The sequence below is a fragment of the Trichoderma aggressivum genome, assembly GCF_033847375.1.
Source record: "Trichoderma aggressivum f. europaeum strain CBS 100526 chromosome Unknown scaffold_017, whole genome shotgun sequence".
NCBI lineage: Eukaryota > Fungi > Ascomycota > Sordariomycetes > Hypocreales > Hypocreaceae > Trichoderma > Trichoderma aggressivum.
In genome coordinates this window covers 1-142,584 of record NW_026946383.1, presented here as the reverse complement: position 1 = coordinate 142,584, position 142,584 = coordinate 1, and the positions used below count along the sequence as shown (strand labels likewise).

At 47.3% G+C, this 142,584-nt stretch overlaps 19 protein-coding genes across 19 annotated transcripts; 12 read left to right on the top strand and 7 right to left on the bottom strand.

Moving 5' to 3' along the window:
• Positions 1-2,300: 2,300 nt before the first annotated feature.
• Positions 2,301-3,376, bottom strand: Triagg1_5046 (uncharacterized protein; the record flags this gene model as incomplete). The annotated part of the gene is made up of 2 exons (XM_062899517.1): positions 2,301-3,191; positions 3,284-3,376. 2 exons carry the CDS (start codon positions 3,374-3,376, stop codon positions 2,301-2,303), a joined length of 984 nt encoding a protein of 327 aa, XP_062755871.1.
• Positions 3,377-4,372: 996 nt separating this feature from the next.
• On the top strand, positions 4,373-6,401 carry Triagg1_5045 (uncharacterized protein; the record flags this gene model as incomplete). The annotated part of the gene is made up of 4 exons (XM_062899516.1): positions 4,373-4,510; positions 4,637-4,787; positions 4,841-5,304; positions 5,418-6,401. The coding sequence occupies 4 exons, from the start codon at positions 4,373-4,375 to the stop codon at positions 6,399-6,401; spliced, it is 1,737 nt and encodes a 578-aa protein (XP_062755870.1).
• A 20,308-nt stretch (positions 6,402-26,709) lies between these two features.
• Positions 26,710-89,484, top strand: Triagg1_5044 (uncharacterized protein; the record flags this gene model as incomplete). Its single annotated transcript, XM_062899515.1, has 8 exons — positions 26,710-27,107; positions 27,179-27,519; positions 27,575-34,572; positions 34,639-46,635; positions 46,693-57,442; positions 57,491-72,398; positions 72,465-81,939; positions 82,009-89,484. 8 exons carry the CDS (start codon positions 26,710-26,712, stop codon positions 89,482-89,484), a joined length of 62,343 nt encoding a protein of 20,780 aa, XP_062755869.1.
• Positions 89,485-89,793: 309 nt separating this feature from the next.
• On the bottom strand, positions 89,794-91,748 carry Triagg1_5043 (uncharacterized protein; the record flags this gene model as incomplete). The annotated part of the gene is made up of 2 exons (XM_062899514.1): positions 89,794-91,498; positions 91,561-91,748. The coding sequence occupies 2 exons, from the start codon at positions 91,746-91,748 to the stop codon at positions 89,794-89,796; spliced, it is 1,893 nt and encodes a 630-aa protein (XP_062755868.1).
• A 5,243-nt stretch (positions 91,749-96,991) lies between these two features.
• Triagg1_5042 (uncharacterized protein) lies at positions 96,992-98,719 on the top strand (the record flags this gene model as incomplete). The annotated part of the gene is made up of 1 exon (XM_062899513.1): positions 96,992-98,719. The coding sequence occupies one exon, from the start codon at positions 96,992-96,994 to the stop codon at positions 98,717-98,719; it is 1,728 nt and encodes a 575-aa protein (XP_062755867.1).
• A 1,062-nt stretch (positions 98,720-99,781) lies between these two features.
• On the top strand, positions 99,782-100,352 carry Triagg1_5041 (uncharacterized protein; the record flags this gene model as incomplete). The annotated part of the gene is made up of 2 exons (XM_062899512.1): positions 99,782-99,887; positions 99,946-100,352. The coding sequence occupies 2 exons, from the start codon at positions 99,782-99,784 to the stop codon at positions 100,350-100,352; spliced, it is 513 nt and encodes a 170-aa protein (XP_062755866.1).
• Positions 100,353-100,942: 590 nt separating this feature from the next.
• Positions 100,943-102,493, bottom strand: Triagg1_5040 (uncharacterized protein; the record flags this gene model as incomplete). Its single annotated transcript, XM_062899511.1, has 3 exons — positions 100,943-101,476; positions 101,537-102,413; positions 102,465-102,493. The coding sequence occupies 3 exons, from the start codon at positions 102,491-102,493 to the stop codon at positions 100,943-100,945; spliced, it is 1,440 nt and encodes a 479-aa protein (XP_062755865.1).
• A 1,537-nt stretch (positions 102,494-104,030) lies between these two features.
• Triagg1_5039 (uncharacterized protein) lies at positions 104,031-105,149 on the top strand (the record flags this gene model as incomplete). The annotated part of the gene is made up of 2 exons (XM_062899510.1): positions 104,031-104,601; positions 104,653-105,149. 2 exons carry the CDS (start codon positions 104,031-104,033, stop codon positions 105,147-105,149), a joined length of 1,068 nt encoding a protein of 355 aa, XP_062755864.1.
• Positions 105,150-106,343: 1,194 nt separating this feature from the next.
• Triagg1_5038 (uncharacterized protein) lies at positions 106,344-107,701 on the bottom strand (the record flags this gene model as incomplete). Its single annotated transcript, XM_062899508.1, has 3 exons — positions 106,344-106,784; positions 106,852-106,986; positions 107,456-107,701. The coding sequence occupies 3 exons, from the start codon at positions 107,699-107,701 to the stop codon at positions 106,344-106,346; spliced, it is 822 nt and encodes a 273-aa protein (XP_062755863.1).
• Positions 107,702-108,080: 379 nt separating this feature from the next.
• On the bottom strand, positions 108,081-108,953 carry Triagg1_5037 (uncharacterized protein; the record flags this gene model as incomplete). The annotated part of the gene is made up of 3 exons (XM_062899507.1): positions 108,081-108,246; positions 108,323-108,586; positions 108,637-108,953. 3 exons carry the CDS (start codon positions 108,951-108,953, stop codon positions 108,081-108,083), a joined length of 747 nt encoding a protein of 248 aa, XP_062755862.1.
• Positions 108,954-109,827: 874 nt separating this feature from the next.
• On the bottom strand, positions 109,828-114,703 carry Triagg1_5036 (transcriptional regulator family: Fungal Specific TF; the record flags this gene model as incomplete). Its single annotated transcript, XM_062899506.1, has 8 exons — positions 109,828-110,446; positions 110,510-111,379; positions 111,681-112,149; positions 112,209-112,784; positions 112,853-114,079; positions 114,141-114,269; positions 114,347-114,387; positions 114,642-114,703. 8 exons carry the CDS (start codon positions 114,701-114,703, stop codon positions 109,828-109,830), a joined length of 3,993 nt encoding a protein of 1,330 aa, XP_062755861.1.
• An 880-nt stretch (positions 114,704-115,583) lies between these two features.
• Positions 115,584-119,429, top strand: Triagg1_5035 (uncharacterized protein; the record flags this gene model as incomplete). The annotated part of the gene is made up of 1 exon (XM_062899505.1): positions 115,584-119,429. The coding sequence occupies one exon, from the start codon at positions 115,584-115,586 to the stop codon at positions 119,427-119,429; it is 3,846 nt and encodes a 1,281-aa protein (XP_062755860.1).
• A 2,344-nt stretch (positions 119,430-121,773) lies between these two features.
• Triagg1_5034 (uncharacterized protein) lies at positions 121,774-122,136 on the top strand (the record flags this gene model as incomplete). Its single annotated transcript, XM_062899504.1, has 1 exon — positions 121,774-122,136. The coding sequence occupies one exon, from the start codon at positions 121,774-121,776 to the stop codon at positions 122,134-122,136; it is 363 nt and encodes a 120-aa protein (XP_062755859.1).
• A 1,412-nt stretch (positions 122,137-123,548) lies between these two features.
• On the top strand, positions 123,549-124,850 carry Triagg1_5033 (uncharacterized protein; the record flags this gene model as incomplete). The annotated part of the gene is made up of 2 exons (XM_062899503.1): positions 123,549-124,491; positions 124,555-124,850. The coding sequence occupies 2 exons, from the start codon at positions 123,549-123,551 to the stop codon at positions 124,848-124,850; spliced, it is 1,239 nt and encodes a 412-aa protein (XP_062755858.1).
• Positions 124,851-125,111: 261 nt separating this feature from the next.
• Positions 125,112-126,258, bottom strand: Triagg1_5032 (uncharacterized protein; the record flags this gene model as incomplete). Its single annotated transcript, XM_062899502.1, has 3 exons — positions 125,112-125,982; positions 126,056-126,177; positions 126,232-126,258. The coding sequence occupies 3 exons, from the start codon at positions 126,256-126,258 to the stop codon at positions 125,112-125,114; spliced, it is 1,020 nt and encodes a 339-aa protein (XP_062755857.1).
• A 968-nt stretch (positions 126,259-127,226) lies between these two features.
• On the top strand, positions 127,227-130,900 carry Triagg1_5031 (uncharacterized protein; the record flags this gene model as incomplete). The annotated part of the gene is made up of 25 exons (XM_062899501.1): positions 127,227-127,260; positions 127,343-127,353; positions 127,413-127,456; positions 127,687-127,699; positions 127,755-127,783; positions 127,852-127,872; positions 127,935-127,973; positions 128,028-128,051; positions 128,138-128,149; positions 128,267-128,303; positions 128,356-128,400; positions 128,467-128,527; positions 128,612-128,673; positions 128,739-128,750; positions 128,802-128,998; positions 129,122-129,161; positions 129,767-129,899; positions 130,007-130,055; positions 130,118-130,189; positions 130,238-130,242; positions 130,307-130,368; positions 130,430-130,498; positions 130,549-130,689; positions 130,747-130,773; positions 130,847-130,900. 25 exons carry the CDS (start codon positions 127,227-127,229, stop codon positions 130,898-130,900), a joined length of 1,293 nt encoding a protein of 430 aa, XP_062755856.1.
• Positions 130,901-131,612: 712 nt separating this feature from the next.
• Triagg1_5030 (uncharacterized protein) lies at positions 131,613-135,249 on the top strand (the record flags this gene model as incomplete). The annotated part of the gene is made up of 3 exons (XM_062899500.1): positions 131,613-131,691; positions 131,750-132,122; positions 132,942-135,249. The coding sequence occupies 3 exons, from the start codon at positions 131,613-131,615 to the stop codon at positions 135,247-135,249; spliced, it is 2,760 nt and encodes a 919-aa protein (XP_062755855.1).
• Positions 135,250-136,288: 1,039 nt separating this feature from the next.
• On the top strand, positions 136,289-138,123 carry Triagg1_5029 (CAZyme family GH47; the record flags this gene model as incomplete). The annotated part of the gene is made up of 2 exons (XM_062899499.1): positions 136,289-137,938; positions 138,004-138,123. The coding sequence occupies 2 exons, from the start codon at positions 136,289-136,291 to the stop codon at positions 138,121-138,123; spliced, it is 1,770 nt and encodes a 589-aa protein (XP_062755854.1).
• Positions 138,124-141,509: 3,386 nt separating this feature from the next.
• Triagg1_5028 (transcriptional regulator family: bZIP) lies at positions 141,510-142,304 on the top strand (the record flags this gene model as incomplete). Its single annotated transcript, XM_062899497.1, has 1 exon — positions 141,510-142,304. One exon carries the CDS (start codon positions 141,510-141,512, stop codon positions 142,302-142,304), a length of 795 nt encoding a protein of 264 aa, XP_062755853.1.
• Positions 142,305-142,584: the final 280 nt, after the last annotated feature.

Genomic DNA, 142,584 nt, shown 5'->3' with positions numbered 1-142,584 from the left:
TTATGATAGAATAGCGATATTAGTATAGGAATATGTATGCCAGCAGTGGTTGGATCATGATGAGCTGTTGAAAGGCAACCGGTATCGTCCGAATCTACGGAATGTATCTTGTGTGTAAAATATGTCTCCAAAATAGCTTTTCCATCTCTTGCTGCAGTTTCGAAGCCGTCGTATCTCGTAGGAAACAAGTTTGTAGCCGAGTGGCTAGGCTCGCAAGATGTTCAACGTTGAAGGGAATGATGAACCCAAGAAGTATTGAATTATACATACCTACCTTACATGTTGGTAGCATTCGCGACCTTCTCATCGGCGTAATTAGCGCTTAGCTCGGTCCGGAGTATTACCTACTACCCCGGACATGCTGCTTTTGTATGCGCGCCGCTCGATCTAGCAAAATCTCGAGTCCAGGTAAAGTTTTGGCTGCTGGCGGATCCAGGCAAGGCACGGGCATCTCCGTGCTAGTGAAGCCGCAAACGGGCCGTTCCAAGGGCCGGGGATCGGCAAAAGAAGGTCATTTGCTTCTACGAGAGATTCTTTGCCGCCCCTCTTCGCCGTAGATCAAACTTGTGAGTAGACAGACCCTGTACCAATACCGTGGAATGGCGATTATGCAGAAAAGCCCCATTGAAAAGCACCACCACGGGCCACATGCATGGCCTTGTGGTCTTTTGAGTGGGTTGACCAACTATGACGGGACCATCGGTTCCCGAACTGGGGACTGGCCGATCCTTTTTCTTCTCTAATTGGGCTCAGAAGCCACGGCGATGCCGGTAGACTGCTTCAACACCAATATGTTCGCTATACGAGGTATCTGGTAGCCACGAGCCATTCGTCAACATATGAGGCACCAAAAAAGAAAGAGAAAAAGAAAAAGAAAAAGAAGAAAAAGAGAACAGAGAACAGAAAGTTTAAATAATCTTATCCACAGGAGAACAAACCGATGGTGAGCTTTCGAGTGAGAAGAAAGGCACAGCTCGTAATTACGAACGCCTTCCCGGCCTCGGTGGCCGCGGTCCTGCGCGTCTCGGGGAGGCACGCTTATTCGTATAATCAGTTGAAACCACGGAACATTCAACAGAAAATGCCGTCATGGTTCGGCTTTTTGATTGAGCCCGACTTGCGCTTCGTGGCCCTGCAATAACTGGGTCTTACGCTGACATCTTGCATGTGCTTGTATGCGGCCAGCTTCCGACCCGCCGTGGCGGGATCGATAAACACAACCAGAGGACTCATATCGGCTCAATTCGTCTTGGTAAAATGTACATATTGCTTACCCTGGGTAGTCCTTAGTCGTGAAGTCCAAGGCCCTGTGGGTTGTAGATCCCAACCCTTCGGACGAACGGAAGGTGACAATGTGTCAAATGTGTGAGCCCAACACGAGTGATGTGTCTTACCTGGGGAGGCAATCCTATGGAAGAAATGGGTCGTTCTTCGAGTACTCAGCTTTCCCGATTCATGAAGGTATTGCCCAAACACGGCAGTCCGTGGGGTATTCTTGGCCGATATTGTAAACTTGGCATGCACTTTATCCATCGCGGCTCAGAATGACACATGGACGAGGTCAACATCGGACGAACTCCCTTTTATGACACACAGCATCCAATCGCACCCGGCATATTCTATGTTTGCAGTGTTATGGCGCTGCCGTAACATTCGAGTACGAGTACTCTTCTCCCTGTTAGGTTACCCTTTTCCCTGACACCCCTTCCCTGCTTCTGGAATATTCGTTCGGGTTGACAAGCCCCGTATCAACCCTGCCCGACTTGTAGGTGCACCTGTATGGAGTACGTGCATATGAGACACACCCTGGGAACCAGTTTGGGGCCTTGCTTCTAGCTTTCTCCACAATGAGATGGACGGATGGTGGACAAAAGGTTTTTACATTCTTCTGGAGTGTTGGTATGTGAGTTTCCCGGCGCTTGGTTCTGCAGGAACAGTTTGGCCAAGTTCAATTGGGGCCAATTGGCCTGCTTGCATACCCCTTGGATCCATGGACTTGATCTCACACATAAGCACTTACAGGAGCACCTTGTGCTTCAGCAAGCCGGTGCCTGCATGACCGTAGAGAAATCCGACGGAGCGAACTCCGTCCAAACGTTGCATCTGTTACCCGAACCCGTCCTTTGTCCACCCATGCATACTACTACAGTGCTACTACTATGACATGTGGCGACTGCTCACACGCAGCTCGCACCCTCATCCACCACTAATGCTTATGAGGCATATGCAAGGACATGGGAGAACATTGGGACTGCAGCGTTAAATTACATTGTCATTTATTTTATTTTATTTTTATTGGTTCACCTTTTCAATGCTGGCAAAAGATACAGCGCCGCCACCCAAAGGCACCACAGCTTCCACACCACCTCATCCCACCAATGACCCATATTCTTCAACGCAAGCACCGACATTGCGCATCCTATGCTTGTCGATGCTGCCCAACCCCATGGAGACGCATCCCAGAAGAACGGACACGCTACCGACCAGAAACCTACCATGACTGCCAGTGATATTCGTGCCGCGGCCTCGCCGTACAGCAGGGGCACCGTCTGTCTCCCACGAGCCATATCCCCCTCAATGTCTGGTAGGTCTTGTGCGTGGACCGTTGTCATGATGATGGCTCCCGTCACCAATATCCAGGCGAAACCTTCCGGCAGCAGTTCTCCTCCAGACAGCGTGGCTAATGCGCCCCAGCTGAAGCACATGAGTCCTCCTGCGTTCAGCGCATTTCGAATCCAGATGCCGCTGTTACTACCATCTAGATCATTGTACATCCAGACGAAGACCATTAATGTGATGCTCGCTGTATAGCCACCAGATAGAGAACTCAAGCCCATTGCAGCCACAATGGCGGCGAGGAGCCAGTCTCGTGCTTGCTCTGGAGAAATCCGTCCTGAAGGCAACGGTCTCCATGGCTTGTTGATTGAGTCTTCTACAATAGACCCTCCAAGGCGCTGGTTGGCGATGTCTTCAACCAAGAGATTCACCCAAATCCACGCGAGCATCAACGGCACGCGAGACGCTATACTCCATACATGTGGGAACTCGCCCTCTCCGAGGTGTGCCGTTGTAAGCTTTGTCGTCGATAATGCTGCTGTGATGGCGAATATGCCCTGTGGTGCAATGACTGTTTTAAAATCGCTTTTTGTGAACAGGAAAAGAGTCTTCAGATGATACAATAAAGATCGACTCTGTATCAAAAATGTCAGCACCTAACCACGTTCTCATAGTTTCGACAAGCATAGGAGTGACATTTGCTGACTGGGACCCAACTCTTACTTACAGACAGATTATGAGGGTGTTCTACATCAGCAGTCTCAATGGGGATTGGGTCCGGAGTTATGACTCCCTTTTCTAATAACGTGTAATTGTCCATGATTTGCACAACGGGAGAGGAAATAGCTGCGGCTTGCCCAGCAAGAGACGAGAAGGATGGGAGATGGTTCTTTACCAAGACAGAGAAGTTGAACTACGAACAGGGGAAGCGGATCTGGCCTAGCTATATGTACATGAACTTATATCCGGCGCACGTTCACTCTCCATTGACCATTTTCTTCTGACATACACCAAGACCTTGAAAGAAGGTATTGCACCACTTCACCACATGGCCCCGACTTTTAAGGAGACCAGGATCAACGGTGCCTTTTCGCGATCATCTTTCCAGGTCCCAGGGTCTGTGCTGGGTGGTTATTTGTGGAGAGAGATGAGACAATAAATGGCGGACCCGCGATCACGTCTCACTCCAAGCTGTGATTCATTAATACAGCCCTATTTCCACAATAGGAGGGAGCCGGAGACTTTCCACTGAAGTCAGTTCAACTGTCACATCGCAGTCTTTGATCAACTCACAGCTCAGAAACCAACATCACCACGCTTGGACAAGGCGATAGCACACGCTCATTGTGCTGTGGGTCATGATTAACTTGAATTATCTGTACCCCCTCAATAGTGAAGCACACGCCCCGCCCCCCTGCTAACACCGATGCTTGTGCTTTCGTTCTTAATGTTGTACGGAGTATGGTAGCACGAATGAGCAGGTGGCTAACACGATTCTGTTCGCTCTTCGGTCGGTATGCTGACCAATCTGTGTATTCTCCAGACAGGTCCAAAATATAAGCAAATTGACCGCCTGATGATACTCTTCTCCTGCGAATCATCAGATCCAACTCGTGACAGTCGCCTCTTCCCGTCACCACATCAGGCCGTGCCCTGATAATTTGATGATCCAGGCTGATATCAGGTTTCAATAATACGATTTACCGTAGCTTTCGGCAAAGAGGTCTGTTTCTTCTCCAGGAGCTGACATTGCCGCCAATGACGGCTTCCCCTTCCGAAAATCCCGTTCAATCTCACTGAGAAACAAGCCCTAGCCATGGTCTTTCACATTATCCCTGCTTGCGCCTTCGCGAGCATCTGTTTGGGATTAGCCACGCTGTCATACTTCCACTTGCAGCAACCTCGTAACCTTCGGTGGTATGCGCAAGCCGCAGCCATCATCTTCTCTGAATGGGTGCGTTAGATGCACTTCTCAAATTTTCCGCGTTTTCACGTCATTCTTGTCAAGAACTATACAGACACCGTGTCAGGTCGCATTATTTTACGTCTCATTGATCGCTAATGGGGTTGTTTGCGGTAGTTCTTTTCGAATCTAGTTTACAGGCTGGCCTTTCATCCTCTCGCCAAATACCCAGGGCCTTTGATCGCGTCGCTCACAGACTGGTACACTGTTTATTGGATTGCAGAGGGAGGCCGCCATCTCGAGCTTGATTGGCAGCACAAGAAACATGGTACGTTTCTCGTCATTGACACGCCATTTCGACTCATCAACTTACGCTCAAAGGGAAATTCGTTCGATTTGGACCTAACCGACTATCAATCAACTCTGCAAAGGCGTCTCGAGACCTTCACGATGTCAATTCCAACACTTTCAAGGCCGATGCGTATGGCTCCTTCAAGCGCTTTTTTGGAGCAGAGATGTCTCTGACCACTGTGGACCACAAAGCGCATGCTTTCAGGCGCCGGGTCAATATGACTGCCATTACGCCGGCTGCGGTAAAGGAATTCGAAGACCAAGTAACGCCGCATCTTGATGAGTTTACCAGCATCATCGGCGAGGGAGCTGGGAGCAATTCACAAGGAGAGCATGGCTGGAGTCCAGGTAAGGACATGTCATACGCTGTCGCTTTTTGTATTGCCGATATCATGGGCTCTGTGACCTTTGGTCGAACATGGAATGTCCAGAGAGATCCAAAGTATCGACACTTTGTTAAAGATTTACCCAATGGTGTCGCTGGAATCCACTTGGTAAGTCAAATCGAGGCTGCGTTTTTATGTTTCTACGTTTCATTGATGGAGAGATCAAATACGGCAATGAGCGATCCACGATATTATCTAACCGGCTAACATTTGCCCTTAAGGTGGGCCATATGCAATCCCTCTTCTTCTGTAATCTACACAAGGTATTGTTCAAAGAACTCATCGTTGGTGTGGGCAACTTGATGTCGGTCAGCCGATCCTTCGCCCTCTGGCGCCTGGAGCAATCATCTATGCCGCACAGAGATATTTGGCAAGCACTCATTGCATCGCGCGATCCCAAGACCGGCAATGCCTTCTCTACAGAAGAACTCATATCGGAAGCCAGTCTTTTCATCATTGGTGGTACAGATGGCATGATCACGGCAACAACTTCGACCTTGTTTTATCTGACCCACAACCCTCGTACACTTGAACGTCTAACTCGCGAGATTCGTGAAGCTTTTCCCCTATCACCTGAAGATACCGGAAAGAAGGCGTCAAACGTAAAGTGTCCTATACGATTTGCTTCTGCGGAACTTCAGAAGATTGTGTACTTGCCTGCCTGTATTGATGAGGCTATGCGCATGTCATCCCCCGTCCCAAGCATCTTGCCACGCGTCGTAGGCCCTGGGGGAATGACGGTTGACGGCGAATATTTCCCAGCGGGAGTGAACTTGGGAATACCGCACTACTCCATGCACCACTGCGAAGATAACTTTGCCGAGCCATTGACTTATGCTCCTGAGCGCTGGATCCCTGAGGAACGTACCAAAGGGCTCAAGGATGGCTCCGTCCCAGTGTCAGGGAAGGAGTCGTTCAAAATGCGACCAGCAGTGGGACAATCTTATGGATTCACCCCATTTGGTGGTGGCCGTAGTAGCTGTATTGGAAAATACCTGGCTTACCAGGAGATGTCCATTGTTTTGGCTCGCCTCATCTGGCTTTTCGATATTCGCCTGGATCCCAGCAGCAACATGGGCGAAGGGATTGGAGATGCCCGGGAAGGAAGGGGGTGCAAGAGCGAGTTTCAGCTGTATGACCGGTTTGTCAGTTCACAGAAAGGACCAATGCTGCAATTCCGGTATCGAGAGGAACTGGTTGCATGATCTGAGCACTGCATTGGCCTGAGAGCAAAAGATTTATGAATATGAAGATTAGAATACGAAGATTAAAATAGGTGCTTATATGACTACGTCGTGTTTACTACATATAATGAGCTTTTCATTCTACCTGGAAGTGATGTGAAAACAGGGGGAAAGACCAGAAAGTATAATGGAAGTATACTGTCGGGGAAATGTTCCCTTGTTGGCGAAAGAAACAGGGTACATGACTCCCAAAGTCTCCCGAGCTCGTTGACCGACTGACTCGGTCGCCTGCCCGACTTGGTTAATCCACATTCTCTTTCAGGAGCAACCCAAATTAAAGTGCTGATTTCTTATTTCGTCTGATTGTTCTCTTTTTATGGCGGGGTAATTTCTTAGAAACTGAAGAGGTTAGACACCCATCTTCACTTTACTAAGTTGCAGGAGCTCCAGAAGGAAGTCTCTTTGGCGTCTCAATGCTTCTACAAGTAATGAGAGCCATTTCAACTGCCAGTATCCCGCAATGAGCGCCATCAAGCTAGGGACACAAGTAAAGCCCCATTTGTCATCGAATTTTGCTCACGGGCCGCAATCTTACACCCTCCCCCCTGGTCACTGAGATGGACGCGCTGCTGATCGTTGTTGGACGCTAGCTCTTGCTTATAAGGGCAAGAGGGAATAAATGAGCCCCAGAAAATGCAACATGGATACATGTAGTTGAGTGGTAATGACTCCATAAGAGAGTCCCAGATTGTGGGAGACGCTGGCTGCGAGCCGAAAACTGATCACCCACTGGGGATGCTCTGCATCACCATTTGCATAAATATCACGGATCTACTGCCGGGAGTATGGAAGAATAGCCTATCCAAGTAGTCGGTCGGTTTCAGGAGACTCACGTGGAATAGATCCAGACTGATAAACAAGAGTTTATTTGTTAAATCAGTGTAGTGCTAATTCGTTGGCTCGGAGAGTTTTGGACGCCGCGTATCGGAGAGTCTGCGCGAAAATCCCGACAAGGTAATCTAGGACAAAAAGAATAAGCCAATCTCAACACGTGGAAAAGAAACACAACTAAAACGACAAACCACGGGCTTTGGGGGGTATGTATCAAATCATCACGCATACGAGTATGTCTAAGAACAAGTTGCCTTTCCATAAATGCGAGCGCCATGACAGAAATGGCTGTATGCCGTATGTAGTACACTCAAGCGAGACCCGCATTCTTAGCGATATAATTGTGTTGTTGGATCTATTCTCCGTGAGGCGAGCTCAGAAATTAGCGAAACTAATGTAGATTGTCGGGATGTGCAAACTGCGGTTAGACCATCCCAGTTGCGTTTGATTTTTTCCAGGTTTCGCGGAGTTGGTGATGACTTCTGGGTGTTCGGGGGCGCTGTTTGTCGCGATTTGCTGTTAAATGACAAAATTATTGCAACCCGCTCAAACTAAGCCTTTGTATATATTCAGTGACAGTAATCACTCAATGGAGCCAAGCATTGGTTGGTTCTAAGACGGAATAAAAAGCAAACATGTGCTTTTAGTGCTCAGCATGTTGGAGATCCACAGATGACTCTCAACCGTGCAATGCCCTCCCAAAGGGAGTAAAGATTATACGCCGCCTCGATCCAACGAAGGTAGTCAAGCACAAAGACACATTCTTACAGACAAGTCTCCTCATTATCTTTGACTCTTACGAGAACATCTCTAAAAGTTAAAGCTACAAGCGCCGTCAGTTTCTTCAAGAAGGACTGCTATTACCAACAATCTCCGCATGTGAAAGCTAGACTGATCATACCATACATGGACATCCAAGACCAACTTGTACCCTCAGCGCTTTCTGTCTATTACAAGGCTTCACTGCGACCCATATTAGCTCAAAAGGCAGAAATACCTTCCATAGTCCAAGCAGGGAATCTCCAAGATGTGGTCTTGAAAGAGAGATTATACCAGAAAAAGCAGCTGCTCGATCCTCTGCCCTGGCGAAGGACATGCTGCAGTATGCTTGGACGAATCTCGCCCAATAGGTAAATGGATGGCTAGCTTTGAGCTTCCATCTGAGGCTGAGCTCTTCGTATAGAGAAAGGCGAGCTAAGTATTTGCTTATATCTTCCAGAGGGATACCTAGGTCTTCACCTCGTATTTCGAAACCGAGTGTGTTTATATCAAGGTCAGCTGAATAGGCTTGCGGGAACTCAATCCAGCGATGTGCCGCTGCAGAACCTGCATAATGAGGCAAGTTTGATGCAATCTTTTCTAGATATGAAGACGTAAGAATAGTGCGCTTCCCACCATTGCTGAAGCTTCGATATTTTGTTACGTGATGGTAATCTTCTGAGATGGATGCTGGCATTCCATTCGGGAGATTTCCGAAGCCTGGAGTTCGTCGCAGTGCCAATACAGCTGCTCACGGCAACAATGCAAGGCCCGGGGCGCCAAAAGAACTTCTTGTAACACCCAACCGCGAGTGTATAAGACATGATCTCTGAGCACATCTGAGCTATTGACTAGATATTGGCTCTGGTCGAAAATCCCAATGCAGGGCTCTGGTTGAATGGCACGAGGATTCCTCGTATAAAACAACCTTTGGAAGAGTCTTTGCCATCAGTTGCGGCAATGTTACAAATGGAATTCTTATACACGTTGCCCATTAGAGCCGCTTCTCGTAGTCAGTCATCCAAATCGTCCTGTATGATGCATAAGGAGTCGATCCACAGATATGAACAACCTAAGTATTTTGCCAGCTATGCAGCTTATAGAAAGGTCTTTGGTAACTTCTTTATGTCAATATTTTGCTGAAACGCTGAAAGTGACATTTTTACAAGCCGCAGTGGACTGCCTCCACCCCAGCAGTGACTCGGGGTCATGTATGGAACGGCTGGAAGTTGTTCTGTTGAACAATGGAGCCGCACTCTGATAATCTCCCCTTCGGACTGAAGAAACAAAAGTCTAGTAGGCTTGAATGCTGCATCTGTAAGACTTTTATTGCGACAATGAGCGTGGTTTATCCTGCAATTTTGAAGCCACTTGGAGACTTGCTGCAAAGAGGTGTAAGACCCCGTGTTGTTGGACAAGGGTTGAGATGCAATGTCACTGGCTTCCAATGAAGCCAGCTTGAAACTGCATCTTGCTCCGGAATATTCTCCTCTCGGTTCCTCGGAAATGATGGTGAATCCTAGGATAGAAGCTTCCCATGACGTTGCAGGCTTCCAAAACATGATGTATCCAAGCAAATCGTGTTTCAGTCCCCTTTTTGTTCCCAAACGGTAGAACAGACACGACAGCCAGCTTTGACCGATGCGGCGAGAGAGCCAGAAGTCCAATGATGAGCGCCTTGAGAATCATCTCGCGCTCTCATCGCTCTTATTACAGTACGACTGCAAAGTAGACAAAATTGAACAGTGTGTTCGCAAGTCTTTAAAGAGCCTTCTGGGGAGAGATAAGATTGTCGGTCTTGTCGTGCAAGAAAGAGAGTCATCAATATTGTTGTAGAATGGGGTAGAGCAAAGTATCCTTTTCTCGCAAAATGGTCAAAGAAAGGAGAAAAGGTAGTCGTAGACTTAGAGATACTGTAGAACCATCCAATCCAGAAGCTCAGCAAGACGTAGAGGCAAGTTGACCAGCCTGTGTTGTATCGCAAATTGGCGAGCTCGGTATTAGCCGTCCAATCCTGTTTCCCTCCAACAGTAAGTTGCACCAGAATGGTGAGCAAGGCCGCCCCATATAGAAATGCACAGTGATTCAGGAACTCATATCCGAAGACCCAAAATCCGTATGCTGCAAATGCACCCCACCATGTGAGATTGACGAGGCCGTTCATTATTTGTAGGAAAGTTCGTCGGCCACGATCTCTTGTCCTAAACAGCACAAGCCATATCATTTCGAAGACTGGGACGATGACTCTGGATTTGTTGTCGTTGATAAAAGCCTTCCTCAGGGCTATCAGTGCCGGTCGACTCGTTCTGGGGCGGCAATACCACGCGTTAAGCTAAAGAAACAATAATCGTGAATTGCACGAATTCATGTGGTGATTCATAGAGGAAAATAGAGGGTGAAGAGATGGGTACCTAGGCGTTTTCGATGCCAAGATCAATAGCTTGAGCTGTACTTCAGCCTTATCGCGTAGCTCAGCTCAACTGGTTCATCAGAGCGTGGCTGTGGTAACGCAAGCTGAATGAGCGGTATTTGAGCAGCCCAGTTGAGAATTGGGAACTATGGTAGTAAGATGTCATATTCGGATTCGACAGAGAATAAATTGAAGGTGAAAATTTACGTCTCTTATTAAAAGGCTAGCACATATGGACTTTCATCACATGGAGAGGTTGAGGTAGGCATAACATCCAGTATAAAGTATACGAAGGAGGAGCAAGAAAACAGGTCATGACCCCCAACCGCAGCACCTTGAGCTCGTAGCCCCAAACCTGTTCTCATTTATACTTCATGTTCTCAGTCTTACAGATTTAGCCCTACAGCATGTGCTTCTATCAATTTCTCCAAAGAGGATGTCGCAATACAAGAGCGGTAAATATTCCCAGACGTAGTGACAGGGCATCACCAGGCCACAGGCAAGTGAAATTTTCATAGTCCAAAATTCGCAGTTGCACCGTCAAGAAAAAAGTCTTCGTGGCGCAGTTGGCTAGCGCGTCAGTCTCATATTCTCAATATGATCCAAATAACCAGTTTGGGCCATCTGAAGGTCGTGAGTTCGAGCCTCACCGAGGACATTCTTTTTTGCCATTTCTTTTTCCAAATCAACAATCTTTATTAACTATTTTGCCTCGAGTAAAGTAATAACTCTCTCAGCCCTTGCTTGACTCGCAAAAGTGAACTTGCTGCTCAGCGTCCACATCGCCTACCCTGTTGCTTCCAATTTCATGAAAAAGTAACGGCCATCCATGCCCCACAGCTCCCATATAGTTCGTCGAATCTTGGTTGAAGTTGTAACATCGAGAGAGATAAGTTCGGTGTCGCTCTAATTCGGCCAAAGATATAGGGAATTGTTTGAGATAGTTCGCGACTGTGGGCAGAGTGCTTGAATGGACTTGACTTGGGTGTGACACTTCGTTGAACTCAGCCGCTGGCTTCAAAGACCATCCGTAGGTGACATATTCCTGGACGCCCATCTCGAAAATATTTGACTACTAAAACCTATTTCAGTATACAATTTTCTTATTGGTTGAGACCAGAGGCCTGTGAGGCTTGTTGTTTCTTATTTGCAGTCTCAGATGGCTCTTCTAGTGTTTGATCATCGAATAGAGACGCTGGCTTATCTCTGTCTGGATGCAACTCAAACTCACCTAAGATGAAGAAGAACCGCCACCGGGCGTGAATTTTCTGGCGTAATACTTTGCTTTGTCCTTCAGAGAAGGAGCAGGGATTGCGGGCTGGGTTTTCTCGTAGCATCTGTCGCACATGACATCTGAGATGTTGTCGGGACCCTGCTCACGCTCGCCACATGTTTGATGAGAATGAACCACCTTTCTGCAGGGAACTACGTTGCATTGCATGGTACGATAGCATATAAGGCACCGGGTAACGATGATGAAACACATTGTTGATTATTTGACTCTTTGGATTCACTAGTTTGTCGAGATGCGAGATTTGTCTCCTGGGAGTGCTATTGCGAAGCGTTGGAATTGCGAATTTTGGGTCTCCTAGTAAAGTTCCATCAATAAAAAAACGACGGACGCCCCTTATTTTATAGCATCTTGGCTGAGAGAAACTTGAGTGTGAATAAAGGAGAATCAGCTGTTTTGTGCATCATAGCTCATGCTTTGGTGTCGCTGAGAGTCCCAACTTCTTTTTTTTTGTGCCACGTTGTGATTCAAAGCTTCTGAATACTCACAATTTCTAGCAGGAGACATTTTGTTACAACTGAATGGGTGCCAGGTGGTCCCCATTGCGGGGTTATTCTAATGGTAATGTCGAAACCTGACGTTTGACAAGATGTCGCGAAGAGAGTGAGTGGACTGTCAGTATGCAGTGAACGTTACACTGGCCAATGTAATTGGAGAATAAACCGTTGAACCAGAACGTACAGCGTGGTCTCCGGCTGAGCGAGAGCAGAATCACAATTGTAAATTTGAGAATTGGTTACTAATTAGAGATGTTCGTTGTTGGATGCTGTCGATCCTACAAGAGACATATTCCCTACAAGGCACGAGATCTAAAGCATTATGTATGATTCTGTACCAGATCTAGTAGAACACGCACTGACTCATAGTGGCTATGAGAAACGTTGTAATGACTGGCTCATAATACGCATATCGGTGAGTTTATATGGGTTGAATCATGAGATGATCGATTGAGTAGACGTAGACTCCAGATGAACAAGCTTTTTCAATGAATACATAATACAATCTAACAGAAGATTTATGTCGTTTCAAAAGTTGTAGATGATAGATGAACCCAGCTTTGGCATCATGTAGAGACTTGTCTTTATTTTTTTATTACGGAAGATTTTTTTCGACCTGACGGAGTCGGCCATAGAAGCCGCTCTGATCCCTATCATCCAAGGAATACTCAAGAAGCTCAGGTGAACTGAACTTTATTCTCATAAGAATATTACAATTGATATATATTCAGAACTACAAATATAATGCTCATATATCTATCATAGATGATCTCAGACCCAGAATAACGTTCTTTGATGCAGAAAACGTCTAGTACAGCACCTTTTCACTCTAACTGAGTATTAACCAAGAATATCTCGCATAAAAGGAATAGAACTTGCCAAGTATTTATGCTACGACATGTAATTATATTGATAATTAGCGTCTATACGCAAACCATGTTGCGAATACAGCTTAGCTCGCCTTCAAAACAACGCATCATGACTTCAAATAAGCATGGACTTTGGTTACCAAGCCTATATATTTAGGAAGATTCTACTTATCATCCAGCCGCTGCTCCCTAACTGCAAGATGATTACTTTACCCACAATCAACCAGGCAGAAATTGTCAGGAAGCCCAAGTATACAAATAATCTCACCTTTTCTTTCCATATCATCCCACTTGCAAGTACATGCCTATTACCACGGACACAAAACATGTCGCTAAAGATGTAACTAGACTGTGTCAGTGAGACGGAGCCTCGGAAGTCTAGAGTATGCCGCATATAAGTATGATTAGATGTCGGAATCCCAGTTATAGTTAGCTCTGAGTAGAAGGCTTATGACAGATTGCTACTTACACATGCAAAAAGGAGGCTATGCCTGAATCATCTAGTGTATCCTATTTTGATGTTAGCTTTGATTCGATCTTGTCCAAGGCATTGCTCTCTGAATCAGAAGTCTAATTCAGAACATCAGAAATAAACGTTTAAAAAGGTGGAGTATACACTGTAGTATTCAAATGCGGTTGCCAGACCATGAAGCTTCTACGTGATTTCCAGCAGTCTATATACTAATCTAGTGGCGTCGCTCATAAATGTCAATGTTCCGTGCTGCAAGATCCATGGCATATCATGCCGATGGCAAAACATAATGAAGGCCATATATTTCCAGTATTGCATCCGCGATAAGTAGGAGACTCTCATGAAGATGTAGAATCTTATACCCCACGTGAGAGGAACATCCTATGGCAAAAGTTTACAACGAGTGTGATTCCTTCCAGATAAACCCAATATACAGTAATATCCCACAGCCCACCTCTAAATTGGTATGTCAGCCCGTATCTTATACATGTAGTGGATGCGCTGATGATGATTGGCAGACGCCCACTCGAGACCTTCTGGACGTAATCGGTCGCCCGATGGTACGTATTGTTTTGCAGACGAATCTCGAGTGTAACTTTGATCGGTTGACTAACATAACCAGTTGAATCTCTTCCAACAAAGAGGCCAAATTTCTTTCCAACAGCTTATGAAGCAATTTGGACACATGCCACCTTGTTCAGAGTGGCAATGGCTCACAATACCTGATTTGGAAATTGTGTTTCATCTTCTGATGCTTTGGATCTGCATATGGTATCCATCACTGAGCTGGTTGTGAGGAAGATCCTCTGCCTGCGGTGTGTGGACTTGAATCAGTCCACTTTTGCAAGAGAGAATGCTTCGCATCCGACTCACGTCAAGATTTTAGCAGAGAAGCAAAATTACTACGCTTCATGAGTCACGTATGTAATGTACCTGTATCTTCATCACCGTGTTTCCTGTCGCTTCTTTACAAGCAGCGAGCACCAAAAGTGCTGTTCCGAGATTCTCAAAGTGGAATCCGTTCGCGTATGCAATACTTCTTGCAGCATCCAGGCTCCCGAAATGTGTGTGGGTGGAACTTCTAGTAAGACGAGCCACATATATTTGTCGATGTTTCAAGGTGCCACCAGCATCGGAGCTTTCAGCTGTCAATTGTGTGTGGGCTCTCATCTGCCATAAGATACCAACATTTGAGACGACAAATATCTCACGCGAGCTTGGTCTCAATTACGAGCCACCACGAAAAGCTGGTGTTTGTAGTTTCTCCGATTTCGGCAGCGATAATTTGCAGTCTCACCACATCACCACCAAGCTTGTACTTCCTTTGAGCCAAAAGGTAACAGACGTCCACCTCTAACGGCGGTTTTGTGCCAGTGCGGGCGCTTATCTTCATTGGCTTTGACCTACATGTATTTTGTTCGCAGCGGCAAAGACGTTACACGGTCGGCAATTTGTAGCGATTGGCATAGTAGCCTTTGGTCGGTTGTCATCGGCCGTCTCTATGTTCCCGTTTTCCGAGTCAAAATGATAACGTTGGATTCGCTTCAGAGTGTACAGTCGGTAAGCTGTATGATTGAAAGATGAATTTGATAGTCTGACAAAAATAACCTCATATATACAAGGGAATAGTGCTGAGAATCATACACTCGCACATAGTTTCTTGGGACGGTCCAACTGCTTTAATATAAATGGCTAATAATTGATATACTAGAACTAGGAATCTTTATTTCGCCGATATAAGTTGGCATGCTAGCTCTAACCATCATGTAGTATGTGTCAGTCGTAGGTTTCTCTTAGATCAGAGATTTTTCATACATACACACTCTTGACACATGTCACTAGACTAGATATCAGAATATGAAGACAAGCCAATATATTTTCTTGCACAAATCTCCCCGCGAAACGAACAGTCAAACTCAGTGAGATTGTTAAATTGATAGATGCATCGCATATCAATCGAGTTTGGCACATTCCTAGAGAGTGGCGCTTAATCATTGACTGCCACTGTCTAAGATTCAAGCCCGATTCTGCAGTATACGTTGTACAGCCCTGAAACCGAGACACCTCCGATGCAGTAAATTGTGTGCTGGTGTTTGATCCAGATCTCTTGTGGCGTAGATGCAACAGAGAGAAGTATGGTGGGCAGCTTAAGTGACCAATCATTCAGGTATTCTATCAGGGGTCTGAGGAAGGAAGAGGCATAATGGAGCTATGGAGCCGGCGAATGCTGCCGAAGTCGCTGCTTAGAGGCTAGTCACAGCTAGGATTTACTATATAAAGGAGCGTAAATCCCCTTAGTTCTAGAGGAGGTTAGAGATAAATATAGTTATTATATACCTCTTAGCTACTTTATCCCTTTATAACGACTAGAACCTTTCCTTAACTCTATTACTCTCTTATACGCTGCTATCTCTAATAGGTTTATCTCTCTTTAAAAGGTAAGAGATTATTAAAGTAAGGATAATGAAGGCCGCTGCTTAGAAGTAGGTAAGAAGCTAGTTATATCTTAAAGGTATATAGTAAAGCCTTATATCTTATGTAGCGCCCCTTAAGAAAGAATCTACTTTTTAAACTAGTACTTTAATTCTTAATATATAGTATAACCCTTAACCTATTACTTTAGATTCCCTGGCCCCCTCTAAGGGATAATATACCTTCCTGACTAAGGATAAGCTACTTAGTCTTGTAGTCTTTATTATAAGGGAAAATTAGAAAAGGAAGCTTGCCTAATATTTGGCGGATTTTGCTAATTTTTAGGATAAAGAATTTAAAGTGCTTTTTTTATAAGAAGGGCCCCTTTTTAAGTTATCTGTTATAGCTCCCTGGGAGAAGCCTGCGAGAGAGCTAATAAATTATACAGAGGATTAAAAGCTGCACCTTTTAAAGCCTATATTTAAAGAAGAGACTTAGGGAGAATACTAAGACTATGTTTTTAAACTTAATGCCCTATTTATATTTAAAGAGATTACTAATAAAGTACGCAAGGTCTTTATAGTAAGCCTTTATCTTAAAAGAGAAGCCTAATAACACTGGATTAATTATTTTAAAGGGGAACTTTAATAAAACTATAATAATATTACTTATGCGTAATACCTAAGGTAGTATAAGGACTAGGTTAAAGATATTTAATCCTGCGCTATTAATAAAGGAAAGGTATTAGATACTATATATTAAGGGGAGGGTAAAATTATAAAGAAGTTTATTAAATAATTTAAGAAAGTTAATAATAAGGTTCTATATTATATAGATAATAGTTATAAAATCTTAATTTTCCTTTAAAAAGTGCTTCTAAAGATAAAGAAGTATATTCTTTATAAAGGACTTCCTACTATATAGTAAGATCTTTACGGAAAGTATTTTAAGGTAGAATTAATTATTAGTAGCCTTAGTAAAGGGGATAAATAAGGAAAAAGAAACCTTACTTATTTTAGAAAAAGTAAATATACCTTTTATACCTTGCGTAAGAGAAGGGAAGTTTTAACTATACTAAAATAATCCTTAGGCTAGATAAAGGATAATATCCTAGCTAATAACCCCCTAGTTACCCTAAAGCAGGGAAAATATAAACTTTTATTAGAGATTATATATTATAAATATAAAACTCCTAGGTATTACTTTATAAGCTGCGAAAAGCTAGATTACTTATGTTATAGAGATAGGAGGTATATTATAAAGTATTATAATAACCCCTAAGTAGGTATTTTAGTTAACCTAGCATAAGGCTTAAACCTTAAACTAGTTATCTTAAGGAGGACTTAGGAAGGTAAGGCTTACTTATTTAAGCTACTACTTATTATATCCCCTGTAATAAGGAGGAAAGTATAGATATAAGTAGGAGGAATATAAAAGTCAGGGACTGCTATTCTTAATACTAGAAGTAATATTAATATATTAAGTAAATACTTAGTAAGCGATACCTTAGTAATACTTAATAATAACTTAGTAATTACTTTAGTATACAGAGACTTAGGTAAAATATATAGATATACCTTTTAGCTCCTAAGGATAAGGGATAACTAAGAAGTTAAGAAGTAGACGCTTATAAGCTTTATAATAGCAAAGATACTTAATAATATTATCCTAGGGAGGCTATAGTATAATTAAATAAATCCTGTTATTATTACTAAGGATAATCTTTTTTAATACCTAATATTAATAAAAACCCTAATGATAGTTATTTTTAAGTAGTAAGTATACACCTAGGTAAGAGAAGCTTAAGTTAGACTAGTTATTATATATTTTAACGTTAGCGCTATTATAGACTAAGATACCTCTATAACCTTACCCTAAGAGGAAGTTATAAAGCCTCTGCTTATAAAATATATAAATAAGGCAAAGGTATTTAACCTAGAATTAGTAGTAAAGCTAGTGCCTCTGCAGGGACTAATGTATATAATAGATCTAAAGCTAAAAGCAGAACCTTTTTAAGGACTTATTTACTCCTTAGTAAAGAAGAAGCTAAAGGTATTATAAAAATATATTAAGTAGGTATTATAATAAGGCTAGATATATTAATTTATAAGTTCCTAGGGCGCGCTAGTATTATTTATTCTAAAGAAGGGAGGTAAGCTATGCCTTTATGTAAATTATTATGCACTAAATAAAATAATATATAAGGACTATGTACTACTGCCCCTAATTTATAAAATCCTTAATTAGCTTTAAGGTATAAAGATCTACTTTAAGCTAAATATAAAGGATATATATTACTATATAAGAGTCTGTGAAAAAGATAAGGAGAAGATAGCTTTTAGGTGTAAATATAGGCTATATAAGTTCTAGGTAATACTTTTTAGACTAATTAATGCCCCTACTATTTTCTAAAGGTATATTAATAAGGCGCTTAAGGGCCTAATAGACTATATTTGTATAGTTTATTTAAATAATATCTTAATTTATAGTAAGGATTTTGCTAAGTATATATAATATATTTGGGAAGTATTAGATAGGTTAAAGTAATATAGGATATTTGCTAACCTTAAGAAGTATGAATTTAATATAATAGAAGTCTCTTATCTTAGGTTTATAATAACCCCTAAAGGGATTAAGATAAAGAAGGAGTATATAAAGGTAATTGCTAATTAGCCTATTTTATATACTATTATTAATATTCTTACCTTTATTAGCTTTACTAATTTTTATTAAAGGTTTATAAAAAACTATAGTAAAATTATAGCACTTTTAATTAATTTAATAAAGGAAAAGGCTAAGGGGAATATTACGCTAGGAAAATAGGGGTTAGTAGTGTTTAAGGAACTTATTAACGCTTTTTAATAAAAACCTATGCTTTATTACTATAACCCTAATATATTAATTTATATTAAAACAGATGCCTTAAAATATATAATTAATACTATATTATCCTAGCTTATAGATAGAGCCTGGCACCCTATTGCTTATCTCTTGCGAAAGCTTAGTAAGGCAGAGGTATACTATTAGACCCCTAATGCTAAGATACTTACTATTATAAAGGTATATAGGACTTAGAGATATTATCTTGCGTATACTTAAAATAAGGTAGAAGTTATTATTAACTATTTAAATTATAATTTTCTTGCTAAGAAGAAAAAGCTTTTAAGTAAGTAAGTGTTATAGCTATAGGAGTTAGCCTTATATAACTTTAAGATTATATATAGACTAGGCAAGGTTAATCCCGCCGATGGACTATTTTATTAGGTAGACTTATATTAGTTATAAGATAGAGAGTAGTTGTCTTTTAGATATCTTATACCTTTTATAAATAAATTCTATATTAAACTATACTTAGAAAATAAAAGAATGTAGGAAAAGGGACCTTGCCTTAAATTAATAATATAAAATAACTGCTTAGACTTAAGGTTATACCTTAACTTAACCCCTTAAGCTAGGAAGGACTTGCTAGGAAATAAGCCCTGCTTTTAGTATATAACTTATAGGCTAGCTAGATTTACGTAAATAATATATAGAAGTATTATTATAATATTAAAGGAATTACCTAAAACTTTATAGAAGATATTACTTATTATATAGTAAGGGGATACCTAAGTATAAGAGTTAATAGCTAAATATAAAGCCCTAGGGAGAACTTACGGTAGATAGAGTATAGATAAGAAATATCTTCTTTATTATAGGGCTAGAATTTTTATGCCTTATAGTATAAGGCAAGAGATATTAACCTTATTTTATAATAATAAAATAGCTGGCTACTTAGGCGTTAGCAGGAGCTATATATAAATAGCCTGGACTTATTTTTAGTAAAGTATAAAAAGAGATTTAAAGAAATATATTAGTACTTATTATATATATTAGATAATAAAGCCCTGTTATTATAAACCTTATAGGGAATTAGTAGTGTTACTTATACTAATATAGCTGTGGGAGGAGTTTTTAATAGACTTTATTATAGGGCTTCTGGAGATTATAAAAGGAGGAAAAACCTATAATTTAATACTTATTATTATTAATAGATTTATAAAATATATATTATACCTCCTGTGCTTGTAGTAAATAACCGCAGATAGCTTAGTTAATAAGTTCCTTTACTATATCTTCAAGCCCTATAGAATTCCTAGAGGAATAGTATTAGATTAAGGAAGCCTCTTTACTAATGTATTTTAAAGGACCTTCTGCTACCTACTAGGTTATAAAAGGAGACTTAATACTGCCTTTTACCCTTAAATAAATAGCTAAATAAAGCGGCAAAATTAAAACCTTAAATACTATCTTAAGGCCTTCTGTAATAAAGATTAGCTTAACTAGTTATATAAGCTTCTGCTTATAAAGTTTATATATAATATAGTAAAGCACTTAGTAACTGGGTAGACATTAGCGTACTTACTACTAGGCTATTAATCTAACCTCTCTTTTGTTAATAATAATAATTTATAATATATAAATAAAAATACTATTAATTAGGTTAATAAGATAGTTAAAAACTAAGAGAACGCAGCTGCTACTTTATAATACTTTAGTAACCTATATTATAAATAGTATAATAAGGGGAGGTAGAGGAAGGTGTTTAATATAGGAGATTAGGTATTAGTATTAACTAAGAACTTTAGACTTAGGAGACTAAGCCGGAAGCTAGTACCTAGATACGTAGGACCTTACTAAATTAATAAAATTATTAGTATAAGCGGCCTTACTTATTAGCTAAGATTTTTAACCTTAGTTAAAATATACTTAGTATTTAATATTATAGTCTTTAAGGAATTTAAAAGTAGGGATAAAGCTCCTAGGGAGCTAGAGGATAACCCCTTTATACTAGAAGAGATATATAATATTAAGAAAATTATAAAATATAGGAAAAGAGGAAAAGGCTATATTTACTATATAAAATAAAAGGGCTATGGTAAAGAATATAATTCCTAAGTACTAAAGAAGGATTTTATAAACTAGAACTTTATAAAGGAATACAAGGATAACCTTTAATAAGACCTTGCGAAGTCCTAAGGCATAGATAACGCCTCAGCTGTGTTAGGAGTAGTTTAGATAGTAAGAAGCTTAGTGAGTATAAGTTATAATAGTTAGCGGCATGATGCGCAAGTACTAGCTTAAAGGGCTTATATAGATATATAAGACCTGCTGTAAGAGATAAAGTAAGGAAGAACCTATAAGCTCCCTAAAGCTGCTAAGATAGTAAGAAGCTTAGTAAGTATAAGTTATAATAGTTAGCGGCATAATACGTAAGTATTAGCTTAAAAGACTTACTTAGATATATAAGATCTGCTTATAAAGCCTACTATAGTAAAAGATAAAGTAGGGAAAAAGCTATAAGGGCCCCGGAGTAGCTTAGATAATAAAAAGCTTAGTAAATATAATCTATAATAGTATATAGTATAATATATAAGTATTAGCTTAAAAGACTTACTTAGATATATAAGATTTATTTATAAAGCCTTAGTAGTAAAAGGAAGTAAAAGGAAGCTAAAGAAAACCCTAAGTAGGAATATAAATTTTATAAAGAGGGAGAACTTTATAAAAATATAAGGAATTTTTTATTTATATTTATTTACTTCCTATTACTTTTTTCTAATTCCTCTTACTTTTATCTACTTCCTCTAATCCCTTCTACTTTTTCCTAATCCCTTTTACCTTCCCTTACTAAAGCTACTAGTAAATATTATAGCTATTAGATATTATATTAAAATACTATAAAAGCAGAGGGGTTATAGGGTATACTTTACTTATTAGTATTACCTATAGCAGTATTATTAGTAATAAGGGTTACCTTGGCTTATAATATATTAGCCTAGGAATTAGGGTAGTCTTAAGTTGCGGCAATAGAGATAATACCTTAAGCTTAGCTAGGTGTAAGCTAGGATTATAAAGGAAGTTAGTAAAGGGTAACTTAATAAAGTTAAAGGAAATAAACTAAGATATAAAACGCAAGCGTGGCCTAGAGGTTATATAATAAATTTATAATATTTAATTAAACCTAAGCACTTATAATCTCACAAGCATAGCGTAAACAGGGTTGTTATACTACTGCTACAGTATGGGTTTAATAAGTAGGAGTTGCTAAGGCAGGACCCAGCCTTGCCTTATTATAGGCCTTCTTATAATTTACTTAGAGTATAGTAACGCAGGCCTAGGCGTATGTTAGCACTTATTACATAGCTATTATAAGATTGGCTTATTAAGTTAGGGTTATTGGACTTGATTTTATTAATTAGGTCTATATATATAGCCTTATTAGCAACTAGTATAGGAACGTAGGTATTATTGCGACTATTATAATAAAAGTATTTATTATTACTATTTAGGAGGGAGTAAGTAGGGTTTTAGTAAAATAAACTTAGAGGATAAGGCTGTATACTTAATATATTGTAATAATGTTTTATAGTATTACCTAGCTTTTAATAATTATAATAGTATATATAATGTTTATAGGTATAGGGCCTATATTAGGTTTTAGTAAAAAGAAAGGGGGCTAGGATAAAGTATAACTTACTTATTAGCCCCTGGTAGTGTAATAAGGGGAGGCGCGGGCGTAAGTGCGGCCGTAGTTATAGTTATTATTATAGTACTTAGTGCTAGCTTTTAATAAGGTATAGTTAGGAGGAATATTATAGCGGAATTATTAATAAGAGAAAAAGAATATAATTATAATAGTAGTGGTTAAGGACTTTATAGGGAGGAAAAGGGAAATGCCCCCTTTTATAATTTAAGTATTATAATTAATAATTATAAACCTGCCTTATAAAACTATTATTATAAAAGGTAAGTTACTTTATAATAAATAGCTCTTACGCAGCCTTCTGCTTTTATTTACTTAGGGACTGCGTCTTTTATTATTATAATGCTAAATAAAAGTCTTCTGTTTATAACTAAATCCTGCTATAGCCTATGTAATAAGGAGTTAGGGCTAATACCTTAATAGTACCCTGTGAAAAAGTATAAAAGAAGATTGTGAGGAACTGCATAAGGGCGTGCTTTAAAGAAGGAAGGGCAGCCTATTAAGGGTCTGAGGAAGGAAGAGGTATAATAAAGCTATAGAGCTGGCGAATACTGCTAAAGTTGCTGCTTAAAGGCTAGTTATAGCTAGGATTTACTATATAAAGGAGCGTAAATCCCCTTAGTTTTAGAGGAGGTTAGAGATAAATATAGTTATTGTGTACCTCCTAGCTGCTTTATCCCTTTGTAATAACTAGAACCTCTCCTTGACTCTATTACTCTCTTATACGCCGCCGTCTCTGATATATTCTATCGCAAAAGTCAGCAGCTTTACACTTGCTCAATATATACAGAGTTGCACTGAGATAAAATGTTCACATAAATCTGATTATTGAGAGGGTTAATTAAGCGGGAGACAATCAATGATTAATATTTGACTTGGATGTTACCTGTACCCAGCGTAGAACGCTGAATATACACTGTAGCTGTTGCCCCTATAAGCGCAACCGCTGATCGTTGAAACTTTCGATTCTTGATTCAGCGAAGAGTCCCGAAATTGCCCGTTTCTCGACATAAAATACTGATCATCAGTGCCATCCAACAACTCTACTAGTTGTATTTGTTACGGCTACTATGGCAACTATGGTTCGCTGCCCGCTGGCTCAGATTGTGTCATCTAAACAATACAACTATCTAACAACTTGATAAGCGATGGTCGCTCTACAGTCTGCTACAAATCGAAGGATTTCATATCGCCGAGTAGTCTTAGACAAATTGCGGATGCTACAGCATCGTGTAGCCACTGGCGCATTTTGCCGTCTCCAACGTCGTAATATTAATTGAGGCAGATTATTATAGGTTTATATGACGATGTTGAAATTTTGAAGGAAGATGGCGTATTCTAGCCAAGTACCCATAAGCACAATCCAACCTCTTCTTCTCCGATAGTAGTTTACAATGGTATGTCTTACTGCCTACATATGATATAAATTAGTATTGATGAAATCTTTTGACCTTGCGCCGAGTTCGGAGCCCTGCTGCAATATCTACGCTTCTATAGGTTCACTTAATTGTGCTTCGACTTGTAAAGAAAAAGGTGTGGCACGATTCACGTAGGGACTAATGAAACGAAAAAAATTTGTTAGAGGCACTGTAATAAATTTGTCACTGATGCCATGCCAAAAGGCTCGTCTAGCATCCCTCTTTCACATATAACTACCTATAAATGGGTACTCATAGATGAGGAAGTGGGATTCGGGGATTCACTGCGCCGAGCCCATGTATGTCTAAATTGGCCAAGACATCTCATAGATGGCACAATCAAGGCACATCCGGTGAGGCCAAAAAGTGATTTATGACATTTGATGATTCTGGTGTCTCGCACATGCATATAAGCAGTCTTATCCATGCCCTCAGCTGACAGACCACGGCCGCAGGCTGAGACACGATACGGGAGCAGTGACTGTTCATACGAATACTACTTCTATTCGGTATAACTTTGAACCGGATTAGCTGCAATATGAGACATTGGGATTCTGACCAAAGCGGCAGGGAGCCTATCGTGCAAGATCGCGTTCCGAGCCTAGCAAGACATACATATTTAGTCCCATACATTACCGCCTGAAAACCTAGCTAGGGTTTATCGTAACAATTGCCACCGCGCCGGTTTTGACATTACGTGAGCACCGAGCGGTACAGTGTCTTGGATCCCGTGTCTCATATGAACATATCATACGAGTACGCAGACCGCGAAGACGCGAGTTGGATCGGGACTACGGAAGAGGGAATCGAGACCAAGTTATTTGGCCAAATAGAATTCACGCCTAGGTTTCTCAACCCTCAAGGTTCGCCTAATGGCTGTTCGTGACACCATTCGCAGCATGTAAGTCCCGAAAGCGCCATCAACGCTTCCCACGTAATATCTCCGGGCGGCAGTTGTCGGACAGTGACCGGCGTCTAGAATAGGCCGCCTAAGCTAGTGATACCCGCGGTCGCCTTACTGTAGAACTGGCGTCTGACGGGATGGTGGAGCTCCCGGTGTGACTACCAGGTCCCCCTGTCGATATTAGTAGATCACGTAGCGGGTCTCAGCAAGATGAGAGACAAGCTTAAACAAGCGACAGCAAGCGGGTTGTCGTAACGCCGACCTCTCTCCTTTTACCTGCATATGCGTGGCTTGAGAGCTGAAAAACGCCTCTGTCTTTGTGATGTTCGCCTCTTGTGCGTTATCATTGCTGCTCTCAGAGTTTTTCCAGACGGGCCACAGTTGTGATACATGGGATTCGCCGTTACGATTCGTGGGTGGGTGATCCAGGTAAGATCCGATACTAGCAACCAATTTCCACACACGTCTATCTGTCCCCCTTGAATTACGTGTGATTATGTGGGCCCTGCTCATGCAGCTCAACTCGTACATGTGCCGTACTGGAGGCCAAGGTTCAAAGTGTCCTAACAAGTGCCATCTAGTATCAAGTATATCCTCTTACGATGTTTTCACTTCATTTTAGCTGAACTCTAATAGGAAACTTGTCAATGGTTAAAAGATCTCTGACGAGAACAATTCATATTCAATATGTTAATTTAGAGTTCCAAAAAGTAATCTCACAATTCAAGTACGAAATGGTATGATGTAGGGTAGCTTTTGCGTGATGAAAGCTCATAAGTAATCACAATCAGAACAGCGTGTAGGCACTTAAGACCGGTAAAATTAATTGTAATTCAATACAGGTAGTGTGCTACATGAAGCATCTTGGAAACCCAATGTGCCGCTCTGTGGCGAGACGCGTCTCTGCTGGGGACACGCGAGACATTGCAAGTCTGCTCTAAACTGATGCCTGACCGCTATGGCGGCTTCATCTCCAGCTAAGCCGGGGGATCCTTGTCATCGGCCGTGAATCCGACATCCCGCCCGGGATTAGGTGCCCAGATCTTACTTGTCCTTGGAAGTGGTACATAGCAGATCTTGACTACGAGCACACTTTCTCGCGTACTCCTGCCCACAGCACTGTCTAAGACTACCATTTGATGCTACGGCCGATTAGTATCCGCCTCGGGATCTATGTGTTCCCCTGCAGCTTGATGACCCCAGCTCTCCTTCTGACTGAACCTGAATGACTCACACAAATGGCAGACCGGCGCCTGGACGCGCCAAGCATTGCCCATTTGCCGCAACTGTAATACTAGAAGTACCATTATGTATTATTGATAGTCGGGAGGAACTGATGGCTGGGTCGCACATTGTCAGTCGGAGTAGCAGCGTAGCCGCTATGGATACCCCATGCATTTCATCATCCTAGTAATAAGAAACGAATGCTAGGGTACCATCTTAATAATATCTGAGATCTACTCTAATACACAGGGACTGCATACTGACCTGATAATAGCTACATTGAGCCGCTGCGTCTTCAACCCAGACCCTCCATATTGAGATTCTCGTTTCCACAACGAGTACACAGACGTGCTGCTTTGAAGCACCTCGTCTCATCTCGATATAGACGTTATTGTCTATTTGAATTCCTTTTCTAGAACTGATATACATGTCCAGAAGGATCTTATTCCCTTCTGGGCCTCTACTTCTTCGATTTTTACAATACTTATTGTCCATACCCAAAAAAACATAGACGTTCTTCATAAGAGCGTTCCGACCGACAAATCGACCACCGGTGTCGATAGCATTCTGGCATACGAGGCGATATACAACGATATAGAACGGAAAAAAAAGAAAAACCTAAAAAAGAGATAATTATACGCAAGTTAGAAAAAAAAATGGCGTCGAAAGTTGATAACGATAACGGGGACCAATCTGACACCCCAATTGCCATCTGCGGTGTCGGTATTCGGCTCCCTGGAGGCATTCGCGATGCTGACCAATTGTGGGAGTCCATTGTCAACGGTCGTGACTCTCAGGTTCCGCCACGGCTGGATGGTAGCGATCAACAAGATGTGGGATCAGCTGATGCCTCGGTTTTCTCCATGACCGACGAAGAGGCCAAGACCTGTAGTCCACAACAAGTAAAGCTTCTGGAGGTTATCCGCGAGTGCCTTGAGGATGCGTGTGAGGTCAACTACCGGAGCGAAGATGCTTGTGTTGGCTGCTACGTTGGCATCCTTGGAGAAGACGATGCATCGATAGTACTGTCGAAAAATGGTATGAAGGGACCAAGGTTTGTTCCCCATTTTGCTTTTGCTTTTGCTCCCCAGAGTTGTGTGTTCTCTTACTAACATGGTTATTCAGCATGGTGGTTAAGTCGTTCCCGTTATCATCTCTTGTGGCTTTACACAAAGCTTACTGCGCTGTGCGATCTGGCGATGCTAGATCTGCAGTCGTTCTGGGTTTTGAGAACGGGGCAGAAATGGGTGAGGCAGTGTCGGCTGTATATATCAAGACGTTGCCTGATGCCATCCGTGATGGTAACCCAATTCGTGCTGTCATTCGAGAATCCGGTGCAGGAAACATCACGAGTGGCCAAAACTCTGGATCCGATGCACCTGATGAGGGCGCATCTGGTCTTGCAAGCTTGGTCAAGAGCGTGGTAATTCTGGAAAACCAGAAATTTTCTCCAGGTGTTTCCTCTGGTAAGTTTTGTGCTTTCAAATAAATCGCAAGACGAGTTGTTAACATGAGCAGTAGTTCCCTCTACTCCCGTCTCTTCTGGTCGTTCTGAGAGAATCAGCATCAGTGCGTCTGACGCTGAGGGATACAGCGCTCAATTTGTTATTGACCCCTATGTTCAACCTACTTCACTTAGATCTGAAACTCGACCGGAACTTGCTCTTTTTTCTGCACATAGCGCGTCGTCTTTGGCCAAACAAATTGAGGACCACCGTTTGTATGCTCAGGCTCATCCAAATGCTGCAGCGGACATTGCTTACACTCGTGCCCTGCGGCGTGAGGCTCTGCAATACAGAGCTTTTACCATTCTCTCAAAGTCATCCTTCACCAATACCTCAACCTATGTCAAGTCTTCTGCCCAAACTCCAGCTCTCACCATGATTTTCAGCGGTCAGGGTGCCCAATGGGCGGGAATGGGCAAAGAGCTTATCCAGGCTGACCCAGAATTCAAAGATGATGTTGAGAAGATGGATGCTGTTTTGAAGGGACTAAAGGTTCCATCTACCTGGTCGATTAAAGATGAGCTCCTACGTGATGCTGCTGATCCAGAGAACCGGATCAACTCATCGCAACTCTCTTACCCTCTGAGCACGGCGCTGCAAATCGCTATTGTTAATCGCTTCGAACGCCTTGGTGTTACGCCCAAGGTAGTCGTTGGCCACTCTAGTGGCGAAATCGCTGCGGCCTATGCTGCGGGCTTCCTCTCTTTGGAAGACGCAATCACCATCGCGTACTACTATGGTTATGTCACCACCAAGAGCCAGAAAGATGGTGGCATGGGTGTGGTCAGCTTGGGCGTGGAAGAAGTGACGGAGTTTTTGGAACAGAGCGTGGTGATTGCTTGCGAAAACTCTCCTTCAAGTACCACTATTTCTGGCGATCGTGAAGCAGTTGAGCGAGTATTGAAATCGGTCAAGGCGGCTAAGCCTGATGTAACTGCTCGCGTTTTGCGCATTGATGCTGCTTATCATTCCCCTCATATGGATTCGCTTGCAGACGATCTGCTTGGCCTTTTGAAGGCTGAGAACATCGCTTCATCGGAACCTAACAGGAGGAAGGCCATCTTTGTGTCTAGTGTCAGTGAGAAGGTCCTTGAAGAGCAGAGTGATTTTGCTGCCGCGTACTGGATCTCCAACTTGGTGTCTCGAGTTCGATTCAGCACTGCCATTTCCACCCTCCTCGGCTTGTGTGCTGAGGAACCTCTCTTTCTGGAAATTGGCCCGCACTCGGCCCTATCTGTTCCTCTGTCACAGATTTGTGCAGCTACAAATGTCCCGTTCAACTATGTTTCGTCCCAAACACGCGGCGCAGATGGTGCAGTGAGCTTCCTTTCTGCCGTTGGACGGCTATGGCAAGAATCCGCTGTTATAGAGCTGGCCCCGTTATTCGCCCATGGTAAAGCAATTTCCGGATTGCCTCCGTATCCCTGGAGCCACGTCGGCCCTCATGATGGCTCCGATGACGCCAGTCTATCTGCTCGTGAGAAACGGGCACGCGTTATTGCAGACTCTAGTTATTTGGAGAGTGAGCTTGCAGACGACGAAGTCCCGACGACCGAGCTGGAAATCGTCCTTCGAGCCATCTGGGCTGATATCCTCCAAAACGTAACTCGGATACGCAGACAAGATATCGGCAAGAAACATAGCTTCTTCCTGCTTGGTGGCGACTCCTTGACAACTATTGAGCTTGTAACCGCTGCTTACAATCATGGTATTCGTCTGAGTCCGGCTGCTATTTCCGATAATGCCGAGCTTGCTCAAATGGCGGCTGTGGCAACTATCGAGGAAGATGGCGCAATGATGGTCGAGGTAGAACCATTTAGCTTGATTACCGAAGAGAATGTTGATGATATCAAAGATCAAATTCGGAAAGAGTGCAAGCTTACTACAACCGAGGTAATTGAGGATGTCTATCCGTGCACGACTCTCCAAGAAGGCTTCATGGCGTTGGGTATGAAGCAGCCAGGTTCTTATATTCACAGAGTTGTGTATAAGCTTAATCCTGACGTCGACATGGATCGATTTATGGCCTCTTGGGAGGGTACCATTAACCAATGCGGCAGCTTGCGTTCACGAGTGGTTATTCTTGGTGGTCGAGCCCTCCAAGCTGTGATGATTGAGGATACTGCTTGGGAGCATCTCCCATCTGGTTTGGATATTCACACTTTCCTCAGACGAACGCGAAGTATTAGTATGAGCTATGGTGAGCGTTTGAGTAGGCATGCTTTGTTTCGAGATAGCAATGGTAGTGTCTATTTCGTGTGGTTAATTCACCACGCGGTATTTGACGGTCTTACCATGCGAATCGTTCTTGATGCTCTCTATCATGCTTACCATGGCAATGACACAAAGGCCCTACGGCCATATTCCAGCTTCATTCGATATGTTGAATCACTTGATTCTGCTGCCTCTGGCAAATACTGGCAAAAGGAGCTTGATGGTGCTCAGCGAGCTCATTTCCCTGTTGCGAGGCTTTCTGCTACTTCTGAGGACAAGGTCATGAAGAAGACGATACCTTTCCGCAACACAAAGGACTCTTCTATAACTACCGCCACAATTCTTCGCGCAGCATGGGCTCTTCTCCTTGCCAGCTACTGTGGCTCTGATGATGTGTGCTTCGGTACCACATTGTCAGGCCGTCAGGCAGCAGTTCCCGGATTGAATGAGATACCTGGACCCATGATTGCCACTGTTCCCATTCGCATCAGAATTGACCGCACTATGAGTATAGCCTCTTTTCTTGCAAAGGTTCAGGCTCAGGCTGCAGAAATGGTTGCTCATGAACAGTATGGTCTTCAGAACATCTCAAAACTGGGCCAGGATGCCCAGGAAGCTTGCGACTTCTCCAACCTGATCGTCATTCAGCCAAATAATTATCTTGCGTCCATCGCTGATACTGCCTCTGATGCTATCCTGCAACAAGGTCCCGTTGAAAAAGCTCTCTCAGAAGAGGCTATGCGCAATTACTTTAACTATCCCCTCGTTTTGCAGCCTCGTATTGGCGAGGATAGCATTGAGCTAGATTTGACTTATTATGCGGATGCCATCGCTGAGGGCCAGCTTGACGCTCTCTGCTTCCACTATGAGCACATTATCCAGCAACTGCTTACAGCCACTGAGATGCCTCTCAGTACTCTATCGGTTTCCGGCTCATGGGATTTAGAGCAGTCTCTTAAAGCCAATAGAGAGGGTCCTATGACTGTCGACTTGTGTCTTCATGATCTCATTGAGAGACAAGCAGAAAATCGCCCAAACGCTACCGCTATTCAAGCCTGGGACTTGGAGCTAACGTACCTACAACTTAATAGCGCCGCCAACCGCCTCGCGCATTATCTTGTTAAATCTTGTGGGGTCAAGGATCAGGATCTCGTACACGTCTGCTTTGAGAAATCGGCCTGGTTTTTCGTGTCTATTATTGCTGTCAATAAAGCAGGGGCTGCATGGGTTCCTCTTGATCCATCGCACCCACTTCAGAGACAGCAACAGGTTGTCTCTCAGACGAAAGCGACTCTGGCCTTGGCTTCTGCCAGCAATGCAGATATGTGCTCTAAGTTGGTTGCTACTGTCGTCGAGGTGTCACATGCTTTGGATCAGAAGCTGGCTGAGACGGAGGCGAGCTCATATGGACCGATCAGCAATGTGTCTCCACGCAATGCAGCCTATGTTCTGTTCACATCTGGAAGTACCGGAACGCCAAAGGGTCTAGTAATGCAACACGGAGCTGTCTGCACTTCGCAGACTGCCATCGCTAAGCGCCTTGGGATGACATCTAACGTCAGAATGCTTCAGTTTGCTTCTTTCGTTTTTGATCTCTCCATTGGTGAGATTGTGGGTCCTTGGGTTGCGGGTGGCTGCCTCTATGTTCCATCTGAGGAAACAAGGATGAATACGGGTAGCTTGGTTGACTTCGTTAACACGATGAAAATCACCTGGGCATATCTAACCCCGTCCTTTACACGAACCTTGAAGCCCGATGATATTCCTGGTTTGGAACTGCTCTTGTTTGCTGGCGAGGCTGTTGGACGAGATGTTTTTGAAGCTTGGTTTGGGAAGGTTCGGCTAATCAATGGTTGGGGCCCTGCTGAGACTTGCGTGTTCTCAACCCTCCATGAGTGGAAGAGCCTCGACGAATCCCCATTAACAATTGGTCGACCAGTCGGTGGTCACTGTTGGATTGTCAATCCGCAGAACCCGTGGCGATTGGCTCCCGTCGGAACCCTTGGCGAAGTTGTTATTCAGGGACCGACTATCCTTCGAGAGTATCTGGCCGATTCCGCCAAAACTGAGGCTTCAATAATCCGGAACCTCCCTGAGTGGGTGCCAAATCGAACTGCCAATCACTGGGATCGATTTTATAAGTCAGGCGATCTGTGTCGCTATAACGCGGACGGTACTATCGAGTTTGGATCTCGCAAGGATAGCCAGGTGAAGATTCGAGGGCTCCGTGTTGAGCTTGGAGAGATCGAGCATCACTTCCGTGAGTCCTTGGAGGGCGTTAAGCAAGTGGTTGTTGACGTGGTAAATGGAGATGGTGGCGCAGTTATTGTGTCCTACTTCTGCTTCACAGATGAAACTCGTACTGCTGGCAAGAACTCCGAGACGAGCGTGAAAGATGTAATGGCCCCAATGACCACTGAGCTTCAAAGCCAACTTACCGCCCTAGTTGGTCAGCTCAGTGTGACGCTTCCTCGCTACATGATCCCGACACTGTTTATCCCTTGCCAGTATATGCCCTTCATCACCTCGACGAAGTTGGATATGAAGCTTTTGCGACTTGCGTTTTCTAATCTTGGCAAGGAAGAAATCGCGAGATGCTCCCTTGTGGATAGTAAGAAGCGCAAGCCAGAAACCGAGATGGAGACTCGTATCCAAGCAATCTGGGCTGACCTGCTTAATCTGTCCATCGACTCTATTGGTCGAGACGATAGCTTCTTGAGAATGGGCGGTGACTCGATCGCCGCTATTTATTTTGTCTCAGCTGCCCGAGATGTTGGAATTTCCATTGCTGTCAAGGACGTCTTTGATGACCCTCGTCTCTTCCAGGTAGCTTCTAAAGCTACTATTCTTGGCAAAACAGGTCAATCTTCTCATATCAAGCCTTTTAGCCTCCTCTCGGACAATCTGAGCAAACTTATGCAAAGTGATGCTATCCGAACCAAGTATGGCCTTGGGAAAGACCAAACTGTCGAGGACGCTTATCCTTGCACGCCGCTTCAAGAAGGTCTTATGGCTCTCACTGCAAAACAACCGGGCTCTTACATATCCCAGTGGTACCACCGAATCCCCAAAAATATCGATATTGCCAAGTTTAAGGCTGCTTGGAAAGCAGCTGTGGATCGCAACGCCACCTTAAGAACCCGAGTTATGCTTGAGGACGGCTGCGTAGTGCAAGCTGTCATCACAGGCGACGACGACTGGGAGAATACCGCCGGACATAATCTTGAGTCTTACAAACGTTTGATTCCTGAATTTTATATAGGATATGGAACTCGCTTAACTCGATTTGCTATTGTAGAGGACGAGCATGATACCTACTTTGTCTGGGTCATTCACCATGCTATTAATGATGGTTGGAGCATGCGTATCGTCTTGGACAGCATTTACAACACTTACTACGGACGAAAAGTTGCCTCTATATCTCCTTATTCCAACTTTATCAACTATCTTAGCAAGATCGATAGCGAGGCGGCCGCCAGCTTCTGGCGATCGAACCTTTCTGGTGCTCAACGACCTAGTTACCCTGCCGCTGGAAAGCTCCTTGCTGTCGATAAGTCTGATGGTGCGGTTCGTGTTCTTGATCGTTTAGTATCATTTTCTGATCAAAAAGATGCTTCAATCACCATGGCTACTATTATTCGAGCTGCCTGGGCAATTGTCCTCGGTCGTCATAGCGATGCTCGTGATGTATGCTATGGCGCCACTGTTTCTGGTCGCCAGGCTGCACTAGATGGACTTTTGTCAACCCCTGGCGCTGTTATTGCCACCATTCCAATTCGAGTTCACCTGGAGACTGCAAAGCCTGTGAGCCAAATGCTACAGGATCTCCAAGCTCACGCCCTGGATATGGTTCCGTATGAACAGTATGGCCTGCAAAATATCTCCAAGCTCAGCCCTGAAGCTCGAGAGGCTTGTGATTTTACATCGCTACTAGTTATCCAGCCCAAAGAGCAAGAAAGTACCATATTCAATAGCAAGGATGGTCTGCTGCAGGCAGAGGCCGAAGAAGATCATCTGATGATTGAGTCCATGAACAACTACTTCAATTACCCGTTGGTTATGCTCAGTTACATGGCTGAGGAGAATGTGAACCAGAGATTTTTGTATGACCCAGAAATCTTGTCTGAAGCTGAAGTTGAAGCCGTTTCTTATCACTTCGAGCATGTCGTGCAGCAGCTTTTGAATCCTGGCAACAAACTCATCGGTGATGTCTCTGTTGCTGGCCCTTGGGACCTTGAGCAGAGTCTAAAAGCAAATGACGACATTCCTGAAATTATTGATTCTTGCTTTCACGAATTGGTCGACAAACAGGCTGTTGAACGACCAAACTCTCCTGCTGTTGTAGGCTGGGACCAAAGTTTTACCTATATTGAACTACTTGAAGCGGTCAATCGATTGTCCAACTACCTCGCCACGAATTTTACTTTTAAACCTGATGAGTTGATACCTGTTTGTTTGGAAAAGTCGTCCTGGTATATCGTCTCAATCCTAGCAATCAACAAAATTGGGGCCGGTTGGGTTCCCCTCGACCCATCCTATCCTGAGCAACGTTTACGCCAGATTGTTAGTCAGACTCGAGCAAAAATTATACTATGTTCCCCATCTAACGCCCATATTTGCAACGCATTTGGACTGTCTCTTATTGTGATTAGCCCTTTCTTCTACCAGAAGCTTACTGAGAGCGGTGTGGCCGGTACTACCGGGCCTGCCATCAAAGTGACGCCTCGAAATATTTGCTACGTCCTCTTTACCTCGGGTTCTACAGGTACCCCCAAGGGATTTGTGATGGAGCATGGGGCAGTATGCACCTCGCAGACTGCTATCAGTCGCAGACTTAAAATGACTGCCAATGTTCGTATGTTACAGTTTGCAGCCTTTGTTTTCGACCTTTCCGTCGGTGAAATCGTGGCAACATTGATCTCAGGCGGCTCTGTACACATTCCGGACGAAAACACACGATTGAATGATCTATCAAACTTCATCCAGAGTAACAAAATAAACTCGACAATCCTTACGCCATCGTTCGCTCGTACTCTGAAGCCAGAGGAGGTCCCTTCCTTGGAGCTCATGGTTTTAGCAGGCGAGGCTGTCGGTCGCGATGTCTGTGACAGCTGGTTTGGAAAGCTTAGATTCGTCTGCGGCTGGGGTCCTGCAGAGACCTGCGTTTTATCGTCACTTCATGAGTGGTGGTCCATTAACGAGAGCCCCCGTACTATCGGTCGGCCTGTTGGCTGCTTTTGCTGGATTGCAGACCCAGAAAATCCTCAAAGGTTGGCTCCTACGGGTACCGTCGGTGAGATCATGATCCAAGGGCCGACTCTGTTGCGTGAATACCTTGCAGACCCTGAGAAGACCAGATCGTCGATGGTATATGACCTACCAGCGTGGGTTCCACGCCGCGAGTCCCAGTATTGGAACAGATTTTACAAGTCCGGTGATTTAGGTTATTACAATCCAGACGGCACACTTGAATTTTTGACTCGCAAAGATACACAAATAAAGATTCGTGGTCTCCGTGTTGAATTAGGCGAAATTGAATACTATCTGCAGCAAGCTATTGATGAAATTCGTCAAGTCGCAGTCGACGTACTTAGCGGTGATAATGGCTCTAATCTTATTGCCTACTTCTGCTTTAATGAAGACACCAAGACAGCTGATGCTCGTATTCAAGCTGACGACAAGGGCCCGTTCATGTCGATTGATGAAGACCTTCAGACTCGCCTCATTGCCGCATCTGGCGAACTGAGAGTTGTTCTCCCGTCTTACATGGTCCCAACCTTTTTCGTTCCTTGCAGCTACATGCCATCCAGCACCTCCGCCAAGCTTGACCGCAAGGCGCTGAAAAGATATGCCGATATATTATCTGTCGATGAATTATCAAAATATTCACTCAATAGTGGCAGAAAGAGAGCGCCCGAGACTCCAACGGAAAGCCAGTTGCAACAAATTTGGGCTGAAATTCTCAGCATTTCCATGGAATCAATTGGACGCGACGATAGTTTCCTTAGCCTCGGCGGTGATTCTGTTACAGCTATTCATTTGGTAAACGCTATGCGAGGTGACGGTTTATTACTGACTGTGAAGGATATCTTTGATGACCCCCGCTTGCTTTCTGTGGCCAGCAAAATTCAAGAGATGAACGAGACGGCTGATATTCAGGAGATTGAGCGATTCAGCCTTTTAGATGAAGATGTCCAAGAACTCGTTGTCTCTGACGGCCTTCGGAAAGAGCTTAAACTTTCCGACATGCAGGAAATTGAGGACGCTTACCCTTGCAGTAGACTCCAAGAAGGTCTCATGGCTTTGTCTGTGAAACAGCCTGGATCATACGTCGCCAAGTACACTTATCGTCTTCCAAATCATGTCGATCTCCAGGAGTTCAAGCGAGCGTGGGAATTCACTTCATCTGCTATTGAAGCTCTCCGCACTCGTTTTGTCATGATTAATGGCTCTTGCATCCAAGCTGTAATCAACGAAGAGCTTCCCTGGGAGACTGCCAAGGTTGATGACATTCACACGGCTATCGTATCCGCTCAATCGTTCCGAATGACCTATGGTACGCCTCTGTCTCGTTATATGATGCTTGAAGACCAAAATGGGAGCAATTATTTCATGTGGGCTATACATCATTCGGTTCACGATGGTTGGTCGCTGAGGATTATTCTGGAGACCTTACGGCGAGAGTACGAGGGTAGAAGTTCGCCGGCTATTGCGCCCTACAACGGTTTCATTAATTATACCCTTACGCTGGACTCTGAGGCGGCCGCTGATTACTGGAGAGGCCAGCTTGAGAACGCAAAACGGGCGAGCTTCCCAGCTGCTGGTGCTACTTCCGGCGAGTCGAAGCACAAAACACGCATGATGTCAAAGTTCATTCCCTTTCCTACCTCTACAAACCCAGCCATCACTAAAGCGACGGTTCTCCGGGCAGCTTGGGCACTGATCCTTGCCCGCTATTGTGATACCGACGACGTGACTTTCGGTTCTACTGTTTCTGGGAGGCAGGTCGCGGTCCCCGGTCTGACCGAAATGGCTGGTCCAGCTGTTGCTACCGTCCCCGTCCGCGTCCGTCTCAATTACGAACAGCGTGTGTCAAAACTCCTTCAGGATATTCAAAGCCAAGCTTCTGAGATGATTGCTTTCGAACAGTATGGCTTACAGAATATCTCAAGGTTGGGAGCTGATGCTAAAGATGCTTGTGACTTCACCTCCTTGATGCTAGTACAGCCAATGCAGCATCTGATTGGGGAGGATATCGACACCATTTTAGAGCCTGTGTTAGAGCAAGATGATCAAGAAGATCAAGTGCAGAACTATTTCTCTTATCCTCTTGTCTTACAGGGGCATATTTACGACGACAAGGTCAAACTTGTCTTGATCTACGATTCATTCGTTCTTCCTGAATCACAACTCCTGGCGTTGTCTCATCAGTTTAATGGTGTTGTGCAACAGCTTCTGAGCGCTGAGGATTTCAGGCTGAGTGATATATCCGTGGCTAGCTCTTGGGACCTTGATCTCGCTGAGGCTTCCAACGGCGATGGTCCCGAAATCGTTGATGACTGCGCTCATCTTATGATCGAGCGGCAGACTGAGCTGACTCCTCAAGCCCGCGCTGTTCACGCCTGGGATGGCACTCTCACTTATAGTGAGCTTGACCGTGCTGCTAATAGGCTTGCCAATCTGTTAGTCAAGAGTCACGGCGTCACAGTCGGTGATATCGTCCACGTGTGTTTTGAGAAGTCTCTTTGGTACGTGGTTTCAGTGCTCGCAATCAATAAAGCCGGTGCTGCGTGGGTACCAATGGATCCGGCACATCCGTTCCATCGCCTTCAACAAGTCGCCAGCCAAACTGGTGCTAAGATCGCACTCGCATCTTCTATTCACAAACCTCTATGCTCCAAGCTACTAGACACCGTCATCGAAGTGTCTTCCGCCTTGGATGAACAACTAAATAGTGATCAAGATATCAACGATATTAAGCCTGCTGTTGCAGTTGCTTCTAGCGATGTCGCCTATTTGCTCTTTACATCTGGCAGTACCGGCGTACCTAAGGGTATTATTATGGAACACGGCTCCCTCTGTACTAGCCAGCGTGATATTGCAAAGAGGCTCAGTCTCAAAAGTAGTGTTAGAATGCTTCAATTCTCGTCCTTCGTTTTTGACGTTTCAGTGGGAGAAATTATGCTTTCTCTTATGCACGGTGGATGTGTTTGCATTCCATCCGACCATGATCGTCTAAATAACCTGGCCAAGTTCATAGGGGATACTGAAGTTTCTTGGGCATTCTTAACACCATCCTTTGCTCGTACGCTCCGCCCTGCCGATGTCCCGAGCCTCGAACTCATTGTCCTTGCTGGCGAGCCTGTTAGTCAGGATGTATTTGACCTCTGGTTTGGCAAAACTAGGCTTGTAAACGGTTGGGGGCCTGCTGAAACTTGTGTCCTAAGCGCAATTCACGAATGGAAATCTGCAGATGAATCGCCATTGACAATTGGGCGCTCTGTTGGTAGTTTTGCCTGGATTGTTGACGCAGAGAATCCCCAGCGCCTAGCTCCGGTTGGATGCATCGGAGAAATCGTCATGCAAGGACCTACGCTTCTTCGTGAATACTTGGCTGATCCAGCCAAGACTCTTGCATCAACGCTCACCTCTTTGCCTAACTGGGCACCTCGCTTAAATGATAGGATATGGGGCCGTTTCTATAAAACCGGGGATTTAGGCATCTATAACCCTGATGGAACTATCCATTACTCTGGTCGCAAAGATACCCAGGTCAAGATTCGCGGCCTCCGAGTCGAACTTGGAGAAATTGAGCATCATATTCGAAAGTTTGACGTAATTCGACAGATTGCTGTTGACGTGCTTCGGACAGAGACTGGTGCCAATCTTGTTTCTTACATCTGCTTTAGCAACAAGACGAAAACACCCGGACCAGACACCGACCCCGAAGGAGCTGATATATTCCTTTCCATGACCGAAGGTATCCAAAACGAATTAAACGTTGTCGTCAATAAACTGAATGTCTTGCTTCCCCGCTACATGGTACCAACTTACTTCATTCCATGTGGCTATATGCCTCTTATCTCATCTGGGAAATTAGACAGACTTAAGCTCCGCAAGAATACAGCTGCGCTGGCTCAAGAAGAATTAGAAGCTTATTCGTTGACTGATGCTAATAAGCGCGCTCCTGACACAGCCATGGAAATCCGCTTGCAACATGTGTGGGCTGAGATTCTCAACATTTCTGCTCAAACTATTGGCAAAGATGATAGTTTTCTCCGTATTGGTGGTGACTCGATTGCCGCTATCCGTCTGGTCTCTATGGCTCGTGAGCTCGGCATTACTCTCACTGTGGATGCTATATTTGAAGACCCACGATTGTCTTCTATAGCCTCTACAGCTAGCGCAGCCGGCCAGGATGAAGCCATTTTGGGCTCTATCCCTGCCTTTTCCCTCCTTGACGATGGTACTCGAGACTTGGTCCAATCTCCTAGCGTCTATAAAGACTATTGTCTCGATGAAACTAAGGGAATTGAGGATGCGTATCCTACGACAAAGCTGCAAGAAGGGTTCATGGCTTTATCTGCTAAGCAGCCGGGCTCGTATATCGCAAAATTCCTGTATCGCCTCCCCAGTCATGTTGACGTCGCTCGTTTCAAGGAGGCTTGGAGGCGCACGGTGGATGCCTGCACCAATCTTCGTACCAGAATTATCCTTACTGAGGGCTCTAGTACGCAGATAATCATTCCTGACGACTTTGAGTGGGATTCTCTTGAATCTCAAGACCTCTACTCCTATCTCCAGCTGCATCATGGCATAGAAATGAGCTACGGTTCCCGGCTCTGCCGTTATGCTCTTGCAGCGCACACAGATGGCAACATGTATTTCATGTGGAGCATTCACCATGCCATCTTTGACGGTTTGTCTGCCCAAAACGTCTTGAGGATCCTTGAGAAGGCCTACAAGGGTATCGAGTCACTTGAGGTTCCGACATATGCCCGATTCATCAAGTATACTCTTGATCTTGATACAGAAACCGCCGCTTCATACTGGAAAGAGCAATTGCAGGGCTCTCGCAAAGCTAATTTCCCGGCGGCCAGTGGAGTTGCTTATGAGTCCAGCACCACAAAACTTCTTAAAAGATTGATCAAATTACCCACTATCACTTCATCAGAAATCACCGTCGCTACTATTGTGCGATCTGCTTGGGCCATAGTCATCGCTCGGTATAGTGATACTGACGATGTTACTTTTGGTACATCTACCTCCGGTCGTCAGGCCCCGGTACCTGAACTGATGGATATGGTCGGTCCGGCTGTTGCGACTGTCCCTATAAGGGTTCGGGTAGACCGAGCACAGACAGCGTTTGGTTTCCTCCGAGCTGTTCAAAAGCAAGCATTAGAAATGGTTCCTTTCGAGCAATTTGGTCTGCAGAATATTGCCAAGGTTAGCGAAGATGCCAAAGACGCGTGCGACTTTACATCTTTGTTAGTAATCCAGCCAATGCAGTATATTTCAGACTCTAACGGCAGCAAATCTGTCTTAGTACGCGCAGATAGAGAACTGAAGGAAAAGGCCGAGTCCTTACAAAACTACTTCTCCTACCCCCTGATTGCTCAAGCTCATCTGTATGAAGACCGCATTGATCTTGTTTTCATATACGACTCAATTATCCTCGCTGAAGGACAGCTTGAGGCTCTTTCCCAACAGTTCGGCCATGTTATGAGTCAACTTGCAGCTGCCACTAGCGAGAATACTCTTGGGTCAATATCTATTTCCTCTTCTTGGGACTTGGATCGGTCTATCTCATTTAACAGCGAGATCCCTGAAGTTGTTAATGCATGCCTGCATGAGCTTATTGAACGCCAGGCCGAACGTCGGCCCGATGCTGTCGCCATCTCTGCGTGGGATGCTGAGTTTACATATAACCAGCTTAACTGTGCTGCTAACCGACTGGCTAATTATATCATCAAATCTCATGGAATACAGCCAGATGAAATTGTTCATGTGTGCTTTGAGAAGTCGATTTGGCACTTTGTTGCTATTCTAGCTATCAACAAGGCAGGAGCAGCATGGGCGCCTCTTGATCCATCCCATCCAGAACAACGCCTCCGTCAGATAGTTGATCAAACCAGAGCCAATCTAATTCTGACTTCTCCAGGCAACTATGATCTTTGCTCGGCTTTGGTTGGGAACGTGCTATCAGTTACGCCAAACTTAGACTGGGAGCTGGCTACGACGGCTGATTCTGAAGCTCCAGATGTTGTTGTAACGCCTGACAACGCTGCTTATATTTTATTCACGTCTGGTTCAACCGGCACACCTAAAGGCGTCGTTATGGAGCATAGGTCTCTCTGTACCTCAGAGACAGCTTCCGCTAAACGAATAGGTCTTACATCCAGCGTTCGAATGCTCCAATTTGCCTCATTCGTGTTTGACATGTCAATTGGAGAAGCTATTCCAACATTAATCAGCGGCGGCTGCATTTATATACCATCCGAAGATATACGAATGAACAATATCACTCAATATATACGGAACCAACGAATTAATTGGGCATTTTTTACACCTTCCTTTCTCCGCACCTTGGCGCCTAAGGATGTTCCTAACCTAGAAGTACTTCTCATTGGCGGTGAAGCTATTCCCAAGGAAATCCTAAATACTTGGTTTGGTAAAGTACGCCTTATTAGTGGTTGGGGGCCAGCTGAGACCTGTGTTGCCAGCACCTGGCATGAGTGGAAGTCAGTTGATGAAAGTCCTCTCACTATAGGCAGACCTGTTGGAGGATTCTGCTGGATCGTCGACCCGGAAGACCCCTATAAGTTAGCACCTGTGGGCACATTGGGTGAGGTCGTTATTCAAGGCCCAATTCTGCTTCGCGAATATTTGGCCGATCCAGAGCGTACTGCAGCTTCCTCTATCGAGGCTCCTCGGTGGGCACCCCAGCCTGATTGTCAACATTGGGGCCGCTTTTACAAATCTGGTGATTTATGTTCGTATAACCCGGATGGAACCCTTCGATTTTTCTCCAGAAAGGATACCCAAATCAAGATTCGAGGCCTTCGTGTCGAGCTGGGTGAAGTGGAATACCACATCCAAGCCACATTACGAGACGTCCGCCAGATTGCTGTCGATGTGTATAATGACGAGCGTGGTACCAATCTCGTGGCTTATATCTGCTTCACCGACGAGATTCGTGTTGCTGGTGTCAACTGTGAGACCAGCAGCCCGTTCTTCTCAATTGACCAAAATCTCCAGAGCCGACTGAGTGCTTTGGTCGGTGAACTTGGCGTGACACTACCACGATATATGATTCCTGCTCTTTACATCCCATGCAGCTTCATGCCGTCAATTACTTCCACTAAACTAGATCGCAAAGAATTACGTCGCCAAACAACTATCCTTACGCGCGAACAACTGTCAGGATACTCTTTGCAAAGTGGAAGTAAGAGAGCTCCAGAAACTGATATGGAACGCAAGCTTCAGCAGATTTGGTCTAAAGTCCTTGATATCTCGCCGGATTCGATTAGTCGTGATGACAGCTTCCTCGGTCTTGGTGGCGACTCAATAAAGGTAATTCAGCTTGTTGGTGCTTCTCGTGCTGAGGGCATTTCTCTATCAGTCAAGGATATCTTCAACGACCCTCGGCTGATTTCAGTCGCAAAAATTGCCGGCTTACTAAATTCTGTTGACGATCTCACCATTGAGCCATTCAGCTTATTGGACGACGAGCAGGGCCGTCTTTCAATTAGTGAAAGCACGAGAGACGAATGCAATCTTGGGCCTGAAGCGATTATTGAAGACGCTTATCCTTGTACAAAATTTCAAGAAGGTCTCATGGCTTTGTCTGTCAAGTCCCCTGGCTCTCATGTTGCCAAGCACGTTTATCGACTGGCGGATAATACCGATATATCGAAGTTTAAATCTAGTTGGGGTCAAACCGTTTCTCTCTGCCCTACGCTACGGACACGGATTGTGCTCTTGGATGACCAATGTATTCAGCTCGTAATCAAGGAAGATACGAAGATCGAGATGTCTGCCGCTTCTGAAATCGATGTTGCTGTGGTCGAAGCTGGCAACGTGCAAATGACATATGGTTGCTCTTTGTCTCGGTATACAATATTCCAAGGAGCAGATGGGACCTACTTTATTTGGACTGTACATCACGCTGTTCACGATGGATGGACTATTCGTCTTGTACTTGAGACACTCCAAAACTGCTATCAGAGTTCAAACAATGGCTCACTGAAACCATATTCAAATTTCATCAAATATGCAACTGATGTGGTCCAAGATCCGGCCACCAAGAAATACTGGTCTCAGCAGCTAGATGGCGCAGTACAGGCCTCATACCCGCCTCGCCCCAGATCTGAAGCGCAACACAAGGCGGTCACTAGCATGATGACAAAATCTATTCAAATTCCCAGCCTTACACAGTCATCAGTCACTGTGGCGACTATTCTGCGGGCCACTTGGGCTATCATGCTTGCCCGTTACTCTGATACTGATGATATCTGTTTTGGCACTTCAGTGTCTGGTCGTCAAGCATCAGTTGCGAACATCCTCAATATGCCTGGCCCTATTGTTGCTACTATTCCGGTGCGCATAAAACTAGATGACGAGCAGACAGTGCTTGAATTCCTAGAGAGTATTCAGTCGCAAGCCACACAGATGATCCCACATGAGCAATATGGCCTACAAAACATCGCAAAGATTTCCCCCGATGTCAAAGACGCTATCGACTTCTCATCTCTTCTAGTCATCCAGCCAAGATCTCATTTAGACTTAGGTAATGGAGATGGCGATAATGACAACATTCTTATTCCGGCCATAGAGAGCGATGAAGCCGAGGCAGGCCTTTTGCAGGATTACTTCACATACCCATTAATCATCCAGGGCCACCTATTTGGCGATCGGATCGACTTGGTATTTACCTACGATAGCACTATATTATCCAAACATGATCTTGGTCGACTAGCAGGTCAATTCGAGCATATAGCTCAGCAGCTCTTTGATACCGATCACACCAAGCTTGGAGACCTCTCCTTGGCCGGCCCACAAGACATCCAGCAGGCCGTTGCGTGGAATACGGAAAACCCTGAGATCATCGAAGACTGTATCCATAAATTAATCGAACGAAATGCGGTTTCCACTCCGGACGCAATTGCTATCGACGCATGGGATGGAGTGTTGACATACGCCCAACTAGACCAGATGGCTAATCGTTTAGCTCACTACCTTATCAAGACTTTCGATATAAAGACCGATGACTTTATCCTTTGCTGCTTCGAAAAGTCTTTATGGTATGTTGTCTCAGTTCTTGCAGTCAATAAGGCTGGTGCCGCTTGGGTCCCACTTGATCCCTCGCATCCTACGCAGAGATTACAACAGGTGGCAAGACAGACTAAAGCAAATCTGCTCCTTGCTTCGTCCTTGCACCTCAAGCTGGGTAATGAGTTATCGAACACTGTTCTTGAAATCGGTCAGGCCTTGGACGATGCTCTCATAGATACAGAGCCCAGTACTCAGGCTCCGGACATAACGGTTTCTCCCCGCAACACCGCGTATGTCCTGTTCACTTCTGGCAGTACTGGAACACCGAAAGGACTAGTGATGGAGCACGGAGCCCTCTGTACCAGCCAAACCGCTATTACTGCTCGTATTGGCCTTCACAGCGGCGTCAGGTTGCTGCAGTTTGGCGCTCATGTTTTTGATCTTTCTGTTGGTGAGATCTGTTGTTCATTGATCCGCGGCGCCTGTCTTGTCATCCCGTCCGATGAGATTCGCATGAATAGCCTTGCAAAGTTTATACGTGAGAAGAACATCAACTGGGCAATCTTCACACCCTCTTTCATCCGGACTATCGAACCCACTGACGTTCCAAATTTGGAATTGGTCATCCTCTGTGGTGAAGCTTCCGATAAGACGATATTAGAGAAGTGGGTTGGCAAGGTTAAATTGTTCAATGGATGGGGCCCGGCCGAAACCTGTGTTTATAGTAGTTTACATGAGTGGAAGTCGGCAGCCGAGAGCCCTCTCACGATTGGCAAGCCTGTTGCCTCTTTCATCTGGATTGTTGATCCCAAGCATCCCCATCGGCTTGCTCCGGTGGGCACCATTGGAGAGGCTATCATACAGGGCCCTACTATATTACGTGAGTATCTCGATGATCCTAAAAGAACGCAGGCCAGCATCCTTGAATCAATTCCAAACTGGGCTCCATCCCGTCAGCCGCAACAACTGTGGAATCGGGTTTACTTCACTGGTGATCATTGTAGTTACAACCCTGACGGCACCATTGAGTACCATGGACGGAAGGATACACAAATCAAGATCCGAGGGCTTCGAGTAGAACTTGGAGAAGTTGAGCATCAAATTCGCAATCTCTCGAAGAATCTGGTTCACGTTGCCGTGGATGTTCACAAATTTGAAGCAGGGTCAATGTTAGTTGCATACCTTGGATATTCCGAAAAGGATTTGGACGATCCAGATGCGATATTTATGCCTCTCACCAATGATCTCCAAAGAGATCTTGATGCTATGGCTAGCCAACTTGGCGTTTTGCTGCCCCGTTATATGGTGCCTACTTTGTTCATCCCATGCTCTCGGATGCCTTTCTTAACATCTGGCAAACTTGACATGGGCCGACTCCGCAGACTTACTTCTGCATTAAACCAAGATCAGCTGCATTCTTATGCGTTAGAGAATAACCAGAAAGAGGCTGCCGCAACTGAGATAGAAATCTGTCTTCGAGACATTTGGGCCAGGGTTTTAGGTCTTACGCCTCACTCAATCGGCCGCCACGACAGCTTCCTACGCATTGGTGGAGATTCGATTGCTGCTATTAAACTGGTAGCAGCTGCCGGAAAGTCTGGCATCTCATTCTCAGTCAAAGATATCTTTGATGACTCACGGCTTTGGAAATTGGCAGATATTGCATCTTCTCGACTCAAATCGGATGTGACCAATGTGACGGTCGCACCATTTAGTCTGCTTAGTGATACTCTAGATCAGGCGGCCGTCACAGCCATTCTACACGCACAATATGATCTACCGAGCGATACCGTGATAGAAGACGCTTATCCATCAACCAAGCTTCAGGAAGGTCTTATGGCAATATCTGCTCGACAGCCAGGCTCGTACGTCGCAAAGCAGGTTCACCGACTGGCCAAGAATGTTGATATCAATACCTTTAAAGCGGCCTGGGAGCGTACTATTGAACTTTGTGGCAATCTGAGAACTCGTCTCGTGGTTGTGGGAGATTTGAGTATACAGGTTGTGATCAAAAATGAGGAAGTTCAATGGGAGATTTCCAGTACGACTTTGGAGGCGTACCTGTCTCAAACGTTTAATATGGGATACGGTGATCCTTTGCTCCGTTACGCTATCGTCTATGAACCGTCAGGAGAAAGCTACTTCGTTTGGAGCATTCACCATGTCATATTTGATGGTTGGACGCTGTCTATACTTATGAAAACGCTGGAGTCGATTTATCACGGCGTTGAAGCTCCCGTTTTCCGACCCTATGCTGAATTTGTGAAGCATATTATGGACATCGATGAAGAAGCTGCTTCCAATTATTGGCGTGACCAACTTCAGGATGCAAAGCGCGCCTCATTCCCACCACTTTCGTCGTCTCCATCAGCCCAGTCTGTTACTCGCGTTCTTGAGAAGCCTCTCAACTTTACTCATTCAAGTACGTCCGGTATTACCAAAGCAACTATTTTGAGAGCCGCATGGGCAGTTGTTCTATCTAAATACTCTGATACCAATGATGTGACCTTTGGCGTCAACGTTTCTGGTCGCAATACTGCCGTTGCTGGAATTGAAACAATGCCTGGATTAGTGGTCGCTACTGTACCTGTACGTGTACGATTACATCATAAACAGACAGTCGCAGAATTCCTTGAAAGTATGCAGGCTCAATCAACCGACATGATTCCATATGAGCAGTTTGGTCTGCAAGAAATCTCTAAGCTTTGTCCAGAAGCTAAGGATGCTTGCGATTTTTCATCTCTCATGGTTATTCAGCCTATGTCTAGCATTGTCAGCAATGCAACATCCATTCTTGTATCCCCAGACATGGACGAGGATACTACAGAAGAGAGACTGCAAAATTATTTCTCTTATCCTCTTGTTATTCAAGCTCATTTACATGATGATGGTGCGGTCAACTTGTTGCTCATATACGATGACAACGTTCTTGCGGAGAATCAACTCCAGGCATTGTCCACCCAATTCGATCATGTGGTTCAGCAGTTGCTTACCCAAGATGCCGAGGCGAGGCTGGAGAACATAACTGTTGCCGGACCATGGGATCTACAGCAGGCCATCAGTTATAATGTGAAAGAGCCCATAATGGTTAGTGCTTGTGTGCATGAGCTTATTACCCAACAAGCACTTAAAGATCCCCAACATGAGGCCATCTACTCAAATGAAGGCACAATGACATATGCTACTTTAGATCGTCTCTCGAACCTCCTGGCCCATCACTTGCATGAGCTTGGTGTGAGACCGGAATCTGTTGTTCCATTCTGTTTTGACAAGTCATCGTGGGCGATCGTCGCCATGCTCGCCATCCTAAAAGCTGGTGGTGCATTCCTACCTCTTGACCCATCACATCCTCACAACCGCCGGGAAGCTCTAGTCCGAGAAGTTGGAGCCGAGATCATGATCGTCTCACCTTCATCATCCGTCCCTTGTGAGAATTTGACATCTAGCATGGTGGAGCTTACACCTCAATTACTTGAAGAGCTTTCATCGATTTATGATGCTTTCCAAGAGATTCAGCCCAAGGCTGAACCTAGCAATGCAGCCTATGTTCTATTTACCTCCGGATCTACTGGTAAACCAAAGGGTGTGTTGATGGAGCACTCTGCGTTTGTCACTAGCACTTTGGGACACGGGCGCATATATAATCTCAATCCGTCTTCTCGTGTCTTCCAATTTTCCAACTACATTTTTGATGGAAGTTTGGGAGAGATTTTTACCACTCTTTCATTTGGTGGTACGGTTTGCGTGCCATCTGATGATGAAAGACTCCAAAGAGCTCCTTCTTTCATGCGAGAGGCCCGAGTAAATACTGCTATGTTAACACCTTCGTTCGTTCGGACCTTTACACCTGAACAAGTTCCGTCATTACAGCTGCTCGTCCTTGGCGGCGAACCTTCTTCTAAAGATCTCCTTGAGATGTGGTGCGATCGCCTTCGTCTGGTCAATGGCTATGGGCCAGCTGAAGCTTGTAATTATGCGACAACACACGATTTCAAAGCTACTGACTCTCCTCGCATAATTGGACGCGGCTTCAACAGCGCTTGTTGGATAGTTGATCCGACCGACTACAATAAGCTAACTCCCATCGGTTGCATTGGCGAGTTGGTTATTCAAGGAAATGCCCTTGCTCGCGGCTATATAAACGATGCCGAACGCACTGCAGCTTCGTTCATGACTCATATAGACTGTTTACCCAGATCCACGATCCCCGGCCGGCACAGGTTCTATTTGACTGGTGACCTTGTTCGGTATAACGTCAACGGGGAGATGGAGTACCTTGGTAGAAAGGATACACAAGTCAAGCTTCGCGGACAACGCCTTGAGCTCGGCGAAATAGAGTATCATGTCAAGAGATCATTACCTAATATTGAACACGTGGCTGTTGATGTGGTTCATCGTGAGGTTGGCGATGCCCTCATTGGCTTCATCTCGTTTAAGGAAAAGATGGCATCTTCTGGTAACATCCTTTTACTCAACGATGATCTACGCCTAGCTTTGGCTACTATTATGGAGCATTTGAAGATGTCTCTTCCGGGCTATATGGTGCCCACCAGCATCTTACCCGTGAAGAGAATGCCATTCATCACCTCGATGAAAATTGACCGGAAGAAGTTAATTGCCACTGCCGCCGCTTTATCATTGGAAGAACTTACCGCTTTCTCCATGGTCAAGCGTGACTACATCGCCCCTGGCACTCCCATGGAGAAGAAGTTGGCAGGGCTGTGGGCTCAGGTCCTCAAAATCGATCCCCGGGATATTGGCAAGAATGACAGCTTCCTTCAAATTGGCGGTGATTCAATTACTTCGATTCATCTAGTCGCACTTGCACAACAGTCTGGTGTTAGTTTAACAGTGGCTAGCATATTTGCTAATTCTAAGCTATCCTCATTGGCTTTAACAGCTGTGGAGGATATATCACAGTCAGTCCATGATGTGGTACCATTCTCAATGGTACCTACGATGGACCTGGATTCAGTACTAGAAGACGTTCGTGCCAAGTGTGGATTATCCGGCACAGCCGTTATTGAAGATATCTACCCTGTGACAACATTCCAAGAAGGACTTATGGCTTTAACTATTAAGCAATCGGGTTCTCACGTGGCCAAAAATGTCTATCGGCTCTCTGAGAATACTGATATCGCACGCTTTAAACACGCGTGGGAGGTCACTATGGAACTATGCAGCAACCTACGCACTAGGATCGTGCTCTCAGGCGACACTACTATTCAAGTCATCTTGAAAGACGTATCTCCTTGGGAAGATACGATGAATATGACCCTCCAGTCATATCTCCAGGGTAATCAGAGTCCTCACATGGGCTATGGTTCTGCATTGAGTCATCACGCCCTCATCCAGCAAGCCGATGGAAGTAGCTATTTTGTGTGGTCTATCCACCATGCTGTTTTTGATGGCTGGACTACTCGCTTGGTCTTAAACACCCTATTTTCTGCGTATATGGGCAATCACCTTGCCCCCTTTACCTCTTATGCTCGTTTCATCAGCTATACTATTGACCTTAATGCTGATGCTGCCAAGGCCTTCTGGACTGAGCAGTTGTTGGATGCGAAGCGGGCGCCATTCCCTGCAGCCCTTGCCCGCCATAAGCAGTCTAAAACACGAGTACTTGAGAAAGCTATTGAGCTGCCGCAATTTCAACAGACCACGATCACCATGGCCTCTATTTTGCGTGCTACATGGTCCATTATCCTCGCACAACATTGTGATACCGATGATGTTACCTTTGGAACTGCAATTTCTGGTAGACAGGCTCCGGTTCCTGGCATAACCGAAATGGTTGGCCCAGTTGTTGCCACTGTTCCGGTACGCGTTCGACTGAATAAGCTTATATCTATTCCAGAATTTCTTCAGGGTATTCAAAACCAAGCTTCTGAAATGATTCCATTTGAACAATTCGGTCTGCAGAATATTGCAAAATTAAATATTGAAGCTAAAGAAGCTTGTGATTTTGCATCGCTTTTGGTCATCCAGCCGATGAAGAAGCTGCTTGATACTGGCAATAATAAGGCCATCTTAGAACACATGAGTGCGACGACTAAAGATTTGGAAGAGTATATGAAAAACTACTTCTCCTACCCTCTTGTTGTGCAGAGCCATGTATACGAAGACTCAGTAAACTTGGTCCTTATTTACGACGCGGATATTTTATCTGAGCAACAATTGCTCGCTTTGGCCCATCAATTTGAGCATGTTGCACAGCAGCTTGTTATAGCGGACAACAGCAATAGGACTCTTGGGGACTTGTCTGTGTCAGGTCCATGGGATGTTGAGTATGCTATACGTCAGAACAACGAAGTACCTGAGCTTATTGAATCTTGCTTGCATACTCTCGTTGAGCAACAGAAAATCATTCGACCGGAGTCTCTCGCTGTTCGCAGTTGGAATGGAAATTTTACATATAGTCAGCTCGACCAAGCTGCCAACAGATTGGCAAACCACCTTGTGGCAGAGTATGAGATCAAGAATGACGAGCTTATTCACGTTTGTTTCGAGAAGTCATGCTGGTTTGTGGTTGCGATTTTGGCCATTAATAAAGCCGGCGGTGCTTGGGTTCCGTTAGACGCTTCCCACCCTACTCAGCGTCACCAACAGGTTGTTGGTCAAACCAAAGCTCGGCTTGCTCTGGTCTCGCCTTCAAACATTTCGACGTGCGTTGACCTTGTAGAGCATGTGGTAGAAGTTTCGTCTACTACGGATGAGATTTTGAACAAGACTGAGCTCTCTGATCGGGGCCCTGATTGCGAAATTTCTCCCTCCAATGCCGCATACGTGCTTTTTACTTCCGGATCCACTGGTACTCCGAAGGGTCTCGTCATGGAGCATAGAAGCCTTTGCACAGCACAAACGGCTGCTGTAAAGCGTCTGAGACTTCCCTCTGGCGTCAGGACACTGCAGTTTGCTTCTTATGTGTTCGATGCTGCGGTTGGTGAAATTGTTGCCACACTTATTACCGGCGGCTGTTTATGTATCCCGTCGGACCACGACAGAATGAATGCGCTGTCTGAATTTATTCAACAGAACGACATCAATTGGGCTTGGCTTACGCCGTCGTTAATTCGAACGCTCAAGCCCGAAGACGCACTAAATCTAGAAGCAGTGATCCTAGTAGGTGAAGCTGTTACTAGAGATATCATGGATGCTTGGTTTGGCAAGGTCCGCTTAATCAATGGATGGGGGCCAGCTGAGACCTGCGTGGTGTCTACCCTCCATGAATGGCAATCTATTGATGAGTCACCTCTCACAATTGGTTCCCCCGTGGGTGGTTTCTGCTGGATTGTTGATCCAGAAAATCCCCATAAAATAGCCCCAATCGGAGCCGTGGGCGAGATTGTTATCCAAGGACCAACAATACTAAGGGAATACCTGGACGACCCGGTCCGCACCTCAGCTAGTATGGTTAAGAACCTTCCTGCCTGGGCCCCGAATCGTAAAGCTAAGTACTGGAATCGATTCTATAAGTCTGGTGACCTTGCCTTATATAATGCGGACGGAACCATTCAATTTGTGAGTCGCAAGGACACGCAAATCAAGATCCGCGGCCTTCGTGTTGAATTGGGTGAAGTTGAACACCACGTCAAGACTGCCTTCAGCGGCGTTCAGCAGGTTGCTGTCGATGTCATCAGATCCGGCATCGGTGCTAGTCTGGTGGCATACTTTTGCTTTACCAATGAAATCAAGATTACTGGTACTCGTGCTTCCTCCGATGATAGTGGTCCATTTGTCCAAATGGATGACGAATTGCAGGGACATCTCACTACGGTGATAGGCCAGCTAAACATCTCATTGCCGCGATATATGGTTCCAACATTTTTCATTCCTTGCCGGTACATGCCTTACATCACTTCAAGAAAGTTAGATAGGAATGACCTTAAACGACGAACTGCTGTACTCGAACAAGAAGAGCTCATGATGTACTCTCTTCAAACGCAAAAGAAGCGCGCACCGGAAACAAAAATGGAAAAAGATCTTCAAGCCATTTGGTCTCGACTATTAGCTATCCCATCTGAGAATATTGGCCTTGACGATAGCTTTTTGGGCTTGGGCGGTGATTCAATTACTGCTATTCACCTCGTCACTATGTCCCGCGAGAAGGGCATGTCATTGACGGCCCAGGATATTTTCGATGACCCGCGATTGTTTGCCGTCGCCTCATGTGCCAAGGAGGTGCATGCAGAAGAACAGGAAGTTCTAGTCATCCCTCCCTTCTCGCTTCTTAGCGAGAAATTACAGCAATTGGCCATAGGTGATGACCTTCGCGCACAGTGTAACTTGGCTTTTGGAACTATTGTGGATGCCTATCCTTGCACTGCCCTACAAGAAGGCCTCATGGCGTTGTCTGTCAAACAGCCTGGCTCATATATTGCCAAGTTCGTCTATCGCATACCCGAGTATGTGGACATCTCTCGTTTTAAAGCTTCCTGGGAGCAGACTGTTATTCTTTGCGACAACCTTCGAACTCGAATTGCCCTTGTTGATGGACGAGCCACCCAAATTGTTACAAATGAGCCCATCACCTGGGCACTCAGCCTTGATTTACATACCGCATTTTCTGATATGAGATCGGTCAATATGACTTATGGATCTCCCCTCTCTCAGTTTGCACTGGTTAAGCAGAGTAGTGGCGAGATTTTCTTTTTGTGGTCAATTCATCATGCTATTTTCGACGGCTGGACAGTGCCGATATTGATGAACACATTGCATGCGCTCTACCGTGGCGTAGAGCCAGCACAACCCGTACCTTATGCTAGATTTGTCAAGTTCACTATGGACGTTGATAATGAGGATACTGTCAAGTACTGGAGAGACCAATTGCATAACGCAAAGAAAGCCACGTTCCCTCCAGTTACACCATATCGACCTAACGCTATGAATGTTCTGGAGAAGTCCATTAATTACACTCGGACTGTCGGCTCTCCAATTACCAGGGCCACTCTCCTACGAGCGGCATGGGCTCTTGTACTTTCTCGATACTCTGAAAGCGATGATGTAACCTTTGGTACCACAATCTCCGGTCGTCAGGCCCCTGTCAGTGGTATCACTAATATGGCTGGCCCTGCTGTTGCAACTGTTCCTGCTAGAATTCACCTTGATAAACAGCAGACTGTATCTGCTTTCTTAGAGAGCGTCCAGAATCAAGCTCTGCGTATGATACCTTACGAACAGTATGGTCTACAGAATATCTCAAAGATCAGCTTGGATGCCAAGGAAGCTTGTGATTTTACCTCACTGTTGGTTATCCAACCCATCGATCAATTGGAATATCGCAGCGATGATGCACTTTTGGTCCCAGCTGAGTCGGCCATTGCTAAAAAGGCAGAGATCATGAAAAATTACTTCTCGTATCCTCTTGTTATCCAAGGCCATCTTTACGAAAACACCATCAACCTCATGTTTAACTATGATTCTCAAATTCTATCAGATAGCAAGATGCAGGCCTTGTCTCGTCATTTTGATAATGCTATTCAAGAACTTACTAGCAAAGGCGACATGCTCCTTGGTAGTATATCTCTATCAAGTAGCTGGGATTTTGGCCAGGCTCTTCAACTCAATAGCAGAACGTCCGACGCTGTTGAACGATGCTTCCATGAAATGGTTGACGAAGTTGCGTTGGTTAGAAGTGACTCTTTGGCTATTTCTGGTTGGGATAAGTCGTTTACCTATAAAGAAATGACGGAGACAACGAACCGCATTGCCCAGTATCTTGTTGCTGAGCACGGAGTCAAAGTCGGAGATATTATTCATGTATGCTTCGAAAAGTCGGCTTGGTTCCTCATCGCTACCCTGGCTATCAATAAGGCTGGCGCAGCCTGGTCAACCCTTGACCCATCTCACCCAGCTGAACGATATCAGAAGATCATTAGTCAAACTGGCTCTCAGCTAGCACTGGCCTCGGCTATAAATTCTCACAGGTGTATTGGTTTATTGCCAAAAGTTATTGAACTGACACCTGAACTTGACGCCAAATTGGCTCTCAATAGTCAATGGAGCGCCAAAAGACCAGCCGTGGAAGTCACGCCCAGCGATGCCGCTTATATCTTATTCACTTCCGGATCCACAGGTGTACCAAAAGGTGTCGTGATTGAACACGCGTCACTTTGCACCAGTCAAACTTCTCTATCACAGGCTGTTCAATTCCAGGAAGAATTTAGGGTTCTTCAGTTCTCGTCTTACTCATTTGATGCTGCATTATTTGAGATTGGCTCAACCTTCCTCACTGGTGCTTGTCTCTTTGTTCCCTCATGGGACGAACAGATGAACGAGTTAACAGAGTATATCCGAAAACATCAAATTACCTGCGCGCTTCTGACTCCGACTCTGGCTCGAACTATCCGCCCCGAGGATGTTCCTTCCCTTGACATGCTATTAGCTGCTGGCGAAGCTCCTACACGTGAAATTCTCGATATATGGTTTGGAAAGGTCAGACTTCTTAATGCTTGGGGTCCAACCGAATGCTGCGTTATCGCATGTATTCACGAGTGGACTTCAGTTAATGAATCGCCCAAGGTTATCGGTCGACCAGTCGGCGGCTCATGCTGGATTGTCGATCCAGGCGATCCCACACGCATGGCACCCTCAGGAACTGTTGGAGAAATTGTTATACAAGGCCGAAATCTGCTACGTGAATATCTCTCCGATCCTGTCAAAACAGCTACCGCTACTGTTACGGGTCTTCCCCAATGGGTTCCACAGCGCGATTCTCTTCATTGGGATCGCTTCTACCTCACAGGTGACTTGGGCTTTATTAACGAATCTGGAAATATAGAATATTGTACCCGTAAAGACACCCAAGTTAAGATTCGAGGGCAGCGTCTCGAGCTTGAAGAGATTGAGCATCATATTCAGGCCAATCTCGAAGGTGTCCGACAGGTCGCTGTAGACGTTGTCAAATCTGATGCTGGCTCATCGCTCATCGCTTTCGTTTGTTTCTCTGATGCCAAAGAACCCATGAGCCTTGATGAAGCGACAGTTGGAAACGTGATATTTTCGCCACTTGAAGGAAATCTCCAGGCTACAATTAGTAGCCTGATAGGAACTCTGGGTACCCTCATGCCCCGATACATGGTGCCGAGTGCATTCGTTCCATGTACCTACATGCCTCTGGCGACTTCAACCAAATTAGATCGCAAGAAGTTGAGGGAACTGGCCGCTTCTCTTAGCCAAGAGGAAATGGCTGTCTACTCGCTCGCTAACGAAGAGAAAACCGCCCCGCAGACAGCTATGGAGAGCCGCATTCAGAAACTATGGGCACAGGTCTTGAATCTTAGTATCGACGCGATAGGACGTGACGATTCCTTCCTTCAAATTGGCGGCGATTCTATTTCTGCAATTCAACTCGTTTCTGTCGCTCAAGACGCCAACGTCAGAATTACCGTCAGAGATATCTTCAACGATCCACGGCTGTTGGCTATTGCGTCCAAAGCCACTGAGATTGGTGAAGATGGCGAAGAAGTGGTTCATATTGAACCCTTCGGTCTTCTGGACGACTCCCTTAAAAGTGTCGTTCTCAGCCAGAGTATTCAAAGTCAATACAATCTTCCAACGGATAGGGGAATTGAGGATGCCTATCCATGTACGAAACTTCAGGAGGGTCTCATGGCTCTCGCTGTTAAGCAGCCTGGATCGTACATTGCTAAATTCCTCTATCGAATTTCCCGTAACGTCAATATCTCACACTTCAAGGCCTCTTGGGAGGAGACAGTTCGCCTGTTACCCAACCTTCGCACTAGAATCTTTAATATCGATAGCATCTCCATCCAGGCGGTCCTAGAAAATGATATTTCTTGGCAATCAACTGATGAACACTCTTTGCGTTCTTATATGCATGCCGCTGAAACCTGTGAGATGGCTTATGGCTCCACGTTGGCTCGATATGCCCTTATTGAAGAAAGTGGTGAAACATATTTCGCATTATTTATGCACCATGCCATTTTTGACGGTTGGGGAATAAGGGTCGCTATGGGCATTTTTCACTCCATCTTCCGCAACCAAAGTACTGTGGCTGTAGAGCCTTATGTACGATTTGTCCAGTACACTCTGAATATTGACAATAATGCTGCAGCTGATTACTGGAAGGCTCAATTCCAAGGAGCAAGACAAACAGTTTTCCCAGCAACACCATCGTCGGTGCATGAGAAGAAGAAAAACACCACGCTCACGTTTGAGAAGGCGATTGAACTGCCCAATATGGGCAAGACTTCAGTCACAAAAGCTACTATGCTTCGAGCTGCATGGGCCATTGTGTTAGCTAAATACTGCGACTCTGATGATGTTACCTTTGGTACCACAATATCTGGTAGGCAAGCGCCAGTTCGTGGCCTTGCAGACATGACCGGACCTGCAATTGCGACAGTCCCGGTCCGCGTTCTCATGGACCGTACCCAGTCTATTGCGAATTATTTACAAACTATTCAAAGCCAGGCAAACGACATGATTCCCTTTGAACAATTTGGCTTACAAAATATTTCCAAGCTTAGTTCTGATGCTAAAGATGCCTGCAGTTTCAGCAGTCTGCTTGTGATTCAACCTATACAATCGCTGTCCTATGTGGATGACAATGCAGACGCTATTTTTGTCCATGCAGAGGTTGAAAAGGAAATTGGCGACACAGTCCAAAATTATTTTAGCTATCCATTAGTTATTCAAGGACACATGCACGAAAGCTTCATCAATCTCGTTCTGATTTACAATGCGGATGTGCTACCAGAGAGCCAGATGATTGCCCTATCCCACCAATTCGAAATAGTCATGAAACAGCTGGCTTCTCAATCAGACCAGGAGCTAGGCTCTGTCTCTTTGGCTAGTGACTGGGACCTTGCCAATTCTATGAGGCAGAATAGCCAGATTCCCGATATGGTTGAGTCTTGTATTCATCAGTTAATTGAGCACCAGGCTACTGCTCAGCCAGATGCTCCCGCTATCGTGAGCTGGGATCGCGATTTCACCTATAGGCAACTAAACGAGGCGTCCAACAGGCTGGCACATTTCCTTGTCAGTAAATATAACATCAAGCCAGAAGATTTAGTTCCAGTCTGCTTCGAGAAGAGCGCTTGGCATTTTGTCGCTATTACTGCGATCAATAAAGCCGGTGCTGCCTGGGTTCCCCTCGATCCCTCACATCCAGAATTACGCCTCCGTCAAGTCGTTTCCCAGACCCGCGCTAAACTGGCTCTGTCATCTTCAGCCAACTCCAACCTATGTGCTACTCTCGTTGGCGAAGTAGTCGAAGTAAACGCCGAGCTTGATAATAAGCTATTGGCAACTGAAGCCAGTGCGTATGGTCCTATTGTGGGCATCTCTCCGCGTAACGCCGCATATGTGCTATTCACGTCTGGTAGCACAGGAACTCCAAAAGGTCTTGTTATGGAACATGGATCCGTCTGTACGTCACAGGTAGCTATTGCCAAAAGACTAGGTCTAAACTCAAAAGTTCGAATGTTGCAATTTGCTGCGTTTGTCTTTGATTTATCAATTGGCGAGATTGTTGGACCGCTAATCGCTGGTGCTTGTATATGTGTTCCATCAGAGGATACCCGCATGAGTGGCATCGTTGACTTCATCAACACAAAGGCTGTTACTTGGGCATATCTGACACCATCCTTTGTTCGTACAATCAGACCATCTGAGGTGTCTAACCTAGAGCTTCTACTACTTGCGGGTGAAGCCGTTCCTCGAGACGTTTTCACAACCTGGTTTGGCAAGCTCCGTCTGATTAATGGATGGGGTCCTGCCGAAACTTGTTGCTTTAGTGCATTGCATGAATGGCAATCGGCTGAAGAGAGTCCTCTTACCGTCGGTCGTCCCGTGGGTTCATTCTGTTGGATAGTTGACCCAGAAAATCCGTCTCAACTCGCGCCAACCGGTATCTTAGGCGAGGTTGTAATTCAAGGCCCAACGATTCTACGCGAGTATTTATCAGATAAAGAACGTACCGACGCTGCTGTTGTTGAATCTCTCCCCGAGTGGGCACCATTCCGCGAGCAGGCCAGTTGGAGCCGCTTTTATAAATCAGGAGATCTTTGCAAGTATAATCCTAATGGAACTATTGAGTTTTCCAGCCGCAAGGATACACAAGTCAAGATACGTGGCTTAAGAGTTGAATTAGGTGAAGTTGAACATGCCGTTCAGGTCGCTTTAGATGGTGCCCATCAAATCGCCGTTGACGTCTTCAAGGGAGATAATGGCACCAACCTCGTGGCGTATTTCTCGTTTAGTGATGAAACCCGCCAGATCCACGAAGCCGATCCCTCTGGACCATTTCAACCGCTGGATGAGGATTTACAAGCTCGTCTGACAGCTGTTGTAGGGGAGCTTAATGTAGCTCTTCCTAGGTACATGATTCCAACTCTGTTTATCCCTTGCAAGTATATGCCTTCTATCACATCTACCAAGCTCGATAGGGGCGAGCTTCGGCGTTGCACCGAGACCCTTACCAAGTCTGAATTGGCTGTGTTTTCTCTACTAAGTGGTAAAAAGAGGGCTCCCGAGACGCGAATGGAGAATCTTATTCGACGTATCTGGTCAAAGATTCTTGACATACCAGTTGATGCCATTGGTCGTGATGATAGCTTTTTAGGGCTCGGGGGTGATTCAATTACAGCCATCCGTCTAGTGAGCATTTCTCGAGAGCACGGGATTCATCTTGCTGTAAAGGATATCTTCCGTGACCCACGTCTACTGGCTGTCGCCAATAAGGCTAAGGAACTTGATGCTGAGGATCAACAACAGCCGCTGGCTATATCACCGTTCAGTCTTCTCAGCCCTGAGAACCGTGACATCGTCGTCGGTTCCAGTGTCGCACGGCAGCTCAAGTTGCTCGCAGGCCAGACCGTTGAAGACGCATATCCGTGCACCAAGCTTCAAGAAGGTCTGATGGCGTTATCCGCGAGCCAACCAGGAAGCTATATTGCGAGATATGTTTACCGCCTACCCCAGGAAGCTGATATTACTCGTTTTAAATCTGCTTGGGAGCAGACCATCATCCGGCATCCTACTTTAAGAACCAGAATTATCATGGTCAACAATACTTGCGTTCAGCTGGTAGTCAAGGAGGGCATTGCTTGGGATTACCAAGATTCTACGGATCTGAATGACGCTGTTCGCGTTACTCACTCGTATACCATGACGTACGGCACGCCTCTATCCAGATACTCTATCCATGAGTCCACATCCGGTGACAAGTACTTTTTATGGACGATCCATCACTCAATACACGATGGCTGGGCTGTCTCTGTGATTTTTAATACACTCGGTCAGGCCTACAAGGGCCTCGAACTGGGACTTCCCAAGGATTACGCGGGCTTCATCAGGTACACCATGGAACTTGAACAGAAAGCTGCGAGTAATTATTGGAGAACCCAGCTTCAAAATGCCAAGCGGGCCAGCTTCCCAAAGACCGATCTCGCGCCGAGATCTACTGCCACTGAACAGAAGATTCGTACCATATCTACTTCTGTGAAATTTTCGACATCATCCAGGAGTGTCGCCACGAAGGCTACCATTATAAGAGCTGCCTGGGCAATTATTCTTGCAAGATATTGCGAAAGTGATGATGTTTGCTTCGGAGCTACAATCTCTGGCAGAGAAGCACCTGTATATGGCCTTCTAGACATGGCCGGCCCGGCAGTTGCAACTGTCCCAGTTCGCGTGCAGCTTGACAAAGATCAGAGAATTTCTCAATTCTTACAGGATGTCCAAAACCAAGCTCACGAAATGGTGCCATATGAGCAGTATGGTCTTCAAACTATTGCTAAATTAGGCAGTGATGCAAGAGATGCTTGTGATTTTACATCACTCTTGGTAATCCAACCGGTCCAACGACAAGAATTCGGCATGCAGTCAAATGATGCCTTTTTGACCCCCGTTCAGGTAGAGCTTGAGGATTTGGTTCAAAACTATTATAACTACCCTCTGGTTCTCCAGGGTCATGTTTACGATGACCATGCCGACCTCGTTTTGATCTATAATCCTACAGTTATTTCCGAGCCACAGTCGACCGTTCTTTGCCACCACGTTAGCAACGTTGTACAGCAATTGATGACGAAGGAAAGTGATGGCAAGCTGGGAGATATTTCAGTTGCTGGTTCATTCGATCTAGAGCTTGCCCAGAAATCTAATGGTGCTGGACCCGAGATCATTGATGACTGCATTCATCATGTTATTACGAGACAAGTTGAACGGAGACCGAATGCACCTGCTATTAATGCCTGGGACGGACAGTTTACCTATGGTGAATTAGACCGCGCAGCTAATAGATTGGCGCGCCTCCTCGTTAATAACTATGGAGTCAGCATTGGCGACATTGTGCATGTTTGCTTTGAGAAGTCCAAGTGGTATGTCGTGGCTATTCTGGCAATCAATAAAGCCGGCGCTGCTTGGGCTCCATTTGATCCTTCGCATCCTCTCCAGCGACTCCAAGCTGTTGCTAGTCGAACTGATGCCAAGTTGGCCCTTGCTTCAACTGTCAACACAAGCCTCTGTGAGCAAGTGGTGGAATGCGTAGTTGAAGTTTCATCTGCAATGGACAGCGAGCTTTTGAATTCATACGGCATTAGCGAAAAGGGGCCGGATATTAATGTAACCCCTGCCGACGCTGCCTACATTTTATTCACGTCGGGATCTACCGGTATGCCAAAGGGTATTGTGATGCAACACAGAGCACTTTGCACAAGCCAAGCAGCAATCAGTGGATGGCTGGGTCTTGACCACACTGTTAGAATGCTGCAATTCTCATCGTTTGTTTTCGATGTGTCAGTGGGCGAAATCATGCAGTCTCTAATGAACGGTGCTTGCGTATGTGTTCCATCAGATCACATGCGCCTTAATAGCCTTGATGGCTTCGTCCGCGACTTCAATGTCACATGGGCATATCTGACACCGTCATTCACTCGGACCTTGAAACCCAAAGATTTCCCCAATCTTAAGCTGCTACTTCTTATTGGCGAGGCTACAACTCAAGATGTACTCGACGCTTGGTTCGGTCTTCCCAATACACGATTTATTAATGCTTGGGGTCCTGCAGAGACCTGCGTTTTTAGTTCACTTTACGAATGGCACTCAAATACCGAGTCTCCCATGAAGCTTGGCCGGGCTGTTGGCGCGCATGTGTGGGTTGTTGATGCTAACAACCCTCAGAGACTTGCGCCCACTGGCTGTTTAGGCGAAATTGTTGTCCAAGGTCCTTCTCTCCTCAAGCAGTATCTCGCGGACCCTGAGAAAACAATTACTGCTACAGTGACTGAGCTTCCTGAGTGGGCTCCTCAACGCCAATCTGGGTTATGGAACCGATTTTATAAAACAGGTGATTTGGGTTTTTACGATCATGATGGCATACTTCATTTTGCTAGCCGAAAAGACACGCAGGTCAAGGTTCGTGGATTGCGTGTTGAGTTAGGCGAAGTTGAACACCGCATTCAAGGCTCTTTGGAGGGCGTTCGCCAGGTTGCTGTCGATGTCTTCAAAACCGAAAAGGGGGCTAACTTGGTTGCTTATTTCTGCTTTTCTGATGTTACGAAGACTCCAGCTCAGAGTACTGGTCTTGAAGGCAAAGACCTATTCTTGGCTATCGGTACCGAGCTGAAATCTAAGCTGGACAAGATGCTTACCGAGCTAAACTCTGTACTACCAACATACATGATTCCGACTATGTTTATTCCTTGTGAATACATGCCCTTCATTGCGTCTTCCAAGTTGGACCGTGTTAAGCTTCGAAGTTTAACCACCGAGCTTAGTCAAGACCAATTGGAAACTTATTCCTTGCTGGATAATGAGAAACAAGAACCCCAGACCGAGATGGAAGTTCGTCTCCAGCAGCTCTGGGCTGAGATTCTAGATTTGCCGGAAAGTTCAATTGGCCGACACGATAATTTTATGCGCATTGGTGGTGACTCGCTTGCTGCTATTCAACTTGTTTCAATGGCCCGCGACGTCGGAATTGGCCTTACGGTGAACGATATCTTTGATGATGCCCGCCTGAGTTCGGTCGCTGCTAAAGCTATTGACGAGGGCGAAGGTGGCAATGCTGTGGCGGCAATTGAATCATTCAGTCTTTTGCCTACCAATGTTGAAGATCTTGTTCTGACACATGCTCTTGCTGATGGTCAATTCATCGAAGATGCTTATCCCTGCAGCAGTCTCCAAGAAGGTCTCATGGCTCTCGCTGTAAAGCAGCCAGGTTCTTACATCGCCAAATATGTCTACAAGCTTTCAGAACATGTTGACGTTAATAAATTTAAGGTATCCTGGGAGCGCACAGTTGAGATAGCCAGCGCCTTACGAACGCGGATCATCCAAACTGGAGGGCGTTCCATCCAAGTCGTCATTCATGGCGATATTACCTGGGATGAAATCGACGACAATCTACAGTCATGTCTCGTCCAATCTCAATCTCTTGAGATGGGATATGGTTCACGGCTTTGCCAGTATGCACTTATTCAAGATGGCAACAATACATACTTCATATGGCATATGCATCATGCTGTCTTTGATGGTCTGTCAACGCAGAATATCCTGAATACGCTATTCAAGGTTTACAGGGGTATTGACGTTCCGCCTCTCCCGCCATATGCTCGATTTATCCAATACACCCTTCAACTCGAAGAGGATACTTTGGTCAACTACTGGAAAGGGCAGCTTCACAACGCCCAAAAGGCGATATTCCCGCCAACAAGCGATGTTTCTCACCCCAAAGATGCTGCTACTAAAGTGTTGCAAACGTCTATTGAGATCCCCTCAAGCATGAAAAACTCGGCCATTACAATGGCTACAGTCTTCCGAGCAACTTGGGCTATTGTCCTTGCTAGATACTGCGATTCAGATGATGTGACGTTTGGTACTACTATATCCGGTCGACAGGCGCCCATCCCAGACATTTTAGAAATGGTTGGCCCTATAATCGCCACTGTGCCGGTCCGTGTACGTATTAACCGCCAGCAGCTTGTCTCTGATTTCCTTGCAGGTATTCAAAGACAGGCTGTGGAGATGGTCGCCTTTGAACAATATGGTCTTCAAAATATCGCTAAATTAAGCGACGATACACGCGATGCATGCAACTTTAGCAGCCTTCTAGTCGTTCATCCTATGCAACATCTTGGTGGCATGAGTAACGATGATAGTATCTTCGTTGACACCGGCATTAGTGGGGATGGTGCTCTTCAGAACTACTTCTCTTATCCCCTTATGATTCAGGGTCACTTATATGATAATCATGTAGACTTAACGCTCATTTATGACTCGAACATCATTCCCGAAGCTCAATTAGTTGCATTATCTCACCACTTCAGTCATGTAATGACGCAACTAACTACCAATAAGCCTGCTACTCTAGAAACAGTCTCAATCTCTTCACCATATGATGTCCAGAAGGCTATGGATATTAACTCTGAGATACCGGAAGTTATTGATGCCTGCATGCATGACTTGTTTGAAAAACAGGTCAACTTGAGTCCACAGGCTCCAGCTATTGCTGCCTGGGATGGAAATTATACCTATGGCGAGCTTAATATAGCAGCCAACAGGTTGGCTCATTACCTCATCAACGTTTACGGCGTCAAGCCCCACGATTTTGTTCATCTTTGCTTTGAAAAATCAGCATGGTACACAGTCTCAATAATCGCAATAAACAAGGCGGGTGCAACTTGGGTCCCATTGGACCCTTCACATCCAGAGCAACGATTACGATCAATTATCAGCCAAACTAAGGCCACCCTGGCCTTAGCCTCACCAGGCAACGTGGCCCTCTGCTCAGGCTTAGTTGACAACGTCATTGAGGTAACTTCAGACCTCGACAATATGCTCCCGAAAGAAGACGGATTCAATAGTCCCGAAGTCAATATCACTTCGCGAGCTGTGGCGTATGTTCTCTTCACTTCAGGTTCAACTGGCACGCCTAAAGGCTTCATGATAGAGCACGGTTCTTTATGCACAAATATAAACGCAATTGCTAAAAGAGTCCGCCATGGCTCAAAAGCCCGTATTCTACAATTTGCCGCGTATGTATTCGATTTCTCTGTTATGGAGATTATCTTATCATTACTCCAAGGGGCCTGCATATGTGTCCCTTCCGAACACGCACGCATGAATAGCCTAGTCGACTTCATCCGGGACATGAACATCAACTGTCTCTATCTTACACCATCCTTCTTGCGTACTATTCACCCCAGCAACGTTCCGAGCGTGGAATTGGTTTTTGTAGCAGGCGAGGCTTTGCCACGAGATGTTTTGGAGACCTGGGTTGGTCGCGTTCGCTTCCTGAATGGCTGGGGCCCTGCAGAAACAGTTATCGCTAGCAGTATTCATGAATTTGAATCTGTTGATGAGCCACCTTTAACCATTGGCCGCCCTGTTGGTGGTTTCTGCTGGATTGTCGATCTAAATAACCCTCAGCGTCTTGCACCAATCGGGACTCTTGGGGAGGTAGTGATCCAGGGACCAACTTTACTTCGCGAGTATCTCGGTGACCCTCAAAAGACGCGGGAAACAGTCACGAATAATTTACTAGAATGGGCGCCCCGTCCGGATAAAGACAACTGGAACCGATTTTATAAGACCGGTGACTTATGCTTTTATAATACCAACGGCATGATCGAGTTTTCATCCCGCAAGGATACGCAGGTTAAGATTCGTGGTCTTCGTGTCGAGCTTGGTGAGGTTGAGTATCACGTCCAAACCTCGTTTAAAGCAATCCGCCAGATTGTTGTAGACGTTCTAACAACAGACAACGGCTCTAATCTGGTAGCATACCTATGTTTCAACGACGAGATGAGACAACTTCACGAAGCTGATGCCAATGGCCCATTTGCCCCCTCCGATGCTGAGTTTCAAGAGACGCTTATTGAGGCTGTAGGTGAATTAAGCGCGGCTTTGCCACGTTATATGATTCCTACATTCTACATCCCATGCAGTTACATGCCCAGCATAACATCTTTTAAACTTGACCGAAAGGAGCTTAAAAGACACACAGCAGCTCTCAGCCAATCCGAATTAAACAGGTTTTCGCTATATGGGGTCAGTAAGCGTATGCCCGTAACTCCTATGGAATATCAACTACAAAAGATCTGGTCGGCAATATTATCAATTTCGACCGACTCTATTGGCCGCGATGATAGCTTCCTTGGATTGGGAGGAGACTCAATCATCGCCATCCATCTCGTCACTGCGTGTCGCGAGGCTGGGCTTTCCATCTCTGTAAAGGAAATTTTTGACGACCCTCGTCTATCTGCAGTTGCTTCCAAGGTTCACGCCCTTGACGCAGTTGATGAAGATATGTCGGTTATTCCATTCAGTTTACTATCTGATCATTTCTGTGCTATGGTTCACAGTGATGATATACGATCTCAGATATCATTATCCCCGAGTCAAACTGTCGAAGATGCCTACCCTTGTTCAAAATTACAAGAAGGGCTCATGGCTTTGTCTGTCAAACAGCGTGGTTCTTACGTCGCACAGTACGTGTATAAGTTGTCGGGTAGCGTAGATCTCGTCCGGTTTAAAGCTGCTTGGGAGCGAACACTCCAGCTTTGCGCTAATCTTCGAAGCCGCATTATCATCATTGATGATACTTGCGTTCAGTTATTGATTGACGGGCCCGCTGAGTGGGATGACACATATCCAACAAATTTACAGGGTGCTATCGATATGACTCGTTCTGAGATGACTTACGGTTCTCGTCTCAACCGTTATGCATTGGTTGAGGATGCTGAGTCTGGCCATCACTTCGTCTGGGCGTCGCATCATGCTGTTCATGATGGCTGGACGATTCGAATCATCATGAACACGCTCTACAGTGTATACTTGAACCAAGAGCCTCCTCGACTTCTGCCCTACTCCTCCTTCATCCGCTACACGGTTAATATCAATACAGACAAGGCCAGCAACTTCTGGCGCGAGCAGATGCGAAATGCTAAGCGTGCTACCTACCCCCCAATGCCTCGGATTGAATCCCATAGTGGTATCACTCGTATGATGAATAAGACGATATCTTTCCCTCCATCCGTCAAGACTGTTGCCACAAAGGCTACTATTCTTCGTGCTACCTGGGCAATTCTTCTTGCTCGCTACTGTGATTCCGATGATATCACATTCGCAACCACTGTCTCTGGCCGTCAAGCTCCTGTAAACGGTCTTACTGAAATGCCAGGTCCAGTTGTGGCAACAGTCCCGATTCGTGTTCGCCTTGATGCTAGTCAATCAGTTTCCCACTTCCTTAGCAACATTCAGTCTCAAGCAACTGAGATGATTGCGTTTGAGCAATTCGGTCTCCAAAATATTATTAAATTGAGCGCAGATGCGAGAGATGCTTGCGAATTCTCTTCTCTTCTTGTTATACAACCCCGAACTCATTTGGATTTGATTAGAAGCAAGGAATCTTCTGATCCCCTCCTAACGCCAGCGACCGAAGTAAGAAGCGGTGAACAACTAATGCAGAACTATTTCACATACCCTCTCGTGATACAAGGACATATCTTTGACAGTTCCATCGAGCTTCTTCTTACATATGACTCGACAGTCTTGTCAGAAGTCCAAATGCAGGCCCTATCTCATCAATTTGATGTTGTTGCAAACCAGCTAGTTCATGAGTCTAATGATGCTCTTAGCTCTGTCACCATTTCCGGCGAATGGGATCTTGAGCAAGCGAAGAGATGGAATCTTGAAGATCCCGAAATCCTGGATACCTGCATTCACAGCCTTATAGAGAAACAAGCACGCATCAGACCAGAAGCACCAGCTATTTGCGCCTGGGATGGCCAGATGAGCTACAACCAACTCAACGAGGCTGCTAATGGACTAGCCCATCATATACTCAAGGCAGGTATCAAGACTGACGATCTAGTCCACGTCTGCTTTGAGAAGTCTCTCTGGTTCTTCGTTTCCATAATTGCAATTAACAAAGTTGGCGCCGCATGGGTACCGCTTGACCCATCTCACCCTGAAGAACGTCTGCGGCAGATTGTGGGCCAGACTCTGGCCAAAGTAGCTCTTTCGTCACCCGTCAACGCTGCTCTCTGCAGCAAATTAGTTGATCATGTCATCGAAGTCTCCTTCAGTCTCATTGATGACATTTTTATAATTCACAATGGTCTCGGTAACCCCGCTGTCAACGTATCGCCAAACAACGCTGCCTATATTCTCTTCACTTCGGGTAGCACAGGAACACCAAAGGGTCTCGTTATGCAGCACAACGCTGTCTGCACGAGTCAAACTGCTATCGCCAAGAGGCTTTGTTTAACTCCAGACGTCAGAATTCTTCAATTTGCTGCCTATGTCTTTGATCTCTCTATTGGTGAGATTGTGGCTCCTTTAATCAGCGGAGCTTGCGTATGTGTGCCATCAGAAGAGATAAGAATAAATAGTCTAAAGGATTTCATCCTGGACAGAAACATTAATTGGGCCTTCCTAACGCCTTCTTTCGTTCGAACGTTAAAGCCTGAAGACGTACCTAGTCTTAAGCTATTGCTGTTAGCCGGCGAGGCTGTGGGAAGGGATATTCTTGACGCATGGTTCGGTAAGGTACGGCTGATTAATGGCTGGGGGCCTGCTGAAACTTGTGTGTTCTCTACTTTGCACGAGTGGTCTTCCATTGATGAGTCACCTTTAACAATCGGACGACCGGTTGGAGGGCAATGTTGGATTGTTAATGCGGAAGACTCGAATAAGTTAACACCAATTGGTTGTTTAGGTGAAGTCGTCTTACAGGGTCCAACACTACTCCGCGAATACCTCGCTGATCCCCAGAAGAATAAAGAGTCTATTATTACTGCATTGCCGTCATGGGTGCCGAAGAAAGACTCTAACCCTCACTTCTGGAGCCGTTTTTACAAGTCGGGCGACTTGTGCTTCTACAACCCTGATGGTACGCTTGAGTTTTACAGCCGTAAAGATACCCAGGTTAAAATCCGTGGTCTTCGTGTGGAATTAGGCGAAGTTGAACACCATATTCGCGAATCACTCAAAGGTGTCAAGCAGGTTGCTGTTGATGTTCTGAAATCAGAAACAGGAACGAACCTGGTTTCATATATCTGCTTTAATGACGATTCTCAGTCTGTCTCGTCAGACCTCAAAGCCAGCGATATATATCTCCCTCTCGACAACGACGTCCAGAATCACGTTACTGCTATGGTCGGCGAGCTCGGTGTAACTCTTCCGCGCTATATGATCCCTACGATGTTTATTCCCTGCAAATTCATGCCTTATATTACCTCCACAAAATTGGATAGGAAGACACTCAAGGAAATGACAGCCTCTCTTGATAGGGATCAACTAATGCACTATTCGCTTATTAATAGCAAGAAGCGCATACCCCAGACGGAGATGGAAACTCTCCTCCAGGCTATCTGGAGCGAAATACTTAATCTTCCCATTGAATCCATTGGTCGTGACGATAGCTTCCTTCAGATTGGTGGCGATTCTATCACTGCGATTTACTTTGTGTCAAAGGCGCGCGAAGCGGGAATCTCATTCGTAATCAAGGACATCTTTGATGACTCTCGGCTACTCGCTGTCGCATCCAAGGCAGTATTTTTGGAGGAAGACAAGGGGCAACAGGAGCACATTGCCCCGTTCAGTCTTTTGAACGAACAGACTCGTGCCCTGGTGCTCGGTGGTGAATTCCGCACGTCTAACAGCCTTCTTGATAATCACATCATTGAAGATGCGTATCCCTGCACTTCACTGCAGGAAGGTCTGATGGCGTTAACGGTGAAGCAACCGGGCTCGTATGTTGCCAAATATGTTTACAGACTTGATAATTCTGTCGATACAGATCGTTTCAAAGCCGCGTGGAGTCGCACCGTGGAGCTTTGTGGTAACATGCGAACGCGCATTGTCTTGCTAAATGGAGCACCAATACAGTTGCTCCTCAGGGAAGATAATCAATGGCAATCCCTAGAGAATGATACACTTGCCACAATCACCAACTCTCCTCGCGACTTGGAGATGGGCTATGGAGCACCTCTCTGTTGGTACGGAATACTCGAAGATAATAACAATAAATATTTCGTGTGGTCAGCCCACCACTCGATATATGATGGCTGGGTGATGCGCATATTGCTGAATACCCTGTTCACCGTTTATTTCGGCGGCGAGGTTGCAGCTTTACAGCCGTATTCTGGGTTTATCAAGTACAACATGGAGCTAAATCATACAGTTGCAGCAGATTTCTGGCGAGAGCAACTGTCTGGCTCCAAGAGGGCTGTTTTCCCAGCCCGCCAAACCGGTTCATCGTCATCAACGCAAATGTTAAAGTCCACTATCAGATTGGGACAGTCTCAGCGGACCACCATCACCATGGCTTCTACTTTAAGGGCTGCTTGGGCGATTGTTCTTGCGCGATACTGTGACACTGATGATGTAAGCTTTGGTACTACTGTGTCAGGTCGCCATGCCCCGGTTGCTGGTTTAGAGACTATGCCAGGCCCAATGATTGCAACTATTCCTGTTCGAGTTCACTTGGATCGCGCGATCACCAAGTTCCAATTCCTTGCTAACATTCAAAATCAAGCACATGAAATGGTTCCCTATGAACAATTCGGCCTCCAAAATATTTCTAAACTAAGCCGCGATGCTAGAGACGTTTGTGACTTTTCGAGCTTGCTTGTTATTCAGCCACCTGCAACCACTGTCTCAGAGCAGGACGCTGAAAGCAACATCTTGGTCTACGGCGACGAGGAACAGAGCCGCACCGATGATGCCATGCAAAATTACTTTAATTATCCCCTTGTTATTATCATTAATCCTTTCGAGAACCATGTTCTTCAGCGTTTCTTTTATGATTCCGAAGTCTTAACTAAGACTCAGGTATCTGCACTCTCGAATCATATTGACCATGTTATGCAGCAGCTTTTGGGTGAAACTGACGACACACTTGAGAGTATTAATCTGGTTGGCGATTGGGACGTTCAGCACGCTCTTGCATCTACTCGACTTAAGCCTTCTACGGAGTCATGCACACATTGGCTTATTCAAAAACGCATTAAGGAGCAACCCAGCGATCCCGCTATTGCTTCTTGGGATGGCAACCTTACCTACGCAGAACTGGGTATATTTGCATCTCGCCTGGCGTGGAGACTTCAGGCGCTCGGCGTTGGACCTGAATCTCTCATTCCTCTATGCTTCCCAAAGTCCACGTGGGCAGTTGTTGCAATGGTTGCTATTCAAATGGCTGGCGGTGCCTTTGTCCCCCTCGACCCCAACGCACCCGTTGCTCGCCTTCGTGGTATCATTGAAGATACCAAGTCATCTCTAGTTGTTGCTAGCCCGTCTTGCCAAGATGCTGCTCGTCATCTCGGCATTGAGGTGTTCCTTGTCGATGAGGCTCTATTGATTGAACTATCCGATTCTGCAGCCGCTACCAATTCTGTGGTGCGGCCAGAAAATGCAAGCGTTGTGCTATTCACATCAGGATCAACTGGAAAGCCCAAAGGAATGGTTATTCAGCATAACAGTTTGTGCTCATCTAGTAATGCTTATGGCAGCGATCTTAACATTAGACCTGGCACGCGCGTATTCCAGTTCTCTGCCTACACATTCGATGTTGGCGTACTCGACTGTCTTGTTTCCCTTATGCGTGGCGCAACTGTTTGCATTCCGTCAGACCACGCTCGTCTTAATGACCTTGCAGGAGCTATTAATGCGACAAAAGCTAACTGGGTGTTCCTTACCCCTACGGTGGCGGATCTTCTCTCGCCAGCTGACGTTCCTGATCTCAAGGTTCTCTGTTTGGGTGGTGAGGCCATTAGTAAGAGATGTGCAGACCGCTGGATCAGCCACACCGAGCTGCACGGCTTATACGGTCCTGCGGAAGCTTCTATTTGCGCCTGGAATCCTGCTGTTTGTAAGATTGGCCGGTCAACTAACCTTGGAAGGCCGATTTCTTCAGCTTTCTGGGTAGTTGAACCTTACGATAATAGGAGACTTGTCCCTGTAGGATGCATCGGTGAACTTCTTATTGAAGGCCCAATGCTTGCTCGAGGATACCTAAACGTCACCGCCGAAGTTGCGTCTAACTGGATAGAGAATGTCGACTGGCTTCCAGGGGACAGTAAGAAGATGGTTTACAGGACTGGCGATTTAGTTCGACGTAACGCGGATGGCACTTTCGAATTTATTGGTCGTAAAGATACCCAAGTTAAGCTTCATGGTCAGCGTGTTGAACTTGGCGAAATCGAGTCACGTATCCACGAGTTCCTGCCAAAGAATATGGATGCTATCGTGGCTGTTGTCAAGGACGAGCAAGGGCATGACAGTTTGTTCGCTTTCCTATGGTACACGGAAGGCGAAATGGCCGCTCACTCAATCCTTCAATTCATGGAAATCGTCACAGATGATGCTCGCTCTACGATTTCCGACATTGACTCGTCCCTTGGAATGGTATTGCCCTCCTACATGATTCCATCATCTTATCTACTGTTTGAGGGCAAACCCGAACAGACGGTTAATGGCAAAATCAACCGCAATGCTCTGCTCTCTCACGCCCATAATTTGTCAACACATGACCGCCTGCGATTTGCGCCTGTTGTTGGCAAGAGTGAACCACCAAGCACTCCTCTGGAATTCAAGCTCAGAGAACTTTGGGCCCAGGTTTTGCAGATTGATGCTGAGTCTATTGGTAAGAATGACAGCTTTCTCCGCATTGGAGGAGACTCGATCACTGCTATTCAGCTCGTCTCCTTGGCACAGCGAAACAACATTGCACTTACAGTGGCTACCATCTTCAACGATCCTCGCTTATCGGACATGGCTGAAGCTGCCAACACTGGTGAAATCCTGCCCGTATACGAGACTAAGCCTTTCAGCATCATCCCTGCTTCTTTAATGGATACAGTATTTACTGAAGTGCGGTCTCAGTGCACCGATCTATTTAAAACCGCCATTATCGAGGATGTCTATCCTTGTACTCGATTACAGGAAGGTCTGATGGTTCTAGCTGTCAAGCAGCCTGGATCATATGTTGCAAAGCATCTATACCGCCTTACTGCTGGTGTCGATATCGAGCGCTTCAAGCATGCCTGGGACCAGACTATTGAAGCTTGTGCAGCACTCAGGACGCGAATCGTCCTTGTTGATGGCTCTGCCTACCAGGCCGTCATTAAAGACCCTGTTGAGTGGCATGCATCTTCCGATCTCCGCTCATTCATCATGTCCGCGGAAAATTCCGAAGTGGGCTATGGTTCTCCTCTCTGCCGATATGCTATTATTGAACAGGATGGAGAAAAGTATTTCGCTTGGAACATCCACCACACCATTTTCGACGGATGGACTTTGCCGCTGATAATGAGTACGCTTCACGCGTTCTACCGTGGTACTAATATTCCCTCACTTCTCCCATATGCTGGCTTTGTGAAGTATGTGATGGATATAGACTGCAGTGCTGCCAGCGAATATTGGACTAAACAGCTTTCTGGCGCCAGGAAAGCCATATTCCCTCCTGGAAGTGAAGCAATCAAAAGCAAAAAGATGGAAAATTCGACTCGTGTGATGCACAAGACAATTGACTTCCCACATTCTACCAACACGTCAATCACGAAAGCAACTATCCTCCGAGCCGCCTGGGCCATTGTACTAGCACGGTACAATAATTCTGATGATATTTGCTTTGGAACTACTGTTTCTGGTCGCCATGCCCCTGTCCCTGGAATAGAGCGGATGCCTGGACTTGTCCTTGCGACTGTTCCTATTCGCGTTAAGCTTAATCAGGAGCAATCTCTAGATAGCTTCTTGGACAGTATCCAGTCACAAGCCTCTGAGATGGTTGCTTATGAGCAATTCGGCATCCAAAACATTTCCAAACTGAATGCCCAAGCTAAGGAGGCCTGCGATTTTACTAGCTTGTTAGTCGTGCAGCCCGTCCAGCATATCACATCCACTGGCAGCGAAGAGGGAGAGGCCCTTCTCACTGCTGCTGCAGCTGAGGATATTCAAACTGCTGAGATGCTAGACAACTATTTCAATTATCCCTTGGTTCTGCAGTGTAATTTGCTCGATGACAGCGTCAATTTTGCCCTCGTCTACGATTGCGACATTATTGCTGAACTCCAGCTCATTGGCCTGTCTCACCAATTCGAATACGTGGTTTCTCAACTGCTTAGACAGGGCGATAGCTCTCTATCCACCATTTCAGTGGCAAGCGAATGGGATTTGCAATTCTCACGAGCCGCAAACCATGATGAACCCGCTGTTATTGATGACTGTATTCATAATCTGATTGAGCGACAAGCCCTGATCAATCCCAACGCTCAAGCTATAAGCGCTTGGGATGCTATATTTACCTACGCCGAATTAGATCGTTCTGCGAATAAATTGGCAAATTATCTCAGTCGATTCATGGGCGTAGAGCTTGGCGACTTTGTTCATGTGTGTTTCGAGAAGTCGGCTTGGTATGTGGTCTCGATTTTGGCAATCAACAAAGCTGGAGCTGCTTGGATTCCTCTCGACCCATCACATCCTGCTGAGCGCCACCAGCAAATTATTGGCCACACTAAATCAAAATTAGCTCTCACTTCCGCAGCCAATTTTAACAAATTTATCAATCTAGTGGCCCACGTTTTAGAGGTGACAGAAGAATTTGTTGATACCTTGGCAGAGCAATATAACGACAGTGAGCCGTTGACTGAAGTTACGCCTCAAGATGTGGCTTATATACTTTTTACCTCTGGATCAACTGGTGTCCCCAAGGGCGTGGTTATAGAACACGGAGCTCTCTGTAGCAGTCAAACATCCTATAGCAGGAAACTCGGCCATGCTCCTGGTGTCCGAATGCTTCAATTTTCCTCATTTATGTTTGACGCCAGTGTTGCTGAAATATTCGCCCCGCTAATTTCAGGCGCCTGTGTTTGCATTCCGTCTTGGAACACGCAAATGAATTCACTAGCAAGCTACATTTGCGAGGAAAACGTTACATGGGCACTGATAACTCCTTCTCTTGCCCGCACTATAAATCCGCACGAAGTCCCTTGCTTGGAGGTCTTAATCCTTGGTGGTGAAGCTGTCGGCCGGGATGTTTTCGAGCTTTGGTTTGGCAAACTGCGTCTATTCAACGCCTGGGGTCCTACAGAATCGTGTGTTTTTGGCTCTTTGCATGAATGGAAGTCCTTAAACGAATCGCATATGACAATTGGGCGGCCACTTGGTGGTCACTGCTGGATTGTTGATCCTGAAGATCCGCACAAGCTAGCCCCAACCGGCACTTTTGGTGAGGTTGTCATCCAAGGACCTAATTTGCTTCGCGAATATCTTATGGACAAAGATAAGACTGCCTCATCAATTGTTGCTAGTCTTCCTGATTGGGCTCCTTATCGTCACTCCCGCCACTATAACAGGTTCTATAAGACAGGTGATTTGGCAAAGTATAATACAGACGGAACCATCCAATACTACAGCCGAAAAGACACACAAGTCAAGATTCGAGGTTTGCGTGTGGAATTGGGCGAAGTTGAGCATCATATCCGCCAAAATCTTGATGGCGTCCAACAGGTCGCTGTGGCTGTGTTCGAGACTGACGCTGGTGTCAATCTTGTGTCTTATGTCTGCTTCAATAACGAGACCCTTCCGGCTAGCATGACTAGCGATCTAACAAGAGATGATATTGTCTTACAATTAACGGGCGAACTTAAAGATAACATTACCAGTCTGCTGGGTCAACTTAATGTTGTCTTGCCTGGATATATGGTCCCCACGCTGTTTGTTCCTTGCAAGGCAATGCCGCTCGTCACGTCTGGTAAACTCGATAGAAAGCTTTTGTTAAAGCTTACCACTTCGCTAGCCAAAGAACAACTGGAAGAATACGCTCTTACCGGTGGCGATAAAAAGCAACCAGAGACTCAGATGGAGCACATCTTGCAAAGCCTTTGGGCCGTTGTTCTGAATATGCCTCCTACTTCAATCGGTCGAGACGATAATTTCTTGAGAATCGGCGGTGACTCTATCGCAGCTATTCGTCTTGTTTCCAAGGCCCGTGAGAGCCGCGTCTCCATTAGCTTTGACGATATATTCAGTGACCCCCGACTCTTTGCTATTGCGGCGAAAGCGACGAGCCTGAGTGAAGAGAATGAAGAAATTGCTGTCATTGAGCCATTTACCCTCATTGATGAGGCTCATCGTGGCATTATTCGTAGCAACTCATTTAATCTTCAGTTACAAACTGATATGGAAATCGAAGATGCGTTCCCCTGCTCGAAGCTGCAAGAAGGTCTGATGGCTTTGGCTGTAAAGCAACCGGGCTCATACGTTGCCAAATTCAACTATAGCCTACCTGCTAGCGTTGATGTAGCCCGATTCAAGAATGCTTGGGAACAAACTGTCAGACTCTGTGCCAATATGCGTACTCGGATTGTCAATGTTCACGGCATGACAATTCAAACTGTGATCAAGGACGATATTGCCTGGGAGAATACTACCGGCATGACATTAATATCATATCTACACGCTACTAAAGAGACAGAAATGGGCTATGGCTCTCGCCTGTGCCGTTACGCACTGATCGAGGAAGAAGGCCAGGATATCCAGTTCTTGTGGAGCATTCATCACGCTGTCTTCGACGGCTGGACAACGCCCATCATTCTTGGCGCGCTACACAGCGCTTATAGAGGTCTCGAAATGCCCAAAGTCGAAAATTATGCTAGATTCGTCAAATATACGATGGATATGAGTTATCAAGATGCCAGCGAGTATTGGATGAGGGAGCTTCACGACGTCAAGAAGGCTACGTTCCCGTCTACTTCTTCTATTGATGCGTCTGACAAGAGCGACATGACACGATTCATGGAAACGAGAATTGATTTGCCTCAAACCACTGTGGGCGTCACCAAAGCCACTATCCTCCGCGCAGCCTGGGCCATAGTCCTTGCCCGATACTGCGATACAGATGACGTTTGTTTCGGAACGACAATCTCGGGTAGACAAGCCCCTGTTTCGGGTTTGATGGAGATGCCGGGACCAGTTATCGCAACGGTGCCAATTCGAGTCCGTCTAGATCAGCAGAAGTCTGTAGATGACTTCCTTGAAGACATTCAAGGTCAAGCTACGAAAATGCTTCCCTACGAGCAGTTTGGCCTTCAGAATATCGGTAAATTAAGTGCAGACGCGAAGGATGCTTGCGACTTTTCATCACTTCTTGTCATTCAGCCAATGAAAACTATCATCTATAATAACGAGGACGAAGAGACTCTACTTGCTGCTCCTGCATCTGTGGTTGAAAGTAAGGAGGAAGGCATACAAAATTACTTCTCCTATCCATTGGTCATCCAAGCGCATCTACAGGAGGACTTCATCAATCTTGTATTAATCTACGACTCTGTCGCTCTGCCAGAAGCCCAACTTTTCGCCCTTTCCCAGCAATTTAAACATGTTGTTGAGCAGTTGGTTCTTGAACCTCAATCGGCCCTGGAATCAATCTCTATCGCTTCCGAATGGGATGTCGCACAATGTCTTAAATTTAATTCCGAAATCCCCGATATTATGGACTCTTGCGTTCATCAGCTCATTGAGAACCAAGCTGAAATTCGACCTGATGCAATGGCGATTAGGGCGTGGGACATGGACTTGACCTATTCTGAATTCAATCGTGCCTCTAACCGACTCGCTAATTATCTTACGGCCAGTTATAACATCAAAACAGACGACCTAATACACGTCTGCTTCGAGAAGTCAGCTTGGTTCTTTGTTTCTATCTTGGCTATCAATAAAGCAGGCGCTGCTTGGGTGCCCCTTGATCCTACTCATCCGGAACAGCGGCTTCGACAGGTAGTGTCTCAGACACGTGCCACGATTGCGCTTACTTCGGTGGCAAATAGAGATTTGATGTCTGGTTTAGTCAATTTTGTGGTAACCGTAAGCGCAGAACTTGATCTACAGCTATCTAAACTTGAGGAAAACAGCGAAATGGGACCGGCAACGACTGTGACTTCAGACAACGCTGCCTATGTTTTGTTCACTTCTGGATCAACGGGTGTACCGAAGGGTCTCGTCATGCAGCACGGCTCTGTGTGTACATCTCAGACAGCTATCGTCAAAAGACTTGGGTTAACGCACGATATACGCATGTTACAATTCGCTGCCTTTGTGTTTGACCTTTCTATCGGAGAGATAATTGCGCCGTTAATAACAGGCGCTTGTTTGTGCGTACCGTCGGAGCATACCAGGATGAATAGCCTTACGCAGTTTATTCGAGAAATGGAGATCAATTGGACCTTCCTTACGCCTTCATTCATCCGGACAATTGATCCGGCAGAAGTTCAAGGACTTGAACTTGTTTTACTTGCCGGCGAGGCCGTCCCAAGGGACGTTTTAGCCACCTGGTTTGGCAAGGTTCGTTTAATCAACGGATGGGGGCCTGCTGAAACCTGTGTATTTTCAACACTCCACGAGTGGAAGTCAGTTAACGAGTCTCCTCTTACAGTTGGTAAGCCAGTCGGTGGTTTCTGCTGGGTTGTTGATCCAGAAGACCCTCATCGTCTAGCTCCGACTGGAACAATTGGAGAGGTTGTTATTCAAGGTCCGACCCTATTACGGGAATATCTATCTGATCCTGAACAGACTCGGTCTTCCACAGTGTATGATCTTCCCAACTGGGCACCCCGCCCTAATTCTAAACACTGGAACAAATTCTACAAGTCTGGCGATCTCTGCTATTACAACCAAGATGGCACTATTGAATTCGCAACGCGTAAAGACACCCAAATAAAGATCCGTGGTTTACGTGTAGAGCTTGGAGAGGTCCAGTATCATATCCAGCAGGCACTTCCGACGGCCAGGCAAGTCTCTGTCGACGTATATAAGGGCGAAAATGGTACAAACCTTGTCGCATACTTCTGTTTCAGTGACGAGACTCGAACTGCAGACACTAGCGATGATGCTTCTGACAGCCTATTCTTGCCAATTAGCGAAGATTTGCAGTCTCGATTAGCAGTAGTTGTTGGTCAGCTCCGCATTTCACTGCCTCGGTATATGGTTCCGGCCATGTTCGTCCCTTGCAGTTATATGCCTTTCATTACCTCGACCAAGCTTGACCGTAATAAGCTGAAGAAGCTTACTGAGGTACTGGACATGGCGCAAATCGCCCAATATTCTCTCCTCAATGGCAAGAAACGGTCACCGGAAACTCCAATGGAAGTTTTCTTCCAGAAGCTTTGGTCTGAGCTACTTAGAATTCCGATCGAATCTATAGGTCGTGATGATAGCTTCTTGGGCCTTGGTGGCGATTCCATAACCGCTATCCACATGGTTAGTGCCGCCCGAGAGTCCGGCGTATCACTTTCTGTTAAGGAAATATTTGACGATCCTCGTCTATCTGCTGTTGCTAGCAAATCTCGAGAGGCTGGAGAAGACGGGCAGATATCCATCATCAACACTACTCCATTCTCCATTATTGATACTACGGTACACCAACTGGCTGTCAGCGATGAAGTCCGAAGCTTTTGCGGCTTGGCAATTAACGAAGAAGTCGAAGATGCCTACCCGACCACCACATTCCAAGAAGGTCTAATGGCTCTTTCGGTGAAGCAGCCGGGCTCATATATCGCAAAATATGCCTACCGAGTGTCTCAAGAAGTTGATATCGCCCGCTTCAGGGACGCCTGGGAACGTACTGTATCGTTGTGTACAACCATGCGTACTAGAATAGTTCTCATCGATGGCAAATGCGTACAGATTGTTATCAAAGACGGTTCTGTTTGGCAGCCTCAAGAACACATGGATGCCATCAGCACAGCCAAGGCGGCTCAGAAGACTGAGATGACCTATGGTTCTCGTCTTTCTCAAATTCTCTTGGTTGATGATGACAATGGGGACAAATACTTCTTCTGGACAATTCATCACGCAGTTCACGATGGCTGGACTGTTCGTCTGATAATGACTACTTTCCAGAGTATTTATTATAACTTGGATTTGCCCGCCCTTAAGCCCTACTCAGGTTTTATTCGGTATCTTACGGATATCAATTCTCCACATACGGCCAATTACTGGAATCAGCAGCTTCAAGGAGCTAGCAAGGCATCTTATCCTCCAGTCAAGCCAACTTCCATGTCAAAGGGACCCTCACGAGTCGCCAGCAGGACAATCCAAGTTCCTGCTTCGGCTAACCCCGCCATCACGAAAGCCACAATAGTACGCGCGACTTGGGCTGTTTTACTCGCACGCTATTGCGATACTGATGATATAACTTTCGGTACGACGATATCTGGCAGACAAGCTTCGGTGCCGGGCCTCATGGATATGCCTGGCCCTGTGGTCGCAACTGTTCCTGTGCGTGTGCATCTGGATCAGACACAGACTATTGGCAAGTACCTCCAGGTTATCCAAAATCAAGCTCACGAGATGGTTCCATACGAGCAATATGGTTTGTCAAACATCGGGAAGATCAACCCCGACTTCAGGGAAGCGTGTGATTTTACGAGTTTGCTGGTTGTACAACCTCGAGTACACTTGGATTCACGCGGCAAAGGCACATCTGAAGAAGCTGAGGCCACATCATCTGCGCTGCTGTTACCTGCTAATATTGAAGGTAATTCAGCTGAAGACTCGATGCAGGGTTACTTTTCTTATCCTCTTGTTGTCCAGGGCCATCTCCTCAGTGATTCAATTGAGTTGATAATCACCTATGACTCTTCAGTGCTCTCTGAATCGTCTATGCAAGCATTGTGCTATCAATTTGAGCATGTGGCTTCGCAGCTATTCACGGACGAAAGCCGCCCGTTAGGTGACTTGGTCGTTGCATCTGATTGGGATATTCATCGTGCCAACGAGTTTAATTCAGAGTTCCCTGAGATTATGGACACTTCTATCCATCAATTTATCGAATTACGCGCAAGGGAAACTCCTGATTCACCAGCTATCTGGGCCTGGGATGGGGAGTTGACTTATGGCCAGCTTAATGAAGCCGCCAATAATCTAGCTCACTATCTCATCAATGAGTATGATGTTCAAGTTGAGGATCTCATACACGTCTGCTTCGAAAAATCTGTTTGGTATTGGGTAGCTATCTTTGCTATCAACAAGGCTGGTGCTGCGTGGGTACCTCTAGATCCATCCCATCCTGAGCAACGTGTTCGCCAAGTTACCTCACAGACTCGATCTCAGTTGGCTCTCACGTCCAGTAATACCCGAAGCTTCATTTCCGGCATTATCGACCGAGTAGTCGAAGTTTCTCCTGCCTTGTATGAGCAGATCAACAGCTCACTCGGTGCAAATGACCCTCAGATCCCAGTCTCATCTCACAACGCTGCCTATATGTTATTTACTTCTGGATCTACGGGCGTGCCCAAGGGTCTAGTAATGACTCATGGTGGTTTGGCAACCAGTCAGACTGCTATCAGGAAGAGAATAGGTATAAACGCAAATAACCGGACGCTCCAATTTGCTTCGCATGTGTTTGACCTGTGTCTTGGCGAAAGTATACTACAGCTGATTTCGGGCGCCTGTATGTTCATTCCTTCGGAGCACACTCGGATGAATGGTCTGAAAGAATTCATCGCTGAGCATGAAATAAACACACTTTTGCTCACACCATCGTTTGTGAGGACTTTGAGTCCGGATCAAATCCCCTCGGTCACCCTTTTGCTATTAGCTGGTGAAGCCGTTCCTCGCGACATACTTACCACTTGGTTTGGTAGAGTTCGATTATGGAACGGCTGGGGTCCTGCGGAGACTTGTCTATTCAGCTCTCTACATGAGTTCCAATCCGTGGATGAGTCGCCATTAACAATTGGCCGTCCCGTAGGAGGCTTCTGTTGGGTCGTAGACCCGACAAATCCCAACAAACTCGCCCCTATCGGCACAGTAGGCGAAGTCGTCATCCAGGGTCCAACAATCTTGAGGGAATATCTCGCTGATACCGACCGTACTGAAGCTACTATAATGTATGAGCTGCCTGCCTGGGCCCCATCCCGAGATCAACCCTCTTGGTCGCGATTCTTCAAGTCCGGTGATTTGGCCTTATACAATACTGATGGCACGCTTGAATTCTCCAGCAGGAAGGATACACAAGTCAAGATTCGCGGCCTTCGTGTGGAGCTTGGCGAAGTTGAGTATCACGTCCGGAGTGGCCTTGAAGGCGCTCGACAAGTTGCCATTGACGTTTTAACGACAGACTCTGGCACAAGACTCATCGCATACTTCTGTTTCACGGATAAAACGCGCACTGCCGGTATTTCTCAATCAGATGAAGACATATTCCTACCTGTAACAGAAGAGCTTCGGACACAGCTTGCCAAGATGATCAGCCAGCTCAATATTACGCTACCTCGCTATATGGTACCCTCGCTCTTCATTCCATGTCGCTACATGCCTTTCATCACCTCTACAAAGCTTGACAGAAATAGATTAAAGAAGCTCGTTTCAGAATTGAGCCAAGACGACTATGCCGCCTATTCCTTGCGCAATAGTGTCAAGCGCCTACCCGAGACCGAAATGGAAATTCGCATGCAAGAGCTTTGGTCTGCCGTATTGCACATGCCTAAAGAACAAATCGGTTGTGATGACAGCTTCTTGCAAATTGGTGGTGATTCGATCACAGCTATCCAGCTTGTTACAAATGCTCGTGAGGCTGGTATCTCGATTGCAGTCAAGGATATCTTCGACGATCCTCGCCTTTCAGCGCTTGCTTTAGCAGCTGCTGACAACGATGGCCGCATCAATGCTTCTGCACCCATCGCGCCTTTCAGTTTGCTTGGAGAGCCACTAACCAAATCTCTCATCTCTGATGTTGTGGAGGAGCAATGTCATCTCTCTGGAGATGAACTGCTAGAGGATGCCTATCCTTGCACAAAGCTACAGGAAGGACTTATGGCCCTCGCAATCAAGCAGCCTGGATCTTACATTGCCAAGCATGTCTATCAACTTCCCGACTACGTGGATGTTCGAAAATTCCGTGCTGCTTGGGAAAGAACCGTTGTAAGTTGTGCCAATCTGCGCACACGCATGATTCTTATAAATGGTATTACCATACAAGTCATACTCAAGAATGACGTTGCTTGGGATGATACCTCTGAGATTTCACTTTCAGCTTATGCTCGTGATACGCTCCAATTCGAAATGGCATATGCTCAGCGCCTGTGTCGCTATGCGATCATTGAGGAAGGGCCCAGCAATTATTTCGCTCTCAGCATTCACCATACCGTCTTCGATGGTTGGTCTCTGCCGTTGATCATGGGCACACTGTCTGCAGCATATCACGATCTTGAGCTTCCCCCTCTACAGTCATACGCTGCTTTTGTAAAGTACACTTTGGGCCTCGATAACAACGCCGCTTCCGAGTATTGGAAGATGCAGCTTGATGGTGCCAAACGCGCAAGCTTCCCGGCACCTAGTGACAAGGCTGGGGTTTCTCAAACTCGTGTCATGAATAAGGCCATAGAATTCCCCAAGTCAACAAACACATCTATCACAAAGGCTTCTATTTTACGTGCCGCCTGGGCTATTGTTCTCGCACGCTACTCAGATAGCGATGATGTATGCTTTGGAACCACAGTATCGGGCCGTCATGCTAATGTAACCGGCCTTGAATCTATGCCTGGTCTTGTCGTCGCTACTGTTCCTGTTCGTATTCGCCTTGATAAGCAAAAGCCTCTCACTCAATTCCTTCAAGAGGTACAATCACAGGCTTCCGACATGGTTGATTATGAACAGTTTGGCATCCAAAATATTTCCAAACTTGGTTCTGACGCGAAAGATGCCTGTGATTTCACGTCTCTCTTGGCTATCCAGCCCGTTCAGCACATGAGTGCTGATAGCAAAATTTCCGGTGATCAGAATGCCCTTGTAACTCCTGCCACTCTACCCGAAATCAAAGCTGAGAACATGCTGCAAAACTATTTCTCTTATCCTCTGGTTATCCAGTGTCATCTCTTGGAAGACCTCGTCAATTTGGTTTTCATCTATGATTCTGACGTCCTTGGCGAAGCTCAACTAGGCGCCATCATGCATCAGTTTGATCATGTTGTCCAGCAACTGCTTGCCCAGGACGACGAAATGCTCGGTGAGGTGTGTGTTTCAGGGCCTTGGGACGCCCAGCAGGCCGTGCAACTGAACAGCAAGAAGCCTGATCTCATACATACTTGCCTCCACGACATATTTGCTGAGCATGCTTCTAACAGCCCTCATCACGAGGCCATCTATTCTTCAGAAGGTAGTTTCACTTATGGCGAACTTGACCATTTGACCGATATCTTTGCCACACATCTGAGCTCGTTAAATGTTGGCCCAGAAACAGTAGTACCGTTCTGCTTCGAGAAATCAATGTGGGCTGTGGTTGCGATTCTGGCTATTCTCAAGGCGGGCGCCGCTTTTGTACCTCTTGATCCGTCGCATCCAAACAGTCGCCGTGAGACATTAGTCAGGGAAGTTAATGCTCGCGTGCTCATCGCGTCTTCTAATGCCATCGCCTCGTGCGTTGGTATGGCTGAGCATATTGTCGAGTTGTCACCTAGTGTAATAAGCAAACTTGCCACTTCTATTACCCCCAAGGTTCTACCCAAGGTTGGACCGAGGAACACGGCATATGTCTTGTTCACTTCTGGATCGACTGGTAAACCAAAAGGTGTTGTCATGCAGCATGGCTCTTTCAGCTCTACAACCATTGGATATGGCAAGGTGTATAACCTTTCCCCATCGTCAAGAATCTTCCAGTTCTCCAATTATATCTTCGATGGTAGCCTTGGTGAGATTTTTGGACCATTAGCCTTTGGTGGAACCGTCTGTATCCCTACCGATGATGAGCGCCTTCAATGCGCTCCCGACTTTATGCACAAAGCCATGGTCAACACAGCCATGTTGACGCCGTCCTTTGTAAGAACCTTTACGCCAGATAAAGTGCCTCACCTGAAGACTCTTGTTCTCGGTGGTGAAGCTGCTTCTAAGAGCATTTTGGAAATGTGGGTTGACCGCGTTACTCTGTTCAACGGTTACGGACCTGCTGAGGCCTGTAATTACGCCACGACACATATGTTCAAGTCCAGTGCTGAATCTCCTCGTATTATTGGATCCGGTTTCAATGGTGCCTGCTGGGTTGTAGAACCAGACAATCATAACAAGCTCACCCCTATGGGCTGTATAGGCGAACTTGTCCTTCAGGGTCATGCTCTGGCTCGCGGCTATCTCAATGACAAAGTCAGGACGGAAGAGTCGTTCGTTAGCGAAATTGGTTCTCTTCCATCTTCTCTCCTGCACGAGCCGAAGCGATTCTATCTTACCGGAGACCTTGTCCGCTATAATGCAGATGGTGAATTAGAATACCTCGGACGAAAAGACTCTCAAGTCAAACTACGAGGCCAGCGTCTTGAGCTAGGTGAGATTGAGTACACCATCACTCAGTCACTTGAGAGCGTGCGTCTCGTCGCTGTTGATGTTCTTCATAGGCAGGCTGGTGATGCACTGATTGCTTTTATCTCATTTGTTGGCGATGTGAACGCGGGATGGGTCACCGACAACCTGCGCCTGAATCTGCATGTTTCTGATGATGCGATGAGGTCAGCGCTTGGTAGTCTGAGAGACAGCTTAAAGGCCACTCTACCCGGTTACATGGTTCCCAATATCATCCTGCCTCTCCAATGCATGCCTTTTATCACATCTATGAAGCTTGATAGAAAGCAGCTACAAACTCTTGCAGGTTCTCTATCATCTGAGGAGCTTGCCGCATTTGCACCAAGTAAAACAGACAAGACTGAGCCGACAACTGATATGGAATTCAAGCTACGAGATCTTTGGGCCACGATTCTTAAAATCCCCACAGAAGAGATTGGCAAGAACGATAGCTTCCTTCAAATTGGAGGTGACTCTATCTCAGCTATTCATTTGGTTACCCTAGCTCAAGAGCATGGTATCCAAATCACTGTGGCAAGTATTTTCGCCGACCCCAGACTATCAGCAGTTGCTACATCTGCCAGCCTCGGTCATGTTACCGACACGTATGAGGCCGAACCTTTCAGTTTGATTTATCCGTCTGAACGTGAATCTGTCATTCGTGAAATCAAGCAGCAATGCAACCTCTCTACCTCTCAGTCGATTGAGGATGCTTACCCTACTACCAAGCTGCAGGAAGGTCTTGTGGCTTTATCTGTCAAACAGCCAGGCTCCTATACGGCGCAGTACGTGTACCGTATTCCTGAGCACGTCGACATTGAGAAGTTTAGGGTAGCTTGGAACAAGACTGTCGAGGTCTGTCACAATCTCCGAACTTCTATTGTTCTTGTTGGACCCAAGACTATCCAGGCTGTTATCAAATGCAGTTCAGAGTCCTTGTGGGAACCTACCAAGGATGTGTCGCTGCAGTCTTATATGCAAAATGCAATCCAAATCTTCAACATGGGCTATGGTTCCCGACTCTGCCGCTATGCTCTGATTAAGGATGGTGGTAATAACTATTTCGCCTGGCATATCCACCACTCTGTATATGATGGCTGGACTCAACCGCTTATCATGTCCACTTTCTATGCCGCCTACTTTGGCACGGAGATGCCTCCTCTGCAGCCTTTCGCCCGCTTCGTCAAATACGCGACAAGCATTGATCAGAATGATGCTGCAGAATACTGGAAACATCAACTTCTCGATGCCAAGCCGGCTTCGTTCCCAGCAATTAACCAGCAACTAGCTGCTACGGATAGCAAAGTAGATGTGACCCGAATATTAACAAAATCTGTGGACTTCCCAAGATTAACAAACACATCTATCACCAAGGCCACAATCATGCGAGCTACCTGGTCGATTATTCTAGCTCAATACTGTGATGCTGATGATGTATGTTTCGGTACAACCGTCTCTGGCCGTCATGCTTCTGTGCCTGGTTTAGACTCTATGCCTGGTCCTATGGTTGCTACTGTTCCTGTCCGAGTGCGCCTTGATAAAGATCAGCCAACTTCACGGTTCTTGCACGACATTCAGATACAAGCCTCGGAAATGGTTGCATATGAGCAATTTGGTCTCCAAAACATCGCTACTCTAAGCACTGAGGCTAAGCAAGCATGCGACTTTTCTAGCTTGCTTAGCATTCAACCTGCTCAGCAACAGACTACAGATGAGAACAGAGTGGCTGGTACTGATGTCATCCTATTACCCGCCAGCTCTGAGCATTCCGCCGAGAGCTCTTTGCAAAACTTCACCAGCTATCCATTGGTCATTCAAATTATTATCATGGATAATCATTTCGAGTTGTTACTTATTTACGACTCCAATGCTGTGACAGAGTTCCAGGCTACATCCATATCTGAGCAATTCAGCAACGTTGCCAAGCAACTCGTTGCTCAAAAAGAGACATTAATCGGCGATATCGAAGTATCTGGTTCTTGGGATCTTCAAAAGCAGCTCGAGTGGAATGATGAAATTTATGGCTCTGCTGACACCACTCTACACGATCTCATCTCCAAACAGGCAACTCGCAGACCAGATCACGAAGCCCTTTACAGCAGTGAAGGAAGCATAACCTATATCGAGCTTGACCGTCTGACGACTCAGCTTGCTGTGTATCTCAGCCGTATGGGTGTCCGACCTGAGACTATCGTGCCATTCTGCTTTGAAAAGTCCATGTGGTCCATCGTCGTGATGCTAGGCATCCTTAAAGCCGGTGGTGTTTTTATCCCACTCGATCCATCACATCCTACCAGCCGCCGCCAGGCTTTGATTGATGAAGTTTGCGCCCAGTTCATGATTGTGTCACCGACGACCGCCCCCGATTGTCAGGACATGGTCAAAAACACAGTCGAGCTTTCTCCCTCTTTGATTGCTTTCATTTCTGCAATCGATACTAACGAACAGCCTTTTGTTATGCCAAGTCCCAATAATGCTGCTTATGTTCTTTTCACTTCCGGCTCAACTGGTAAGCCCAAGGGTGTCATCATCGAACACAAGGCCGTCTCTGCAGCGCTTCTCAGGCAACGTGATGCCTTTTCAATCAACGCCGGTTCAAGAATGTTTCAATTTGCTAACTATGTCTTCGATGCTTGCATGATTGAAATTTTCACTTCACTTATTGTGGGTGCTACTGTTTGCGTACCAACTGAAGATGAACGTATGAGCAACACAGCAGCCTTCATTCGCGAGGCTCGCATCAACCATGCGTTCCTAACACCCACCTTCATCAAGACTCTATCTCCAAATCAGGTTCCTGGAATGAAGACCATCCTGATTGGAGGCGAGGCTCCTTCAAAAGAGGTCATTGAGAATTGGGCCAATGAGGTAGAGCTTCGCAACGTTTATGGGCCGGCAGAGGCTTGCGTTGCTACGACCAATTACTTATGTTCTTCAACCGCCACCGTCTCAGCTACCACCCTCGGCGGCAGCTTTAACCACGGCTTCTGGATTGTTGATCCTGATAATCATGACCAGCTTACGCCAATCGGTTGCATTGGTGAGCTATTGCTGCAAGGTTCTTCTCTAGCTCGCGGCTACATCAACGATGAAAACAGAACTAGACAATCATTCATTGAAGGAGTCAAATGGTTGCCATCTAATGTTGATGTGGGAGAACGCCGCTTCTATAAGACTGGTGACTTAGTCCGCTATGTTTCAAACGGCTCCATCGAGTATCTCGGCCGAAAGGATGCTCAAGTCAAGATCCGTGGTCAACGTATCGAACTTGGCGAGATTGAGTATCATATCAAGCGTTCCGATACCGCCATTGAGCACGCTGTAGTTGGTATCACTAGAAAAGATGGTCGCGAGTCTCTCCTGGCCTTCGTATGCTTCAACTCGCAGCAAGAAGCCGAAAGTGCTTCCAAGGAGATTCACCTCACAGAGCTCGCTGACGAGCTTCGTGAAATGTTCTCTAATATCGCTACTAGTATCAGCTCCGCTCTGCCTAACCACATGATTCCCAAGTACTTCATACCTGTTGACCATATGCCTCATAATGCTGCTGGCAAATTGGATCGAAAGATGCTCCTCGAGTCGATTACCAATCTCACGACTGATGACCTTTCGAAATACCTCGCCGTCCAACGTCTACCTTTCCGCGACTGCTCGAGCGATATTGAATTCTGGATTCGACATCAATGGGCGACCACGCTTGATCTTCCTGACGATACCATTGGCGTAGATGACAACTTTTATAGCCTCGGAGGCGACTCTATTCGCATTGTTACGATTTCTAAAGCTATCCTCAACCAGTATGGTGTTTCTCTTGGCATGTCCCTTCTCAACTCGAAGCACACTACGATCGCAAATATGGCCAAGCACATCGACAATGAACTCGCCGGACAAGAAAATGAGCAATTCAGCGACATCGATTTTAACGCTGAAATCTCGTCTTTTTCTCGCTCTGTATTGGATACTGGTGCCCTGGATGTTGCTGCCAATCCTAGAACCGAGCTGCCTGACCAAGCTGTTGTCTTCCTCACTGGTGCTACAGGTTTCCTCGGTCAGGAGATCCTTAGACAACTCATCTCTAACGATGCCATTGCTTCAATAATAACTCTCGTGCGATCCAAGTCTGTCGATCATGGCCTGGACCGTATCCGCGAAACTGCCAAGATTGCTGGCTGGTGGCACGAAGATTACAAGAGTAAGATCGAGATATGGTGTGGTGACTTGGGCGAGAAACGAATGGGCCTCAGCGATACGCAGTGGGCACGCCTAGCCGGCCAGTCTAGCAACAATGTCGATGCCATCATCCACAACGGTGCCATCGTAAACTGGAATGCCGATTATGACAAGATGCGTGCTGCTAATGTGGATTCCACTATTGATCTCCTCAAGGCTGCTGTCAACTCCCCTGCTTCTCCCAAGTTCATCTTCATCTCTGGCGGTATCAAGTCGGACCCTACTCAAGATCGCACTCTTCTCGCGCAGTATCTCGGTCGAACCACTGGTTACAGCCAGACCAAATTTGTCTCCGAGGGCGTTATTCAGGAGGTCATCAATACTCTCCCCGCTGATCAGAACCGCATTTCTACTCTCAAACCCGGTCGCATCATCGGATCGCCTGAGACTGGTGTAGCTAATGTGGATGATATGCTGTGGCGTGTTGTTTCTACCGCTGCATCCCTTCGTGCCTATCCTTCAGAACCGGAGGAGCATTGGCTCTCTGTTGTTGACGTTGCTACTGTTGCATCATCCGTGCTTAGCCAATTATACACAAAGGAAGGCATCGCGCCCTTCGTCAGCGTCAATGGTGGTATGCCAGCCACAGTCTTCTGGGACCTCATCAACAAGGAGCTTGAAATCCCTTGCGAGCCTCTTCCATCGGATGAATGGACTCACCGAGCCTTGGAATCAATGAATGAAATTGGCGACAAGCATCCCCTGTGGCCTGTGCAGCACTTCCTTGGTAACCTTGGCCTTGTTCGATCTACCGAGGAAATTGAAGTCGAGGGTGTTGAACATGAGCAGTGGCACACGGCTGTTAAAATGAGCATGCGCTATCTGATGGAAATTGGCTTCATCCAGTCGTCCACTGACGGTTTTGCTAAGCCTCGTCGCGCCGGAACTTTCCAGCGTATACATGGTTAAAGGGCTATGAGCGTGGTTGTGAAGGAATTTTGGATTTCTCATCTTTCTGTCTTTCTGTTTTTCTATTTCTTTTTTTTCTTTTACTTCTCTTCTTGTCTTCGCACTGAATCACTCATTCACTTAGTGCATTCTATTCTGCTAGATTTTGAAGCTTGTTGAGCTTCTACATTTGATAAGTAGTTTAGTCATATCAAAATTGTTCCTTCATACTTCATCAGTGCCATGTGTAAAATTATATTTGACCAACGTGAATAAATAAACAGTCACAGTATTGATACAACTAGTATACATCGCCTCGCTCAGCTAACACTAACAGCCTGGAGTTTCCAAAATACCCTCTTCGACGACATTTACCTTGACCTTCATACCCCATGGATCTTCTTTTCCTATCCAGCGCCTCTTCTTCCCGACCTTTTGAATCACTTTGACATTGTCCTCCAAAGCTTTCTTGAGATGTGCTGGATCGTCTTTGAGCTTCTGCACTGATAGCGTCAAGACAAAGCCCTCCTTGTTCTTCTTTTTCCCCATGGTCCATGACCACTCAGCGGAAAATACGACCCGAGGCTTTGCAGTATCAATTTCTCCAGATGGATACAGTCGGGTGATCATGTATCCAACTCTGCCTAAATAACTAGTCCACCATACCTCTTCCGGTGTAATAAGAGAGCGCAGTGCTTCGCGGAATTCCATCTCTCGTGGTGGTAATTCTCCACGATATCGAGATTCAAGCATCAGCGCAAGTCTGGCGCGGTCTTGGTGAGACACTCCATGGGTAGATGACATGATTCCAACACTGGTTGAGTAAAGAGCAGTTGTTGATGCCGTCTCTTTAGACATGAACATATGAACATACATGACGTTAGCAAACGAATCGATAACATGCTCTCCGAATTCTTCGGGAAACCTCTTTGTCTGGTTCTTCGAGGGTTTCGGGATGGCACTCTTGAGCAGTTCCTGGAGAGTGCGATAGGAAACTGGCGCGAAATTTTGCGTTGCGACTGACAGCGGGGAGAGTTCTCTGACCTCGGGAGTCAGAGTCCGGAAGAGATATCCCTCTCTCACTCCACCTTGGCAAAAGTGAGCCTCCCTGATTCCATGAGGAATAGCTTCGGCCAAGACATTCACCAGGAATGCCACTGCGGGAACTTGTGACCGGCGGCGATCCGAGACCCGGAATACATCTTTTGCCGCTTTTGCAATTTGTTTCACAGTATCTGTGTCTTCGAACTGTTCTCTACCGACTGTGTATCCATTGATGACGGAGATTGGATAGTGCTTGCCGTGGGACTGGTTGAGATATAGCAGCAAATAGCCCCAACCTCGGAACCCACCACCAGATAGGTAGATACGAAAGCCCCCCCGTTCCTTGGCCTTTTCAATCATAATTTCGGGGATTTGCAAATGATCATATGCGTCTCTCAACTTTTGCACCATTTCCTGTCGGAATCGAGCAACAGCTTCTTCCCCTTCTTGTTTCTTCTTGCCCTTCCGCAAATCATGAAGCTGTCTGGATAGAGCAGCCGCGCCATACGGGAAGCTAAAGCTCCCAAGAGGGCTAATTCTGATATGGCCTCCTTGGCTGACCATCCAAGTGATTTGGGTGCTACCACCTCCAAGGTCCATCACAAGGCCGGATAGTTTAGTAAATCCGCTCGCAATACCCAACGCTCCGATCTGGCCCTCAATTTCCTTGGGCAGCATCTCGATAGACAGCCCAGTCTTCTCCTTGACAACTTTTATAAATTGGGCCGAATTGAGAGCCTTGCGGGTCGCCTCTGTTGCAACGATATGGATATTCTTTTTGTCAACTCCCATATCATGGCAGACGATGAGAAACCGGTTAAAGAGTGTAACTACGTCGGCAATAACATCGTCTGGGATAGGAATCTGTTCTCCCGTCTCAGGATCGTATTGGGAGTCGTAAAGCGATATACCAGATCGATAGGTCAGCACTGTCGGTAGAATACGCGCCAATCCAGCAGATAGATCCGTGATAGAAAAGCGAATGCCGTTGCTAGGGATGCATCGCGATCATTAATACACGGACTGTAGGAGCCGGCAGCGACGATGACTTACCTTCCCATATCTACAATGCCGACAAGTTTGTCTCGGTGCCCTTCCCATGGTGGATGTGGCCTATCGCCATCTCTATGAGCTGTCGGCATAGTGGGTTTCATCCAGTTTCCAGGGCATGGTTCGTTTGCTTCTTCCTCTTCCTCGAAATCAGATATGATTCCTAGATCTTCAAAGTCCGAGACGTCCATGGTGGCTCTTGGCCGCTTTACCGTCAGGAATACTAAGTAATATTCTGTTTCTACGAAATCTTGTCATGGAGAGCTCTATTCTCTTTATAGAGACAGCTGAAAAAAATGAAACTTTATTTCAATGGCCTCGCCGTGGTTTCAAGCCTCAGTGACGTCACACGGAATAGACGAACTTGCGATTATTGGGAATATTCTCTAACAAATGTATCGCATTTTCTAGTATTTCCGGAATCTATCATCGTGATGGGTGATTTTCGTGTTGACAATGTTATGGTTAACAAATCCACCTCAATCTGAGGCGTTTCAGTTGACTGTATTTTGGACTCGAGTGGGAATGGTGAAGCTCTCACAGCTTCACCAGTGCACTTATAACAATGCGGAGAGAGAGTTGACTAGACGCCGGATTCAGCCTCGATCAAAACTCTAGCCAATCGCACTATTGGGCCAACTAGCGAGTGACAATTGATGGAAAAGTTAACGTGAGGAAATGTCGTTCGCTGATGGCAAAAGTCAACGTAACAGGAAACCATGGGAAACTCAATTCTCCCCGCCTCGCGCCACTCACCCAGTAGCGTTTGTTCATTCATAACAACGGATAAAGGTCAGTTCTTGTGCCTCAACCCACGATACAATTCGACCTGCAAAAACACCATGAGTTGGCACCAAAGAATACCTTGTATCGAATATCGAAGCACATGGAGAATTCCTCGTCTGACCTCAGATATTCCGCTGCCACTCTGCCGGCTCCGGCCTGCAGTGAATATGTTGACGAGCAATCTCCTCTCTTGCAACGCTCCGACACATGTCGTCGAGACCTCCGGATCGTGTTAAAGCTTCTCACTCCTGGCGGCTACTCCAATCTCCTTCTGGTCTTCATGCCTTTAGGGATAACATATGGTGTCCAGAATAGAAGCCCAGAGCTCATCTTTTGGTTCAATTTTTTAGCCATCATCCCGCTCTCAAAGTTGAATCTTCGGAAGATCCGCCAGCTGTCGTCCATGTTGGGCCCTATGGGAGCAGGATTCCTACATGCAATACTGGATAATGCACCTTTGTTAATTGTACGTTTTTCCTATAATCCCCGATGCTAGAAGTATGCAAGTACTCATCAACGATCAGGTAGGAATTGCCGCCATTCAACACGGCGCTGCTCATATTGCACAATCCTGTATTCTTGGAAGCGTCTTGGCCAATCTGCTTCTCGTAAGTGACATCAATTCCCTCCTCATTCCCAAGTGTTAATACGCAACAAGGTTGTGGGATGGTGTTTCTTGGTTGGAAGCATTCACAATCGCGAACTCATATTTAACGCCACTTTTGCATCGACAGCATCTTCTCTTATGATAGTCGCGTCGACTTCCCTAGTCGTTCCGTCTGCAATCTCTGAGATGCGCTGCAGAGCCGATCCTAAATGCGAAGACAACTTGGTGCGAATGTCGCATTCAGTATCTCTAGCCCTGCTATTTCTCTTCGTTATATACCAGCACTATCGATGGAGGTCACACCGCCAACTATTCCTAGAAGGTACATCACCTGTTCTGACTGACAGCTCCGATATAAATCGAATAGTGTTTGGAATCGTTGAAGGCATTCTTCTCATCTCCGTTTTGGGTCTTACTTCGATGTCTTCCTACTTCCTCATGCGTACCTTGAGCTCTGTGACCGATTCCCGCTTTATCAGCAGCAGAGCTGTCAGTTTTGTTTTCTTACCGCTCGCAACCGACGGGCCGGGTCGAATTGAAGCCATCGTAGCCGCATATAACAACCACATGACGACGGCCCTCGAATTTGCAATCGGCCGAAGCATGAATGTCGCCTTGTTCATTACGCCAGCATTGGTCCTCTTCTCATGGGCAACTCAATCCAGCCCTCCAATGACTTTGCATTTCCCTACTTTGGAGACGATTTCCATCTTCCTTGGCACGTTACTAGTAGCCGAGCTATGCCGAGACGGCAAAAGTGATTACTTAGAGGGCGCGATGTGTCTCGTCACGTCAGTTTTGTCGGCCCCTTTCTTTCCACTTTTTTGACTATGCCGCCCCATATACGCCCCAGCTAATTGCTTATATCTACAGGTATCTGATACTGTCATTCTCCTTTTAACGCGTCGGGGGAATCTGGATGGAGATGTCACTATTTTGTAGGCCCCTTACAATGATATCTGAGTGAAGCTGAAGTTGCAGACTCAGACTCTTGCATTGTGGAAGTCTCCAAGGTGTAGCTGAAAAAACACACGAGCGATGGAGCAATTGTATTCTTAGGAGATCTAGTAGGGATACGGCATGGCATACTGTGTAATCTCATCTTGAGACATGCTTATGGAGCCACATGTGAGATTATACTGCAGATGACCAGGTGGTCGCTTAACGATGCAAACTCGACCGCTACCGGAAGCAGTCCCTCTAGCTCCTACAAATCGAGGCGTTCCTCGGCCTCTTAGTAGCTTTTACATACCTCAATAGCGGCATAGCTAGTCCGCCACAGGTAAGCCGATCTACAACACTCGGTCTTCTAGAAGGAGGCAAAAGGCACTAGAAGTAGGTAGTTGGCCGGCATTCGGCAAGCTGAAGACGGCTGCATACGGCTTTGGGCGGACAATGCTTCCAGAACACCTCAACTCCTAGTCAATATTTCCAATAGTAATCAGATTGCATATATTCTCTCACTTGGGGAAAGACTTTCAAGTGCCCACTTGTGAACCGAACGTATGAATATCACAAAAAACGGAGTACAGCTGAGCTCATGAAGAGCAAGTGATAAGCGTTTGTCTAGCGATTGACGTTAGACGGCTACTTAGGATGAACCAAGAATTCAAATCAATTGTTATCTGCTACTCCATATCTAACGTTACGTTCTCCGGAACAAGGCGACGACTGGCCGGGACATGCCGGATTTCGGGACCAGAGCAGGTGAAGCTCTTCTGCGCAATATGAGGGCCCAGGTAGATGTGTACCAGCACCAATTAGATGCTGACGCAGAAGAAGTTAGTATCTCGGTGGAAGCCAGTATCAAATGGGTAATACAGCCCTGGACGCGTATATCTGCGCCGTCCGGATTGCGTGACTCGCTAAGGTCCTGACCGAGAGAGCATAAGCTGGACTATGAACATCTACTCGTACACGCTATTAGATCATGAGGGCCCGCACTCGAGAAGTGAGGCATTTGTATCTTCTAGTTCATCTCGAAAAGGGAGCTATATGACCGCATATCTTCAGCTCAACCTCTCATGGGCTGATCTCGACGTACCCCAGCTCTCGCCCCCCCCCGTCTTCAGGCCCAGATATGGTTGGAGATGATGGACTTGGGGAAACCCGGGGGAATGAGGGGCTTTGGAGGCGGTCGAACCACTGGCTAGTGCCAGCTTCTGGAATCTTTCCCCAACTAAAGAACCGCCCAAGTGGACCATGATGGTGGCAACGGGATCTCAGTGGCTGAGGACCGGTTTTTTTTTTCTTCTCCTCCCTCGTACGCCTTACGCAAGTTTGATCCGTGAAGGATTGTGGTCAAAGCGGCTCACGGGCGCCCTTTTTAGGACGATACGAGGAGAGGAGAGGCCGACGGCTTTTGTCGGCTCGCCATGATGGCTTGATTGTGCTGGAAGCTGAATAGCCTTGCTGGACCTTGCGTAGGGTGTAAGGTGGACATTGGGCGGAGTGTTGTGGAGATTGTTTTCTCATCTTGGTGTGCTGGTTGGTGCCGGCTCTCGTCAATGCTCCATGATAAGAGTGAAGCCAGCGTGAAGGAAGGCTTGGCGACTGAGCTGATTTCAGCTGTTGAAGAGAGAGAGAGAGAGAGAGAGGTACATGTATGTTTGCCAAGGTTGCTGCATGTGGCCGTGGAAAGGTGAGGCCATAATCACAAGCTTATTATGGCAATGTACATGTAACCACTCTTGTCACTGTTGCTGTACTGTCAGTGTATTCGCCTCCAGTCTTCCGATACGACTATGTACCTGTTCAGCAGAGTATTATCATTTGCCCGGACCAAGATGCCCAGTAGGGAAAAGAGACAAACAAGACTCTTCTTCTCATGCGCTACCACTCAATCTTATCCTCTTCTCGCCAAGTGGGGTGGCACAAACCTCCAAGGTTGATCATCTTTGTACGTAACAGCTGATGTGCCATGTTGGCGCGCAACTGAATCATGTCTCTGCCCACCCTAGTCAATCCGCCTCGTCAAACTCGTCTCTCCGCATCCAGTTCCCCGTCCTCGCCTGTGGCCAGAGAGACGGGAAAAGATAAGCATTCGCGACTTGTTCAAGCGGGTGGAGAGAGAGAGTCAGAACGGCAAATCAGCATGTACATGTACATGCTCATGCTCATGCACATGCGCCCATCAGACCGGGATGAAACTCTCACATGCAAACGAGGCTGCCACTAATGCATTTCGACGCAGGCACAGCATCAATCAGCCGGAACAACGAGTTTCTTTTTGTTTTCCTTGTCCTGAAGGGCGCGTTCTGGAACATTTCCGCACGCGGCAAAGGCACTTCGCTTGCAAGCCTCAAGACTCAAGTTCGCTCGAGGCGGGAACATGCAAGCAGAGGATTGGAGAGATAAGCCAGATGGGGCTCGGGGAAATAAATGCCGACGCCACCAAAGAGTAGCCCGTACATGTACACGGCATTGAGGTCTTGAGCCGAGAGGGACTTGAAGGCATTTCAGCTTCGGCAACTGTACAGTAGGTACTACTAAGGTATGGAGAGATGAAGACTGAGGAGAGAAACATTGAAAGAGAAGACGGAGACGAAGAGATAACGTTCTTATCTCGATCATCATCCCTCAGGCCCCAGTCTGGTGATAACATTGATCAGACGGAACCCAACGGACATCCCCCACCGTCGCAACGACTCGAATCATCCCAACCAGCGTGCTGCAAAGAGCATCCTTGTACCGGTACCTCCATCCACAACGCCCGCTCCCTGTCTCTTGGCCCCCCCGCAGCAAACTACGCTGAAAACAGCTAACAGAGGCGTCAATGTGCCGGGGATCTGCTCTCTAGGGTGCTCTCTAGGGTTTCTCTAGGGTCTTGAAGGCGCTGGACCAGCGATAAACAAGGCGGTGGTTGCCGCATTCGCTGTGGTTCCTGCTCCTTCAGGCCCTCTCTATATCTATACCCTGCTGCCTTTTCTTCAATCTTTCTTCTTCTTCTCCTCTTTTTTCCTTTTCTCATTCCTGTTTCAACTCTTCTTGTCCTTCTCCATCATTTAGAATCCCATCGTCAACTCCGGCGCTGTGACAATCATGGAGAAGAAATACGGCTCCGGGCCCGACGACGCCTACGACGTCAACGTCGAGGCCAGCTCACCAAATGACAACACCGACTTCACCTTTGCCCACGATGGCGAGCAGCTCAAGCGTGGTCTCAAGAGTCGACACTTGCAGTTCCTGGCCCTGGGAGGAGCCATTGGAACCGGTCTCTTCGTGGGATCTGGTGGCATCCTCGCAGATACCGGCCCTGCGCCGCTCTTCATGGCCTACATTTCCATGTCCATGATCGTCTACATCGTCATGAACGTCCTGGCAGAAATGACAGTCTATCTCCCATTCAGAGGTGTCACCATCCCCTACTACGTCAGCCGCTTTGTCGATCCCAGCTTAGGCTTCGCTGCCGGCTGGAACTACTGGTATGCCTACACAATGCTTGTCGCCGCAGAAGCTTCAGCTGCTGCCATAGTCCTGGATTATTGGAAAGCCCATGTCAATGTCGCCGTCTGGATTGCCATCGTCCTTCTTGTCTTGTTGGGACTCAACTTGTTTGCCGCCGCCATATTTGGAGAGGCTGAATTCATCTTTGCATCCATCAAGCTGATTGCCTTGTTTGTTCTCTGCATCATCGGTATTGTCCTGTTCTTTGGTGGCGGGCCGAATCAGCATCATGTCCTCGGTTTCCACTATTGGAACGACCCTGGCGCATTTGTGGAATACAATGCCAAGGGTGCGACAGGCAGATTTCTGGGCTACTGGCACGCCTTTGTCAAAGCAGGTATGTTTGACCAAACTTTCATTAATATCCATCTACCGTATACTACAAAATCATGCGCAGTTAAGCTGACGGTTGATCTTTTCACAGGATTTGCTTTCATTACCAGCCCCGAGTTGATCGCAATCGCCGCCGGAGAGGCCGTTTCCCCCCGTCGAAACCTCAAGAAGGCGGCCCGTCGCTTTACTTTCCGTCTGGCATTATTCTACGGTGTCTCGTCACTCATCATTGGCATCATTGTCCCCTCAAACGACTCTAGACTGCTCGGAGCCTCAAACGCCAGCGCCTCACCCTTTGTTATCGGCATTCAGAATGCTGGTATCCCTGTCCTGAACCACATCATCAACGCCGTCATTCTTACCTCTGCGTGGTCGGCCGGAAACTCTTTCCTCTACTCCGCCAGTCGAGTTCTATACTCCATGGCCATCAACGGCCAGGCTCCCAAGTTGTTTGCCCTTACCAATCGCTTGGGTGTCCCCTGGGTTGCCGTTTTGTTCACCTGGGCCTTCTCTCTTCTCGCCTTCCTCAATGTCAACAACTCCGGTGCCACTGTCTTCAACTGGTTTGTCAACATTTCAACCATTTCTGGCTTCCTTGCTTGGATTGTCATCATGGTCACCTATCTTCGCTTCCGCAAAGCCATCATCTTCAACAATCTCTGGGGAGAATTGCCGTACAAGACACCCCTGCAGCCTTACGGCACCTATGCTGCGCTCTTTGTTATTTCTATACTGACCCTCACCAATGGTTTCCAAGTCTTCATCGGCGACAACTGGAATGTGAGCGACTTCCTCGCTGCCTACATCACACTGCCCATCTTCTTCGTGCTTTATGTTGGCCACAAGATATGGAAGCGAACCCCCTTTTGCATCAGGACTCCCGAGGTTGATGTTATTACCGGCAAGAAGGAGATGGACGAAATGGAGGCCATGGATCAGCCTCCTGTGCCCAAGAACTTCCTGCAGAAGATATGGTTCTGGTTGGCATAGATGAGAGCAAGATGTAGATGGGTTATATGTATATCCCGCCGCAATTTTTTAATGTATATAACAGGCGATTCAAGATGAAGCTTTTCTCATTGTATATTGCCAAAAGTTGCTAGGACCGCTCGAGGTGTTGTCGAACCGTTGCCTTGGGTATCTTGCCAATCATGATTTAGATGAGCGCCATGTTGATGAACACATATCCAAAAGTTAGTTTCGATAGTAAAATGTCACATATCAATACCTATGTTTGATACAGGTGAAAGAAGCTGCAACGGTAACTACTAGGTAGAGTAGGTCGGTAAGCATAAAGCTAAGCTCTCATTGTGAAGAAATGACGCCTAGGGGAGCGAGAGAGTATCAAAGAAAGGTAAATGTGTTTTGAAAAAAAAAATGAAACTATGTCGTCGGGAATGATATGATTGAGTGCAAATAAAGCTTTTGAACAGATGCCTTTGGGATCTGGCAGTTGGTCGGGTTTTATCCAAGTCGGCTACAGCGTACAAGCTGAAAGACTCGGGCTCTTATTATCGTGTAAATTTGTCAGCTTTTGGGACAACGTGCGCTACTACGCATTAGGCCAATGCTCAATCCATCGTACATGAGCCACTGCGTCACCGGCTGACAGAGATCAATTGTTTTAGGCAAATGTTAATTTATATTCCTCCCTATCTTTCATTACAGATAGTCCTAGGGGAGATAACGTTGTGCCGGTTGCCTTGCTATAGTGTTGCTATGTTACCAATTCTTGTTTGGACTACCGGCTACCGGCTACCAGGTAGAGACGAGAATGTTGTGACGTTTCGTCAACCGCAATGGCGCTGAAGAATACATTTGTAATATCCTCGAAGTTGGCACGTTTCTTATGTTGCTGTGCTTAGAGCTTTCGAAAACTCGGCAGACGGTGTGGACGGAACCAATGCTCTCATCTTTGTTAGCTCTTCTATAAGTAGCCTTGATATTCCTGCATCATGAAGCTTCCAACACTCTTTAATCTACAGCCCAACTTCCAATTACTCACACACTTTATCACTCAATCTAATTAAGATTCATTATCAATAGATCAAAATGTCTACTCCCTTTGAATCTCAAGTCCTCGAAGCCAATGCCAAATACGCCAGCACGTATAAGCACAGTGGTCTTGAATGCCCTCCTCTGAAGAAAGCCGTTCTCAGTATGTTTTCCACGACTCGCATAACAACTCGTACATATAAAATAACCATTCGTCTCAGTCACATGCATGGATTGTCGTCTTGATCCAAAATCTGCCTACGGTTTCGAGCTAGGCGAAGTCACCACCATTCGCAACGCCGGTGCCTCTGGCCGAGATGCGGCGCGCTCGGTACTTCTGACGACTCATGTTTTGGGTGCTGAGGAGGTTCTCCTGATTAAGCATACGAGATGCGGGCTGTTGGGTGTTCCATCTGAGGTTGTGCATGATGTTATGAAGAAGAATTTGGGATTGACGGAATCCAAGGATGTGGATAACTTCGAGGTCCTTACTTTTCATGATTTGGAAGCGTCTACCAGAGAGGAGGTGGAGTATCTTCGAAATCATCCTTTTTGGCGCAGCAATATTCGAGTGACGGGTTGGATTCACGATACTGATACAGGAGTTCTCAAGAAAATCGTGGAATAGATGGGAATCGCAGGATTTGATATTAGGTTATGAGATTGACGAAATATCACAAACTTGGAAAATGATATACCATACGAAATACTCTGTTACAGCATTCGTCGTATTAGTCGTATACACTTATTTATTCACGCACTCTTATATATGTTTTTATGAATAATAAATCCTTGAAAACCAGGGCAGAAATTCATTATGCCCCACGAGTCGTCAGTAAATTAACTACACAAAACAAATTGAACAACCATCAGAAATTTGATTGGATGGTTTAAAAAGTAAAATATTAATACTCCAGATAAAAAATCAATTGACTACCTAGGTAAAAGACTCTGAAGATACATAGCCCAACAACTCCGACCGGTTCTTTCTTACTATTGAAATTGCAAAAAGGCCGAAAGCTGTTGAGGCCTATATATCATTCATTTCAACACTTACAAAAATCCAACACCCTGCGCAAATTAGTCTCTAACATTTCCTTCGTGGGCTTCATCCAGTCTTTCTGTGGAACTCCGTCTCTCCAGAGATACGCGGTAGATGGGGAGCTTCCAAGTTCCTTCTATCTCGACCGAGACCCTAGAAGCTCCATCCTTCTTCCTTCAAGTATGCTCTATCCTCGTGAAGTGCTCCCCCATATTAAATGGCGAATCATTATCTGATGAATGACATATCGGAGCATTTGACACAGAGTCCCTATCCATCGTCTGTTTTCCTTTAGATTCGCTTTGTCCATGTGAAACCCATGAGTCCTCTATGTTTTCCTTGTTTTCCTTGTCTTCCTTGTCTTTTGTCTGCTGTTCGAGTATGAGAAGATTCGCTGTTAGTTCAGATAGGTGATCAAACTCTACCAAGTTACTGTCATAGCTCCCTTTGCCCTTGTTACCTTTTCTGACCTTGATGACTTTACCTTTGGCTGATTTACCCGCTTTATGAGAAGCTTGTCCTTCAGCCTGATCCTTGGCCCTTTCATGGAGGAGAAATAGCCTTGATTCTGATGATATATCCAGGCCACAAGGTGAAGTTGCTCTCGCCTTCATCAGTCGAGCAAGTTCCACCTCTTCTTCAGCAATTGCAGCCTCCTCTGCAACTTTTGCAGTATCCTGGTCAATTTGTTCTCCGGCGTCTTTTTCTTCCTGTTCAACTGCTCGTATGGCTTGCTGTTATGTTTTCGGGGAAGCCTGTTCTTTTCTTACCTTTTCATTCAGTGGGCCCACGATGTCGTAGCTCTTTTCGCTCTCCTCATGCTGGCCCGTTCCAATATCTTGCGGGGACTTATCCTCTGAATCGTTATTCTCCAATGCCTCAGTCGTAGGATTCCCCTTTTCGCCTTTGTTCTTGTTTATCAGAGTAGGCTCGAATAGGCTGCCCTCGAGTTCTCCAATAAACTGGTTGGATTCGACAACTGGCATGGCAAACAAGTACCTCGATGAATGCGGAAAGCCTGGATGATCCCCCGCCACCATCTCGAATGTGTCGTGCGTCTTTTTGCGCAGTGGCGCTTCCTGTTCTCGAAATAGTTCAAGCATGCCTTTGAAGAGGATGTGGTTGATTGTCACGGTCTTGTGCGCAGTACCTATTCTACGCGGAATACCCGTCTTGTGTTGCAGTGGTTTCAAGAAACCATCTCTGAGAAAACTCTTCAGTCGGTTCTTCAGAAATTGTCTGAGCCAGACCTCATCAGAGTCTACATCTGGGCAGACATTTCGTAAAATCTCGAAAACACGCGTAACTTGAAGCATCTCGCCCACCCGCTCAACCTCAACTTTTGCAAGTTCCGCCAAAATGGGAAGTGCGTAAGTCTTGGCTGCATTATAAGTACGAATGCTTATTGAAAACTCAACAGCAAGCGCCTTTATAGCCCCCGAGTATTCCGCTTGAAGGGGCTGATAGGTGCCGGTATAAAGGAAATGAATGATGGTATGGCCTACATCACTCGGAACATCGGGAAAATTGAGCTCATCCGCCTCATACATAGCCGCTAGCTTAGGGCTCTGAGAAAGTAGATGAGGTGGTATGTGGAGTACGCAGCCATCCGCGAATTCTAACGGGATAGTAATAAGGAGATAAGGGCTTTCGATGTCAGTGTGGGTGCCACAAAGAGGAGTGAGGTGGGGAACTTACGAATACACAGGCTTCAGGTCTTCATCCATTCTTCCATTTGGACGAAAAGAGACAAATTGAAGGGTTCGGTAGTATCCAAATATGTGTTGATGAAACCAGTGAAGGAAAGTCAATCGAGTAAGGTGAAATAATTCTCTCACGGTTGAGCCAAGGGCGGCCAATTCAAGAGAGCATAAGATACTGCAAATACTGAAACATTTTGACTGACTTTAGATCTCTTGTAAGAGTATGTGTATGCCACGGGATTGTGACTGCCTTTTATAACCTAGCAGCGCGATCTTATCATGTTGGTTCAGCCATTGCAACGTTGTGGGCTTGAAATCTGCGCTGTGCCTGAACCTTGTTGTTCGGGCCTTTTCGCGCATTTTGAGTTCGACCCGAACTCTTATTCATCAGTGGGTATGTTATGTGGCGTGAATCTCTAAGATTTGGTTTCTTTGTCTATAGCGGCCAGATTGACCTACGTATTGATTCCGGAGATTAAATCGAAGGCTGGGGCATGGCCTCACTCTAAACCAGCCGTTAGAGCTTTACTGACCCTCTTACCGTATTAAAAATATAAACCTCGTATTATATGATACGAGTCGCAGAACCATCTAGAATTGATGGGAACATCTCGCATTATGAAACATATGTAGCTATGTTACAGCGGAGAACGATATACGAGTAGACAGATTGATTAGTCCAAAGCCGTGACGGATGAGAAGATATGAGAGCAATAACGAAGAGACACAGATGCGGTGGTCTTTCTCGCAAAGACATATGTCACCCCGTGAATAATATCTCGAGTGCCGTGATTCTCACTGCTCTAATTCTCTCGCAGCCACCGCATCTTTAGTGAAACATACTGTTCAGCCGACCTCCCACATCTCGACAAATCATCGTAATAGGCGGTCTCACATGACGACGAAAATATCAACGTTGAGAGATGTAACGCTTTCTTCTTTGATGCTGCCGACAGTATCCCTGAGCTTCATATCGGCGGTTCCAGAACTTTAGTGTCCGATGACCTCAGATGATTATTGTATGTGCTCATGAACTTTTGCCCAAAGGGAGAATTCACGATGCATTGCGGAGGTTAGTCATCGATCCGCAATTCAATATGTCGTTCGCTGCAGCCTAAACCCCGAAGGTGCTCCTGAATGTCGCTCTTCTCCGCATCGTTAAATCCATCAAGCTCCGTATTTACGATACAGGAAGAGCAGCCACCGCCATATACCCTAATCCGGACATTGGCTACCAGCTCATTGAGCATCAATCCTGGATTCATCGCCTCTCGTTCCAACGGGTGATGGTCATTAATAAGCCGGCGGAGCCCTCTATGAATTGCCTGATGAGGCTAGTGTTCACCATGTCATACCCAATGCGGTATCTCACCAGAATGAAGCTATACGGAAGAGGCTTTACATTGATATAGGACATCAAGATGAACGATGTGATGAAATGTTGAAGGGGCAATTCGATAGATATAAAGGTAGCTCTGAATCTCTTCAGTCGTAGAATCATCCTCATCATTAACAACAATACCAACTACTCTACACCCCAAAATTCACAGCGCGAGCAAAAATGGCCTCTCCCAAGCCCAGAGCTATCCTCGGTCTCATGACCTACGGTCCTGACAACTTTCCAGACAACCGTGTTACAACACTTGAAGAATTCAAAACTCATCTTGATGCTCTCCAAAAGCATGGATACAATGAAGTTGACACGGCCCGTATCTACTCTGGCGGTGAACAAGAAGCTTTCACAGCAAAAGCAGGATACAAAGAACGTGGCCTCAAGCTCGCTACAAAGAGCTACCCACGAGACTCCTGGCAGCACACGGCCGCCAACCTCCGCAAGGACTTGGAAACATCTTTGGCTGAGCTTGGTACTACATCTGTAGATATTTTCTACCTGCACTCGGCCGACCGCTCCGTCCCCTTCGCCGAAACCCTGGAAGCGGCAAACACTTTGTACAAGGAGGGTAAATTCAAGCAACTCGGAATTAGCAACTTTTCTGCATTTGAAGTCGCAGAGGTTGTCATGCTGTGCCAACATCGAGGCTGGGTGAAACCCACGATTTACCAGGGGGTGTATAACGCCATCAGTAAGGAACTTCTTCCCAATAGCATCTTTAGCACACATCTATATATGTGTGTGTGTGTGTGTGCAATCCCGGAGATATATTAACACTATAATTCCACAGCTCGAAATCTTGAGACGGAAGTTATTCCTGCTTGTCGCCACTTTGGATTGGAAGTCGTCATTTTTACCCCCCTCGGTGGAGGTCTCTTAACCGGGCGCTACAAGACCCTCGATGACGAGGAGGAGCAGGGCCGTTTCAGCAACAGCACGTTCCTTGGGCCTATTTTTAGACAGATGTATTTCAACGAGAGTTTGTTCAAAGCGCTCGACATCCTCCGACTTGCCGCTGAAAGCCACAAGCTGACGATGCCCGAGGTCGCTCTCCGTTGGCTCGTGCATCACTCTGCCTTAAAGTTTGCCAAGGATGGAGGAAACGACGGCGTTATCTTTGGAGTCAGCAAGATTGCCCAGTTGGACCAGAATATCTTGGATCTGAACAAGGGTCCTTTGCCAGAGGAGGTTGTGAAGGCTCTTGATGCTGCTTGGATCATTGCAAAGGGCACCAGCCCCAACCCCTGGCACACACCGCTTGTGTACACATATGAGGGACATTCATAAATGTGCGCTGGTTGGTGGGCTATCTTGGAACTTTTATTCCTCAATAATACTACCTAGTAAGTTTTCATAGCTTATGCTAAGGAAAAATAAATTTCAGCCGAGTTTATTTATAACTTTATATGAGCGCCTATCGTTTAGTAGTTGAGTCATACCTCATTAAAGAAGATAAGCGAGTGATGCAAGTACTAGGTATATATATATATATATGTACCAATCTCCCCTCATTGTCTCTCCCCTTCTGTTTCATTACGAGTTCCCACATATAGGTCATAGACATGTACCATTGTCCCAGGTTAGTGATGGGAGTTTTGATCGCAGGGGAGACCTTGTGTATAAACACCATGGGTCGCCAGTGAAGACCCCAGTCTACAGAGAGCAACAACCACATGTTATCTGTATATTGAATTCCGAGGCAGCAATGGTAGGGGTTTAATCCCCGAGGAACATCATCTAAAAGTCGTTATAAACCGGGGCCAGTGATGAAACCAATTCACGGATAGCAATAATCGTGAACATTTGCTCCTGGAATCTGAGGCCGCTTATAGGACACGAATAATGTCGTTGTGGGGGGGAGCCGAATGGGTAGATTGTGCCTATTTGTGTAGGCCAGTGATGAAACCAGTTCATGAAAATGTTGTCAGACTGTAATCTGAATCTGAATTCTGAGGCCATCAATAGGAATATTAGACTTATAAGCGTCTTATCATGCATTAGTATTGATTGGAAGGTATGGTGTTCTGCGCCGTCTTCCAGCCCTTACTCCATCCAATATGAATCCGTCTTATTTGGTGTCAAGCTTGTCCAGTGTCAATCCCACGAGGGTATGGTGGCGTGAGAGGATGAGGATATAACTTATTCCGTATGGATGGACGGGTAAGCTTTGCGGTTTGCGGCTCCAGGACCTATTACAGGTGTCGAAAGAATGAAGATAATTATTCTTCATGGTTGTGATTCCATATATCTATATCGCCGAAGGAACCAACATGGCCGCGGTCGTTCCGGTGTCTCATTTTCGCTACGCAAATGGTGGCGACGAGTCGAAGATGCGCCAATTCTTTGATCAGTGCCCGGGACTTGATTCACGTCCGGATCCCAGTGTAGGTGATAAAGAGCGCAAAACCAGAACCTCAATAATACCAATCTCGTTGACTGTCGCCTCAGATAGATTGGAAGAGAGGCAACTATTTGCACCAGTCAGCTCGACCCAGAAGATGGACTCTGATAGCGTTGCGCTTGAGCTCTCAAGGTCATGACCATTGTGACAATCATTCCCAGTTCGTCAGAGCCTTCCTTCCATTCTTCAACTGGACAGTCGTGTAAGGCTTGTGCCGGAGCTTGCAAGTCATTCCACGTCAGTTGCTTGTATGGCGGTAAGCCATTTGTGAATTTCGTCCAATCTGCCGTGTTCTGGGTGGCCCACGAGACCTTCGAAGCCGGCAGCAGCATGCTATCGATGTTCCAATCTTGTGGGCTATTGCAGGGCAGCCCGAACTCCATTGATACAATGACGTTTAGAGTAAAGTAGATGGTGGCGATGCGGAGGAAAGATTCAACAAACACCCACTGTTTCCAGTCACCGCTGGGATGATGAGAAAGGTCTAGTGAGTTTTCAGAATGAAGGCGTCTAAAGATGGCCTTGGGAATAGAGTTAGCTATCTGCTTCTGTAGATTCGCTACAGAGGAAGGGCACAGCGCATCTCACCCCGAGAGTATAAAGGAGCGCAATGTCTCCATTTGGAAAGGCCGCGCTGTTTTCCCCCAGCTTAATCCTCAAGAGAACGTAGATGGCAACAGTTTGCGCTGCAGATAGTAGCTCCCATGAGGTAAAAGTGTTGATCTTAACAGCAGGTTAGTTGTAACCGGATCTTCAAAGTACGTACACAACCCCACAACATGAAAGATGTGAAGCTAATTCTCTTGCCTTTGTGTATATCCATTCTTGATGTTGGTGAATCATTTCCCATAACTCCTCTTTATTCACAGACAAAGAGAGAGAGTTGCTTTTATACGAGCCGTACGCCCGCAATAAGTTCTGGCACGTCTTTAGAGCACTCAGCTTCATACTAGCGTCTCCAGAGTCGCTTTCAATCTCGTGCTCAGTAAAGGGATGGACAAATCCTACTAGGCATATGTCGTGTGTCGCTTTCGAAGCTTGACCGTACAGGTATCGCAATACGAAGTTACTCATTTGCATCATTGATGGGTCGGAGAATCTCTTCTGTTCAAAGAGGCTGAACTTGGGTAGCTTCAGCGCATCACCAGTTAAGGATAAGCCTCGCAATTCTTTTTCTGTCATGAAAACTAACCATGGCATGATATGGCGGACTCGGTTGCCAATCAAGTAAGGCACCTGGATCTAGCTGTCCAATTCGGAGAGTCATCGAAGTTGCCCCAGCCTCATGCCTCATGGCCTTCTTCTTCTGGCTTCGCTGCTTGTGGAAGTTTTTCATCACCGCTCGCCGAATGTACGTGCGCCTTGCGCCTCGGCCCTCCGCAGGATCATCGGTCAAGTTGACAAACGTGCGATCGAGCTCAGACGGTTGAGGCGCCATTTTGTTTGTTTTCGATGAGTTGATCAGCAATCGGGAAGACTCCAATGATGACAATGAATAGAGCAAAAGGGGATGAGCCGGTGTTAACGAGGTGGGGACTTGAAGAACTGGGATCTCATAGGCTCCAAACTCCGACGCCACTTTGGAACTGCGGGCTTTCTGGCGGGTATTCGGGAGTTGTGTGTTACGCTGAGTTTCATGATATGAACCGATGAATTGTTAAAATACCGTCTAGTCCATCTATATAACTACATCCATCTACTCGTTCAATAGTTGCATGTGAAAAATCTATTATACTAATGACAATATTACTTCCGCTTCTATTTATGATTAATATGTGCCTCTCATCGTTCTGAGTTAATACCGATACACGGACGCTCTAGTGGTGATGCGCCCCGCTGCCCAAAGTCTTGTGCAGAAATGGCAGCATAAAGTGCAAGATATCCTTAGGATTGCTGATCAGAGCGAAATGCCCGGCATCAATCAGATGAATCTCAGCATGCTGCAAATCTCGCTTGAACGCTTTCGCACCAGCAGGAAGGAAACTGCACATTGTACGATTAGAAGTCGGTCTTGGTGAAATGTTGCGTTTAGTTCTAGGTTAAGAAGGATCATGCTTACAATTGGTCGTTTTCTCCCCATACAGCAAGCAGAGGCACTTGAGATTGGCGGAAATACTTTTGGTATTGCGGGTATTGCGCCACATTGTTTTGGTAGTCGAAAAAGTAATCCAGCTGGATGTCGACGTTCCCGGGTTGGTCATTCATGAGGGCATAATCCAGCCACCAAGACTCTGGCTCCAAGGCATCGGGGTTCTGTGTTCCGGTCGTATATTGGCCCTCGGTTACGTTCAAGGTCAACAAGGGGAGCAATGCATCGCGATCACTAACGAAATTAGCAACAAGCATATCAGATGAGATTATACTACCACTTACGATTGGCTCCCAGATGCCCAATATGTTCTCACGGGTTCGAATGCAGGTCCAAGACCTTCCAAGTAAGCATTTCCGTTCTGAGATACAATAGCCTTGACTGCATGGGGTCGTCGCACAGCGAGGCGTAGTCCAACTGGTGCCCCGTAGTCGAAGATGTATTCGGCAAACTCCTGGATGTTAAGAGCGTCAAGGAACCCTTCCATAACATCGGCTATGTTGTCAAATGTGTGAGGAAAGTTGGCAGGACTCTTTGTAAAGCCAAATCCAGGAAAATCCGGAGCAATAACATGATATGTTAGAGCAAGAAGGGGAATCATGTGTCGGAATAGGAATGATGATGAGGGAAAGCCATGGAGCAATAGGAGAGTTGGAGCATTGGCCGGACCAGCCTCGCGATAAAAGACTGAATAGTTGCCGACTTCGACTTGGCTGATAGTCGGCAGTATCTGGTATGCTAATTCCGCCATCGTAATAGCAGAGGTTAGAATTACTTGTTGAGCAACTAATAGATAGATGACTTGATGAGGCAACATACGATATTTCGACGATACCTGAGGATATTATATAGAAACTATTAACTCCGTACATCTCCATCAATGAGAACAACACCGCAACTCACATCTTGCCTCAGTGAATCAATAAACGACCCATGACTAACAAGGTATCCTCCTAAGCTTGGAGTTTTCAGTCTAGGGGCATGCAGCCTAAAGTCAGCATATACCGCATATGGACAGTAGTGCTGACTATGCCCCCGTCATTTACTCTTGATACAGGGCTTCCACAGTGGACCGTAGAATCATCTCCTCGGCCTCACCGGCGAAGAGAGAGGATGCCGTACCTGAATTGATCCTTCACAGCGATCTAGGCGACTGAGACGGGCTGTTATTGGTAATATCATTCGCATCCCACATAGTACCGAGCATAAGCCTATTTCTACTCCATGATTAATCTCCGTTTGGAATCATTAGGCACCGCACATGTTCCCCTACTAACGACGGAATCAACAACGCGGCACTTCCCGCACCAAGACTAGACTTATTACGAGACAACATGACTTATTAAAGTCAACAATCATTAGTAAATATTTCATCTGCTTACATATCGAAAATTATCTAGAGAGCATATACGTATACCTCAACCCTCAGCTATGCAAGCTTCATAGCTTGTCATCGGACTAGGATGCGAATAGTATCACAGGTGATACTTGAAATCAACAGCCCGGTCTCCAGTCTGGACCTTTCGAGTGTCTTCCATCTCCCCGTTGGCAATCTTCTCCTTCTGGCTGTTGCGGTGCCGGATATAGAACCACTTGGCAACAATAAGCAGCTGCGAAACTCCCAGCGCGCCCACAGAGAAGGCATTCCCCAGGACAAACGGTGCGGTCCTGTAAATCTGTCCTGCGACAATGCCAGCCGTATTTGCAAGACCTTGCTGCACTCCAATCGAGGTAGCACGGCGGTAATGCGGCGCGACATTGACATTGAGCCACGTCAGGTTTAATCCAGGGCCGTTGTAAACTGCAACGGCGCAGAGAAACGTGCCAAAGAACTTGACGGGGTTGCTCGTAGGGCAGAGGATAAGTATGTAGCCGATGATGCCCGGAATGTTGGCGAGAAACACCATTGGCCCGCGAATACAAGTCCGGTCCGAAATATAGGCAAACGCAATGAAGCATATACCGCCAAACAAGAACACCGGAATACTGAGGTATTGGGCTTGGATGGAAGTGTAGCCCATGCTGACAATGATGGAAGGGAGGAATGTGCTGAAGCCGTACAGGAGAATATCCTGACAGAATTGAATGGCGGCACTATAGTTCGAATGTCAGTATGGTTCCTTGCTGATACCAAAGGCAATGTTACGCTGTCCTTACCTGAGATATAGCTTCGGGTCCTTGAGACTAATCCGAATCTCCTCCCAGCTGAACTCCTCGCTACCCATGTACTGAGCCCGCTGTGACTCACGAACCTTCATCATAGCCTTCTCTTCTTCGCTAAGGAAGTAGGCGTTGGAAGGATCGTTGGGCAATCCGAACCAGATAATCGGCGCAACGATGAAGCTGAAGATGCCTTCGATGATGTACACCCATCTCCAACCCGCATAGCCCGCAACGCCGTCCATCTTGAGAATGCAAAACGCAAGCAATCCTCCAAAGGCACCCGAGATCGCCGTGCAAACAAACAGATACGACACCCTTATGCCTTGCTCGTGGCGCTTGTACACCATCGTGAGGTACAGGTTCAGCGCAGGGAAGAGTCCGGCTTCGCAGGCGCCGAGAATGAGTCGCACGGCATACAATCCAGCTACGTTGTGGATGAAGCCCGAGAAGATTGTCGTCAGAGACCAAACAGTGCAGAGGCTCGTGAGCAAGATGCGTGGCGTGACCCATTTCATCAGGATACTCCACGGGGGCTCAAACACCACGTAGGTCGCATAGAAGATGGAAACCGCCGTCGAGAACTGCTTCGGGCTGGCGCCGATATCTTGGGGCATGCCGGCAACCTTGACGTTGCCGATGCTGCTTCGATCGAGGAAACAAGTCAGGTAGACGAGCATGATGATGGGGACAAAGTAAGTGTCCAGCTTCAACAACAGGCGCTTCTCGGCATGAGGGTCGAGCAGCGGAATGGACGAGGCTGACTCGTCAACATCACGAGGGAAGTCATCGCTGGAAGACGGACCCTTCTTGTCGTCGTCGTATCTCACATCGACTGGTTCTGAAGCCATGTTTATAACGGGATGACTTCAGTCAAGCATAAACTAAACTTCAAGATAGTGAAGGAAACGAAATCGAGATCAACGAGGAATTAATTATATCGAAATTTTCAGCCCCGCGTCAATAAAAACATCAAATTATGAAAACCCCACGGGGAATCTGCATTCAGATGCAACTGTCAGGTGGAGTGGTGTCGCATCACGTCCCATTTAAACAAAATCGTGGCCTCAGAGACAGAATCGGAGCCCGAATCCGACCACGCAAGAAAACTGCCACACACATCTTGGTCCATCTCGACAATCTCCAGCACCAATTTCTTATCGCTTACCTCCAGCCTCCATGCCTAGTTCGTCGCTGGCTCACCGATAGCAGCATCCGAGATAGCTTGATAGCCTCCAGAATCGAGTAAGACAGTGGAGGTTGCGGGGCTGGTCGGAGACCCTCACCGACCCCTGGAGGTGGCGATTGGGTTTCTGGTGAAGAACTAGGAGGAGAAGAGGATAGCTTTGTGCGGGGAAGTTGGAGATAGGCAGATGGACAGCCGGTCAGTAAGACGAAAGACGTCTGGGAACATGGCGTTGACAGTGGAGATGTGGTGACAATCATGATGTCGCATTGCATGTCTATCACATTACTCGTGTACGGTAGCAAGCAGTATGAAGTAAAGGGTTGGATGAGGTAGCAGTTGATAGCAGCGCCTCGTTTCGATATCAACTCTTGTGGGTTTCCGATGAACACATGATCCTTGGTCGGAGATAAGACTGTGGAGATGGGAATCGAGCGGCATATCTTTGCAACTGGAATTCAATTCATCTCTCGTCTCTTCGTGTCTAACGTCAATCTCATGCCGAATTACCCTGCCCCATGAAATCAATCATCCACTCGCGAATATCTGGCCCGCCAGTTCCCCCAACCGTCGATGTGCGCTGCGCCAAATCTAGGTCTAAATCCATCGTCGGATACGCAAATCCCTCTTCCCAAAGCCCAAAATCCATGCCCGTGCTCACGCTCTCGTCATAAAACGGTTCGTTCAGTGCATCGTTATTGACCGCCGGAAAAGTGAACGGTCCATTCCCACCGCCTACGACAGCAGTGTTGTATTCTGTGATGGGGTATGGAGCCATCGATATGCGCGGCGTAACCGTTCCCTTGCCATTCATCGGCGTGGCAGTTTGAGAAACAGGCGTCATCATGGCGAATTGCTGCTGATGGGCTGTGGGAGAGAAAATGCTCGAGCCCGAGTAAATGTTCGCCAGCAACTCATACCGAGCGCCCATATGGCTATTCCCTCGCTCGCCCATGTTCCTCAACAGGCCAAGCCCAGCTGCCATGGCCAAGTTGTTGGCGGCGTTGTCAGGAAATGCCGTGCATACCATGACGAGCACAATCGTGGCGGAAAATATGTGCTCCCCGTCCATGTAGCCATATGTTGCTAAAGACAGCAAGTCAGAAAATGCCGAGTCGACAGAAGTGAAGGGGATGTGTATTTCGTCAACTTACCAACCAAGTCTCGTTGTGCCACAATGGCCATCATATTGATAACATCCTTCGCCGCTCCAATGCACATGTCAATGACTCTCACCGTCGTCTGCGAGAGCCCTTCTTTCCAGTCGCGCTCCTTCTCAGCCGGACCATCGCCGCTTCGAATCGCCTTCAAACGCTTCTGGACCACATGAAATAACAGCGGTCGTACAGTCATGTTGATGCACTGATAGTAGTGTGCAAATGCCCCAACACTCTCGCGACTAAAAGTCAGCTGTGCAGGGTCGAAACGCAGCTCATCGGGCAGCTCGCGATTCCATTTCGAAAGAGAAAAAATGATGCTCTGCACCGACGCCATGAGGCTCTTGCCGGATTTTGGTGCGGATTTGTTGGATCTGCGGTATATCGTCATGTGAATCTGGCCGAGAATGCGAGACAGCTCGGTGTAATGTCGCAGCACCACGGCAGGACAATACTCGGCATCTTCTGGGAGCAGCGAGGGCATGTCTACTCCAATGTCCTCGTCCTGAATAGTGATGGGATTACCGGACTTGACGCACAGAATCCTGTCCAAGCTGTAGATAGACCACCAGACTCGCCGACGATGCTCTCTCTCCGCCTTGTCTAGAACCGGGCCCTGCTGTGAGCTATAGTGAGGGCTCACTTCTTGATGCAGCCCGAGTGAAATGGCCATGCGCAAAGCTTTGCCAATGTACTGAAACGCAGCATCTCGTCGGTTCATGTTTTGCATGAAGTATCCCGCAAGCGCCAAAGTCTCAACGCAAAGAATAGACCCTTCCTCATGAGTCTCGGGAAGCAGATTCAGCGCATCTCTAAAGTAATCGAACCCGGGCGGTCCTCGAAAATCGACCCATTGATTCACCGAGTATAGCTGTCCAAAGGCAAGGATCAGGAGCACCTTGGCGTATTCCAAGCACGCCGTCTTGTCGGAAGGATCCGGTAATCCGCTATAAGCTTCAACAAGCAAGCGCTCAAACGAGTCCCTCGGATCAGTAAACGCAAAAATGGTGCCGATATACATGTACTGTGCTGAAAAGAGCCGTCGAGCCATGTCAATGGGCGGCAGCCGCGAGCGAATGCTGAACACGACTTGTCGCCGTGAAGGCAGAGCATCAGGCTCATAGAAATTGTTCACCAAGTCGAGACTCCCATCATCACCCTGGAAGCCAGACAGCTTTCTCACATTGCGAAGGAAGTTGTCTGCTGATGCAGGGCCTTGGAAACCTGGAGGAAGAGTTGAGATTAGAAATTTTCATCTCATGAAATATCGTAGAGGGATACTCACTTGTGGAGGGCTTGTCTAGGCTCAGTTGAGTAAAAGGCTCAAGTAGAGGCTGCTCATCTTCAAAATCGTCGTCTTCATCATTGGAACTGCGGTGGCGGATCGTGGCAGTCGAGCCACCGGGCTGCATGCCTGCATAAAGTGTCTTAGTAACGAAATTCATCTTGTTCAGAGCTCCCCTCAAAAAATAGAGGCATATGTGGACTTACTGTCTAGGGCTTTTGCTTTTGCTTCGAGCTCTCGCAAATAACTATTTGACCAGAATTAGTCTTGACTTGGAGAAAAATCATGAAAAAATATCATCTAGGCATACGATTCGTTAACCAAAATCTTCCGCGCCCCTTCATAAACGCATTTCAATCGAGAATCACGACATCTCGAGCACGCAGGCTTCTCCTTGGAGCAGTATGAGCGTCGCTGGCGGCAATTCAAACAACTAAATGAGAAGAATGTGAAATGAGTATATATCCTAAGCATGCATGCCGAGAAAGGAGTTCCACTCACGCAACTGGCCTTGAAGTAAACTGCTCCGCAACTTGCCCAGGTGAATCCTCTGGAGTTTCCATCGTATGACTATGACAAAATCTTCAAACGTCTATGAAATTGCAACACGAGCATCACCACTCGCAAATCTGCTTGACTCGGACGAACCCTGCGAGATGTGGGCCATCGAGGAGAACAAGGCCCCCGTCGTCTTGCTGTATTTGACTCTTCCAGACCGCAAGCGCGCTCAAGCATAAGAGCCTCACTCAGCCTGATCGCGAGCCCGCTGATCGCAAAGGCCTCCGAAACGCGCCGGGCTTCTATCCCGAGATGGACGCAGACATTCAAATGGAAAATCTGCCTACGCCAAAAACTCCCTCGCGCACGCAGAGATAGACAGCCGCACTCAGCCGCAGTCCCGGGTATCACAACCACAGCCAAGAACGATAAGCCTCGTCGACAGGGCTGGATTCCCGGCAAAGTGTGTGCCTCGTTTCGTTCGGCAAGATTATGTCACCTGCGTTCGGGGAATCCAGCGTCATTCTGCGTCGGGAATCGACCCCGACAAGAACTCCTCATCTGCAGCACATTAACCTCTTCTTGGTTTAGACCAACTGTCGCGATTCATTCCGGGGCTGCGACTCCATCTCGGGGACCCACACCGGCCTGCCCACCGGATTTTGTACTTCCGCACTCGCGAATCAACGGGCATGGATGCTTGCGTCTGGGGGAGCGCGGAGGAGATTCCGACATGCGGAGATGGAATGTGAGATCCAACAGAGAGATGGAGACAATTTCAAAGTGTTGTTGCACGCTTTCATCTTTGTCTCGTCATCGCCTTGGCAAGAGAGAGAGAGAGAGAGAGAGAGTGTGTGTGTGTGTGTGTGATAATATAAAGGACTAGCCGCTTGCTGCTCTGCTGTTGGACTCCATCAACCACACAACACCCCAATATACCCAACCATGGCCATCAAATCTCTCCGCATCCGAGTCTCCATCGACAGAGGCGGCACATTCACTGACGTCCACGCCTCAATCCCCGGCAGAGACGACATCATCCTCAAGCTCCTGTCCGTTGATCCCGCCAACTACCAAGATGCCCCAACAGAAGGCATCCGGAGGATCCTGGAGCTGGTGACGGGAGAGCAGCTGCCGCGAGGCCAGCCCCTCGATCTCTTCCACTTTGAGTCCATCCGCATGGGGACGACCGTCGCCACAAACGCCCTTCTGGAGCGCAAAGGCGAAAAGGTTGCCCTCGTCACCACAAGGGGCTTCCGCGACCTTTTGGCCATCGGAAACCAGTCGCGGCCGCAGATTTTCGATCTGTCGGTGTCACGACCAGAAGTTCTCTACGACCATGTAGTCGAAGTAGATGAGCGCGTCACCATGGAGGACTACACAGAAGACCCAGACTCCGTCAAAACCACCCCCACAGCCCAAGATGCACAGCTCGTCGCCGCAGTCACCGGCGAGACCATTCGGATCCTGCAAGAGCCTGATCTCAGCGTGATTCAAAATCAGCTGGCAGAAGTATGGAGCCAGGGTTTCCGCTCCATCGCCGTGGTCTTCATCCACTCATATGCCTACCCCAACCACGAGCTTCTCGTCGGCAAGCTCGCGTTGGAGATGGGCTTTTCCGTCACATTGTCATCAGAGCTCCAGCCCATGATCAACGTGGTGCCGCGAGGAACGTCTGCCATTGCAGACGCCTACCTCACTCCCATCATCAGAAATTACATCAGCTCAATCGAGGCAAACTTCCGCGGCGGATTCTCTTCTGCAGATACCAGAATCGAGTTTATGCAGTCAGACGGAGGCCTAGCGGATTACCGCAAATTCAGCGGCCTCAAGGCAATTCTTTCAGGTCCTGCGGGCGGCGTCGTTGGCTACGCCCAAACGTCGTGGGACGAGGAGGAGAAGCGACCAATCATTGGCTTCGATATGGGCGGCACATCGACAGACGTGTCTCGGTATGCAGGTGTCTATGATCACGTCTTCGAAACCACCACAGCCGGCATCTCTATTCAGTCCCCGCAGCTCGACATTCACACAGTCGCCGCAGGAGGCGGCTCTATCCTCTCCTGGAGAAACGGCCTCTTCAACGTGGGACCCGAGTCCGCATCTGCTCATCCCGGTCCGGCCTGTTACCGCAAAGGCGGCCCATTGACCATCACAGATGCAAATCTGTTCCTTGGCAGAATCTTACCGGAATACTTTCCCAAAGTGTTCGGCCCCAAAGAGAACGAGCCGTTGAATCGCGAAACTGTCCAGCTCAAGTTTGCAGAGCTCACAAATGAGATCAACAAGGACAGAAAAGCCTCTGGACTCTCCCTGTTCTCATCAGAAGAGGTGGCCCTCGGATTCCTGAAAGTTGCCAACGAGGGCATGGCGGGACCTATTCGCGCTCTTACAGAGGCTCGTGGCTACGATGCCGCTGACCACCATCTTGCTTGCTTCGGCGGCGCAGGCGGACAACATGCCTGCGCGGTGGCCAACGTCCTGGGCATCTCTCGAATCATCATGCACAAGTACTCTTCCATCTTGTCCGCATACGGCATCTCGTTGGCAGACGTCGTTCACGAGACGCAGCGCCCAGCCGCGATAGTCTATAGCTCTAATACAGAAAGCGAAATCCGATCTCAGCTCGAGGGCCTAGCCCGACAGGCAACGGATGCGCTCGTGAGCCAGGGATTTTCAGTGGAACAAATCACGCACAATTCTTACCTCAGCATGAGATACGCGGGCTCAAATAGCTCCCTCATGATCCTCAAGGGCCAAGATTGGGATTTCAAGCGGGAGTTTGAAGATGCTCACAAGCGCAGCTTTGGATTCCACTTCCCCGAGAAGGATATCATTGTGGATGACATCCGCATCCGAGCTGTCGGCGGAACCGGCTCAAAGCACACCAAGTCTCCGTTTGCCCAGATGATCAAGATTCAGAGCCTCCGTCTCCCTTCCCCCAGCGCGGATGGATCAAATCCAGTGTATTTCGAAGGCGTTGGACGTGTGGACACCCCTATCTATGAACTTCAAAAGCTTCCAGAGGGATCGCGAATTGCCGGTCCTGCACTCATCATTGACAACACTCAAACCATTGTCGTTGCTCCCGGAACAACAGCCACGATCCTGGACAGCTACGTCGTCATTGACGGTGCGCTGAACACCAAGGGGTCCAAGACAAGCGGCGAACAGGAAGAGTTTAGTCCAATCCAGCTCACAGTCTTTGGCCATAGGTTCATGGGCATCGCGGAGCAGATGGGCCGCACACTAAGGCGAACTGCCGTATCAACCAACATCAAGGAGCGTCTTGATTTCTCATGTGCCATCTTCAGCCCTGACGGCGGCCTCGTCGCAAACGCACCGCACGTGCCCGTCCACCTGGGATCCATGCAGTTCGCGGTCCAATACCAGCATCGTCTTTGGGAAGGAAAGCTTCGTGATGGAGATGTGCTCATGTCAAACCACCCCTCATGTGGTGGCACGCATCTCCCCGACATTACAGTCATCACACCCGTCTTTGATGGAGACAAGCTTGCTTTCTATGTTGCCTCTCGTGGCCACCATGCTGATATCGGCGGTATCCTCCCAGGCTCTATGCCCCCTACCTCGTCAGCACTCTGGCAGGAAGGTGCTGCCATTCAATCTACCAAGCTTGTTAGCGAGGGCCGTTTCAACGAGGCAGAGGTTGTAAGACTGTTGCTGGAGGAGCCTGCCCAGTACGAAGGTTGCTCAGGCACCCGAAGACTGCAAGACAACATCTCCGACCTCAAAGCCCAGATCGCAGCCAACGCAAAGGGCATCTCGCTGATCAAAGGCCTTATTGAAGAGAACGGCCTGGCTTCTGTACACAGATACATGTATGCCATCCAGCACACTGCAGAAGACGCCGTCCGCGCTCTGTTGAAGGAAACGCGCGCCAAGTATGGCTCTCAGCCTCTTGTTGCGACTGATTACATGGATGACGGAACGCCCATCCATCTGTCTATCAACATTTCCCCCGATGGATCTGCCGTCTTTGACTTCACGGGCACCGGCCCTCAGGTATTGGGCAACACAAACGCCCCCATGGCCATTACGCATTCTGCCATCATCTACTGCCTGCGCTGTCTCGTATCATCTTCCATCCCCCTTAACCAAGGCTGCCTGTCACCCATCAAGATTGTCATCCCGGAAGGCACCATTCTGAATCCCGGAGACGGCCTCGCCGTTGTTGGCGGCAATGTGCTGACGTCCCAACGCGTTACCGATGTCGTCCTCCGCGCATTCAACGCCTGTGCTGCCAGTCAAGGCTGCTGCAATAACCTCACATTCGGCACCGGTGGAAAGGATCCCAACACAGGGGAGCATAAAGAGGGCTTTGGCTACTACGAAACCATTGCTGGCGGATCTGGCGCCGGGCCCGACTGGATCGGACAGAGTGGTGTGCACACGCACATGACAAACACGAGAATCACCGACCCCGAGGTTTTCGAGAAGAGATATCCGTGTATCTTGCGGCGCTTCGAGCTACGCAAAGGCTCGGGAGGAAAGGGACGCAACGGAGGCGGCGACGGAACCGTTAGGGAGATTGAATTCCGCGTTCCCGTGCAATGCTCTATCCTTAGCGAAAGAAGATCGCGTCGTCCTTACGGTATGGAGGGCGGCGGCGACGGCGAGGCTGGTCTAAACAGCATCAAGGTTACCGATGCGAAAACAGGGCTGAAGAGAGTCATCAATCTGGGGGCAAAGGCCACCACACGGCTGAACGCTGGAGAGAGCGTCGTGATTGAGTCTCCTGGAGGAGGTGCTTGGGGACGAATCGAGGCATGAGCAGAAGAAAATGTACGAATAGTTCTTTTGGATTGAGTTGTTTGTATGGCACGATAGACAAGGCTACTATTAGTAGGATCCTGGGTTTGGGACATCTGCCAGATGTGTAATAGAATTTCTTTGCTTTTTGGAAGTAGCTTGCACTTTTTTTTTTTTTTTGTTGTTGAAATAAATTCTCAGCTCGACAGCCAAGTCAGATAAGAAAGCCACGAGATCGATCTGCAAACTTGAACCTACTGCTTCCCACAGAATAAAGACAAAATGAAAAACTACGCAGATCTCTGGCGATGATCGCTGGGTAGGTAGTTGGAGAGGCATAGTGAGTGTTACTACCGTGTTAGTGTTGGTACCAGTATTACTCTGTAGCACTAACAGCAACTCGCCAACTCAAGCCAGCCGTCGATAGTTTCACGCGAGATCTCGGAGGGGGCCCGAAAGACGCTAGAATGTCGGTGGTTTGCTCGTACGCGAAGAGGTCCAAGCCGTGCTGCTGAGTTTCAAGAGCAACGTGGTGCGACATGATGGTGTTTGCCGCCCTTGAAAGCACGAGTCAAAAGGGCGGGATTGCCTTGTTGTTTGTCGAAACAGATCAAAGCAAAGAATAAGACAAAGAGAAAAAGCGGATGATTGCATGTGCTTTGTTCACGTGCCTCGTATTTTCCAGCCGGGGTGAACAAGAAAATTCTCATTGAACCCAGCCCGACCATTCAAGGATCCGAGTTGCATGCGATGGAGCTCACAAGAATTGCATCACCTCACCTTTCAGGCTCTTTCAGGCTCTCTTCAGGCACCGTCAAAGCGCTGCACTAAAAAGTTAGCGGCGTGGCCTCTGCCCAGTAATTTTGCTCGCTAGCAGAACAAGTGCCAGGCACCATGCAGGAACAGACTCAATGCCCACCAATCAGCTGCCGGCAGGAAATGAAGGTATTTTAAGGTGCACACCAAAGGAGCGGCCGCAACAACCCCTGATGGGTCTTTTTTCCTCTTCAACTTCTGCATCGCATGTACTTGCTCGTCGTGGTTTATATGCGGAGGTACATACAACATCGGCCGCAACAAGGATGCAGCACGTTTGAGCAAGGGCACGACATCGCGACGAGTCAGGCTTTCTCTTTCTCTCTGCTTCTTGGACCCCTAGACAGCCACAGCCAGGGGGGACAGGATCTGCTCTGAAGAGTATTGCGGAGGAGGGGCTCGCTTTGGACCGTCGAGCGCAGATCGCCGTGCTCCAGCGAGAAAAGATCTGCCCTGTCAGCCCGTATTTGGGTGAATGGAGACGGCAATGTGACCAAGAAGAGGCGGCTGCAGCGGTTGGGCTGGGCTGGGCTGGGACGACGTTTTGCTGGGGATGGCGATGCTGGCAGAACTGACATGAGACTGTAATACCTAGCTGAGGTGATCAATTCATTCAGGAGGACATGGCGAGATGAAGCTGTGGAGTACTCGGGTGGTCAAGATACGAAACTGAACGAGAAATGGAACAAAGAAGAAACCGACTCGACTCGTGGAATTGAAAGGAATCAAACAAAAAACAAGAGGTGAAACCGCGGCATCCTCAACCGCATTAACTTTGCCTCTGCGACAAGCCTGGCAACAATTTGGGGCCCGGCCTTACACCAAGTACCAAACATGACACACCTTAATTTCATCAGCGTCCATGCGCGACTAAACCCCAGGTCGTGTCTACCTGCTGATTCCACCATTCCCCCCCAAGCCCACCATGTCGCCTCTACCTGCACGGCGGCCCCATATTTGTTTGGGTGGCACTTGAGAGCACTATTGGCTGCTTGTCTTGGATCAAGTCGCCCTCCAAGCCAGTCCGCCCTGCGATGGCGCCTTAACTGGGCTGGGCTCGTTTTTTCTCAAATCGTTTCGTTTCGCCTCCTCTCTTCTTTTTCTTTCTCCTTCTCCTCACCGTCTCCTCAAACGTTTCTGCTCGTTTCACAAACTCCATCAACAAAAGACTTCGTTGGCAAAGTCTTGTCCATTCATTCACTTGAACGCATCTCTTGGATATCGATTGTCCATTGTTATACCCTCCTCACACTCATTTGCATCGCGCAATAACAAACAAATCACATACCACAGCACCGTAACCGCTTCCTCCAGCGCATCTCAAGGTTAGAAGCACGCACGTCGTTCTGGGGGGCGTCATTTGCTAACCACTCGCAGTATTTCGAACATTTCGAGTAAATCATCGCAGATATCAACCATCTTGCTTGATTCTACCGCTATACTTGCGCTTCACTTTCACCCATCTCTTCGCGACGCTTAGATAGCTTGTGCGCAGATCTACATCAAAACAAAACACCAGCAAAACAACACCAAACCTCGAAGAATCAAGATGAAGTTGTCCATGTTCGCCGTCGCCGCTCTGCCGGCTCTTGCTCTCGCCCAGTCCACCACCACTGAGACGTCGACGACCATCCTGACCAAGACTGTCACTCTCAAGAAGGTCCACACTGTCACTTCTATTTCCACCACCGCTGCTCACAACACCACCACTGCCGCTGCTACTACCTCAGCCAGCCATCAGTCTGTCGGCACTGCTGTCAGCTCGACTGCTTTCCACCCTACAACTGTTGCCACTTCTGGCGCCCCCATCGCTACCGTTACCAAGGGCCCCCAGAACGCTGGCGTTGCTCTTGAGGCCAGCAAGATCGCTATGGCTGGTGTTGCCGGCATGATCATGGTCGCTTTGATGTAAATCTCTGCGGCTTTGCAAAGATTTGGAGTATGGACTTCTAAAAGGGATGACGTGGATTACTTCTTGATCCACTGACAACCATCTTGACTTCTTCGCTCGTTTCTTCGTTTTCCTTTGTCAGCTTGAAATAAAAACCCCATTCTTCTGTATGACAATCTACGAATATCTACGACCCGCCGACGACTTGGCAACGTGCTTCCGCTGGAAAGGGACGGGCTCTTTTTTCGTCCACAAAGGCCTGGCGGTCTAATTCTGTTCTCATGTTACCCTTTTTGCCCATGTTTACGCGCGCCAACGGCGCTGCTGAACTCACAACCCCTATTGATGCTTTATTTCTTGGATATCCTTACTGTCCTCGCTGCCCCTACTCCTTCATGACGCAGACGCTGGCTGCTGGTCACTCCCACAACTGGAGTTGACTCGCCGTTCAAGCAAAGGTCAGTTGGCGTCCCTTCAGATGGCTGGGGAGCAGCACCCAGTGTGTGCGAGCGCACTGGCTGGACGTTAACTTCAATTCAATTACATTTTTCACCCCCACTTGTTTCCATCATCACCTTGCACTAGGCGATTCTTCCATTCAAAAATCTTTGGATCTGATTACCATGGGCATGCATTCAGCATGCTGATGTACTTCTATTTCACGGGTGAACGGGTACTTTTTTTTCGCTTCTGTTGGTGATACCCCTTTTATATATTGGTGATGAGATGGTCGAGGCTCGGTGAAGTTTGACGTGATGTCTCTCATGCACTGCTTGAGCAGAACTCGCACAGCTGCACTCTTGCTCTCGACTTGACGGCTTGTAGTCTTGGCGTACGTCCTCTGGGGTTTCATTCGGATGCCGGAGTTTTGGGGAGAGGAGGCTTGGTGTTAGTGTGAATAAGGAACTACAATATATACACATTGCCGTGTTGCACTTTTGTGTTGTTTGCCATCATTTGGTTGCGACTGTGAAATGCTTTAACCCTCAAACACGGCTACTGGATATTGACTATAACATGTCGGCGCATTCAGGGCACTATTCGGCACATTTAGTCGCTCCACCAATTCCACAGCGACAGTAAAAGCCCAGTCTCGATTGCACAGCCATCATAAAGAGAGGGAGAGAAAAGAACATTACGCCATATGACTACGAAATCAAAAGTCGAGTTGTCATAATTGCCGACTAAAAAAAGGCGTCTTCATGACTGATTAATAAAGAGAAATGCCTATTGGCGCACCCGGGCCAAGTCGCCGGCTTGCGGCGCCACGGTGCGGGTCCCATCGGCTCTCCAACTTTTTCTCTCCAGAGCTCTTCACTAATCAACTAATTCATCTCTACTGTATCTTCATCACCCACAACTTCACCAGGCGGGATTCTCGGGAAGAGCCTCACACCCAGAAGCTACAGCCTCAATACTCTGCATTATTCACAATGGCTTCAATAGCTCCATCGCTGCAGCGAGTCCAGGCGCCCATGCGAAGGGCTCTGGCCGCTTCTCCCGCCCTCCGATCCTTCGCCACTCTCCCCGACGCCAGCGAAGCTCCCAAGACCTCTCGACCCCGAACATACTTCAAGGACAAGGCCGTTGCGCCCTTCTCCGACTTTGTTGCGACGTCGTCTCCCGCGCAGGCCCTGTCGCCCAGCGATGCGTACGCTCTCAAGACGGCCGAAGTCGGCCCTGCAGGCAAGAAGAGAACCATCACACGGCTGCCCGAGTGGCTCAAGACGTCCATCCCCGCGGGCAACGACAACTACAAGAAGATCAAGAGCGATCTGCGCGGCCTAGGTCTGCACACCGTCTGCGAGGAGGCGCGGTGTCCCAACATCTCCGAGTGCTGGGGCGGTTCCGACAAGAACGCCGCAACGGCCACCATCATGCTCATGGGCGACACATGCACTCGCGGCTGCCGCTTCTGCAGCGTCAAGACGAGCCGTGCTCCTCCTCCTCTGGACCCCCACGAGCCGGAGCACACTGCAGAGGCCCTCGCGCGATGGGGCCTTGGATATGTGGTGTTGACGAGCGTGGACCGTGACGACCTCATCGATGGAGGCGCCCGACACTTTGCGGAGACAATTCGCAAGATTAAGCAGAAGAAGCCGACGTTGCTCGTCGAGGCACTGACGGGAGATTTCGGAGGCGACTTGGACATGGTCAAGATTGTGGCGGAGAGTGGTTTGGACGTATATGCGCACAATGTCGAGACCGTGGAAGGCCTGACGCCGTATGTGCGCGATCGCAGGGCCACGTTCCGCCAGAGCTTGAAGGTGTTGAATCACGTCAAGGAGGTGAGGGGCAACGAGGGCATCATCACCAAGACTAGCATTATGCTTGGTCTGGGAGAGCAAGAGCAAGAGGTCATGGATGCTCTAAGAGGTACGTCTCTGATTCCAAATCAGAAAAACCAAGAATACAAACAAGATATCTAACAGTTTACAGAACTACGAAAGGCCAATGTTGACGTCGTTACCTTTGGACAATACATGCGTCCCACCAAACGACACCTCAAGGTCGAAAAGTACGTCACCCCAGATGAGTTCGAGATGTGGCGCCAGCGCGCTCTCGACATGGGCTTCCTCTACTGTGCAAGTGGACCTCTTGTTCGGTCATCCTACAAGGCCGGCGAGGCGTTTATTGAGAACGTTCTCCGAAAGAGAGCTGGTGATAAGGCTGCCGCAATTGCGGGTGAGGGCCTTGGCAAGGCGGTGGCACTTGACGCTACGAAGACGCAGTAAGATGTTTATACAAAGAAGAAACTCTCATTTGCTTGGGAACAAGGCGTTTTTTGCGAGGATGGATTTCTTTTCAGGGGGTTCACGATTCAACGATGGAAATAGCGAGAGTCTTCAACAATGGCTCTTATAGATGCTGTAGAATTATCATGTACCTAGGGGTTTAATATATGAGTATCGTCCCTCTGAAAATAACTATCAAACAATGCAGTACTGTAAGATGGCTGAGCAAGATAGAGGGGGTATCAGCTCTTTCCAACTAAATTACTCGTTATCCCATATCCGCTTCAATGCCGTCAACGCAATATACATGGCCTCCTCAGTCCGAATCGTTCTGCTCCCTTGATTCGGCATCACGTCAACCCAGTGATCAAACAACTCCCTCGTTTTCCCACCCTGGATGCCCATCCCACCAAGCTCCTCATCATTCATCGCCGCATATTCAATACCGCGTGGGCCACCAAATACAATGAGAACGTGGTTAAACTGCACACGCTTGCCATATGGAAACTCCTTACCCACGGGGGATCCTCTCTCAGACGTGCCGATGCTGACGTCGTATCCGCCTTCGTAGGGAGACTCGGTGAAGACGGCCGAAAGGGAGTTTGCCTGTCGGACAGTGTAGCCCCAGTAGAAGCCGGCTTCCGTGCGAGGCGTATGGGGGTGAACACACTCTGCGGACTCAGACCCGTCTTCTGAAATCTTGAGCGTGACTCTCGTCTTGGGAGGAATGTCCTCTTTGATCTCGACAGGCTTATCCAGTCCAATTTCCACCAACGTGCCGTCGCTCGACTTTGTCATTCCCGCAATAGTAACTCCTTCTCTGTATATCATCGACTCCTTGATATGCGGGTGGTGCGGCGTATCAAGACCAGGCAAGGACGACGTCAATCGCAAGTTGGGGTGCAGAGGGAAAAGCGCCTTGCGCATAAACGGCGGCGCTTCCAGATACGACAGCACATGCGTCAGGAAGTGACACGGGTCCGTATCTCCGGTGTAGACAGACTTATCGGTATTGTGCGGGCGAGTGTTGACCGGGGAGTCGTCAAAGACAATGACTTCGTCGATGGAGAAGATGGCGAGGGCGCGGGCGATGCGGCTCGGCACAGCGATTCGCTGTTCGGCCGTGGCTAGGCTGGAGGCATTCCGTGAGTAAGTCTGTATTTCCGCACCCGAATGATTCAAAGCGAAGGAGATTGAATACATACGTCGCGATTGTGCTGCTGGGGAATGCTACAGAGACAGTCCATTCTCTTCCCTCTGAAGCTTGGAGATTGACGGGGCGAAACGCCTGCTGAGCGTTGCCGCCATTGTGGGCAGTTTTTCTCTTCTGTATGCTCAATTAGAATTGAATATCGCCTTGAAAGTACTCATAAGATGATACCTTTGCCTCGCGCTCTTGATATGACATGGTGAATGTATTTTTCGTCACTGAAGTATGCAGCTCATATGCCTGTCAAAATCTCGTCTCAAAATTATTTTGATAGCCCGTATTCTGCCGGAAGCTGGTCCACTTTATCTCATACCGCCTACCGCTTCTGTAACTGCATCATCATCGGCCGTCGCATTCAATTACAGGTACCTTGTAGATAAGTGTTGGCGTTTGATGAAATACGGTAAACAAGATCATGCAGATATCGTGACCACTAAAAATTTATAAAGGGAGAAAATGATATTCAAACGATTTATTCTAACGATTGTATCTGTTCTTGTCCGATCAATGTATTGAGCAAGTGATGTATCTAGAGATTAAAGGCAGTCGTGAGATTTTCAGGTAGGATCATCCCGAGTTGCTACATATTCTTATCAACAGCCAAAGTTCATTTTGAAAATGATAAGCACCAATCCTAGATTTCCCCATTCTATGCGAGAAATTATCAACAGCTAAGGTAGCCTGTGGCCATTGTTAGACATATTAGCAAGCATGTCATTGATACATGAGTACCTACCTGATGCTCACCCATTCCGTCATCGGCCTTGACCGCCTTCTATATAAGGATCAAAATTGGCAAAACGCCCCTCCAACAGCCCCTCCACTGGAAGTTTTGTTCCATTGAGGAAGTACCTCCAAGTATTCCTTTGGCTGGACATTTGGTTTGTAGATGATGTGTTTGGTCATTGAATCTTTTTTGCTCTTGGTATGAACAAATTGACTCGTTTTGAAAGACTTTGCGAGTAAAAGATACACAGTTTTGGTGATTGGAAATGGTCTGCGTCTCTGACTTTTGGCACCTTTGCGCTTGTACTTGAGGAACCGAGCTAGCTGCTTGTCCATCAAAACTTGGACGCCGATCCTGCGTTTTATATTCCTCTCCGAACAGTCACAGGACTCTCTCTCGCCCTACAACACCACAGTCAAATTGTCTGCAGTCGCACGCCATGCCTATCAAGGTTGTCCTGGGAGCTCAATGGGGTTTGTCATTTCCTTTCCCTTGTTTGGTGCCCCGTGCGCGTTGTAACGACGTCTTGTCGCTAACTCAATTGCGCTTCTATAGGCGATGAAGGAGTGCGTCCGACCCATCTGATCTGTCATATCGAGCCCTCAACTGACCTATTAAACGTCAGAAAGGCAAATTAGTTGACATTCTCGCACCCGAAGCTCAACTCTGGTACGTCTTTTTGCGGGGAAGAAGGTTGTGGTTGGTGTTGTAGCTTCTTGATATGGAGAGCCAACAGAGGGTGAATATGGCTAGGAGTCGAACATTATGCTGGCAACATGGCATCACTCTAGACCATATTTCACCCTCTGTTCATATTCTTCTTCTATATTCAGAAACTGAAACTTATCTCCTTCTGGCAAAGTCAATTTCACGAGTAGTAGACGCTGACTTGGTGATAGCGCGAGGGCTGCTGTAAGCCCAACATCCTTTGCGACGGCGCATACAAAATACTAAACCGAGATTCCAGGGAGGTCATAATGCAGGCCATTCTATTGTGTGAGTCTCGTCCGCCGTGCTATTCTGCCACGACTGATGAACTATATCGCTGACCACTATCTCCACAGCGCCAACGGCGTCTCGTACAGGTATGCAGACGCCGAATCAAAGCATCGGTTTGTCGACTAGGCGAATCATTGACCAACAATAGCTTTCACCTGCTCCCTTCCGGTCTCATCAACCCGAACTGGTACGTTGTCGACAATTGCCCACCTTTGACGAGCAGACGCTGACTTGACGGTAGCATGAACTTCATCGGCTCCGATGTGTAAGTCGCTTAAGCTCACTTCTCTACAAGACGAGTTGGTGTTGAGCAACCATTTGACCTGTACTAACGGCATCCGCCCGCAACAGGGTCTTCCACGTGTAAGTCTCACAAATCCAGTATTCTATGTCATCATACAAGTCTCTCGATCGCCGTCCAGCTCAACACGCAATCCGTTTGGCGTATCAATGCAGAACTGTAACGCTGACTATTTCTAGCCCTTCGTTCTTCTCAGAGTTGAAGCAGCTTGAAGAGGTAATTATCAATCTGGCAGCTATCAAGAAATTATTGCTGACATCAGAAATAGAAAGGACTTCCCAATGTCTATGATCGGATCCTTGTGTCTGATAGAGTCAGTAACCCATGCAACGCTGCGCTACTACGTTGTGCCGTACGCTTGCTCACTTGTTACACCTAGGTCCACATCAACTTTGACCTTCACGCCGCCGTCGATGGTCTCGAGGAGATTGAGCTAGGAGGTGAGCAATCTTTAGTCGGGGCCTCTGTTCATGTCTAACTTGACCAGAGCGCAAAATCGGCACCACTGGCCGCGGAATTATAAGTCCACCGTGTTACACCCTTCACAACAAAAGCTAACATTTCCGTGAACGGTCCCTCATACAGTGTAAGTAGATATTGGCATTAGTGTCGGTCAAAGTAGCACGTTTGTACTGACACTGAACTTGATAGACCAAGGCTGCTGTAAGCATTCAAAACCCCAGAGCACCAATCATCTCACTAAACCGGAATTAGAGAAGTGGAATTCGTTTGGCCGACGTGTTCGACCAAGAACTCTTCGAATCAAAACTGCGTCGACTGGCACATGGCTACAAGGCCCGCTACGGCGATTTGCTCAAGTACGATGTCGAGGAAGAGATTGAGAGATTCCGAGGATACCGTACGGAGCTCGCAACGTATGCCGTTGATGGTTTGAGCTTTATGTATTCTGCGTAAGTAACCTTTGCGGCGCGGTATCGAGAGGATCAGAGGAACGGATCAATATCCAGGATAATTCTTTTGCCTTCCGACGAACCTTTCGCCTCATAAATATAACAAGAAGCTAACTCTTATAGTCAAACGAGCAACATGAACATCATTATCGAGGGTGCAAATGTTCGTCATTTCATCAGCTCCCAGCAAGTTGGCTATTGACTAACCTGACCGGACCGGTAACCTACCTGTCGTCATGTACTTGAAGCTCTTAAATTCTGGCATCGGTGAAGAGACATCATGTGGACGTGGCTAAAAAGCATACCCTACTGGTTGAATGGTCACACCAGCGGCTAGCAGTGCTGCTATATGTCGATATCGCAGACCTGAGTCGAGCAGCAGACCTAGACTCTGCAGTCACTGTTTAGGTCATAACCGAAAAGCTTATATGCGATATCAGGGCCGGACTTTTCTCAGCTACGCTTAGGGTGGTCATTTAGCCAAGGGATGTGGCTAAATAGCCATCCTTTTTTGGTTGCACGGTCACCTCAAGTGTGACTGAGAAGGGACGGGCTCCGATATCATATATGATCTATCTGGGTTGTAATCTGGGCTTACTCTAGGCCTGCGATACTGACGTCTATGGACACACCACTAACCTCTGGGAGTGACCATAAAACAACTAATAGGGTGGCCCTGGCTACGTCCTATCACGTTAACGGCCGCTCTGTCTACGTTAAGGCTTCGGAGTACATGACCAGGTGGTTTACTTGTCTTGGTACCAACAGGCCGTGATGCTCGACCTTTCGATGGGATCGTACCCCTATGTCACTTCATCCAACACCGCAATTTCTGGCATCATCGCCGGCTTGACGCTCAACCCTAAGGCCATCACAGAGACAATCGGAGTGGTAAAAGCCTGTAAGTAATATGGGCAATCACTGGACCTTTTGGCCAGTAGCCATATCGAAACGACCCCCTACCCCTAACCACCCGCAATGGTTTGTAGCAGACGCTGATGACTATAGACACCACACGTGTTGGCGCCGGCGCTTTCAAGACGGAAGATCTCGAAGAGTACCGTCACCCTATCACTGCTCAGCCTTGAAATCGAAGCAGGCTGACCATGTCCGTAACAGGGTCGGAACAAAACTCCAGGAGGTGGGCCGAGAATGGGGAACGTCCACAGGCCGAAAACGTCGCTGTGGCTGGTAAGCCTCTCTCTATAAAGAATATTGGGTGCATAACTAATCGTGTAGGCTCGGTTTGTCAACACCTCGCCTTATTTTCAGTGTCAAAATTGGTCGATACTTACTTGGACTTTATAGATCTCGTTGTTGTGAAGCACGGTCACATGGTCAACTACTACACCGCGTTGAACTTGACCAAAGTAAGCCTTGCAGGAACTTCTCACTACTCTGATGGGATTGAAAGGCTGACTCTTGATGTAGCTCGATGTACTCGATTCCTTCGAGACAATCAAGATTGCCATTGCGTACAAAGATAAGAGCACAGGCCAGGTAGGAAGCTGTTGTGGTCCAAGGCCTTGAGGCATAGCTGAAAGCATTAGGAACTTGACTATTATCCGGCGGACCATAACATACTAGACAACGCCGAAGTCGTTTACCACGAAATGCCTGGGTGGAATAAGCCGACGACCAACGCCCGGACATATGATGAGCTTCCCAAGCAGGCCCAGGACTACATCGAGGTACACCTATCTTCAACGACAAATGGATCTGATCATAATTGCTGACTGCCTTTTTAGTACATTGAGAAGTTCATTGGAGTAAAGGTTAGTTGACTCCTTTGCCTACAATGGCCTCGCTTGCACTGGCTTCAAAGAAGCATGCACTAACTTTGAGCAGGTAAAATGGATCGGTACTGGTCCTGACCGCGAGGCTATGATCACGCGTAACTAAGTGGTTTGGTGAGTTGCTTTACACTCGTTACCGGTGATGGGACGGGCCTCGGGAGCTTGGCTGTGCATCAAGCGCTTGAGGCTCGTGACTAAAGCACCATGATTGGTATATATAGAGAATCGATACCGTGCAACCAAATAGATGATTCTTCCGGTCCTTACTACCCACGTACGCCCCAGATATGTAGATTGTGTAGCTGATTTTAAAGACCTGATGGAATGCGGACAGGGACTAATAGTGCATGATATCGTTGAGCGTTCACACGAAAGAATGGATGCCATAGTAGAGCTCGCTACAGCTTGATGATAGTGCCTCTACTAGCAGCAACATCATTTATTTGAATACATGTTACAAGCACCAGGTTGAATTCACATCTAGATGACAACGTGAATGCAATAACAGTTGATTCTGTGCCCTTGGACAAGCATCACTCTCATCAACCGTATAATATCGTGCCGAGGTAGGCATGGGAAAAATTAGTCATCGCTACGGGTGACATCCAGAGGACCTAGCGCGTCAAGGTACCTGGAGTATTACGCCATAGGGCCTAGCCGTAGCGCTGTACTCCCGATTACTCAGCAAACATCCATTGAACAAGACGGGCGAATGCGCAAGCTGGCCACGTTCAAGAACCTTCAGTCACCACCAACAGCAGAGTCGCAACACACAGCAATCAAGAGAATCGTCCGGCATCCACGAGCGCATCTTCACAATGAGCGGCCCCATCAACATCGGATCGGACGGCGAGTGGCAGACGCTGCTGTCGGGAACCACCGTCGTCGTCGCAGATTGTACGGTATCGGTATCTCGTCCGGTCCTGCGCCAGCCCGACTAACAGAAGCATCACAGTCTACGCCGATTGGTGCGGTCCCTGCAAGATGATTGCGCCGCACTTTGAGCGCCTCTCCAAGGAACACTCGCGCCCGAACAAGGTGGCCTTTGCCAAGGTCAACGTCGACAACCAAGCCAACATCGCCCGCACCAACGGCGTCACTGCCATGCCCACGTTCAAGATCTTCCACAACGGCACGGCCGTCGAGACCATCCGCGGCGCCAACCCGTCGGCCCTGACCGAAGCCATCACAAAGGCCGTCTCGCTCAGCGACGGCGGCAAAGTCGAGGACGTGTTCAAGACTCCCGGCAGGACGCTCGGCGGCGACGGTCCCATCCCCGGCCAGGGCCGTCACTGGAGCGTGACGCTGCTGCTCAACATCGTCATGATGTTTGTCGGGCTGTACCTCACGTCCTTATTTTCGGCACGTAACAAGGAAGCGTAGGAAGAGGGAGGTGCGAATTTACTGACTGGCGAGCCAGATTGATTCGTACAAGGCGGCGGAACAGTCCATGTTCAATCCGAAGAGACAGCAGCCACCGTTGAAGCCGGCGTCGGCTGGAGGGCCGGCACCAGCAGGAAGCGCTCGGGCGCAACAACAAAAGTCAGCCATTAGGACACTAGCTGATTTGTGATTTGTTATAATGCGATGGGGGTTGAATGGTTGGAGAAGCTGTCTGTGATTCTGTGCGTGAGCGATCTCTACCTACACTGCGTTGGCCATGCCAGCATACAAGAGACCATGCTGCTATATTATCAAGCGGCAGCTAGCAGCAACCTATAATTTGATTTTGAAAGGAAAAGACAATATACGAATAAGTAAGATGAAGAAGAAGCAGCGTGAGTGGCATCTAATTGTCAATGTCCATCTTGTTAAACTGGTTCAAGTGGGCCTAGCGTTGATTGACCTCTCACATGCGAGCTATCTCCAATCACGGCATCACGTGACTGCGACAGCTTGAAAAAGTCCAGAAACCTTCATCTTTCGAGCACAACAGCAGCTCTTCTCAAGTGCTCAAACTGTGTGCAAGAAAAGAAGATGCTGTCATTGAATGGGCTCAAGAATGCTTGCCCAAAGTGCAGCTACGCATATCTCTTCACAGCACCACGGCAGTTTTCTTCAGCATCAGTGCGAAGAACAGCTGCCCCACGCATACAAATTCAGCGAAGCTCTCATCAACTAAGCAGACGATGTTTTTCTGCATCCAGCGTTGCTCTTCACGAGCCAAAAGATGTATCAAGAATCCAATCTTTGGAAGAAATTGAAAAAGTTGTTCGAGAAGCAAAACAGCGCTTTCGAGACACGCTTCCGAAGGGCTATCTCAACGACGAGGAGTATGCACTCTACGAACGGCTATATGGCCCACCACTTCGTGAGACTGCCCCAGAAGATGTTGGAATTCCAACTCACGCGGATATGGGAGGCCAGTCATCACGAGTGAATGATGAAAGGACGTTGTTGCGGCAATTGGAAGAAGGGGGCTTTGAAGAAGTCACCTACGAACTGCCTTACCAGCAGAGTGATGTTGCGGAGGCATCTTTGAAGTCTGAGCAACCCTTGGCATCTGATGCTGCACTAGACACTATTGAAGAGTCACCGGGCTACGTTGATGCGGTGGCAAGAAACCCAAGGGAGCATGAGGCGTTGCAGCGACTGATGCAGGATTTCAAGGCGGCGCAACAAAAACAAATAGAGGATGAGATTGCAGCAGCGAGGGAAGAAGCTGAAGCAGAGCAGGAAGCATATGAAATGGATGAGGAGGATGAACTATTCGAGGAACCAGACCAGACTACGGATAGCCTGGAGAGGGACATGAGCCTGGGCGAGACACGGCGATTCCATCCTTTCACTCTGCAGGGCAGATTCCATGGAAGCCCAGTCGAAATTGCACTACCCCAAGGCGCGCTCGTTACACCTATTCGGGACCTTTTGGACCGAACTCATTTGAGCCACGTCAAGACGGCCGCCGAAGCAGCCTTTGGTGGCCAAGGACTGCCGACTTCGCCGTCAACGCCGGAAGGAAGAAAAAACGGACAGATGGGTGGCGTCGGTTTGCCCCCTGATCAAAGACACATGACGGAGATTGAGGCGGATGCGTTTCTCGCTGGTTATCTCCCCCCTGCTTACGCCTCTGTCACCTCAGTCTTGCGAGAAGTGCGGAGGCGGCTGGGAAGTGGTTGGATTCAAGAGCGACTCAAAAAGAACGAAAACGCAGGCCTCAGCGTATTGGATGCCGGAGCTGGCGGAGCTGGCCTCGTTGCCTGGGAGCAAATCCTCAATACGGAGTGGGATCTGCTGAGAGAAAAAGGCGAAGTGACGGGTTCGCAACCCCCAGGGAGAAAAACTGTCATCACTGGATCAGATCGTCTGCGTCACAGACTGAAAGGCTTCCTCCACAATACGACCTTTTTGCCTCGACTGCCAGATTATGAACACTCGGGAGAGATGCAAGGCGAGCATCTCGATGCTGGCAGTAAGCCGCAGCCTCGAAAAAGCTATGATCTCATCATCGCTTCTCATCTCTTCCTCAAGGAGAAGCAGGATCATTACCGTCAGGCCATCCTGAACAACCTTTGGACTCTACTGAATAAAGATGGCGGGGTGCTCATCGTTATTGAAAAAGCCCATCCCCGCGGGTTTGAAGCTGTCGCTCATGCCCGAGATACACTCCTGAAGCAGTTTCTCCTACCACAAAACGGCGAGCCCAGTATCCCGACGGAAGAGCTAAACCCGGCATTCCACAAGGAGCGGGAAGCTGGTCACATTATTGCACCATGCACCAACCACGGAACGTGTCCTATGTATAAAGAAGCTGGCAAGAGCAAGGGTCGAAAGGATTACTGCTATTTTAACCAGCGGTTTACACGGCCCACCTTTTATACCAAGATGCTGGGCAACAGCTCAAACAGCCAGGGCGACGTAGAGTTTAGCTATGTGGCAATACAGCGTGGCCGCTCAAAGAAAGACCAGCTTCCAGGATGGAAGGCCACCGAACTAGCGTTTGCAGGATACGAAAACTCCCAGGAGAGTCCGGATATGCAGACACTGCCCAGAATGGTCTTGCCGCCATTAAAACGCAAAGGCCACGTCACCCTGGATGTCTGCACGCCTGAAGGCAAGATTGAACGATGGACGGTGCCCAAGAGCTTCAGCAAGCTCGCCTACCACGATGCAAGAAAATCCCACTGGGGCGATCTCTGGGCCCTGGGCGCCAAGACGAAGGTTTCTCGAAGCGTGCGCGTGGGCAGCGGAGCAGATGATGGTGGCAAACGAGCTGAAGGCGGCAAGAAGCCTCGCAAGGTCGAGATTACAATGGACGGAGGCCGTCTGTCGGCCAACGAGAAGAATGCGCGCAAGGAACGCCGGACCAAGGGCAAGCGGGCTAAGCAGACTGACCTGATTAAGGAGATTTTAGAGATGGAGGACTTGGAAGAGCAAGAGATTGAGAGGGAGATGGACGCAGAGGTGGAGGAAGAGTTGAGAGTGGAAGACGAAGACACGCGGAGGAAGAGGTGATGAGATGAGATGAGATGAGAATGTATCATTATTCCAAAGGCACACTGTATAACATGGATGGAACCAAACTGTATAATAGTCTGAGCATTGTCACGGAGATTCGATGAGACATTTATGGATTACAGAACATTGACTAGGCAGATCGAGTCCTTTTATCGCCACATTCTTTGTAGATCAAGTTATTCTTGACAACTTGAGCTGAGCATTAGCAGCGGCCATCTTCATCTCACTCCACTGTTATTTTTTGGGGGCTGGCGGGGGGACCCCGAGCTGGAATAGGGAATTAAGGTGTCGATTAAGCATATAGTGGGAGCCAAGACCAGGGACCACCCGCATGGCTGAAACAATCAACTTGAATGGACACTTGAATCCTGCAGGTGCTGTCCATAATAAATTGATGCGAGCATTCAATGCCTGTATTCCGGCATGCAGATGATATTACACATCAATAATACATATACGAAGTACATACAGCCTCATTCAATAGTTGGGGGAAAATAAACAAGTATAACCGCGCTGTTTAGGCTAGGTAGTTTTCAAGGCCAAAACTATAAAATCATTCGTCGGGATGTGAAAGGTGATATAAATAGCCTGGACCCTAAATTGATTCCCCATCTGGAAGCTCGCGTGCCGTTCGGGGGAGAAAGGGGGCCTGGAATTTGAAATTGAGCATGGAACTAGCATCAGCAATGCGGCGCTCTAAGCGAAATCGGGGAGTTGGCACGGACAGAGATGGATGTTCCTTTTTTGTCATTATATGCAGGGCGTTTGTGCGGAGAGGAGCTCGAGGGTAGAGTTGTTTAGAAGTCTATTCTATCTTGTCCGAGTCTTATTTTGTGCCTCTTCTCGTCTCATTGATGCTCTTTGCTTTGTTCAGCGTTCAAGGGGATTCTGTGTGGAATAGCGTGCTAGGCGTGTCTCTCATTCTATCTCATCAATTCTCATCTTTTTCAGCACTGGCATCCTTGCCTCTTCATGTCCCATCTTATCTAGGCTCAATTAGAGGAGAGTCGCGCCTCGCGCAAACCTCCGCATCACAATGTTTCCCGGCCGCCCCCGAATCGTCCGTAACGGCATCCTCTTGATGGCCGTCATCGTCACATTATGGCATCTCCAGCGTTTGCCCCGGACGGCGTCGGCATCACCAGAATGGGTCACGCTTGAGCGCTTCATGAACCACAACGCGTCTTCCAGTCGGTATCCCGAGCCCAAGTCCAGCTTCGACTGGAGCAGCATCAAATTCCGCTATCCTCCTCACAACTCCACGCGGCTGCCAGCTCAGGGCAACCCTCTCCCCCCGATTCAGCACCGCTTTTCGGGAGTCGAATCAGCAGCTGTCGCGAAGCAGCGGAAGCAGAGGCTGCTCGAGGTAAAAAAGGTCTTTCTGCGGGCGTGGCAGGGATACAAGAAGTTCGCCTGGAAACAGGATGCCCTGCTTCCCATTAGCGGCGGCGGGAGAGAGCAGTTCTCGGGCTGGGCGGCGACGCTCGTCGATGCCCTGGACACGCTTTGGATCATGGGCTTGCGGGAGGAGTTTGACGAGGCGGTGGCGGCGGTGGCAGAGATTGATTTCGGGTCGTCGACAAGCAACCGCGTCAACATTTTTGAGACAAACATTCGCTATCTCGGCGGCTTGCTGGCGGCGTACGACCTGAGCGGGAGAAAAGTGCTGCTGAAGAAGGCGGTTGAGCTGGGAGATGTCATCTACGCTGGATTCAACACCAAGAACGGCATGCCCGTCGACTTTCTCAACTTCCACTCGGCCAAATCGGGAGAGGGCCTGCTCGTCGAGGGCTCGGTCGTATCAGCGTCGCCAGGAACGCTGTCTTTGGAGCTGGCGCACTTGTCCCAGGTCACAGGCGACCCGAAATACTACAGCGCCGTGTCGCAGGTCATGGATGTGTTTTACGAGGGCCAGACCAAGACGAGCGTTCCGGGGGTTTGGCCGATGAGCATCAGCATGATGTCCAAGGATGTAGTCCACGGCAGCAGCTATACGCTTGGCGGCTGTGCTGACTCTCTGTACGAGTATCTGCCCAAGATGCACCAGCTGCTACGAGGCGGCGAGCCCAAGTACGAGATCATGTCCAAGACGTTTCTCAAGACTGCGGACCGACACTTTTTGTTCCGTCCAATGCTGCCAAAGGAAGACGACATCCTCATGTCCGGCAACATCAACGTCGACGAAAAGGGCAACCCAGTGTTGGACCCGGAAACAGAGCATCTGACCTGTTTCGTAGGAGGAATGTTTGGCCTGGCAGGCAAGCTCTTCAATAATGAAGACGACGTTGAGAGAGGCATCAAGCTGACCAACGGCTGCGTCTACGCATACCGCGCCTTTCCCACGGGCATGATGCCCGAGAGAATCGACCTGGCGCCATGCAAAGACCGCTCTCACTGCCCCTGGGACGAAGATTACTGGCTGCAGGAGCGTGATAAGCGGCCTGAGTGGAAGGCTCATCTGCCCAAGGGCTTCACCACCGCCAAGGACCCGCGATACCTCCTTCGGCCGGAGGCCATCGAGAGCGTGTTTTACGCATACCGGATCACGGGACGGAGAGAATTCCAAGACGCCGCGTGGGACATGTTCACGGCGATTGCAAAGGGGACGCAGACGGAGCATGCGAATGCGGCGGTGCTGGATGTGACGATTGTGGATGGAAAGCTGCCTTTGGAGGACTATATGGAGGTGAGCCATGATTCTTTCTACATGAATTCCCCCGTCGTTTTTACTCACCGTGATGCTTGGTGTAGAGTTTTTGGCTCGCTGAAACGCTGAAATACTTTTACCTCGTGTTTACAACGCCCGACATCATCAGCTTGGACGATTATGTGTTGAACACCGAGGCTCATCCATTCAAGCTTACCAAGTGAGCGAACTCAGCGTCAGCATATCGAGACGAGCGGTCCGGCCAACGCGGAAAATAGAAAATCACGATCCTTGACGGGCGTTGCAATCATGACAGGCTGTCCTCCTCTCACCGATCTCATCCCATCTTGTAGGCCACAAGCGGTGGACAGTAAAACAGGGAAAATTCAAATTTTGAACACACACGCCAAAAATATACGCATATAGAAGTGATCGTCATTCAGTGTGATATGTGCTTATATTTTAGGTATGTGTGTACTTATTCATTTTTGAGTCCCTGTTTTACTGTCCACCGCTTGGGCCAGTCCTTCAGAGACGCCGATCGGCTACGGGCGGCGTCCGTTGCCAATCACGCGCAGCGGACGATCAAGGGTTCATGATTACAAGCTATGAGGTAGCTGTGCATAGCAGCTTGCCGTTCTGGGTTGGGAGAAACCAGTTTCATGCCGAACAAGGGTCAGAAAGCTAATTCTGTGATTCTCCGGGACGCGCTGCTCCATGTTTCGGAGCAGCAGAGAAGTGATCAGCAGCACATGGCAGTAGTAGTACTGTGTACATGGTCAAATTCCGGGACCTTGACGGTACTGTAATGCTCCGTACTAGAGTTCCAAAATAACCCGGAAGAGAATTGGGGCTTTGTGTCATTTCAGCCCGTATGTGGCGATGTGCCTGTACGTACACATCAAGCATTCTCCGGTCCTCATGGCGGCGTGTTCAATTGCCCATTACGCATCTCGTGCATGTACGAGCAATGGTTCATTCTCGAGCATGTGATGCGAACCACAGCCCAAAGACCCCTACCAATGTTGGCCATGGACAATTCCTTTTCCAGTCGAACGATGAGGCGTAGACCACGGAAGCCTCTCCGTACCCAATCGCGAGCCCACGATCAAACTTGGCATCGGAGGATCAGCAAGACATGGGAAAAGCCACTTGGGAACTATGTATTTGGAGATGACCAAATCATCTCTCACGCATGCACCGCCGATACCCGTCTGTGAGCATTTGTGTGTGGTGCGTGTGTGTAGTAGCCTATGACGATGCCGGCTTACAATGACATGCATGGGAGCTTGGATGCGGAAGGTCCTCCGGGATACCAATCACGCCCAGGCGATAACTGAGGGGAGGGTTCCAAACAAAAAAAATGGTAAAAAAGAAAAAAGAAAAGGAAAAACTGCGGAACAACTAGACATGGTACCAGAACGTGAACATGTTGGCTCCTCCATGGGGATAAATGCGGGAGGCTTTGCTTGAACCGCGCACTGTCGAACCGACACACGCACACCGGGCTTTCCGCCATTCGATCTGATTGGCACACGGTCGAAATATCCGAAGGCCAGTTGCACGCCAGTGACGATGGGCGGCATGTCGTTTGCAGGGGAGTGTGACTTGTGTGATTGGCGTGCGGAGGCCCTCCAGCACATGTGCAGCATCAACGGACAAGATACATACATAGATGCCGGCTGATTGGTGAGATTGATGTTTGGCGAGTATTCGAAAGGTACGGAGCACTTCCATGGCAGTTGGGGGGAAAGTACAGGTACTCGTCTGTACAGTAGCGTCCATGCGGTAACCCATGTAAATTGCCACAGAGGAGGCTCTCTGCTCTCGGCCCTCAATCCACCAGCAAACACGTGCTTTCCCGAGGCCCCCTTTCCATGGGAATTCTACCCTTTTCGATGCACAGGCGCCAGGCGGAACAAGAGAAAAACGAAGGGTGGGCATAGCAGAGACCCCCATCGAAAAGAAGCAGCGCCGCCCAGCTTACCCGAAGCGCCGGCTGTTAGTGTTAGTAGAGGTACTTCACATAACTAATACTGTGCATGGCACGTTACAGCTCCTCCTCGTTGGACCAATGACACGTCCCGGAGCTCTTCTATACGCATGTCCGGCAACGAAGCGACGACAAACGGCGTGCCTGGAAAACCTTGAGAAATGAGAATAGAAAGAACCAGCTTCGATGCTCCATACGTCAACTCGATCCCGCACGGGCTGACGTCAAAAGGAAAGCCCTTTCCCCTCCCACGCGGCCGTTCAGAAACAGTCACACAGTATCAGCTTGATTGGGCCCTCGAGTTTCAGCGGTCCGGAGCTTCTGGTCCGGACTGTGTGATGCAACCACTGACAGCCCAGCAGCCGCCAACACACTCGCGCCACAGCTTGTTTCTCTTCTCGGCCGTTTGGCTGCACATCATGTTCAAGGCTGCAACGCAGGCGGAAAGTCAAAAAGAAAACAGAGAAAAAAACCAGGCAATTGGCCAATCAATGCAGATGATCGCCAACTTGGCACATGGTGGCAACGCATCATGACGAAGTGGGTGTGGCTTCTGTGGCGGTGCATGTGCCCTTTGTCCTCTTGCTTCCTCTTGGACGCTTTAACGGCCGTCATGTCGCGAATCTTGATTGCGGCCAGGCACGCTGCCAGCAGTCCAAGCACCCGTTGGCAACGCAATGAGTTCTACACAATACACGAGTTTATGATAAGACAAGGCAAAGCGGTTGTCGCGAACAGCAGAGTGATGCGCAATTGCAAATGTCGTTGAGATACCCATCCGTGCATACCAACCCCAGCCCACCCCACATCCCATCCATCAAGATACAAGCATGCATATCAAAACTCAGCTGCAGCACAATTAGAACCAAGTAGCTCTAGCTAAAGCCCGGTTCGGTTCCTGATCAAGGCGACACTAGCTTCCCCCGAGACTAGATTTGTCCTTTTCCTTGTTGGGCAGTCGACGAAGGCGAAATGACGAATTCATACCCCCTCAGACACGCAGCCTCCTCCTCCAACAACCTGCAGTAGCCTAAGTAGTAGGAACACTTAGTAGGTCATACAGTACCTATTCAAACTTGGCCATCTGGAAGATGATGCAGGTTGTTCGATTCCCCATTGAAAAAATTGCCAAATTCATATATAACTATCGCCACCAGAGGGCCGGTTTGTGTGTCTGGACGGCCTTTCCCCAATTCTTCCCATAACATTGAACATTATTTCTGTCACGCACAGGACGATACATGTGTCTGGTGGTGAACAATACTGCTTATTACAAGTCTTCACGATAATTCACCTCAATCGTTCACTACTACTTATACATATATTCACACTCATACCCATACTCACACTCATACACTTACTTATACTCATACCCACACCCACACCCATACCAGTACGCTACGACGCTCTTTTTCTTTCCAAGCTTCTACTCCTTGGAACCTACATTTGCATATCCAGCATAATCACGCCATTCAAAGTCAACCAATCCATCCTCGAAAAGAGATTCGATTCAATTACATACCATTTCATTCACAGCTACCAGCCGGATCTGGACTATACTCTTTTTTTAATCTCATCACCCCCCGAGGGTTGGCACTTGACCTCTTACACAACTACATGAATTCCGAATCCAACATGACGGCAGTTCTCATCGATCCACAGCTCGAGCTGCTGGATCAGGGCACCGCCATTCAAGGCACGCAGTACCAATATCCCCTCCCCACTACCGTCTTCGAATCATGGAACTCCTTGTTCGAGTCAACAGGGGACTTCCCGCCATCCGCACAAGAAGGTCTGGACTTGATGGACTCGGACTTGCACAGCGACGAGTCGTCTTCCTTGTCCTTGTCCCTCGGAAACGAGCAGGATGTGCAATTCCCACTGTCTCCGCTGGGAAACACTGCCATTGTGGACGAGTCCCCCGGAAACACATCCATCTCCACGGGGCTCTCCGAGGCTGGCGCCAGCGCCGACAAAACCACAACAAAGGCCACCGCTCCCAAGGTCAAAAGGCCGCGCCGGCGCCGCAGTGAGACGGAAAAGAGGGAGCAGATCAAGCAGCGCAACAGGGTGGCGGCTTCAAAGTGCCGCCAGAAGAAGAAGGAAAAGGTCGACGAGCTCAAGGAGATCAAGAACAGCCTGGAGGCGCGCAACCACGACCTCCACGTCGAGTTCCAGCGTCTTCGCCAGGAGATTGGCCAGGTCAAGAGCCATCTAATACAGCACACCGAGTGCAACGACCCCAACATTAACCGCTGGGTCGAGAACGAGGCCAAGGGCTTCGTGCAGAAGCTGGTGCGCAAGGAGGAGGAGGAGCAGCAGCAGCGCATCGGCAGCATCGGCAGCTCTGACGGGTTTGCCGAGGCGATGCGTGTGAGCTCCATTCAAGATCCCTACATGGGGTTGGGTTGAATGCGTGCTGTAATCCTTTGCTGCCTTGCTTCAATCCCGGACCTTGTGTGGGACGATCCAACGGGGTTTAATTATCGATACGATGGCGCATCTCTCAACGACATACATGGATCGGAGTTCAAACGGATATTTTGCTCTTATTTCCCTTGCTCTTATTTCCCCATTAATGTCTTTTTTTTTTCTCTCATCAAATCACAAAGGATTCTCAACACTCATTTATCCCCTTCTTTGGACGGAAAAAGTCCCAAAGGGGAAGATATCAAAATGCCAGGACGGGGGG